General features: G+C 41.0%; 1 protein-coding gene and 1 long non-coding RNA gene across 7 annotated transcripts; both read left to right on the top strand.

Annotated features, from left to right (window-relative positions):
- Positions 1 to 7,941: 7,941 nt before the first annotated feature.
- Positions 7,942 to 8,616, top strand: LOC311264065. Its single transcript, XR_014623433.1, has 3 exons — positions 7,942 to 8,073; positions 8,229 to 8,346; positions 8,541 to 8,616. It is a non-coding gene; the product is annotated as an uncharacterized lncRNA (long non-coding RNA).
- A 24,206-nt stretch (positions 8,617 to 32,822) lies between these two features.
- On the top strand, positions 32,823 to 106,790 carry dnajc24 (DnaJ (Hsp40) homolog, subfamily C, member 24). 6 transcript variants are annotated; one of them, XM_084365162.1, is made up of 5 exons: positions 32,823 to 32,901; positions 34,495 to 34,614; positions 47,838 to 47,973; positions 84,923 to 84,991; positions 104,755 to 106,790. In XM_084365162.1, the coding sequence occupies exons 2-5, from the start codon at positions 34,513 to 34,515 to the stop codon at positions 104,961 to 104,963; spliced, it is 516 nt and encodes a 171-aa protein (XP_084221288.1). In that variant the 5' UTR covers positions 32,823 to 32,901; positions 34,495 to 34,512; the 3' UTR covers positions 104,964 to 106,790. The 6 variants fall into 6 exon arrangements, with proteins under 6 accessions (XP_084221288.1, XP_084221293.1, XP_084221289.1 ...); XM_084365163.1 differs by having other exon boundaries at positions 32,834 to 32,901; positions 34,511 to 34,614; XM_084365164.1 differs by lacking the exon at positions 32,823 to 32,901 and adding an exon at positions 32,980 to 33,121.
- The last annotated feature ends 37,389 nt before the right edge of the window (positions 106,791 to 144,179 follow it).

The raw sequence follows: 144,179 nt of genomic DNA on the forward strand, positions 1-144,179 counted from the left end.
GGTGATTTTTTATTGGTATTAATCATTAATATCTACCAATATTAATCAATAGCTGCACTGTAATACAGTATTGAGACTCCAAAATCACTACACACATCAAGGGTCTCCTCATGGTCATACTACAACAGCTGTTTTGGATAAATGTGCCTTTTGCATAATTTTGGTGATTTTTTATTGGTATTAATCATTAAAAACTTCCAGTATTAATCAATAGCTTCACTGTTATACAGTATTGAGACTCCAAAATTACTACATACTACATACATCAAGGGTCTCCTCATGGTCATACTACAACAGCTGTTTACACACAGATAACTTTCATGCCGATGCTGCTGATGACTGTGAAAGCTGCCGTTAGTTTGTTTCTGTGTTATTAGACGGTGTCTGTCTCTGCAGTGTTGTCAACACTTGTTTACTTGTTCGACGGAGACGTTAGCCTCTATGCTAGAATTGTAAGCTAACAACAAGCTAACATTGCTATCATGTTTACACCAAATCAGCCTATTTATTTGCTTGTGGCAGCTAAATGAAGCAGCAAGTAAGATGAATGAATGGATGAATGAAACCCCAACGCAAAGCGGAGGGGTTTCGGATATATTTTTATTTTTATTTTATTTGTCTGGTTTTATTTCTCCATAACAACCTCTCGCCCGGTCACTACTCAACTGTTTTGCTAACCCTCCTCCTGGTCTTGTCCGTTTCAACGAAGCCTTTGCTAAATCAATATGATGGATTATCATATAGGCGTTACGATGTGTGTATTTGTGTGTCTTATCTGTCATAAACAAGAGATTACGGTTTACGGGCACGTTTGTGTCGCGATCTGGTGCTACTCAGACAACAGCTGGGACACAGCTGGTCCGAGGATCATGAAGGTTTATTTTTCAGCCACAATGTGGAAGCGATCGTTGTGATTAAAGCTGACGGCAGCATCTGTTAGTCTCTTGGCCCTCAATAACTTTTAGAAGTGGCTAACTTAGCTGTTGTAACTTATTACGTAGCTGTAACGTAACGTAGCTGTAACATGCTAATGACGTTACGCTAGCTTGGCTGTGGAGCTTAGCTGTGGACATTGTAATGACTTACAAGATTTACGTGAGTTTCAACGTGCATTGTAATAACTTAACCTGTGAATCCGACATCGTTACTCCGCATTCAAAGCTGGGCTGTATTTGTTTTTTGTCGGCCGGCTTGTTGCTCTTGTTGCTTGTTGTGGGAGGGGGTGTGTCGCGGGAGGCTCCGAGGGGAGAGCGATACGAGCTCGGAGGGGAGGGGTTAAGGAGCACAGAGGGGAGGGGGGTGTGTGGGGAATGCTTTTTTCAAACCTTTCTCAGATCGTAGACCAGAGCTTTAACAATGCACATGAATAATGGCACTTGCACTTCGGTAGAGATATTTGCACTTTATTGGATTCGCACACAACATTGTTTACACAACACACCAGCTCCGCCTGAAAGGGAGATAGTCAGGATCCTGAATAGAGAGAGATTGGACATGGTGTATCACTTTGTTAGTATTTGGTGGAACATGTGCCATAATTACTGTGGCTTACATGTGTAGAACATAGTGCCATAAGTGTGTGCATTTAGTTGAGTCATTGTGTACAGTATGAAACACTAAACAGACAGTCGCTCTGGCCACAGGCTCAGCTCTCTCGTCTCGGTGAAAAAAAAAAAAAGCTCCCATCTCTGTGGCACCGTGAGTCCGCGACACAAACGCGCCCCGTAACATGTAATCTGTTGTTTATGACAGATCAGACTACACAAATACACACAACATAACATGTATATGATAATCCATCGATCCACCGATTGACTTCGCTGAAACAAATGCATACGACCGGGAGGAGGGTTAGGAAAACAGCGGAGAACAACGTTTTATCCTTACTTAGAAATAATAAAACAACACAAATTAACCACGTATAGTCTATAACCATGACTTTGAGAACATCATCAGTTGATGTGCTCTATAAATCCATCATTTGATTGTGTAGATCTGTCATTACCGGTCAAACTCATCCAGAAGCACTCATGAGCGCGCATCGCTTGTCCAGAACGCAATTAGCTCGTTCTCATTGCCCCAGGGCATGATGGGAGGCCCCAGAGCATCATTGGGGGTGAGTCAACTGCGCATGCTCTATGGGCCCCATAACGCGGAAGTAAACCCGGAAGTCAGAAACTCTTTCGGCGTATGCGCCAGGCGAGCAACTCCGTTGAAATCAACGGCGGCCATTTTTCGGTCCGGTATCCGCTAATAATACATCCATGAGTGAGCTCTACTGAGAGCAGGCTGTTTCTGTGCCTGCACCGTTAATGCTAATGAGCTCCGTCTGTCAGCGCCTGCCTTGCCTGCTACACGCCCCTCTCAGGGAGAGGATGCTGCTTACGCTAGCGGTAGCATGCACTAATGTTTACGGTGGATGTATCGCTATGGCTCGCCGAGATGCTGTCGTTCAACTGGTTGTATAAGCTTAATAAGCCAACACTCAGGAATTTGTGTGTTGTCCACCATTACATGAGAGACTCCCCACTCCTCAACACAACCACCCGGCTCCCATCCCCCACTGACCTGCAACAGGTAACATCTAAAAACAGCTAGCGAAAGCTGTGTTTGTCTCCAACACAGTCTCCAAACTCTTGGACACTGTTCGCACAGTCTCTGTCTCCAGTCTGCACGTTTCCAGACTTGTTACTGTGACAACCAAGCTCCCTTGTAATATTATTAACATTAAAATCGCTTCAAACGCTGTTGCATAGCGGACTGAAGCGGAGCTAACTAGTTAGCCAATTTCAAGTTGACTTCACCATACTTGTAGGCAACTGTAAATACTATCAAAAACGACACTTACCTGTGGCTCGGGTGCAGTTGCTGGGTCCCGTATGGTTGGGACTGATCCTTTTACTGAAGCAGTCCGATGTGAAGTGGTTAGCACACACAAACAAACTTACAGGAACCGTAGCCGGCACGTTGTCGTTAAAAATGAAATGCAACCACTGTCTCTTCTGTTCTTCTGTAGCTGGGACAGAATATAGGCACTGATGTTGATTTTTATAACCAACAACAGAGCAATTTGCGTGTCTAGCTCTGAGTGACGACATTGCGCAACACTGCTATCTCACCGCTGGACACACCGAACTTCACCTCGGGGATGAATGCCCCCCTCTCGGATATCTCCGGGAAGAGGGGGGAGTGTTTTCGTGCAGAGGAGCCCGGCCTATGCAAATCACTCCTGTTGTTACGTCACTACTATGGAGTCAGTGCAGTCTCATAAATAATAAATGCACAGAGAAAGACTCACAAATGTGTTTTGTGATTTATATATACAGTAAATGACTCTCCACACACAAATACATTTCAATGCACACACAACAAGTTTTCAACATATATAAATGTAAAAAAGTTTCACAAATATTTTTCTGATCCACACATAAATGTTTCATGATTAATATAACTGTAATATAAATCCACATATATATGTATTTAAAAGTATTTGTAATTTTCGTAAAAAATATAATTATATGTTGTTACATTCATATACAAACTGTTGAACTTGCATTTAAAAATCGTTTTTCATTTGTAAACTTGTCTCTATTTGTGTGTGAAGTTGTCTGCATTTGTGTGTGGATTTTTGAGACTCCCCTGACCTCAGCCGATGCACAAATGCATTTTTTTTTCAGATGGAACTGTCTGCAGCCAATGAGTTGTCGCCCTCATTTTCAGCCAATCACATGAGCTTGGCCCCACGAGGGGACAGTTACGCCCATTACATTTCATCTGTTCATTTTGCGGAGTCAGGACCATGTGACCATGGACATAAACTGACATGTGACGGGTCAGAGGTCAGCTTCAAGATGGCGTCAGGAAGCAATTCTGCAGATTCAAGTGTAAGTAAAACATAACTAATTTAGCTTCTAACCTCCTTGTCATAAGTAACCGATTAATTGGTTTGCTAAGTTATAACATGAGCTTAGTTATTTCGAGAATGATTTGAAATCTTAGTCGGTTTAATTGTGTTTTAAGCTTGTAACTCCATAAGCTAGCGTTAGCCAGCTTTGCTCATGTGTAAAGTTTCCGCATGCTAATTAGGTGTTTCTACTTCTATGATGCATGAACTATGAAGTTACCATTAGTGAAAATAAAGTGTCTGTGTGACAGGGTCTTACGCCTCGAGCCGAGGTAGCAGCACGGGCTTTGGTTCAACTATTAGTGAGGGAACTGTCCGCGTCTCAAGCGCATCCCAAGTTAGGGTAGAGACAGAGAGCCAAGTCAGCGGACCAGTCAGGGCTGGAGACAGCGCCCAACCTGTGCCCAATAATGATGGTAGGGTGAGGCAGGCCATGAGAAGGTGATGCGTTTTATTAACTATCCCTATATTTCACATTACAATGTCAAAACAATGGTTTAAGGCCTGTTTATATGTAAACGTCATTATTTGAGCCTGTTCACCATTTTACAAAGTTAATGTCAATGTTATGGTTGACGACATTTTTCCATAGTCTGCGTTTCTCTGTCCTATTATGCTGCTATACAAACGGTAACATTACCAAACAGCATGAATGTATTTTATACTCGTATTTAGCTATTAATAACTACAATCTTTGAAAACGAGTTAAATATAAAACCATCAACTAAAGCTATAGGCCTACATTTTCATTATTTATCAATATAGCTCCCGAATAAATAGACCATCTCTGGTTTTCCTCACACATTTTTTTGTAATTCCCACATCAGACAATTCCCAAGTATGTTTGGAGATCAACCGAGAGGTAAAAGGCGGTTCTTAACCCCGCCACCTATTATTGTCAAAAGGACTGATTTCCAAACATGTGTCCTTTCGGGACGCAGCCAGTTCACGCCTAAGGGCCCAGAGGAGCTGGAACTTGCTTATGCTGGCCTTGGGAAAAGGATCATTAGTCTCCCAGACAACTCCACATACAGTGAGGCAGTCATACATATATGTATATAAATATGTATTTAAACAATATTGTACAATGTTCAATTACTAACGTTAATCACTTGCTGAATAGTTAATCATATCTCACTTTGATTTAAATATTGTGGCTCTCCTTGAGGTGGAGTTTCCAAAACTAAAATTATTAAAAGGAGGATGGATGTTTTTCAAATCTACAGGTAGCATTTTTCTCAACCAAAAATATAGCTATATTTTTTTTTCACATTGAAAGCCCCAGAGATGTGTTATGTGACATCCTACTTTGAAATACCATTCATATTACACAAAGTGGTAGAGGACAGTACTAAAGTTGCCGGATATTAATGCATGTATATTTTTATAATGTTTTAAAGGACACTTGTGTTTGTTCCTCTTTACATCTTTAAAATAGATGGGAGCGGACATCGCAAGCTGTCCATAATCCCTACTGACACCGAGGGGTACTCCACAAGGCTCCTCAAATCAGTGTCCAACAACGGCAAAAACATAGTGTTTGTTGTTCCACTACAGGAGCAACTTTCCACCGAAGCACTTCCTTTTGATTCACCAGAGTTTGCAAAGATGCCACAGTCATGCTGCATTTCATGTGGCAGCGAAATGCCTTTGCAGATGTTGCCGTTGCATGTAGAGGGATGCAATGGCACATTGACTGTAAGCTTTCTATAATTTCACAATAAACATTTCATGTTGTGCAAATGACTGTTTCAAAGTCTATAGCACTAGCTCTTTTTTTCTTTTAAGTTACTGCAACAGCGATGGGGGAATCCTCAGAGGTAATGGATGTTGTCTTCCAGTATAACTTTGCTATTGAGAAATAAAGTCTTATTCTTTTTCTCCTTGGGAAGCAAGGTAGAAGACATTTGTAATATTTTTTTAAAAATCAGAATTATATTTCCTGTATCTAGGAGATGTCAAATGTCTGAGAGAGGTTCATTAACCACAATACTTTTCTCCTAAAAATTGTGCCCTCTTTAAAGTATTTACTTTTTTATATTTTCTTTTATGTTTGCCCAATCTGTCTTGTATCGTACCCAATTGGTATCCTCCCATCTCATGCAAGCACATGTGGTGACAGGTAAGAGGTTTTGACTAATTCAGGTTCACTTAATTCAAGTCCATGTTCTGAGTCATGTGAAGAACATGTAAAGACTGTCACGCATAATTAGAGTATGATTATATGTTGTGAATGCTCTTGTTCCTGTTTTGTGTTCAAAGTTGTCAGGCCTGGACTAGGAAGGAGGACTCAGGAGCAGATTTGGAGCAATTAGAGCAGGCTTTATTGTGACACTTGTATTCTATTCTTACACACTTAAACGAAGTGACAAACAAACAGGCTATGAAACATCTAAATACTCTGAAGGCTATGAAAACAGTACTACAAAACGTGAGGCAAAAGACCTCAAAGAAACAAAGAAGGAAACTAAAGATCACTCAAGGGAGGCAAACAAAACACACTAATAACTTAACTACCCTGGCAATCGTGGCTATGAAAACTAAGTAACAAAAATTCACTCCAGAGGAGGCAAACAAAAGACACTAATAACTTAACTACTCTGGCAATCTGGCCATGAAAATAAGAAAAAAATAAAATAAAAATCAGTATCACGTTATAACTAGGGCCGGGACTTTAACACGTTAATTAAGATTAATTAATTACACAAAAATTAACGCGTTAAAAAAATTAACGCATTTTAATCGCACTTATTTTTGCACCGCGGAACGTTTCTCACTGGATGAGTTTCAGGCGTACCGATTATACTGGAGCACAATTATTTAACGAGTTAAAAAGCCGCCGACACTGGCGCCCTGGCAATAGCAACATAAGCAAGACAGTTTCTGTCAATTGACATGTTCAAAGATGAAGAAGAACAGGACAGTTCAATCATTTCATTCTATAAAAAGGATCATGTTAACTGGGGTAGTCCATTCAAGCGCAGGCTGACAGGTATAACCAGACAACATTACCTGTTTTTCATTATAGACCATCCGGAGTGCAAAAATTGCATAATGAAGATTTAGTGCATGTTTCTTATCACGGAAAGACAGCACTTGTTGCATTTGTTGCAAAGGAATCTCAAAAGACTGTAGCACAATAGCCATGTTGTGTCTAGTATATTCCATATGATCTTGTTGCCTGTAGTCTTCATCTATAGTGATCTTTATTTTTAAGGAGATGCAGCAATTGGCGAAGGTGTCAACTGACATGTTTTGTCAATGGCCATGCGGAAACTGAAAATTGGCTTCAGTGTGAATTTAGGTTTGTACAGTATATACTGTATTTGTTGCACATGTTGACATCCTTCCAGAAACAGTTGGTGTCACACATTATCTTTCCATGATAAAAACTGTTTAATTGCACTAATTTTGTTGCCTATTCCTTTGACATAAATTTCATCAAATGGGGGAATATTATTTACATGTTTACATATTTTTCATAGTTGATTTGAATAATTTCTCCTTTTTTATTAAGGCTCTGCTGCTCTAACAAGCCTTTTTGAGGGGGAAAAAGAACATCGGGTTCCCTCTGCAGCTGTTGTGCTTCGGGACAGTAACATGTTCGAGAAGGCAGGTCGAATGATAGGCCATTCCTTCCTGCATGGTGGTTTCTGTGTCACAGGACTCAGTTTGCCTGTGGTGACCCTGTTGACTGGTGGGGGGCACAGACACAGCACTTTCAGCTCTGACCCTGCTGGACTGTCCTGATCTTGACCATCCTGAAACAATTGGTTTTGTGAGTAATGGAATTTAAAGTTTGCAGGTTGTACAAAAATGCACCACAATGCTACACAAGTTTGTCATTTCATGCATAATCAATCGGATTAAATTCATAAGTCAGTGTTGGAAATATAGCAAGATTGTGATATCCAAAGCTTTTTGTGTCCCTGTGATTTATTCCAGATGTTGTATCTTTTGCCTTTTTTGTGGATTGCCCAGAAACAACTTTGCATGTAAATTGTAAATTCTTTACCTCTTTTGGGAATGTGTGCATCTTTTAGCTGAAGAAAGCAGAACTTACAGCGGAAGAAAACACCAGTGTGACTAATCTTCGTCTGTCCTGGGATCTCCCTGTTCCAACCTCCACCAATCATGACTGGCTGTTCCAGGAACTGCTTTCACATGCAGTAATACTTTTATAAATAACCTTATTGAAATAATATAACGGTAACATGACAGTCTAACCAATTAGGAGGTCAGCCGCATATGTAACTGTGGTCTTTCCAATAAAGTAGTGCCTCAGTGTAAATGTTGCCTTCTGTCCTATCAACTCTGTTTGCAGGTAATTCACCACATTAGGCAGTCTTAAAGAAACAGGAATCTGGCCACTTCTTTCAGTTAGACCAGATGTCCACCCCATAATTTTTCCAAGGGAGTCGAATGAGGAGCTTAACCCACAGGTAAACTGCCTTGTGTCTTTATTGTATTTGTTAGTCCTGATATTTTTATTTGCAAAGACTTTGATGTAATTTAATTTGCCAGGTCTTTGTTCCCAGTGTCAAAACAATGCTTTACTACTTTTAAGATTGTTCTGCAGCATCTAACAAGAGTTTTATTCTCAGCATGAAACAAGCTTGTATTTGATCCCCTGTAGGCCGTGATCCAGAACATTCACTGGCCACAACCCAAATGTGACAGCGACGAGGATAAGGACGACTCTGTTCCATTGGAGAAAGTCAGTCTCGTCACTGGATTTTTGAGGAAATTCATAGAGGAAGGTAACACTTAATCTATGCATTGAATCTCAATTTGCACTTAGTTGTTTGGGTGCTAGGACTGGTCAGAATGGGCAAAAAAAGCAAGTGTAGCAGAGCTAAAGAGATGGCAGTTATGATGCAAAATCTGCACACAATCTGGGGTTCAGATATAAATCACTGATATTTTTGCAGGTTTTATGGGCTCAGATTTAATTTTTTCATGAAAGGCATTCGAGGTATTGCATATATTGATATCTTCTCTTCCATAGCGTCACCAGAGGTGTTGCGTGACCTCATGAAGTTCTGGGTTGGGTGGGAGCTGCCGACAAGAAACCTCATCGTTGAGGCTGTAACATCAACTTACCCAGTGGCTCTCACCTGCTTCCTTAAATTGAAGCTCCCCAGCCACTACCAGAGCTACAAGATGTTCCACAAGGACTTGATGATGGCCATCAGATCCATCAGTTCCGGTTTCGGCTTGTGTAGATGTTAATTTCTTCAAGGTCTGGCAATCAGTTCCTTTTGAAGTGCCGACATTCCAGAAGAAATTGTTTTCAGAAGTTTTATTTAAACTGTTTCCACCTGATTCTTAAGCAGCGTCTCCTTAAGCTTTCACTTTAGATATGTGGTTGTTGGTTTGGTGACGTTTTATACCTGTGTACTGCTATGGTAACTTTTGTGCACTCGTTCTCCAGTTATCTTTTACTTTTGTGAAGTCATTTTACTGAATCATTTCTACTACATTATTTTGTTGATATTGTTATAATTCTAAAAGGTTTCCTTCCTGGCACATTTTTCAGAGTTTAAAGTATTTAAAGTAATTGTCTAATAACTGTTAAACCTTTACAATGATCAGTCCCTTGAACCACACTAAAGTAATACATTGATTATTTTTTACAAATTGTTTTTATTTTTCATAAATTGTATGCAAGAAAGGCACAAGTAAATACAATGTACACTTCAAACTGCTCTTGGTCCTCATTTCACAAATGTTGAACCTTTCTGTGAGGTGCTGTACACACATTTCCATTTTCTAGTTTATTCAAGAGGAAATACAGCTAGATGTAGCCCAATTTTACTTATGTGAGAGCACAAAGTGGACTTTTTTGACTTGAACATGCATAATTATCAGCCTTGGGCAGAGACAGATGGCAGAAGTGACACACGAGAACAAAAAATATGTCATCAGTAAATTATTTTTAATTGAATATGAAACTGAATCATTTTAAATGTTATTTTTTAGTTGGTAACAAAATTCCAATACACTTAAATATCACATAAAACTACTAACATTCCCTTGTGACATGTCTGCCCATTGAGGCTTTCCAAGAACAAAATAAACATAAGACTCATACATATGGGGTCCGTTTCAGGTAGCAGGGTTAATCTACTCTGAGTTTATCTTGATACTCTGTGTAGCTAAACTCTGAGAGGAGATACTCACTCTGGATCCCAAATCACATACTACCTACTATTTAGTATGGTAGAAAAAAGATTTAGGATGTCCCAATTGTCTGGTCGGATTTAGTATGTAGTAACATACTCAGATGCCATATTACATTCGGTTGAAATGTGTAGTGTGAAAATCAGCATGCTGCTCTGGCAATTCTGACCCATAATGCAATGCACAGCGGCGGTCAATCAGTTACAATATTACCTATACACAGTTAACAAACATCAGTAGGCTATACAAACAACAGTAGGCCTATACACATAAAACAATAAACAACTTTGCCAGGGGTTGCAAACAAATAAATATTAAGAGAGGTATATAGATATTTATCAGGGGTCGACAATATAAATGGCCCGGTGGCCTGGACGTACTTTTAAAACCGTCAGGGCCACCAGAACGCTCCAAGCACTGGCCCGGTGGAGCCAGCATGGATTAAAGTTCTCCATCGCTACGACGGATTTCCATCATTCAAACTTAACAGAGGCGACTTGTGAGATCAATGTAGGTCGGAGGAGAACTTTTTATTGACAGGTTGTCACACTCTACAGCCAATGGTATCGTTAACAGCGTGTGCTCGCCTGACCATAACAGTGTAGTGACCCACACAGGGCGGGATCTCAACACGGAGCGGCGCTAAAGTTTAGCTGCTTAGCTAGCAAGGACTCGTCGGCTGCTACGTTATCAATTGAGTTTAGTCAGCACGTGAGAACTCATCTGACACGGAGAGTCAGATGAGTCCAGACTATGTCATACACTGCAGACATAGTCTGGACTTTGTCTGCAGTGTATCTGTGTAAACGGCTTCATTCAGTGTCTCTCCCTCCCCTTTGGCACCGTCAGTGGTGGACAGTAACGGAGTAAATTTACTTGAGTACTGTACTTAAGTACATATCCAGAGGATTTGTACTTTACTTGAGTATTAGATGTATTTGGTACTTATTACTCTTACTTGAATACATTTCCAAGAAAAATATTTTTACTTTTACTCGAGTTAATTTCTAGGAAGGCTGAAAAGTACTCGTTACTTTCAGGTCTGCTCTTTTTTTTTTTTTTTTTTTTTCTAAAATACTATTGGACACAAGCTGTGTTTGTCAAAGAAGGAAACCTATCACAGTGCACTGGGATCTACGTAAAAGCGGAAATACGTCATCCCTCCCATAAGGATACCACCAAAGTAGCCACGCTCTCAACTGCGTTTGTCAACACAAAACCGCGACAATGGCTGCATCAGGAGAAGAAAGACAATCCGCTGAGTCTCAGTCTGAGTCTGATAATGATCCGGAGCAGGAACTTTCAGAAAATCCTTGGTCTTATCTGGACTCCATGTTTGAGTTTGACAGAGTAAAAATCGTGGACACAGACAAACAGACATATATTTTTAAATGTTTATTGTGTTTGCCGAAGAAAAACTACCTCTCTGCTTTCAACAACTCCACGTCCAACTTAAAGAAACACGTTGACGTAAGTTAACCAGACTTTCACCATGTTATTTTCTATTTGTCTCGGTCAGTGTCATCATGTTGTGAGAATGTCAGTGTGTGTTGATCACAAAAACTACATTTTGTAGGAAGTGGCGCTGTGTGTGTGTGTGTGTTGTGGTTTTAAACGATGGCCGAATGAAACGCTCTCATAACGTAACGTTATTTGTTATTAACACACACCAAACTTCTGTCGACCCCCTTGCTTTGCTTTAGTTCATCCATTTGCCATATTACTGAGAAATGCTGTTCTAGTATAATCCTGGGGGAACGCTGCTTTTGGGCCGATTAAGCTGGATGTATACTTTGTCGTACAACATCCTTGCATGCCTGATTAACAGGCAGGCTCATAGCAGAAGTCAGAAGTGATGTTTGTAAAGCAGTGATTCTCATTGGTCTTTGAGGGGGTTCCAGTTCCCCACTTAGCTAAATGATAGAGTGTTAGTTGGACGGTGCAGGTTCATTTGGTTACAGTTTTAATGATTGTTAATAAACATCTGCATCTGCAACATCTGCTGTCCTCCTGTGATCCCATTCATTTTATTTGTTTTTATAGGTGTTTCTGCAGGCTTTATATAACATTGTGGTTCTAAAAGCAAGCACATCAGTGCAGGTGGTTTCAAAGAGTTAATTCTCAGAAACAAGAGTTAAAAGGTCCTTGAATTCATTTAGAAAAAATTACAGTAATTCATTGATGTGAAAAATAAGAAATTTACTCTTACTCTTACTTTTACTTAAAGTAAATTTAAAAGCATGTACTTTTGGATACTTAAGTACCTTTAAAAGCAAGTACTTTTTTACTCTTACTCGAGTAACATGTCGACTGAGCTACTTTTACTTGTAACGGAGTAAATTTTGACCAGTAGTATTTGTACTCTTACTCAAGTACTGGGGTCGAGTACTCTGTCCATCTCTGGGCACCGTGAGTTACCATGGTTACAGGAATGCCCTGAAACTTTATAATGATGATCAATAAGAAGTTTTTGGTTAGTTTGACTGAACAAAATCATGAATGTTGCCTGATTGTAGCTCAATGCTGAAATCTTGTATTATAACATATAGAACAAAGCCTCAGAGCTTCTTTGATTACTAACAGTATGTTAGTGATGACAGAAAGTGATAACTCGCCATCAGACTGACAAGGCTGCAAAAGTTGCTGTTTGTATGATGTATTTTTCTGTTTAAAGATGAGGCTCACTTTAAACAATATTAATAATAATTAATGATAATGATGATGATGAGAAGAAGAAGTAGAAAAATAGCGTACTGAAAAGTTCTGTAGATGGTTGATTATTTGAAAGAGTAAAACTTGAGAGAAGCTTGGCAAAAAAAGGCACAGATTGATTTCATAGATTGAAAATTACATTGAAAAGACAAAAAACATTTTAAGTGTGAATAGAACAGCTGTTCAGATCATCCTCCTGTAAAACACTGTTGGTCAAATATTTAAACTTGATGTCTGCATTAGAGAACATGGTGTGGAGTGAGGCTGTAAATCTTATCTTATTTTTTTAGCATGTGTCAAGTGAAATGCACTATAACATATTGGGGGGCGCAAAAATCAACCAACTGAGGAGGAGATGGAGGAAGAACTGATTGTGCTTGAGTAATGCAGCACTGTTTGCACTTTTGATTTTTGTATTTGCACTTTTTGACCTCAGTACTGCAGTATTAAAATAAATGTTATTAAATAAAATAGTTATTTTTCGTTATTATGGGTATCAATTCCTGGGCCAGTGGTTACAATGGTGGGGCCAGTGATCTTCAAAAGCCACTGGCCAGTGGCAAATTTCCCTTATTGTCTACCCCTGTTTATAGTTTTCATAGCCTTTTTGTTACTAGGATTGGATATAGCCTAAGTTTTTTGTTTTTGTTTTTTTATTTATTGATTGATTTTTTATCAATAAACAAACGTACACAAGACAGGACCAAAGAAAAACAAAAACAAAAAACAAACAAAAACAAGCTGGGAATAACAACATCAAAAACCAAAAACCCAAACAGAAAGTTCAGTTCCAGGTAAATGTGGCAGGTACATTATACAGCACAGGGTGAAATACAATGGGAGCTGGATAAAGAAAAATAATAGTTTTTTTTTTTTTTTTTTATACAAATGCTCTGGTCATTATAGCAGAATGATTTACATTAATATAATCAAGGAATGGTTTCCATATTCTTTCAAAGGCATTCGTTTTGTAGTGCAGGAGACAGGTCAGAAAGTCCAGAGGTATATATTCTATTATTGTCCTGTGCCATCCCACAACTGAGGGGGCTTTATCTGAGATCCAGTGCTGAAGAATATTTTTCCTGGCACAAAATGTCATAACATTACACAGTTTTTTCTGATATATATCAGTTACACGGCCACTGGGAAGACCCAGAAGGAGGGAAGCCGGGTCGAGTTCAAACTCCTTCTTCAGAACCTTTCGTATTTCAAATAAGACATCACTCCAATACTTTTGTATTTTAACACAGGACCAGAAACAGTGAGTAAGATCACCAATTCCTCTTACATTTAAGACAAAATGGAGAGACATCCTTTCTGTATTTGGAGAGATGGTTTGGGGCAACATGTGCTCTATGCAGTATCTTAAATTGCATCGCTCTTGTCCGATTACAAACTGTTATTTTCCTTGCATTATCCCAGATGTCATCCCACATCTCCTCAGTTATGACAACACCCAACTCCCAGATCACTCCCAGCACCCGGGCACCGAGATTTGAGCAATCCCTCAGACCGGCATAAAAGGTTCTAATGGAAGCACCCCCCTTAGAAAAAAGCACTTGCTTCTCTATCTGTGTGACATTAACATTAGCAAGCAGTGATGTATCTTTTAAAATAAAATCTCTGACCTGAAAATAATGAAAAATATTATTTCTTGATATGCCATATTTTTCCATAACTTGATTGAAAGTCATGAGAGTAGGACCATCAAAAAGGTCACCCAAGGAAGAAATTCCTTAGCTGTCCAGCATTTGAAAGCTGTGTCCAAGGTTCCTGGGAGAAAGTCAGGGTTATCAGTAATCGGGGTGAAAACCGATGTAAGCCCTGATCTGCCTTCCATATGCTGTGTGATCCTCCATGCTCTAATAGTATTAATTGTAACAGGGTTGCTGCAAAGCTTTTTAATACATTTCAGTTTGTCAATAAAAAGTAGATTTTTTAGAGGACAATTGGATAGGGACTTCTAGATATCAAGCCAGATTGAGGAAGCATCGCTTTTAATCCAGTCAGCTATATATCTTAGATGGGCACTCAATTAATATCTTTTAATATCTGGGAGATCCAGCCCACCCATAGCACTTGGTAACTGTAACACTGACATCCTGATCTGTGGTCTTCGCTTACACCAGATAAAAGAACTAAACCAACCATTCAGTTTTTTCACTATTTTATGATTGAATAAGATGGGAATCATTTGTATTGGATAGAGCAAACATGGAAGGATATTCATTTTCAGGAGTGAGATTCGGCCCAGCCATGACATGGGAAGATTGTTCCATCCAGCGCCGCCCCTCCCTAGACGCAGAACACGCGCTGTGCGTAGGGCCCCACGATCGGTGGGGGGCCCCATTTTGCGCAAGGGGAGGCATTCTCTGCAAATGCGCAAAGGATGTGCATCGCTGCCGTGAGGCGCGCTTAGAGCACAGAGTCAGCCCGAGGCAGGAGAGAAAAAACAAGAGACGAGTAATCTGACACCGCACACATTGCCGCAATGATTGACAGCACAATCAGCGGTCAGATGCGCTGACAGGCAGTTGGATGCAGGTGGAGAGATGGCGTCCAAACGGCAATATGAATCGGGAGCAAGCAAAAGAAAGACAAAGTCAAAACAAGAGGAGGCTCGTGCTTCACTTGAAGGTGGGTATATTGTGGCATGAACACCCCAGCTGCTAGCCTGCTAATCATGAGACAGAAGAGAGGATAATTCTGTCTAGATGTGGACTGGAGATTAAATTTTCCAGCGGCCCTGATTATCATTTATTGAATGTCTTGTTAACTGCATCTACATTCACCTCTGTTGAAAAAGGAGCAGTTAATTGACCAGTTGGTGCTTGTATGTTGGCTCAGGTTTATAGCCTATCAATCTATGCTATCAATAGAAGTTTTGGGCTATTTTTATGGAGGTAAAATGTCATCTTTTGGTGAATTTAATTCATAAGTCATATAAGATTAGATAAGAATAATTAAGATAATCCTTTATTTGACCCACAATGGAGAAATTTAAAGCGTTGCATCAGCAAACAGCAGTGTAGGAATATAGAACCTAAGTACTAAATGTAAAAATAAGTATCTAAAAATATTTAGATATAGAAATATCATCAAATCAATCATAATGAATATTATTATTAGCTGTAGTCGTATTTACATTAACTGCATTTTAATCTTTGTGAGGCTAGTATTTACATTAATTTCATTGTCTAATTTACCATTAAGACCAAAACAAATCTTAATAATCTACTTGTATGGTGGATTTCTTGTCATAACAGGGTCCATGCTGAAGTTTGTTACTAAGGGTGACACGGAGCCAGCACCCAGTATGTCACAAGGGCCATCAGGCACCATGTCTACTGAAGCAGCCTGCATCTGTAAAAGGCTTGTTCCATTGTTGAAAGAGGCTGTTCATTTGATTTGTTCCTACTAATAAAAGGTTGTAAACCTAAATGGCATTTTGTGATACAGTCATTTTGTAAAGGGGGGGGCCTCAAAATAAAATTCTGCTTAGGGCCCAATTTTGCCAGGGGCGGCCCTGGTTCCATCTCTCCATATCTTGTTTGATTTTATCTAATAGTGGGTTAAAGTTGGCTTGAAACATCTGATTAAATTTAGGTGTAATATATATACCCAAATATATGAAACCTGCAGGGGACCACTTGAATGGGAAAGGATTAGGGTTATCTGGCGGTTGTCGCAAATTACCCAGAGGCATCGCCTCTGATTTGGATAAATTAACTTTGTATCCAGAAAAGGCAGCAAACCGGGCAATAATCTGAATAAGACGAGGGACTGATACAGAGGGGTTTGACATGAACAACAACACATCATCTGCGTATAATGTAATTTTATGTGATTTTTCGCCCACATCCAATCCAGCCATTAAAGGGTCTCATCTGATAGCTTCCGCTAGAGGTTCGATTGCCACTGCAAACAAAAGTGGTGATAAAGGACAGCCCTGTCTGCTACCCCTCTGGACCATAAAATTAGTGGACCTAAGTCCATTGGTTATCACTTCAGCCATTGGTTGGGTATACAGGACCTTCACCCATCTAACAAAGCTATCACCTGAGCCAAACCGTTCAAGTGTAAAAAATAAATAAGACCATTCGACGCGATCAAAAGCTTTTTCCGCATCTAGGGAAATCACAAGCCCATCCACTGACTGCTGTTCAGATAGTTGAATAATATTTAGCAATCTTCTAATGTTGTTGTAGGAATTACGGCCCTTAACTTGACTTTGGAAAGAATTTTTAAATCTACATTCAGCAGCGAGATCGGTCTATACGAGGTGCAATCCTCAGGGCATTTCCCTTTTTTAAGAATCAAAGAAATATTGGCTTCTCTTAATGATGGTGGGAGGGTGCCACATTCAAAGGAGTGGTTGAACATATTCATCATGGGCTCTAATAAAAGACTTTGAAAATTGAAATTGAAATTCCTTCTAGAACTCGCTACCGAGACCATTGCTGCCTGTTGCTTTGCCTGTTCGAAGGAGTTGAATGGCCTCACGCAGTTCAGCCACTGAGATCGGGGCATTTAATTTAGATTCCTGGTCTTGTGATATAGTTGGGGGATCAAGTTCGGAGAAGAAAGCTTCAATTAATGTTTTGGCATTGCAAGCTTGTTCCGACTGACATCATTTTGTATAAAAATTTCTAAAAGTGTCATTAATTAGTTTAGAATCAGAAGAGCAAGTCCCTGACCCATCCAAAATTGACTCAATAATTTGAGAGGCCCTTCGTTTTTTTGTTAAATTGGATAAATATCTTCCTGGTTTGTCACCATGTTCAAATAACCTTTGTTTTGCATATCCTAATTTTTCCCCCGCCTTCTTTGTTAACAAGGAGTCTAATGTAGAGCGAATAGCAGTTATTTCCTTCAGTTTAGCTGCTGTAGGTTTCTTGACATATTCCCTCTCTGATATACTTAACCTTTTTTCTAATAAAGCTTGTTGTTCCATATTTGTACGTCTTTTGGTAGCAGTATAGGATATGAATAACCCCCTGGCATAGGCCTTGGAGGTCTCCCAAAGCAGAGATGAATTTTTGGCAGAAGGGGAGTTAGTGGAGAGGAAATGCCTAAATTCTGTAGTGAAATATAATATGAATTTGTGATCTTTTAAAATTGAGGTGTCCATTCTTCAGCTTGTGGGTTTTTTGGAAAGTTTTTTAAATGTAATGTTCATATACACTGCCGCATGGTCTGATATTATAATGTTTCCAATTGAACAGGAGACAACAGATTCTATAAACTGTTTGGGGGCAAAAAAGTAATCAATTCTTGTGTAGCAATTGTGAGGATTAGAAAAAAAGGTGAATTCTTTATCTGCAGGGTGAAGTGTCCTCCAAATGTCCACATATCCAAAGTCCTCACAGAGACCAATGATTTGTTTTGACTGTTTTGATGGGGTAAGGCACCTAAAGGAAACCTATCCATCAAGGGATTCATAAGACAATTAAAGTCACCTCATACAAAAGTTCTATCCACCGCAAGATCAGATAACTTGGCAAATGTCTCCATCAAATAATTAAGGGGATGGCATGGAGGACAGTAAACATTTAAGAGAGCAAAATCCTCCCCATGTAATGAGGCTGAAATAAGTACAAACCGTCCATATTTATCTTTGATACATTTTGACACTTTAACTGGTAAATTTCTTCCTAAAGAGTATTGCCACCCCTCTGCTTTTGGTGGTGAAAGATGAGAAATAGACTTGATCAAAACCGCACTGTTGCAACTTTAAATGCTCCTCATCATTCAGGTGTGTTTCTTGCAACATAGCGATGTCAATCTTTTCCTTTTTTAAAGATAGCAATATTTTTTTCCTTTTGATGGGCGAGTGGCTTTCCCTAATATTCCAAGTGCACAGTCTCAATGTGACCATTCAACCTGCCCATAAACATAAACAGATCGGCTGGTGACTCACGAGTAGTTCACCTGAGAGTGTCAACAAAAGCCATGGCTTTAGCGGGGGAGTTGAAGCTCCTTGCTTCCCCACCGTGGATTATTTTCAGCGTAGCCGGGTAGAGCATCATGTATTTAGCTCCAATGTCCTGCAGCGGCTTCTTCACATCATCAAACCCTTTTCGTTTGCGCAGAACCGCGGCTGACAGATCCTGGAAAACATGATGCTCGACTCCTGGTACCTCACGGTCCCGCTGCGTCTTGCGGCGTCCAAAACCCTCTGTTTGTCAGCGAGGTCGCTGGTTTGTCCCCGGCTTTGGAGCAAGTGTGCAGTGAGCTCTTTCAATTTTCACCCGGCCGGCTTTCGTCTCTAGTCCGAGCAGGCTGGGTATCCAGCTCTCGAAAAACTTTGTTGGGTTACTACCCTCTGCCTCTGTTCTCGAGATCATCGATATGCCCGGCCATGCTTTGTAATTGGTTTTCAAGCACCTGGATCCGCTGCTCTGAGGTGTGTACAGCCACAGAGATCCTGTTCTCTGCCTCGGTGGTTCTTTCCTCAACTTTTTTCAGCTGCTGAGCATGGGCCTTTAGCGTTTGGGATAGTGGCCCCAGTTTTTCATCAATCACCCTGGTTATGTTTGCCGTTATTTCCTGAATAGTTTGACGAAAAGCCCGGTCAAGGACATCCTCTGTGTTAGCTATTAGTGGTTGTTGCTCCTCTTCCACTGGGGAAAGGTCAGGCAAGCTAGCAGTAGCTTCTGGTCTGTTCGCCTTGGTCGATTTTCTACTGTCTTTTAGTGGCATTTTGTCCTGGCGTCTCAGAAAATACTCATCAATACTCATATCAAAATACCCGACATAAAAGTTGTCGTGAATATTGAATTGGGCGGAGTTATGTTGTAAATATCAGTGCAGGTGTGCTGAGCTCAGAAAAGTCAACCACTCTCTATGCCGCCATCTTGTCTCCCCATAGCCTAAGTTTTAAATAGCCTAATTTTCAGCTTCATGGAGGAAAGATACAAAATTTGTTATTTTCCTGCTGAATTTACACTTGTGAATGGAAAATTCTGCCAGGAGAACTAATACATTTATTATAAGATACTTATCTTCAGTTCAGTTCAGTTCAGTTTACTTTATTAATACCCGTAGGTAGATATGTTGTGCAGTAGCAGGAAAGGGCATCACACAATCATTGATGACAGGACATACAGAAGACGAGGTTACACACAGCACGAAACAGACATGGGTACTTCCGATGTTCACTGAGCAGGATTAAAGGCAGATAAGATGCGACAAAGTAATGATACCAGGGACAATAAATAGGTTTAAAAACCATTTTCAATAAATAGAAATAAATAGATAAATAAATAACAACAACAAGTCACAGGATAGACCTCAAAGTGCATTAGGACTTGAAAGGGAAACAGCAGCAGGGACAAAGCTGTTCCTATAGCGTGTGGTCCTAGATCTTGGGACTATGAATCTCCGTCCAGATGGCAGGAGCTGGAACTCACTCGCAAGAGGATGAGAGACGTCATTGGAGATGGAGCTGGCTAGTCGCTGCAACTGTTTGGTGTACAGCGACTCCAGGCTCAGCTGTGTCTCTCCAATCAGCCGACCAGACCATTTGATGATCTGGTTGAGCGAGTTCCTTTCTTTTAAGGGCTTTCTTTCTAAAGTCAACAGCCATGTCTTTGGTCTTAGTTATATTGAGGTGTAGGTGAGAGTCTTCACACCACTTTACAAAGTAGTCGACAACCGGGCCGTGATTATGTTCACTTCCCTGGAGCAGGCTAACAATCACGGAGTCATCTGCATACTTTAAGATGAGTGCTCTGACACATATTTGTGTATAGAATGAATAACAAGGGTGAGAGCACACACCCTTGTGGTGAGCCAGTGGAAGAGCACACTGACACTGTCAGATAAGACCCCATTAACTCTGACCCTCTCTGTCCTGTTTGTTAGAAAGTTTAAAATCCAGCCCACAAGATTTTTACTGAGGTTAAAATGTTCTAAAAGCCTCTGCGTTAAAATGTGCGGCTGGATTGTATTAAAAGCAGAGGAGAAATCAATAAATAAAAGCCGGGCATGACACCCACTTCCTTCAAGATGTTTAAAAAGCAAATTAATCAGAGTGAGTGTGGCGTCCTCCACTCCTCTTTTGGGCCTGTAGGCAAATTGCAGTTGATCTATTTCACTCTCTGTATTTTTCAAGATTTCCAGCCGTACAAGTTTTTCAAAAATTTTCATAATAATTGAGGTCAAAGCGACCGGTCTAAAGTCATTTAGTGTTCCGGGGCGATTGGATTTGGGGACCGGGACGACTACAGCGTCCTTCCAAATCCTGGGGACCTGCTGTGCTTCTAAAGATCTATTAAAAATCTTGTGGAAAACTGGACTCAGTTCTCTTGCACAGGTTTTGAGTAACCGACCACAGATGTTATGTCTTTTTTATGACTTGTGAAAAATTATTGTCTTTCTGAAACAAAGCACATATATTTTTAAAATTATTTGGAGAATGTTGTGAGAAGCAGATTTTTCCAACTGGCGAGTTAGCTGATCCTCTGATTCAGAGCCTCATGCTCCGTGTAAAAAACTACAAACAGTGCGACGGAGGAAGAGGGAAGTTCAGGGCGCATTGTTACGATGAAATAAATAAGTAAAGTGTGTCCCAACTACATGCATACTGCATAAAAACTACATACTATTTAGGGTAGTATGCAGTATGTAGTGTAGAAAAAAGAAAGAGTATGCGATTTGGGATCCAGCCTGAGTTTTCGGTTTCAGAGAGGCTGTTCCGGGTTGGGTCAATCAACCCAGAGTATTTTCACCCTGAGTTAAAAAGCCCTCATCTATGGATCACTGATAACATGATTCACCATGGCAACGGGAGAAAAAAAAAGAGCTCAATCCTCCCCCTTTTCCACTCCTCCCACTAGAGTTAGGAATATTAATGAATGAACAATATGGAACGGAAAGGAATTAACAGGAATATTATCTCAGAATTCTGATAGAATAATCTCGGTCATACAGGAAAAATAGGGCAAACATGTTTTCTCATTAGAATTACGTCTAAACTTCGGTATTAGAAGCAATGTTTAAGAAAAACACACAGTACTGGCAGCTGCAAGTAAAAAAAAAGTAAAAGCTGTCGTCGCACAAAATTGCTGATAGCCTATACTGTACAGTATCCTATATTCACCGTATGGACAAGCGGGGGCGAGACACCCCCACCCCCACCATGCGCAGCAAAAAGACGTTCTTTTTTTTAATCAACAGACAATCTTTTTATATCGGAAACTATGCAAGACTTTAACGTCCACAGCCACGTTTCTAAGCAGGTTATCACAATTTATATTATTTGATGACTGATGAGTTTTGTCTGTGGAACAAAGTGAGCTGTAAAGAAAAAAACAAGTGTCACATCATTTCAGGCTGACTGCTCGGGTTCACAGATGTCAGAAAACTCCTTCAATAAAAAATATGAAGTGCAACACACACAGGCCTAACAGTAGCCTATTTAATTAATAATGAAAAACATGTCGAAAATAATTCTATGAAAGATAGGCTATGAGGGCTAAGAATGTGGCTTTTGATCATAGGATAAATGATCGATCAAATAAAACAATATCAGGAAATATAGGCTGCCTAAATGAAAAACACCCCGATGGAGATTTCTGCAGTAATCTGCTCTTAAAGAGAAGATAAAGATAAAGGTAAAGTGAACCTGCTTCCTGAAACGGAAAACTCAGAGTATCCACTTACTCTGAGTGAACTTACTCTGAGTTTCCACATAACCTACTTTCTGAAACGGACCCATGTACTCGGTAACTTAAATCATACAACAAAACTAGCATAATAATTACCTTGCCTCAAGCTCTTTCTCAACATATTGGACAGTGTGGAGATATATGTCCACTCCGAAACTTTCAGGCTCTTGCAATGGATCAATGTTGTCTTCCAGTTGGATCATTTCAGGATCCAGGAGAGGATGTCCAGTATAGGGACATTGACCCCAGGATGAGGCTCATCTGTGAATCCACTCTCTCCTCCCATTGACTCTCTGGTATGAGTATACCCTGACAAAGACAGATCGTAACACTATTTAATAACTACTAATTTGCATAAACAAGTTTAAACAGGCACTGTGCGCTTACCACTGATTATTACAAAAAAAGGGAATAGTTTGAAATGAAAAAAGGGGATGCAATTATCAATAAATAAAGGGAAGGATGATGTCAAAATATTAAGGTATTCATGGAAAAGACTATTTCACTTGAGGTGCACAGAAACACTCCCGAAGGGAACAGCCTGACGTTCCGAAACACCTCCATTGCGAAACCCCTCCATCCCGACACACCCCACTCCGACACACCGCTGTTCCGAATCCGACTTTCAACTTCCAATTACTTCCCAATATGGTTAGGGTTAGGGTCAGGGATACCACAATAGCCTTTTCGGAATAGCGGGGTCTTTAGAAAAAATGGGAAACCACGCCATTACGATGAATGGAAGTCTATTTTCAGAACAGTGGGGTTTCAGAAAAGCGGGGTGTAACCACTCCCGAAGTACTGTGCATTTGTGGTAAAAACACCTATTTTTGCTTACACAAAGGCCAAGGCTTTTTAATCCAAGAAGGGGAGTGCACTTATTCACAACAGTGAATCAGAACCAAAATTTGAGGGTGTTTGGGTTTTTCATTAAGGATCAACAAAATAACTTTGAGACATTTGAAAAAAAGAAAAGCATAATTTACCTCAGGATCAGGATCTTCAACAGGGTTCAGGGACTGGCCCACCTGCCACAAGTGATTTGGTGTCAGGTTTTGCTCTGTCCTGATGGAATGGTTGTCCCACGCCTCCCTGAAGACATCGAGGCTTGCCTGGATGCGCGGCAGAAATACGTAGCGGCAGCAGAAAAAGTGTAGGATGTTGCTTATGTCGAGGAGGTGTTGGTCCTCAAGAGAGTGCAGGATGTTATAGTACACACCTGTAACACCCATGAACACATCACACCAGAGGCGTTCAATTCTGTATGGGGGAAAAAATAAATAACATTTTCACAACATGTACTTAAGATTCTGTTTACTCTGCTGCAGCCGAAGCCATTACATCTCAATATTATCTTAAATCTTCCAAAACGAGGTTAAACTCACCGTTGATTGTGTAAGCTTTTCCTTGCAATAAAGCTGTTACTGTCAGTTCCACGAATAGAGAACATTAACTCTGCGATCCCCACATTTTCTCCTCCATGATCTCCTCTCACTCTGAACCTTTACGAGTTTAATCATGCTTCATCAGGGAAATAATTAGGCAGAAGTAAGATTCTTGTAGTTCAAGCATCACACGCACAAGGAGTTCCATTCAGTTCCAAGTCAATTTACAGCAGTTTTTGGTACAGTGTTGTTGGGCCTTCATCAGATATTGCACACAAAGGAGAGGCCTGTAAGGAAACCCAGAAGCCTTAGTACAAGGCACTCCTAAACCAGCATGAGTTTTCAAGAACAAAGGAACTGGGCCAACGCCCAAAGGTCTGGCAAACTGTACTTCGAGGTACAGTCCGTCCCCAAACTTTAATCTGCTCCTGATTGGGCCAAAGTTGCCGCAGGCCATAAAAGTCCGGCCAGATGACCCTGACGTCACTCAGGGCATAAAGGTCGGGGAGCCCCGCTGCCCATTGCATTTCCCAGGTAACGTGATGCTGTGAAGAAGCTCTGGCTTTATTCAGTAGTTGCCAAAAGGGTGTAAATTTGGTGAGACGTTTCAATTTGCTTGACCTAGGCTACAGTTCTTAACTCGCTGGACGAGACAGAGACTGTGTTTCTTTTTCTTTTTGTTAGAATATTCTTTATTACTTTTTTTTTGGATCCAAAGAGGAACGCTGCGCAACCCAGCCGTTCCTCACCGCCTGCAGAAGGAAGAACGATTTTCTTCAGAAGGAGACGGAACCACAGCGGTCCGGTCCTTCCATTTGATCGATCCTGCTGTTTCACTTCCACTAACGGGAGAACGGCGCTGCCATCACTCGCTGCCAGGACGCTGCAGCTGGTCCCGCGCTCGCATCCAAACGAGTTGGAGTTTCGGGTCGGACGGGACGCACGCTTGTCGCAACGAGCAACCCAAGTAAGAGGCTATCGTTTGGGCAGAGACAGATAGTATAGCGTGTGCTTACATTTTGTGTGAAGGTACCGCCGAGTCCTACCTATGTTATAACTGTGCTGATTGCATGTGTTATTGCGCTCTCGAAGGAGCGTATTTGCGCTGATCCACTCGCTGGACAGCTGTGTAATCTTGCCGCCGTGTGACCACTGTACGTCGTACTTTCTCTCTGATCAGTGGACGATAAGCGAACCTCGGTCCGCTTGCCGACCTCCGATTTAGGGAGAAACGACTGTGTGTATTTCACGGCTATTGTGTTATTCGTTGTTGTCTGATAAGCGCCGACTTATCTTCTTTCCCTCTTACTAACCTCCACACACACATACACACACACCCATATACATGTCTGAGTGTCGTGATCTTATGAGTAACGTGGTGTAACCCTACGGGTAATAACCTCACTATAGCATAAGAGACGCGTGTCTCGTAGTATTCCCATTCATAATTTTGAGAGGCGGACGCCTCTTGGTAGCGCGGCTACCTTTCTGGGGACAGTGGGTCATTTTCCCTCTAAATTCATCTTGTGTGCAATCAAAGTGCAGATAAGGCCAGTGGTGGTGTAACCATTGCCATTGTTTCAAAATCCCGCGCTCTTGTTAGAGTGACTACCTTTGGCGTTTGACGTTTGACGTTTCAGTCCGCCATTTTTGAATTCCAGGTATATGATTCAGCAAAATCAATATCACCCCTTTGAATTCCTGTCCGCGCGTAGTTTCACCAAATCACGTCCCGGCCATTTTGGTAGTTTTATGAACGCGATTTCCCCAAATCAAGTTCCGGCCATTTTGTAGTCCTACGAACGTGACTTCCCCTACGTCACGTCCGCAAATTTGTAGCCCGACACCCACACCCACACACACACACATTCAGGTCTACATCCCTTCCTATATCTGTGCTTGCTTATTTTTGCTTTATAGATGTGCTAGTTGTAGTTAGCGACTGTTGTTGTAAAGTGAGTGGTTGGTGGATTGAGTACAAGCTTTAATAAATACTGTTGATTATAATTGAGCATTTTCCTGTGATTATTTTGCACAATTTGATATTGTAATAACAGCTGGTTGAGAAGTCCAGTGTTCGGATTTACGCCTTCTATTTCCCTCATTATTGATATTCCTGTGATATTAACAATTTGTGATAAATTTCAGGCATTGAGACTAAAAGCATATCAATTGATTATTGATCCCTGATTCCAGGGTGGTGCTCTGGTGATTATTAATGAATAGTGATAACATACATTTCATTGATTAACATTAATAACTTTATTAATAATCGATAATCAATTAATATTCCCATTGAATTTCAACAGTGTCAAGGATGGATTTCTCTGCATATTTTTATAATTTTGTCATAAAATAAGGTCTATTGGATTATTGGCTTGAACTTTCAAGGTCCAGTTGGAATAATGTAGATTTGTTTGAGCAAGTAGTTAAATCTTATTTTAAAGCTGTGACATCAACCAAATGTTTCTAGCATGTATGATCACATCTGCAAATTGACTAGGAGGAATTTTAGACCTTTTTCCTGTACAAAACTGATAAATCATATTGATATTTCCAGAATATCATGTTTACAAATGGCCCTCTATGGACATTAATCTTTGAGATATTTGACAGGCACACTGTTCCCCTAAAGCACTATCTTCCACCTTTTTATACCTGAAGTCATCTAAATGCACATATGAATGAGGGATGGGTCAAATCTGCTTGAGAAATGTTTTTCGTATGTTTGTGCAGAACAAGGAACGATTAAGTATAATTTATGGATGTAATTGTTTGAACTCGGTGGTTCAAGTATATATTCAGATTATGCTCCTTTTAATTAACAGCAATACACTACACTGTTTTTATTAAAGAACTGTCTCAATAATAAAGTTCCAGTGTTTTTTAACTGACACTGCTGTTTGATGGTTAGCATCTAAATTCTCTGGATAGGTCTGCAACCACTCAAGTTATTACATTTAAATAACTTTAATACCTCAGAGGAAACCCATGTTCAGTCACAGCTGCGTTGAAGCAGTCCAAGTGGGTATCAGACCGGTTGTTGTCTGCCACATTAAGGTACATTATCTACAAGAACAGGTAGAACAACATATTAATACTTCAGTTTCTCTCCAGACATAAATCAACTGACAATGTTCTGTAGGGGCTAAAGGAATCAATGCCAAAAATATGTGTGCAACAGTAAGTAAACTACTCACTACAGAATCCTTCAATATAATGGGATCAAGTCTTATGACATGAGAAATTAAGTCAAAGCTCATGAAAAAAAATAGGTGAACACTATGAAAAGGAAAGTTGTTAAATGTTTAAAGTACATAGGACGGTTGGGATAGGCAAGCCTGCTTCTCCTCAGCAATGGAAAAGGGTAAGTTTCATAGCCAGATGTAAAAAAAAAAAAAAAAACAAGAAACAAAGCGTCAAAAAGTACAAAATATATTTTTTTACTGAAGGCTCACGATCTGTTTATACAGAAAAAAAACTTAAAGGTTATAGCAAGTTATATAGGAGAAAAATTGTGATGTTCAGCAACATTTTGCAGTTGTTAGTCCTTGACAGTGAAAGTCTTACCTTTCTTGAATAGCCATCTATTCCCCCAAAGATGACGAAGTTGTACCTAGGTTAAAACAAATAATAACAGAAAAGATAAGAAGTAACTCCCAAACACAATACACAATATCTCTACCAGCATAGGTCTCACAATACCATATTAATGGGAATGTAAATACAACAAAATCAGTTCATGGCGCTCTAAATAAATAAAGTTTAATGTGATATACTATGATGGTTGCTATTGGTATGCGTTGGTCAATGATAGACACATATGTGATACAATACACAAAATACAATATTGGAAAATACAAAAATAAAATTAACATTGTACATACAGATAGCATGCAGACAAACCTGATGAGTTTGTGATTGGTGTCAATGTGTACTAAGTACTTTGGGTAAGGCACTGAGTAAGTCCTCCTCACCATACATCCCAATCCTAGCAAGCACCCATCCTAGCAAGCACGCCAACACTGTCCATGCGATGCATAGATGCATATACTCTGTCCCATTGAACTCTGTGTCCCTGTGCAAGTAAAGCACCTCGGACCATTTTGTGCCCAGCGTTCGGCATTTTGCTTTTCACTTGTGCTCACATCACACGAGGCACCATAATGTAGTGCTTCATGCAACAGCAATAGGGAGTTTTGGGTTAAATTTGGCTATCAATAATAATTAATGATTATCAGGGATAATTATTAATTATAATTACTAATAAGATCCAATTTACATTAGATCACCTCGGGGCACCACCCTTGAAGGAGGGAAAAGATAGCCAATTCACCAAATCAGTCTCAGAAAAGGTACTAAACTGTTTGTAACTCTAATTAATAATTAACTTAATAACTACAACCAATATTACCATAACAGCTGTAATGGTTGAAGGATGTTGGAGTTCTTGACAGAGTAGAGGTTGGCAACATTCACTCTTGTACAATATTAAATATACAGCCTGAAGGTTCAAAAGTCTTTTATTTACACAAAGATGAAAACACACTAACTAACATGTACTATATACAGGTGTGTGTGTGTGTGTATGTGTGTGTGTGTGAGTGTGTGTCTGGCAGAACAAAGAAACAATGGTGGTCACTGATATCACATGTGGTTGTGATATGCTCCAGGCTCAAGGAATGTGTGTGTGTGTGTGTGTGTGTGTGTGTGTGTGTGTGTGTGTGTGTGACGTGATGCCAGGTTATAGAAGATGGTTAGTTGCATGCAAAGACCCTGAGTCTGTGTGGAGCATCATTCGACTAACGTCGAATTAGCCGTCTAGGAGAGCAAACTACCGATAACCAGATCACAATAACACTCAAACAGTAGACACACATAAATTGAACACATATGCATTACATCAACCAGAGTTTAAAGTTCTGTGCTTAGCCGTGCTATGCTATGCTATCTAAGCCCAGTTCAACGTTACCAGTCTTTGAAGAAAAGGTGCTGGTGGTTGCAGGAGAACGTTGGGATTCCAATGTTGAATGCTGTTCTTGCTGTGCAAGGACTGATCAAAGTCGGCTGAGGAGGAAAAGGTTTGCTCCTTTCCTTTGCAAGGATAGCAGCTCAGTGCTAACCTGCTTGGTGTTCCTCAGATTGTGAAGTTAGCTGGCAAGCTTTGTGTCGCAGCTGCTGGTGCTAACTGATCAGGAATACTGGCAGGACCTTGTGTCGCTGCAGTGAGGAGAAGTTCTTTGGGCCTGCTGCAAATGAAGCTTGCAGCTCTCCGCAGCTGTTAGGCCCAGAAGAAGAGATCTTGAGGGCAGGCAGCCCCGTGGGGGGGAGGTGGAGAGGAGCCCTTGAGGAGAAGAGAGGCTTAAGGAGAACAGAGGAGAAGAGAAGGAACAAAGGAAGGCGCTGGAGTTTGACTCTCTGATCAGAGGGGGGTCTGACCAATAGTAGCTCAAAGCTGAGTTTTGCACCTAGGTGTAAAGAATGGGGAATTCTGGGACACTGAGTTCAGTTCAGAGTCCATTTTGAAATCCACAATGAATGACTCCATCTGTGGGTCCCAACACACTGTAGTGACCAGTACATCTAGTTCGTCATCACTGCAACTACTATAAGAAGCAAACTGAATGTTGTTTTCGGCCATCCCCCTAAGGGGGGCGACACCCATTCCGAAGGACCGCCATTCCGATGGTCCGCCATTCCGTTTAGGGTTTCAGGTTCAGAATGGCGACCTTTTTTCAAAAATAATTAAGGGCCGGCATTCGGAAACATGAGAGTGAATGATCGGAATGGTGGCCCTTCGGAATGCCGCCCTGGATCCTCTGCCTAAAAAGCGTAGCTCTGGACACACCGAGGAGTTTGGCGATACAGTTTGATGGCAGTCCAAGCTCAACAAGATGGATAAGAGACAGAGTTGAAACTCTCTGTTCATTCTCTCTCTCCTGCTGGATAAGAGCATTTAGACTAGCAAGTGACGTCAATATTTCCTCTCCTACTATGTCACCTAGAGCCACCAACAAAACAAAAGCCTGATGGCATGCAAACTGTAAGGCTTCTAAATCGACAGGTTGCCTCTCCAGGATTTGTAGCAGTCGATCATGTAATCTCAGGAGGATGTCACGCTTTAGTGATTCCTAAGGGATACATAAATAGAAATGTGTGTTAGCTGCTGCTGACAGTTAACAACATGACAACCTGGAAATGTTTTAAAAAAACAACTATATTCACTCTCTAGCTAACATTCATGACAAGTTTGTATCTAGCTAGATCATCAGCCATCTGTTACAGTCAGTACTGTACTGGCTAAGGTTTGACGGAGTCTTATGACAATACATCTTTGAATCCAATTTCGTGAGCTACTATTTACTCATTATGGTTTGCTAGCAACTTATTTGTATTGGATGTTTAAACAGGCAAGATATTAGCAAGCAAATTACCGATACGGTTATGTTGTCAATGTCTTATGTTAGTTTCTAGTGTTATATTGCGTCAGCTAAATTCGCTAATGATCCTTGGTTGTCTATTAGCATTGTATGGCTAACTAGTTAGCAAATGATAGCATTAAAATGCCACATAATGTATAATACACACATGATGCCACATCACAAACTTATCAGTGTTTCATAACTCAAAATATATTTAATCAAGCCCGCCAAGACGCCTTTACTTACACTTGAATCCACAGAATTGCTTCCTGACACCATCTTGAAGCTGACCTCTGACCCGTCACGTGTCAGTTGGTCACGTGGTCCAGACTCCGCAAAATGCGCAGATGAAATGTAATGGGCGTAACCGTCTCCTTGTGGGGCTAAGCTCATGTGATTGGCTGAAAATGAGGGCGACAACTCATTGGCTGCAGACAGTTCCATCTGAAAAAAAAATGCATTCGTGCATCGGCTGAGGTCAGGGGAGTCTCAAAAATCAACACACAAATGCAGACAACTTCACACACAAATAGAGACAAGTTTACAAATGAAAAACGATTTTTAAATGCAAGTTCAACAGTTTGTATATGAATGTAACAAAATTTAAATATATTTTTTACGAAAATTACAAATACTTTTAAATACATATATATATGTGGATTTATATTACATTTATATTAATCATGAAACATTTATGTGTGGATCAGAAAAATATTTGCGAAACTTTTTTACATTTATATATATTGAAAACTTTTTGTGTGTGCATTGAAATATATTTGTGTGTGGAGAGTCATTTACTGTATATATAAATCACAAAACACATTTGTGAGTCTTTCTGTGCATTTATTATTTATGAGACTGATCTGACTCCATACCAACAGGAGCTGAATCTGAACACCCTGTAGGAGCCCCGTTTTACCAGTGGGTGGGCTGCAGAGACGATGCAGGACTCGTTTGCTTTCTTCATACTGGGAGTTGGTAGGCTCAGGGAGGACCAGTTTATATATGTAGAGACCAGAGAAAACTTGTTTTTCATAATATGGGACCTTTAATCATAGTGTGATCAAATTTTTTATTTTTATTTTTCAATAGTGATTTATGGCAGACAAAATCATGTCTTCCAACCAATGGAGTGCTTCTATGTGTCGTCTAGAGGGCATGGACCACATGTTTTTTTTTCATATTATTTGAAGGACCTGTCGCTCTAAGTACTCATTTCAAAGATTCCTTTTGAAGATCTTCTCAGTGTTCTCAACATAGAAACACGGGAGCCAGAAAGAGGCATGAATTGGAGCTGTAGCAATTTCTAAAGGCTATGCTGTTGTGGACTAAACACAGTGTACATGGTGTAGAGGGTAAAAGCTCTCCCTAAGCGGTTCAGTGCTGGCCTGGTGTATCAGGTACTGTTTTCCTGACTGCAGCAGGGAGAAAAGGTTGTTCTCCGGCTGGTTGGGATCCTTATCGATTCTTATATCCTTATTGTAGCTGCACCTAGAGTAAATATCATTTTAGCAGGTACAGCACCCCCTGTTGTATGTTCAGCCAAACTTATCACTTTTTCAAAAAGTTTATAAAAAAGTTTCCCAAAGACAAGGTTTATTTCAGGGCAGTTGTACTGAACTGCATGAGACTGTATTTAATGAAGTGGTAACTATGGCCCCCACTCTTACGGTGAATATTTTGTCACCTGACTAATTGAGCCTTAATTCGCCCAAAATTAAGGAATAATTAACTGCCCAACAATGTCAGACGCCTTATATCTCCTCTCCTCCTCCCTCCCACTGTGGTCTCGTTAAAGAGCCTTAAGTGGGTGAGAGACAGGAAGTCAGATCATAAAGGTGTCATTGTGTCACCTCTTCTCTTCTGTTCCCATTTCAATTAACAGATTGCTCCTGGTAAGCATTGTCAGGACAGACTTCCCTGCATGTGGTCTTGGCATCAGTATTAAACACGATGATCATGGACTTTAAGAGGATCATTTCACATAGTTACATGTGATCTGTCTAACTTCATTAATTCTTTAGTACAATTCAACAAAACAACAATGGTTGGTATCTAACCATATTGTCCGCGGGCTGGTTGGCTACAGAAGAGCTCAGGTCATATCTTATAAAACGAGATGTCTTGAAGAAATTTAAAGTGAAATAAATAATAAATTGAAAATAATTGAAAGGTCTTTGGAGCACAGCAAAGCCAGGTGATTCTTTTTCAGGAACCTATATTTTAGTGTGACGGATGGAACAATGCAGAGAGCTGTTTTTGTGCAAGAATCCTCGGTCACTTTACATTACAGCTCAGTAATAACATGGTAGACGACAGACAGATAGATAGACAGATAGATAGATAGATAGATAGATAGGTAGCAATGCATAATAAAAACAGTATGTACAGGTGGTACATAAACATGTACGGGACTTATATTTGCATTTTGCTGCCTTTTTCGTCTTCTTTACAGCTGTAGTGTAGTCATTGTTATTCTAAAAAGAAGAAAGAAAAAAGACCGGAAGTCTTCGTTCTCACCAGCGGAACTCTGCAGGCGGACCAAATGTACAGTATGTTTTCAGGGGGACTCATAACATCGCTGAACACCATGTCGCCTCTCAGATGACAGCCTTATTTTGAAGGTTTGTTCAAATCTTTCCACTTGAGCACACACAGAAATAAAGACAGCACTGATAGAGAGCGGTCTGAGCCTCAGTTAGTGGCACACTGAGCACATACCGGAAACATGAAACGGTCGTTCGGCTCCGCGCGCTGCTTCACACTCACAGACTGTCCATGCACGCGGGGTGCTAAACAACGTTACTGCGAACCAAGCACAGTATTACCACAGACTGAATAGAGGTGACTTCGTTTCTTTGCACTCTGTCGTGTGATAGGTGATGATACTACAGTACTGTGGGGGAGGCAGACCAAACAAATTAAAAAGTGGGGATGCACAATAATATCGTCACATCATTGGTATTGTCATTGGTGTGCCAGATATTGGCTTTAAAATCAATCGGAATGATGATGATGATGATGATAATGATCAGACTGGCCAACACGATGATTTTTGCTGATATGACAAACTCTTAATCCTTCACTGAATGCTGGTCGTCTACGCCATGTCTCCAGTGCGAGGGTGCCCTGCACAGCGCGACCTCATCACACCTCTAGCATCAAGCTGCAGCATGAGAGTGGGTGAAACTGAAATATCAGGGGTGTGAAAGGTATTTTTAATGTGTTTGAAAAGGATAACAAAGTTTAGATTCATCAGTCCATAGAAGTGTCTCCCAAAACTCTGCAGTCTTATCCAAATTCCTCCCGGCATATTGCAGTCGACCTTTGATGTTCCTTGTGGTCCAGAGTGGAGTGCTTCTTGGAGTCTGGCCATGAAGTCCTTGTTCATTCAGTGCTCGTCTAATAGTTGCCACTGAAGCACTTGTCCCGGCCTTTATCAGGTCATCCTGTAGGCATTTTGCAGTAACACAGGGGTTTTTCCTAGTTGTCCCGATTAAGTTGATGAGGGCTCTTGATGAAATGTTGGGCTTTCTCCCACGGCCAGGCAGGTTTGCAGCAGCGCAATCAGTTTTAAACTTTCTTATGATGCTCCCAATGGTGTCTCTTGGAATGTTAAATTTTTTGGGAAATGTTCTTATACCCAAGGCCCTTCAGGTGCAATGAAATAATTTCCTCTCTCAGCTTTTGTGGAAGCTCCTTAGTCTTACCCATGATTGCAACTCCCCTTGAGCAGCCTCATGGATGGGGTTTATATGGGCATCACAGCTGAAGCAAATTAATGATCATTATAGAGTTCGCAAAGGCTTAATCATGCTGAAACTCCACCTTAGGCCATTAGAAACTAGCAGAAGGTTTTAAAAACAGCAATATTACATAGGGGTTGAATAATTGTGACTTGGCTATATTAACAAAATATACTGTAACACACGAATACTACATCATACGTTTTCTTTGTTGATTTTATGTATCACTCAACTGATAAATAAGTCATCCAAAGCAAAATCTAGCTCTTTGAAAAAACTTTCATTGGTAAATCCTTGCAATCTTTGGGGGGGTTGAATATTTCCGATTGCAAATGTATTATTTCGCAATGTCAAACTTCTCTAAAAAAGGAGGCTGTAGGTGAGGTGGTATGGAATGACCAAAAGGCCAGTGGGAAGAGCTTTAATTCTACAGTAGAGGTTTGTGTTATTAATGCATTAGTCTGATGTCAGTGTTGTGTCGGAGCAGAGATGTGTGAAGCAGCAGAGAAGGACCTGTATGCTGTCCTGGGAGCCAGCTCCTCAGACTCAGTCCAGCAGCTCAGACACCGATACCAGCAGCTGGCCTTACAGGTAAATATATTCCTCTGTCTGTCTCTGTGTCACTGTGCCACTACTACATACAGCATGTGGATATTCCCTTGACCATTTGACTACAAACTAGGGCTGTCACAATATCAGATTTTCACTTAACAATTATCATAGCAAAAGAATTCATGATAACAATATTATTGTGATATCTACCCACACTGCAGGTGGTAGAGTGTCATGCTCTCATCTGTCATCTCCTCTAACCTGACTTGTGCAGCAGTAGGAACCACACGCTGTGGTAGCATTCAAATTCAGGGGCTTTATTGGCATGAAAGTTTAACAACAATGTTGCCAAAGCATCTGTCCGAACACTCGGACATAACATAACAACAGGAAGACACAAACAATCATGGCAACCAAATGAAAACAGAACATGTGGTCACTGCTCGACAGGTGAGGTTGAGACAGAGATGCACTTTCTCCTACAATTTAAAACATTCAACGAACCAATGAACATTTATTTTAATAAGTTCGATTCGTTAATCACGACCTCTCAACATTAAAAATACTGCTGCTTTGGCTACTTTGATGCTTTGGCAACACCAAGATTGATTTACATTAATTATATATACAGTATAAACTGTGTGTGTGTGTGTGTGTGTGTGTGTGTGTGTGTGTGTGTGTGTGTGGTCATTCACTGTCCCTCAGGTTGTGGCATGTTGACACATATTGGGCAGCAAGATTACAGAGTTGAGCTTTTTAAAATAAATGTTCCTTGTTTCGTTGAATGTTTTACATTGTAGGAGAAAGTGCATCTCTGTCTCAACCTCACCTGTCAAGCAGTGACCACTAGGGCTGCCACAAACGATTATTTTGATAGTCGACTAATCACCGACTATTTTTTCGATTAGTCGACTAATCGGATCATACGTAAATTGAATGTATAACATACAGTTTATCGCACCAGCATGCAGCTGCTCTTATATAACAATCATTAGCTTTCAGCTTGAAGTGTTTAAGGTATATGCTAACTAAAAATGAAGACAATTAAGATGATAGTTCATTAAACCTTTAATGAAATATGCTTGTAGCAACAAACAATTGTAGCATAAAGTGCAAACAGCTGAGTAAACGAATAAGGCACTAGCTGACCTAAGGAATAATTGAAGTTGCATACATCTTGACAGCTCTACTTTACACTGTTGATTTGTATAATCCCAACAGACAGACATGTCCAGTGATTTTCAGCTTTCTGTGTTTACATTTGTCTGTTTTGATGATACAAGTCAGCGGTCCTGAAATGTGTGTTTCTCTTTTATAAAACACATTCTACATCGCGGAGGCGACGTCTTTCCACTTAGGGCTTCCTTCACCTTTGAAACGGGGCAGAGCTCCGTGGGAAACACCTGCCTGACACAGCAACCTAGGGAACCGTGCACGTCCGCGGCGCACAGCTCCACGGACATGCACGGGGGAAAAAACGGCGTCGCCGTCGCACCGAATGCACGCGGCTACGCGCCGCTTTGGGTTGTGGCAACCATGAATGAGTTCGCCTCAGTTTCACGTGATTGTCACTGTCAGCCTGTTAATTTTACTGACGCGAGCTGAGACGCTCGGCCGACGTGAATCTGAACGATTCACACAAGTCACCTAATTGGCCACGAAAAAAGCGAGTTGCGCTTTTGGGCGCGCTGTTTGCATCCCTGAATATAACAAAAGTGCATTTTGTGCTCAGTGCTCACAACTGTATTCAACTTTACTACACTCTGACTCTATATAATCCCAAACTGCACAAGGCTCTTGTTCCTAAGGCTAATGAATCAAATCGTCATGGCTAATGTTAACGTTTACAGCTATCAATATGTAAGTAGTAAGTTAGCTCTCTGTTTACGATAATGTTAGCAGCTAACTAGCCAGTTAGCTTAACGAGACGACGGTCCCTCTTCATCGTCGTTGTCAGCAACAACGTGCTTCCTTTTCAGGATCTTGTGCATCGCACTTGTGCTGCCGTGAAAGGCGAGTTCTGTCTTGCAGATATTGCATTGCACACTTTTCTCTTTTGTTTTCTTAAAATGCTCCCACACTTTTGAGCTCCGTTGCCGCCGGGTAGCCATGATACCAGAGAGCCCGTCTGGTATAACTTCAGGTGACACCACGGCTGACCCAGATTACCACTACTGCGCATGTGTGTCAAAACAGAAAGGCAGACGCGGCAGTGGAAGGTGCCGCAGCAGTTTTGAGAGAGAAAACAAAGTTTAAAAAAAAAACAAAAAACGACGCGTCGACTATTAAATTAGTTGTCGACGATTTTAATAGTCGACGTAATCGTGACTAGTCGACTAATCATGGCAGCCCTAGTGACCACATGTTCTGTTTTCTTTTGGTTGCCATGATTTTTTGTGTCTTCCTGTTTGGATTGTCAGTTTGTGGTCACTGGGCCTGTACTTGGTTAGGATCTGCCTCTGCTTTCTATCTCTGACAGTAGAGAGATATTCTGCTAATTCATAATCTCTTTTTAGGGCTAGATAACATTCTAATCTACTTCAGCTTTTAGTTTCTTCTTTCCAATGTTCCAGATAGGTTTCTTTACATTGTGTTATAATTTGCTTTACTCTGATTGGTGTTTGGAGAGCAGCGTTGTTGTGAGGCTGGTCAGACTGTGTCTGAGAGGGGGCAGTTAGCCTCAGTACCAACTGACATAGGGGACTCTTTTCTGGGCTCAGCTCTTGAGTTTGGAGGGCTTTGGAGTGGAGGGTGTCTCGGGGGCAGGATTTCAGTAGCTAGCTAGCTAGTTACTACATCTTCTTCTTGTCTTTTCCCTTTTATGGCGGGTCGCAACCAGCATCACGGTGTATAAGGAAGGAACGGATGTGATCTAAGAGGCGCAGGAATATTAACATAATATTATCATATGTATTATTTACACAATACAAATATTTAATTTTTTATCTGTCTATACGCAGCAGAACATCCAGGCTCTGCAAAAGCTTCTTCCCCACTGCAATAACACTCTTTAGACCCACATTCATGAAGTTTGGCTCAGTAATGAGTTTATTATAGGTCTTCTGAAAATGTGACCAAATCTACTGGATCAAAAATATACATACCGTAACTTGAACAATCAGTTTTGGTGATTATAGAAAGTCGTTTCAATCAAAAGTTCTTTGTATCATGGCCTCTTAACTTCTGAGTGATTCTGATTGATAACAGCTGCTGACTTTTCTGGGCCCATTTTAATAGGGCTTGTTTGATACAGCCATTAGACTCAGCCACAAACACTACAATGGGAAAGTCTAAAGAGCTCAGCATTGATCTGAAAGAGCACATTATTGATTAGAACAAGTCAGGAAAGTCACTTTAACCCATTTCAAAGCAGTTACAGGTTTGAAGATCAAGTTTGTACAGTAAGTATAAAGTGCATGGCACAGTTGTGTCACTGGCGCCATCAGGAAGAAAACACAAACTATCACCTGCTGCTGAGAGAAAACTGGTCAGGATGGTCAAGAGACAACCAAAAACCACCAAAAAACAAGTCTTCAATGAATTAGAAGCTGCTGGAAGACAGGTGTCAGTGTCCACAGTCAAGTGTGTTTTACAGCAACATCTTCATCTGTTGTGCGTATTCTTCTTTTTATTCGTAGTAAAATGCTGTCATGGTGTCCATATGACTGTCTATGGGTTGTCTTCAGGTCGCTTTTTGCCGAGAACCACATGCGTGTTGTGGTAGAAATAGGCGAGACTCTGAATCTCTAAATCACGCGTTTGAGAAGCGTGTCTCAGACATCCTGTGTCTGTTAACGCTTTAACCTGTTAACATGGACGCCAAAATGAAAAGTGAGATGTAAAAAAAGTGAGAGGGCTAGCAAAAGCAGCTAATAGAGGTGAGAATGGCCAAGAGACATTTAACCAAATATTACAGGGTTTCCGCGGGGTCTTAAAAAGCCTTAAAAAGTCCTAAATACGTCCATATTTTGCATATAGGTCTTAAATTACATTTAGTTAGGTCTTAAATATGAACGTTCATTTACCGCTTCCGTCACCGCCTTTTTAGGGCCCGAGCAGGAAACCTACGAAGGCCCTATTGTATCTGTAAGGATTATTTATTAGGGCCTGAGCACGAACCGTGCGAAGGCACTGGTTTTTTTTTTAAACATATGTTTATTGCACATTTTGTTACTTTACAAACAGTGAACAACATGAAACAAGAAGGCACATACAAGAAAACAACAATGATAATAGCAATAATAATGATGAAAAAAAATTAATAAATAAATAAGAGGAGAGAGAAAAAAAAAAAAAAAAAAAAAGGGGGAAAGGACACTATATCATTGCATGTGTTAGAATCGTGTTGGCAGAAAGATAAATAAATAAAACATAAGTAAATAAATAAATGAGTACATTTTTATATATACACACATAGATACATACAAATGTATGCAAGGTCTAAATGAGTATACTAAATCAAGATGAAATGAAAGGATAGATAGATAAATCTTCAGTTCAGCTCATCATTCCAGCCATCTACTTCAATATCATTTTTCTCAAGGAAATTACAGAAAACCTTCCAGATTTTCCAAAACTTGTCAAGTTTATTTTTTGTGATGTAGCTTATCTTTTCTAAAGCCAAGTAGAAAGACATCCCCTTTAACCATTGCGAAGTAGTGCAAGGTTTATCCCTTTTCCATGAACAGGCTATACATCTTTTAGCTTCCAGAAAACAGACATTAAGTAAGGATTTTTCATTTTTGGAGGTCACAAAGTTGTCCGGGTAAATATTTAGTAAACATAACTTTGGTTTAAGAGGTACTTCTTTTTCAATGATTCGACTGGCCAAGTTCAACACTTTTTCCCAAAAAGAGAGTATCAGAGGGCATTCCCACATACAATGAAATAAAGAACCTTTTTGTTGTTTACATTTAATGCAAGTATCTGGGATATTTGGGTTAAAAAGGTGCAGCTTACTTGGGGTTATATACTGTCTGCTTATCCATTTGTATTGTAGTAATTTAGAGTTTGTATTCACAGTTTGAGTTTGAGCTGTTAAACAAGCTCTGGCCCATTCTTCCTCTGTTAGATTTTCTTGCAAATCGGATCTCCATGATTGTAATATGTTTTGGGATGACTCTTTGGCTTTACTTACAAACAAATTATAAAGAAAGGACACCTGCCCCTTAGAGTCTGAAAATCTAATTGAAAAGTCTTCAAGAGAAGTTAGTCGGGGAAGTTTCAAATTATTACACTGCCTGGCCAGTACAAAACTTCTCAATTGAAGGTATTTAAAGAAGTGATTAGAGGGTATCCCATATGTGGCCTTAAGTTCTTCGAAGGACATGAAAGTATGATTGTCTTTAAAGAGATCAGCTATTTTAGCTACACCTCGAGATGCCCAAATTTTAAACCCGCTGTCTGCTCTTCCAGGCTGAAACTCATCATTGCCAAAGATAGGAGAAAACTGTGATAATTTGGAAGTCTCTCCCAAGTATTCCAATGTACTGTGCCAAATCATTACTGTATTTTTGAGGAAGGGGTTTCTGGTCTGTTTGATTAATTTATTTTTGTTGGCTGAGTATATATACAAATTCAAAGGAATATTAACTGAGTGAGATTCTATTGAAACCCAAGCTGGGGGATGGTCCTTCACAAAGTAAAATATTCCTGCTCTGATTTGGGCTGCCCAGTAATACCACATAAGATTAGGTAATTGTAATCCACCTCTATCGTATGGTAGATATAACAATGTGAGCCTGAGCCTGGGACGTCTGTTGTTCCAAATGAAGGAGGAGAAGAGCTTCTCAAGTGACCGGAAAAAAGAAAGTGGGGGAGCAAGTGGAATAGATTGGAAAAGATACAAATACTTAGGTAAAATTGACATTTTCAAAACATTGATGCGCCCGATCATAGACATAGGTAATCTTGTCCACCTGTTTATGAGCTCTGTAACTCTATCTGTTAAGGGATTGTAATTCATTGGGACAATTTTGTCGATGGTAGGAGTGATTTTCACACCCAAATAGACAAAGCCTTTCAATGAGACCAAAAAAGGAGTATGAACTGGAGGGTTGAGTCTATCATTTTCATTCATAAATAATATTACTGATTTGGTACGATTTATTTTGTAACCTGCAAAGACCCCGAAAGTGTCTGTGAGAGAAAGTAAAGTAGGCATAGTCTGTTTCAAGTTAGAACAGAATAGAATTACATCATCTGCATATAAAGCTATGCGATGTTCAATATCTCCTACCTTTATTCCATTCAGGTTGGTGTTTTTTCGAATCGCCATAGCGAGTGGCTCGATAGCAAGGGTAAATAACAGGGGCGACAGGGGGCAACCCTGTCTTGTCCCCCGGTGTAGATCAAAAGGTGTTGAAAATAACCCATTTGTTAAAACTACAGCCTGTGGAGCGGCATAAAGAAGTCGAATCAAGCTAAGAAATTTCCCTCCTATACCAAACCTTTGCAGAGTCTCAAATAAATACAGCCACTCCACCCTGTCAAAGGCCTTCTCGGCATCCAATGACAGAATGGCAGTGTCCGTACAGCCAGATTTATTAGACACTATATTAAGTACTCAACGGATATTGTGAAAGCCCTGCCTTCCCTGCACAAAGCCGTTCTGGTCAGAGTGAACTATTTCTGGCAAATTCAGTTCAAGCCGTCTAGCCAGTACCTTACAAAGAATTTTGAGATCATTATTAAGCAGTGAAATTGGTCTGTAAGATCCACACAGAGTGGGTGTCTTCCCTGGCTTCAACAACAAAGTAATTACTGCTGTATTAAGGGAAGGAGGAAGGGATCCACTATCTAAAGACTCACGATACATCTCAAGCAGAGGTGGTATTAGTTTAGTTCTAAAGGTTTTATATATCTCGATGGGAATCCCGTCCGGTCCAGGGGTTTCCCCCCCTTCATGCTACCTATAGCTGCAGACAATTCTTCTGCGTCTAGGTCAAGTTCTAGAGCAGCCTGAGAGTCTTCCTTTAGAGGGACAAAGTCTAATAAATCAAGAAATTCCTTTTGTTTTTGAAAAGCTGAGGTCGAATAATCCGAACGGTATAAATTTTCATAGAAGCTTGAAAAAGTCTTATTAATTTCTTTAGGGTCACTAGTTACCAAGCCTTCATCTGTTTGTATTGTATTTATTGCTCTTTCAGTTTCCATCTGTTTAATACGCCAAGCTAGGAGCTTAAAAGCTTTCTCACCTTGTTCATAATAGGATTGCTTCAGTTTCATCAAGTTTTTAGCTGCCTTATTTGTGGATAAAACATTGTATTTAGCTCTTAGCTCATTAAGTTCCACAAATAAGTGCTGAGAAGGATTTGCAAAGTAGTTTGTTTCAGTATCCTTTATTTTTTTTTCTAGTTGTTCCATCTCCAATCTAAACTGCTTATGTTTAAAGCTTGTAAAGCTGATCATCTGGCCCCTCAAAAAGGCCTTAAAAGCCTCCCATCGTATGGCAGCTGATGTCTGGTTTGTATTAATTTCAAAATAATAATCAATTTTTGTTCCAATAAACTCTATAAATTTTGGATCCCTGAGCCAAAATGCTTGGAGACGCCATCTTGGGGAGTAATTCAAAGATTGGGGCATGTTCAGGATAAATGAAACCGAAGCATGATCTGAAATTATAATGCTATCATACCAGGATCGTGAAACTGTAGATACCAAGGAGGCAGAAACCAAGTAATAATCAATTCTGGAGAATGTCTGACATGTACTCGAGTAACAAGAGAAAGTTAGTTGGTCAGGATGATTCTCCCTCCAGATGTCAATTAAATTAAATTCTTTCACATACTGTAGCAATTCCTTTCTTGTCTGATTATGGGAAGCATCAATTCCAGTAGATCTATCCATTCCAGGCTGTGGAGCACAATTAAAGTCCCCACCTATGATAAAGTTGCCAGGTAAGGTAGCCAAGGACAAAAATAGGTGTCTAAAAAAAGACGGATTATCTTCATTGGGCCCATATATATTAACCAGATTAAATCGAACTGAGAGAATTTCACACTGAATAATGAGGTATCTGCCTAATCGATCTTCATCCACATTAATAAGATGAAAAGGCACAGAATTGTGTATCAATGTAATTACTCCACGTGAGTGTGAACTGAAAGAAGCTGAGAATACTCGGCCAGGCCACCTCCTCCTCACTTTGATTACATCTTCAGGGGTCAAGTGCGTCTCCTGAATAAAAACTACTTTAGCTTTTAACTGTTTGATCCTACTCATAACCTCTTTTAGCTTGACAAGTTTATTTAAACCCCTTACATTCCAAGATGTAAACTGAAGTTCAGATGACATGTTGCAATGACAATGAAATTGGCTGTAGTAAACTTGAAATGACTGAAAACTAAAGACAAAAGATAATAAATAAATGAGGTGAAAAATATGTGCCTTAGAACATTATGAACATAACTGAGTGTACATCCCCAACTGAGATACACCCATCCCTCCCACAGTACACACATCCAAACCATGGAGCCTAACTGGTCCGCCTGCATCATAGCGCAGCGAGGAACAGCATGCCCAACAACCGTAGCAGAGCCCCGCATGAAACATCATATAAGTAAAGCTACGTTTATAGCAACCAAACAGCTATTTAGCACGATTTAAACAGAGTTTGAATTGGCTCCCTGTGAGGACAGAGAGCATATAGTAACTTGAACATACCAGCCATACAATCAGTCTCAGGTTGTCTCTTTTTCCGCGGTACAGTCCTTCAGTCCATGCACAAACTCCTTCACACCCGCTGCGGTATCAAAGATGTGTCGTCTCCCTTTAACAGTCACCAGGAGTTTAGCCGGATGAATTATCCCGTAGCGCAGGGTTGGGATGGAGAGGGAAGCCAGCTCTTTCTTCACCGAGTCGAAGACTTTCCTCCGTCTGACCAGATCAGCAGAAACGTCGGGGAAAAACATGACTCTCTGGTTGTCGTAGAGTATTTCCCCCTTGCTCCTGGCAGCCTTCATGACGCGGGACTTGTCCGCGTAGTTTAGGAACTTGATTATTACCACTCTGGGACGCACACCAGAGCGGCCCCCTGCCTCAGCATCATTAACGCCAGCTCCGCCGATTCTGTGCGCCCTCTCTATCAGTACGGGTCGTGGGAAATTATGTTCATCCAGCACTTCAGGAATCCACCTTTCCAGAAAGGCACACATATCAGACCCTTCTACCTTCTCTGGGAGACCGACCAGGCGAAGATTCGAGCGGCGGGCTCGGTTTTCCAAGTCGTCCACTTTTGAGACTAGCTCTTCAATAGTCGCTTTCATGGTGCTGGTCTGTGTTTTCAATGATGCTACATCGTCTTGATTGGTGCTAATTCTGTCCTCCGCTTCAGTAACACGTACTGACACTACCTTCAGATCCTTCTGTATTCCCTCAATAGCACCAAACAGGCCGTCAAACTTCTGCACGAATTCTTCTTTCATTGCGCTAATGGCGTTAAGAATTGGGCTTGGGCTAGCCACCACCTCTCTGTCTCCCTTGCTAGCATTAGCATCTGCCATTTCCGAATCACCCGTAGCTTCTGCTTTAGATGATTTTTTGCAGGTTGTTTCGAAGGCATTGGGGCTGGTTGTTCTTGATTCCGCACAAATTGTGACAATTCACAGGTCCTTCACTGGCTGTTTGGTTAGCTTATTCTCTGAATTTTCACGGGAGCTCCGACACACGCGTGTTCAGCACAGCGCCATAACCGGAAGTTTCGCGAAGCCACTGTTGTATCTGTAAGGATTTTTTTTTTCCTTTTTCTTTTTTCTTCCATTCGAGTGCATATTTGGCGGCCTGAACATACCCCAAAACTCACCAGACTCGGAACTTAAGTTACATTTGAGTGCTGCTATTAGAATTCAAAATGATTGGGGGTGGGTGTGGCCAGGGGACTCTATAGCACCACCTAACGTCAATTTGTCCCCACAAACTTTTTCTCGGATCCTCATGAAATTTCAGGACTCATGGGTCTCAAGGATTTAGGCAGGAATTATTTTTGTCAGAATTTTTGCCGCAACAGCAAGTCGGCCATCTTGAATGGCATGTGGCGATTTTCATTTTTCCGACGCTGTTTTCGGGACTTTAGAATGTTCGCAGACTCACCAAATTTGGCCCGTAGCTTATTACCCATGAGTACGTTAATTCGCTACCACAACTGCCCTCATGTGACGCATGACAGCTCAGAAGCGCCCCCTAACGCCCCCATATTGGCTTTTCCCATGTTGTTTTTTCATTTCTATGCCTTGTACTTTATTTAACTAGTCTGACAAATTTAACACCACAGACTCCACAGTCACCAAGTATCATCCTCAGACCTTGATGATGACACCTTGTCAAAAGCTTTCGCCTCCGATATACCTGGTGGGCGTGGCTGTGCGGTTATTTTCGATGACCCCCTTATGGCTTTTCGCATTCTGTAGGAACCCAATTTCTAAGCCTCTTACGTTAACTAACTCGTCCTACAGATTTAAGACCACAGACTTCACATTCACTCAGTAGCATCCTCATACCTTGATGATGAAAAGTTGTCAAAAGCTTTCGCCTACGTTATTCCTGGTGGGTGTGGCGGTGCGGTTAATTTCGATAACCCCCTTATGGCTTTTTCCCATTCTGTACGAACCCAATATCTAAGCCCTGTACTTTTAGTAACTCGTCCTACAGATTTAACACCACAGACTTCACAGTCACTCAGTAGCATCCTCATACCTTCAACAGCCTGTGTTGTACCTGGTGGGCGTGGCAGTGCGGTCAATTTCGATACTTCCCCATCACGCAGGAAGTCCTTATAACTTCAACATACAATTTCCCATCTGCATCAAATTGCTCACACACGTAGAGGGGCTCGCCCTGAATACGCCTCTGCATCAATACTGTGTCATATCTGTACACTTCGCCAGTTCCGGAAAGACTTCGACTGTGGAATCTGTTAAACTATGGGAAAGTGTTAATTTAGTGTGTTGGCTTGAACAACCAGAATTCAGTTGGTTAAAAGCAGCATTATAGTGAATCTGATCCGGGCATATTTGGTTCGAAAGCGCTGGTGTCAGACACAAAATCGGATAAATACAAGTTAGCTTCTGAAAGTCTCCAGCGAAGTCACGCTATCATACGCTTTTGTACACCTTTGTCACCAGTTCCCGGTCCAAGTTCGTCCAGTTCTGCTCAACCCAAACTCTGCGCCGCCTCTGCCGTCTCGCAGTCGAGCAACGTCGTTTCAACTCCGACGTTGAAAGCGGAGGTGCTTTGGATTTTGAACACTGTGTGTGTGTGTGTGTGTGTGTGAGTGTGTGTGTGTGTGTTGTGTACAGTTTTTTAAAGTGTGTGGGTTATTAGAGTTAACTAAATTAGGTTAAATTCCTAGATAAAAACTAAACTAAAACTATTAATCACTTCTTAAATTAATTAAAACTAAACTGAAATTTAAAAAACTATAATAACCCTGACACACACTCACTCCATTCTTCATTGTTTAAGTTGCTCTGTGAATGGCAATACATTTAGTTATTATTGAAAGTAATTCTGGGACTTTATTTTTCCTTACTGTTTCGTACTTCGTATAGGTCTTAAATTTAGTTCAAAATGGTCTTAAAAAGCCTTAAATTTGACTTGTTCAAACCTGCAGAAACCCTGTATTAGAATTACTGTATGGATATTTTTGATCCAGTAGATTTGGTCACATTATCAAAAGAACCAAACTTCATGAATGTTTTTTTGTGACAAAGTAGTTTGTGTTCCACTCATTATATCACAGAAAAATGAGAGCTGTAGAAATCATTGGAGCTGAAAACTGCCATGATTTAATGTTCTTTTGACCGCAACTGTATATTCTAGGGCTGCAACTATCAACTATTTTCCTAATCGATTAATCGGTCGATTATTTTTACAATTTTATTCAAAATAAGATATTGCTCCTACATTGAATAACAAAGAAAAAACACTATAGCTTTTTATATCACACAGGTCTTGAAAAAACCTGTTCCAGTCTTAAGTTGAAAAGAGCTGAGCAGCAACGTTTAAATAATAATAAAGAAAAACATAAAACACACACTTAGTCTTGAACAGGCTTTGCTATACCAAATGGCTTCAACAACAGGCCGTGGAGGTAGAACTGGAATATGGAGGAATTGTTCCGAAGGAACACACACAGTCCACTCAATCTCAGATATAGTTTACAGGAACTTTGCATTGCAATGCAGAAATGTTAGCATCTCCACATGCTTCGGGCTAAGGCTGGCTCTCTTCTTGGAAGCTATGTTACCTGCTGTAGAGAAGAGGCACTCAGATGGTGTTGAGGTGCCAGGGATGCATAAGTAGGACTTCATTATCCCCCCACTAGTGTAAAGGATTTTCTTCCTTGGCAATGGGCTTCTCTCCAAAGTATGTGAGGACTTTGTTCCTCACTTGGCCGTTGGAATCCTCAGCTTCTCCCACTCTACTCTCTTCACTGCTGGATTCAGAATCAAGGAGTGAATCAAGTAAGGAAACAGGAGTTGTAGGTCCACTGTACATTAAAGACTTGCTCGGGTGTCAGAAACTTTCTTCTTTCATCGCTGTTGAAGCTGCTCCTTAGCAGTGACTTGGAAAGCCTGCACTGCTGCTGACTCAAAGGCAGCACTTTGGGTGGACTTCAATAGCCCCTTCACAAGTGGAGGTACTGCTGAGACTGTGATGTAGTTCTCCCCACTCATAACACTCACACATACAGTGGCACATTCATAGGGGTTTAAGGCTGTGGAAAGTTCCGTAAGCAGGCTCCGCTCATCGGGTTTCAAGTCAAGGTAGCGTTTGCCCTTCTGTGAGATGCTTGACAGTGTTGTGGTTACAGGCCATCTTCGCTAAAGCAGTCTGGTTATCATGTAGAACTTGCTTTTCCAACTTGTGCTTACATCCTGCACAAGCTTGTGCTCTGGTGTGCCCATTTGTTGCTGTTTTTCTCTCAGCCTGTTGCATGCTAGCTCGTTTTTTTATGTTCCACGCAAAGAGAGTGCCATGATTGGTGAAAAGAGCAGGACTACGGTGATTAGTCAAATTTGCGGGAAAGTTGCAGCATGGTCGCAAAGAATTCATGGTGATTGGTTGAATTTGCGTTACTTGGTGCAATTGTAACTTCAGGAAATCCTGGAGGGACTGCTAAACAGTGTCACACATGCCAGGTAACAGAGACGTGTCTAGTCGAAACCAGGGGTAAGTTTGTCATATCGAGTTGGTGTCTTTCAAAATTCAGTCTTTCTAACTTAAAATTCCCTGTGTGTGTGTTTTTGTTTGCGCATGCACAGTACCACCCAGACCGTCTTGGAGGTGAGGGATCTTTGGAAGTAGAGTCTAGTGTGAAGAAGTTTCTGGAGGTTGATGCAGCCTGGAGGATCCTTAGTGACCAGAACACCAGGAGACAGTATGACCTGCAGCGCAGAGGTTGGACTTTACATTTTGTTTTATTGCAAAAGTCAAGATTTGCATTTAGGAAAGAAGGTCCAGGATGGTTTGGTTTTATTTTGTTTATTTTGCGTTGTACGACAAAAAGAAATGTCTGTTTCTGCAAATGGAATCTGGTGGATTTGTCAAAAGTGTTAGTGGCTGTTTTGGTTAAACAAAAATTATCCTATTCTAAAACAAAAAGGTCTATCTCAGTAGGGATTCTTTCATAATGTTGTCAAACAAAGTAACAACCTTAGCTTTTAAGGCTATGTTCGCACTACCAACCCAAATCCATTTTCTTTAATATCCAGATTGTATCCAGAATGATTTTAGGAAGTCTGGACAGCAAAAAATCACATGATTCGTAAAAAGTGAATTAACCCACATTTGGAGGTGGTTTCAAATGCAATTCAAATAGGTTTTCTACAAATGAGTCTCAGTCCAGAGCCTCTTTTTCAGAGCATCTTTTGTGTCACTTGCAGCACGACACACAACTGTGACGTCTAATCCAGAGAGACAGAATTTGCATTGCGTTCTTGCCACTGAGCAGAATGCAATGCTACTTGTAGAGCAGTCTGGAGGACAACACAAAGAATAACAGTCTGTGGAGTTAATCTGAAAGAAACTGTCTGCTCTGCGACTTGACAATGTGATTGTTTGGAGAGCGAGATGATTGATTATGGTTCCGTGTTGGAAAGCTGTGTCACCAGTGTTGGAAATTAAAATTTTCAACAATACAATCACATGAAAAATGTTTATTTAAAATTCTTACTTATGGTTATCCATATTTAATTCTCAGTATCAGAACATGTCAATTTTTTTATCTCGATGCACGTGCAAATTTGCTCACTTCCCCCCAAGCAGCATGGCACTGTAGAATACTTTTAAGTCATAACTTAACAGTGTTGGGTAAGTTACTTTCAGTGTTGGGTAAGTTGCAATATTGTTGTCTGTTTAGAGTAATAAATCACTTATTACACTACTTTTTAGTTACTTTCAACAAAATGCCCAAATAACAATAAATATAAATATTTTTAATTGTAGGCTTAATCATATGAAACACAATAGACCTATACCTTCTACAATGTAGCCTGTAATGACATGACAAGACAAAAATATCTTGTTTTAATTCTAGTCCACAGAACAAGGAACGCATGGACATATGTGATTCAAGAATGTAAATTTAAAGTGCGCTCGGAGGATTAGTTTTCATCATTACACGAAACACAGCTCATTTCAGTCACACAGAGACTTAAAGCTGGGGTTGGTAATTCTGTTCAGAAACATTTTCTATTGTATTTGTATACAATCTCTTAACATCCAGACAGCAATCAAAATATGAACTCATTTAGAGAAAAAAAAGGAAAGCAATCCATCATCTCTGGCAGCGACAGGGCTGTAAAAACTTCATCCAATCAATGTTAGCGGCCCGAAGATATTGTATGGACAGACTACCTGTCTATCAACCTGTCCTTACCTGCCCACCCTGCGCTGACCCTGCCCATCACTCAGTGCACGCGACCGGAGTGCACTGCTGGATCTGTGATGGAGGGAGCTCATGGTTTACAGAAAAGAATGGCAGAGAAAGTACAGACACACTTTTCATTAGCAGCTGTACCTACAGCAACTTGTACTGCCAAACAGAGCAAGAAAAGAAAGACCAAACTGGAGAAGGGTACAAACAAAAAGGAGAGCCAACATTGGAGTGGCTGTTCAACGATGGAGACAACTGATGGAGTCGAAGGCCTGAACACGGACGCCATGGTAGCTGTGTCTCTGTTGGACAGGTAATGAGCTGCTTTGTTGTGGTTGGGGAAATGTATTATTACTCTGCATTATGTGGTCAATGTAGCTAACGTTAGCTCCTTATGCTTTGGAGAGAGGCCTGAGTGCAGGGGGCGGGGTTTACTAGCTGGATACTTTCAAAATCTAGTCTGGGCTTGACGGTTTTTCCAATTTACTGACCGCAGCTTTAAAGCTATAGTTGGTAATCCTGTTCAGAAACACTTTATGTTATACTGGGTGAAATGGTCCTTCCATCCTGAGAGTAGTCAATACATAATGTGTTCAGAAAAAGGAATGAAAAAAATCAGACCTCTTTGGCAGCTGCAGGCCTGTAAAAACTCTGACCAATCCCTGCCTCTCGGTGCGAGTTGAAAGAACCAATCAGATGCCTTCATGTCTCGTCCTGCCCACGCCCCCCTCTGTCCCTCCCTCCTCCCTGCTGCACTCATCACTAGGGTTGTCACAAGAACCGATACTTCGGTACCAATTCGATGCCGACACGAAAAAAATAATACGATACTTGCTTCGGGGGGATTTGTTATTTTCATGAAACATGTAACGTTAGCCAACTTAGCTACTTTTGTAGCTCGTATTAGCCCAATGCTAACATTAGCTTCTCTGTCGGTGTAAGCCAGTAATGTTACAAGTCGTCGGTACATACTGCTTATCTAACTTATAGGATCTGTGCTTCCTGCACGGAGCATTGAGCGTTTGTACTCGATGCAGCTCATGCGCTCGTAATGAAGAAGTTATAGGATATGACACTCAGCTGTCCTCTGCCCTGCTGACTCCTACTGTCAGATGCGCGTTCATGGGTGCGTGGCTTTGGACGGAGCACTGATGGGAGGGGGAGGGGGGGGGTGGAGCTTAGAGGAGGTACCACTTTCAAATCTTGCTAGCTCTCCAACATTACCAACTATAGCTTTAATGAAGAACTTATAGGCTCGACTAAAAAACTAAAAAAAACTGCAGCGACTAAAAAAAACACAGAGCCTATATTAATATGGTAATGCGCAGTGTGGATGGGTTCTTAAAAAACAAGAAGCGCTTCACATCCGTTGTAATGCGTTTAATATTTATATTTATACATTAATAGGGAATTTGGGTTAAATTTGGTGATCAATAATAATTAATGATTATCAGGGATAATTATTAATTACAATAGATAATAAAATCCAATTTACATAAGATCGCCTCGGGAGCACCACCCATGAAGAAGGGACATGAAAGCCAATTCAGTGGCCCTAACGACTCTGAAACTCAGAGTTCACATGTCCTTAATGACTCTGTAAGGACACAAGGTTTAAAAGCAGTCCAGTAACTAACCAGTCAGTTAGAACTGAAGAAGCCTCTTGGATGAGAGGTGAAACGTCTTCAAGAACCTGAAACAAGTCCAGTTGCCTAAGATATAGCACTTAGAATTAACATGACCTGGATGACTAAGAACCTTCATCAACAGATATCCATTTCAATAAGGTACTATACTGTCAGTTTGTAACTCTGATAAATAATAACTTAATAACTACAACCAAAATTACCCTAACAGCAAGTAATGGTCGAAGGATTTCGGAGTCCTTGGCAACATTCACTCTTGTACAATATTAAATAGACAGCATGTAGGTTCAAAAGTCTTTAATTTAACACAATGAAAAGACACAATCTAACTAACATTTACTATATACAGGTGTGTTTGAGTGTGTGTGTGTGTGTGTGTGTGTGTGAGTGATGTGGTGCTCGGTTAGAGAAGATGGTTAGTTGCATTCAAAGACCCTGAGTCTGTGTGAAGCATAATACAACTAACATCAAATTAGCTGTGTAGCAAAGCAAAATACCAATTGCCTAACTACACAGAGTATTATTATATTACATTAACAATAACACTAAAACAAAGACCAAATATGTTCAACACACGTGCATTACATCAGTAAGAGTTAAAAGGCCTTGTGCCTAGCCGTGTTATGCTATGCTGTCTGCTATCTAGGCCCAGTTCAACGTTACCAGTCTTTGAAGAAAAGGTGGTGGTGGTTCCTTAGCTGATGAGGAGAATGTTGTTATCCTAATGTTGAACAGTGCTGTTCTTGCTGTGCAATGTCCGATGAAAGAAGGTGGATGGAGGAAGCTGGGAGCTCCTTTCTTTTGCAGGGATAGCAGCTTGGTGCTTACTTTCTGTGTGTTCTTCGGACTGTGTAGTTAGCTGGCAAGCTTTGTGTCACAGCTGCAGGTGCTAACTGAGCTGGTGTACTCGCAGGACCTTGCATCGCTGCTGGAGAGAAGTTCTTTTGGCCTGCTGGAACTGCAGCTGGCACCTCTCAGCAGCAGTTGGGCCCAGAAGATTTCAGGAGAAGAGAACTGGTGGCCAGCCCAGTGGGGGGAGAGCTGGAGAAGAGCTATGAAGAGGGAAGAGGGCAGGCAGCCCTGTGGGGAAAGAGGTGGAGAAGAGCGAGAACAAAAGAAGGAGCTGGAGTTTTGACTACCTGGTCTGTGGAGGGTCTGTCACCCTGACCAAAAGTAGCTCAAAGGTGGGTCTTGGCAGTCTTTGCAGCTAGGTGTGAAGACTGGGGACCTGAGTTTAGTTCAGAGTCCATTTTGAAATCCACAATGAACGATTTCGTCTGTGGATCCCAACATTGTTACATGACATAACTGTAGTAATATATTACTGAAATATTATTAGTAATGTGTTATATTACTCTTTTACCGCTAAAAGAAATATTACTGTAGCGCCTTGCTTTTGTAACGCGTTACCCCCAACACTGCTTGTGATATTCAATGCTTCATGGTCGCCACCATCAGGTCTTTTCCACTTCTCATCAAAAAAATGCAGTTTAACTTTAGGGTTGTGTGTTGGCTCCTGTTGAGAAAGCTTGCTGACATCTGACACCTGCTTTAAGTTGGCAATGTAATGTTACATTGCTGCTCAGTTCACACTGACCGCCATTGTAGACACGCTCTCTGGCTTTCTTCTTCTACTGAAAGTTGCATTTGCAGCAGACTAGAGGCAGCACAGGCGTATTGCTGCCCCTGACTCGTCAGTTATATAACTCAATTGTATGCTCTCTTAGAATCTCCTGTCCAAATTGCTAACTGTTGGGACCGTCCACATGGTTCTGACATCAGAACGGCCTGCGTGTAGCCTAACGCTTAAATGCGGCCTCCTTGCACTAACAAAGCCTGGTAAACAAAGGAAAGTGCACCGACCCTAATGTCCAGTAGGTGGCGCCTGCTTGTCACAGTCCCCCCAGGTTTGAAACTCCCATCTCCCATTGTCTGTGGGCGCACCTGAATGCATCAGTTCCGCCGACACCGGAAGAGATAAATACAGCTGCAGACTCATTTCATCGCAGTCCCAGATGTTAAATGTTGCGGGAAGCATTAGCTTTCGTCTGCACAACTGTACTCAAAGGGAGCACCCAGATGTTTGGATTAACCGCCTAGGCCGCAGTCTTTCATCTCGCTGGACGAGCCAAAACTGCCCCATGTTTAACAAACATGCCCCGGATCCAGCAAAGACGCTGTGCAACCAGCCTCTTTCCCACGCCTGCAGAAGGAGGATTTTTCCTCAGAAAATGCCCGCTTTTGCCCGTTTTCTTAATGCCCACGCCGACTACGCTGTCTTAACAGCCAACGCAGGACGCTGCAACCGCCTTTAATCCACGCCGAGGAAGCAAGCTGAGCTACATTGTTTGTTTGTGAGTTTGTGGACCACCGTGTCCCTCTTTAATTGCTGTTAGTTTTACGTTGTAAAACATGCTGTTTGCTTTACCTTTCGCTCATCACGAGCTGATTTGAGCCTCTCCACTCTGTGGAGCGGGAGTGTTAGCTTAGCCGCCGCTAAGGGCATTAGCCCTTTGTCTTGGTCTTCCTCTCTCTTTCTTTCTCTCTTTTTTGCTCCAAGTCTTTTTATTGAGTTTTATAGATAGTGTACAAAATCAGAAGCATAGGTGGATAGAAATAATACAAATGAGCATCATACCCCCCCCCTCGCTCCAACAGAGCCCCATCCCAGCAACAATATTACTGTACCATCCAACAACCTAGTAGTGATTGAACTTGTATGCAACCACTTATCACTTACGTATCAAAACACATATACAAAAAAAAAAGTATATTGAAACAAAACAGTATGGTACATAAGTGAATAAAAAATAAATAAATAAATTAAATAAAAATTTTAAAAAATCAACAAGTAATCAAGAATGGTCCTTCAAATTATACATAATACAGGATCAGCCATATAAAACACCAATATTAGTGAAATCCAATTTCTCTATATAACTTAAAAAGGGTTCCCATATAGCATAAAATGTTTGAATACATCCTCTTGTAGAATAGCGAATCTTCTCTAATACCAAATGGTGTAGAAGGTCATTTATCCACATCTTAAAGGTTGGGGGAAGTTTTTCCTTCCACTTAAGGAGTATTAATCGCCTAGCTATGAGAGATGCAAAGGCTATCATATTCTTTGCCTGTCGGTTAAGGTGAGTGTCTTGTAGAGTTATTCCAAATATGGCTGTGATGGCAGAAGGTTCTATGGGTACTTGTAAGACATCTGAAAAAGTTTTAAATATTAACTGCCAGAAATTGTCTAGTTTCGAACAAAACCAGAACATATGTGAGAGGGTGGCTGACATTTGCCTGCACCGATCACAAATAGGATTGATGCTAGGTGTGAACTTCGCTAGTCTCACTTTAGACCAATGAAGACGATGCATAACCTTGAATTGGATAACTGTGTGTCGTAAGCAGATTGAAGAGGAATGTATTCTATTCAAAGCTCTTTCCCAGATCTCCTCAGGAAGTTCGAACCCCAAGTCACCCTCCCATTGAATCTTTAATGATGTCAAAGGCTCCAGATTATATGTATTTAGTAAGGAATATATTTTCCCAATTGTCCCTCTGGAACCTGAATTAAGCTTCAGAATGGAATTTAAGAGGGAGTTGGGTGGCTGGGAAGGGAAGTGAATAAATGATGTTGATATAAAACTACGGAGCTGCAAGAATCTAAAAAAGTGAGAATTAGGGATGTTAAATTTAAGCATTAATTGATCAAAGGATGCAAATGTATTATCAATGAATAGATTCTCTATTGTGGCAACTCCTCTATTAGCCCATTCATGGAAAGCGCTGTCTATAATTGACGGCTTGAATTGGTGATTTTTTATTATAGGAGCACAAGTGGGCAGATCCCTGAGAGAAAAAGCTCGTCTGAACTGTGTCAGAATTCTAAAAGAGTGTTTCACAATTGGATTTAAAGTGAATTTAGATATAGACTCCAAAAGAGGAAGTTTTGAGCAAAGTAGTGAATGTAAAGAAGTATGAAGACAAGAGGAGCTCTCCATTCGTAACCACTCAGGGATAGTGTCACCTGATGCAGAATCTTTCCAAAACAGCATAGACCTAAGGTTGGCAGCCCAATAGTAAAACTGGAAGTTAGGGAGGGATAATCCTCCATGTTGACGATGCTGTTGTAGGATCCTTTTTCTTATTCTAGGGTTTTTCTTATTCCATATAAATCCCGACACCAAATTGTCCACTGACATAAAGAAAGATTTAGATAAGTGTAGGGGAATGCATTGAAATATATAAAGAAATTTTGGCAAAACATTCATTTTAATTACGTTAATTCTGCCTCCTAGTGACAGGGGGAGTAAGCTCCAACGTTCCAGATCTTGCTTAAGGTTGGTTAATAATGGTGAGAAATTAGCTTTGAATATGTCTTTAAAGGCATGTGTTATCCAGATTCCTAAGTATTTAAATTTCTGTGGACTGATTTTAAGTGGGAATAAACTGAAGTCAATTTGCTTAGCTGATGTGTTCACTGGCATAATTTCACTCTTTTGTAGGTTAATTTTGTATCCCGATATTTTGCCGAATTCCTCAAGCAGGTTCAGGGTATTTGGTAGACTAGTTAAAGGATGGGACAGATAAAGAAGCATATCATCAGCATACAGGGACACCTTATTATCCAAGTCATATCTCCTTATTCCCTTTATATTGGCTTCACCACGTAACGCTAGAGCCAGTGGTTCAATCGCAATAGCGAATAGGAGGGGTGACAGAGGACAACCCTGTCGGGTGCCACGATGGAGAGGAAAGTAAGAAGAGAGGTTGTTGTTTGTTCGGACAGCTGCTAATGGAGAGGAATACAAAACTTTAATCCAGGAAATGAATTTTTCGCCGAAGCCAAATTGTTTGAGAGTATGAAAGAGATAATCCCACTCCACCCGATCAAACGCTTTCTCAGCATCAAGTGATAGTAATATTTCTGGAATGTCAGGTGGAGTGGGACCATAAAGAATATTAAATAGGCGTCTAATGTTAAAAAAGGAGTGACGCCCTTTAATAAAGCCTGTTTGATCGTCAGCCACAATTAAGGGCAAAACCACCTCTAAGCGGCAGGCCAGCATTTTAGAAAGAATTTTACTGTCTACGTTTAAGAGTGAAATGGGACGGAATGAGCCGCAATCCAGAGGGTTTTTATCTTTTTTAGGAATAAGAGAAATGACTGCTTGTCGCATAGTTAAAGGAAGGGAACCAGTGGCATATGACTCCTCAAATACAGAGAGCAGAATGGGAGAAAGCTGGTCTGCAAATTTTTTAAAAAATTCACTAGGGAACCCATCGGGTCCTGGGGACTTTCCCGTTTGCATGGACTTAATTGCATCAATAAGTTCCTCTACAGAAAATGATTTGTCTAGTTCGGATGCAGTTCTGTTATCAATTGTGGGGAAATTTATTTTCCTGAAAAATGAATCAAATAAAGTGTGGTCGCCAAGGAATTCACTATCATACAGCTTTGAGTAAAATCTATGGAAACATGAATTAATCTCAGAATGATCTGTCCGCTTAGTGCCCGATTCATCATTTATCTCAGCTATAGTCCTATCCACAGTTTTCTGGTGGAGCTGATGGGCAAGAATCTTCCCTGTCTTTTCACCACATTCGTATGCTTTACTCTGTGATTTATTTAGTAGATTTTCAATACGTCTTGTTGATAGCAGGTTGAACTCTGTTTGAAGTGTTAATCGTAGTTTAAATAAATCATTGGATGGGGTGACAGCAAGTGTAGTATCTAATTTGAGAATATCATTTGCTAGCTGTTCAAGTTTCATATTGTGACGCTTTCTTTGTTGTGCGCTATATGAAATTATTTGTCCCCTCAAATACGCCTTCATGGATTCCCACACTGTTAAAGGCGACATTCCTGGGGTCTGGTTATGTTCGAGGAAGAGAGTTATTTCAGAAGAGATAAACTTAATGAAGTCTTCATCTGAAAGTAGTAAAGTATTAAGACGCCAGGGGTAATAGTTGGCATGAGAAATTGGTATACATAGAGTCATCGACAGAGGGGCGTGATCTGAAATAATTATGGCTTGATATTCACACTTTTGTATTAGTGAAAGAAGGCTTTTATCTAAAAAGAAGTAATCTATGCGAGAATATGTTCCGTGGACCGGAGAAAAGAAGGAGTAGCTTCTAGCTGTAGGATTTTGAAAGCGCCACGCATCAACTATACCATTTGTATCAAGAAAAAGCTGCAGTTGAGAGGCTGCACTGGATTTGGACACAGTCCTAGACGAGCTACGGTCCAGAATAGGTGATAACGTGCAGTTCATATCTCCTCCAAGGATAAGATAATGTGTATCCATGTTGGGGATATGAACAAAGAGATTTATAAAAAAAGAACTATCATCCCAATGTGGTGCGTATACGTTGGCCAGGACAACCGGTTGCCCACCACAATTATGTAACGCCCTGAGGAGTCTGTTTCAACCTTTGACATAACAAATGGGATATTCTTATTAACAAGGATGGCCACACCTCTAGATTTGGAATGGAAGTTAGAATGATATGATTGTCCAATCCATCCTCCCCTGAGTCGAAAATGATCAAATGTTCGGAGATGTGTCTCCTGAAGGAAAGCTATTCCCACCTTTAATTTATTCAAATGAGTCAATACTTTCTTTCGTTTGATGGGGTGGTTCAACGATTTTACATTCCAGCTTACAAAGGTTACATCGCAATTAGCTGATCTATTTGAAAGATCTGTGTTAGTTATAGCCATATTCAAGACAGAGAAAAATTAGTGGTGTATTAAATCTGCCTGCACTTATGCTTTCTAGAAAATTGAAAGGACCTTTAAAAGAAAAGTGAGTATGGACAATGACCCACAGGAAAAATTAAAAAAAAAGATTGTAAACCCAGGTACAGCAAATCCCCAACCCTCACCAGTCGGAACAAGGTGACTCCCAAACCCCTCGCAAAGATAACTACACATTTAAGTGCTTGTGTGAGGATACACTAGCTCTAAAAGAACAAACTCTGCTGTATATAGAACATATGAGGCACCTTAGAAAATGAGAGATTAAATATTTCAAACTTACAGTTTTGTTTTGTTTTTTAAATAAAAAATATCTCTTCTGTTGTCTAAATGTTAAACATAAATAGAAAGGGAAATAAAAACAACAATAAGAATAGAGACACACTACAGCGTTCTGACCAGTCAAATTGCTGTATCTATTGTAAACAAAATAAAAGAGCGCGAAAACAGCACATTTTTGGTTCCTTAGGTGCTCTCATCTCTCCTTCTGGAACAGTCTGGAGCCTTATGGCTCTGTAGCGGTGTAGACCACATCGGTCAAGGTGAAGTGTTTAGAGAGTGGACAGCACCAACCTTATTCAGATGTAGAATTTAGCTATTCTCACTCATTTCAGGTCATGATCAGTCCTCTGAAGAGTCCGGTAGAATTCTTGCTTTCACGTAGGCCATGGCTTCTCCTGGGCTTTGAAACCATTTCTCAGTTCCGTTACATGTGATCCGGAGTCGTGCTGGATAAAGAAGGCCGTATTTAACACCGTCTCGTCCACGGAGCAGTCGTCTCACCTCGCTGAAAGCGGATCTAGCCTGCGCGACACTCGGGGGATAGTCCGGGAAAATGAAGATGCCGGTCCCTCTGAACCGGAGCGGCCCGTTCTCCCTGGCGCGGCGAAGGATATCAGCGCAGTCTTGGTAATAGTGGACTTTCGCCACGATGACGCGAGGTTTACCGTCTTGGCTCCTCGACTGTAGACCCCTGTGAGACCGGTCGATCAGGATGTCTTTGTCTATTTTCAGCACCTCTCTTAATAGTTTGGAGACGGCTGTCGGTGTGCTTGAGCCCGGGGTCTCTGGGACGTTTAATATTCGGATGTTGGAGCGCCTCATTCTTCCTTCCATATCGAGACATTTCTCCCGCAGATTGCCGACTTCTTTCTCGAGTTTCCCCACTTTCGTTAGCAACGAAGTCACGTCGTCTGAACATGATGAGAGCCCCTGCTCCATGTGCGACACTGTTTTTTTCATCGTCTCCACCTCGGAGCGGATCGCCGTGGTGTTGTTTGCTAGCTCCGTTTTTACTGCTTGTAGCTCGGATTTGATGTTTTCAAAATCGTCAGCTAGAGCGGTCTTCAGTTCCGACCTGAGCAGCATAGCAATGTCTGTTTTCAATGACGTGAGAATTTCTGCCTTCAGGTCCGCGACATCCATTTGGTCATCAGGCTGAGGTGTCTGAGTGCTACACCTGGATGGTGAATCATTTGAGCCTGAGGCTTTGGGCCCAGTTGCGGAGGCTCCTCCGGTGAACTTGTATTTTCGTAGATTGTTGGCCATTTGCGCTGCGATATATGTAATAAAGATAACATATAATGAAAAAGGAAAAACTCAGGACGATGTGTCGTAGTTTTCTGTTGATCTAAGGTGCCTAAAAAGAACTTTTAACCCGAAATTCAGCAGAGCATGTTGCTTGTGCTGCCTACTCCATCGCCTGCTCGCTAGCGCCCCCTCTTTCTTTCTCTCTAACCAACCCACATGTACATGTACACACATATCAGGGGACACATTAATCATGTGCCCCCTGATTCCCCTTACACATGATTCAGCAAAATCAGTATCATTTTTGAATTCGTATCCACGCGTGACTTCTCCAAGTCACGTTCCAGCCATTTTTGTAGTTGAACGAACGTGGGTTCCCCATTTCCGGTTTGGCCATTTTTGTAGTCATTTCAACGGAACACTCAATGATGTCACCGTCTAAGAGAGCGTGACCACCATTTTGGCTCTCCGCCATCTTGTCTCTTTGATTTCAACCGCCATCTTGGCTCCTCTGTCTTTGTCTCTCCGACACACACACACACACACACACACACACACACACACATCCATGCTTGTTTGTTATTTGTGCTTGAGTTTGTCTTAGTTTAGTTTCATAGTTTACCTGCTTTAGTTAAACTCTGATTGTGGGAGATGCCACTGTTAAAGATGTGAGATTCATGTGCGGTGAAAACATGAAGGTTCTCTGTTTTCCCAAGTATATGGTTCCTGACATGACAGCGAGAATCCCTGGTATTGTTGCAGCAAATCCAACTGTCAAAAAGATCATTTTGCATACGGGGATGAATGATATTGTGAAGCAGCCGTCTGAAATGCTCAAACAAGATTTTACTAATCTGTTGAACACAGTCAGCTCCCTGGATGTTGAGGTTTTAATCAGTGGCCCCCTTCCACCATTTAGAAGAGGTGCTGAGAGATTCAGCAGATTGATGGCACTGAACACATGGCTTTCCAAAGCATGTAATGTCCATTCTATGCATTTTTTGGACAACTTCAATTTCTTTTGGGACCGCAAACATCTTTTTAAGCAAGATGGACTCTTCCTAAATAGGTCAGGAGTCAAATTGTTTATGTCCAACATCTCTTTCTGCCTGCGTCGCCAATCTGTTCCCTCCACCAAGGACAAGAGGCAAGACAGGCCGAAACAAACAGGAGATAATCACGAAGGAAACCGAGCACAGCCCCCAGCTGAAGTGAGCTCCACTCATGAGAGACGTCAGGGTGAACAGAAAGAGGATTCTCTCTGTGAGGTTCAACTGTCTACACAACCCCAAACCCCACCCAGTCCACCATCTACTGTGAGCATGTTGTCGCCTTCGTCCCCCTTCATGGAGTTCACTGACCAAATGAACAAGCTGGTCATCGCTGGGACACAGTTTACCCCCCGCCCTACTGCAATTTTCTCTCCTCTCATTCCCCTGAAACACCCTCGGCCTTCGGTAAAGTTAGGACACGCACCACCCCCACCCCTTCCATACAGGCATCACCCTCCCCAAGCTGATAAGAGCTCAGCACACATCTTTCTGTCTCTTACTGCTGATGTTTTATGGGTCCAGGCTCTAAAGATGTCACTCCTGACTATTTCCAGCGAAAGTCGGGGCCCAGTGTACTCGAAGCTTCTTCAGTTCATGTTATGACCTCAGAGGACAAGACAAACAGTAAGTGGCTCCTTCTCAGGAAACTTGGTCATGTCACCAGTTCCTCCTCAATCTTCTAGACATCTAGAAAAGTTTCAACTCGTAGACCATGCATCGCTGACAGTAACGGTTAAGAATTTAAAATCCACGACCTGCTACCTTGATATGCTGCCTACAAATTTGTTGAAAAATGTTTTTAATTGTGTTGCACCAGAAATATTGAGGATAGTAAATACTTCTCTTTTATCAGGACAATTTCCCAAGGCCTTGAAAACTGCAGTAATCAAACCTCTTTTAAAAAAGCCTAACCTGGATGCTTCAGTATTAACTACAGACCCATATCAAACCTTGCATTTTTGTCAAAGATCATTGAGAGAGTTGTTTATCAACAAATTCACTCTTTCTTGAGCCAAAACAATCTCTTCAACGCTTTCCAGTCTGGTTTTCGACCACAGCACTGAAACTGCACTTATTAAGGTGTTAAATGACATACGCCTTAATACTGATGCATCAAAAACTTCAGTGTTGGTATTACTGGATCTTAGTGCTGCATTCGACACAGTTGATCACAACATGTTGCTCGACAGACTGGAGAAGTGGGTCGGTGTTTCTGGTAAGGTGCTAAATTGGCTCAAATCTTATTTAATCAAATCAAATCAAATTTTATTTGTATAGCCCAAATTCACAAATCACAGTTTGCCTCAGAGGGCTTTACAATCTGTACAGAGACGACACCCTCTGTCCTTCGACCCTTGATTCGAGTGAGGAAAAACTTGCCCCAAAAAAAGGCCCTTTTAACAGGGAAAAAAATGCGGAAGAAACCTCAGGGAGAGCCACAGAGGAGGGATCCCTCTCCCAGGACGGACAGACGTGCAATAGATGTCGCATGTACAGAGCAGATCAACGAGATCACAATGTATTCAATTATAAGCGATGGTTGACAGGAGTGAAAGTACATAAAGATGTATTACAGCAATAATAATGACATGCACATGGAAATGTGATTGCTAGTGATAACAGTAGTAGTGATTAATGGTAAGGATAGTATGTAGATTTAGAAGATCGAGACTTCTTTGTGTCGCTAGGTAATTGTGAATCTGAGCGAACAAAGATGACATGTGGAGTCCCCCAAGGCTCTATTCTCAGGCCACTTTTGTTTAATATCTATATGCTCCCACTGGCCCAGATCATGAAGTATCATAACATCTCTTACCACTCATATGCTCATGACACACAGCTCTACATCACAGTGTCACCATATGACTAAAATCCATTACAGTCACTGAGTGAATGTATCCAACAGGTCACTCAGTGGATGGGCCAGAACTTTCTTCAGCTGAAAGTTGAAAAGACAGAAGTCATTGTTTTTGGTCCCAAAAACGCAAGACTTGAGGTCAATGGCCAACTTCACTCAATTACACTAAAAACCACTGACCAAGCCAGAAATTTGGGTGTAGTTATAGACTCAGACCTGAATTTTAACAGCCACATAAAGACTATCACTAAATCAGCCTATTATCATCTCAAAAACATTGCGAGAATTAAAGGACTTCTGTCTAAACAAGACATGGAAAAACTAGTTCATGCATTTATTCTAAGTAGGTTAGATTATTGTAATGGTGTCTTTACAGGTCTCAGTAAAAAATCAATCAAGCAGCTGCAGCTCATCCAGAATGCTGCTGCGAGAGTCCTGACCAACAGCAGGAAAATGGATCATATCACACCTGTCCTTAAATCCCTGCACTGGCTCCCTGTGAGCCAAAGGATAGAGTTTAAAATCCTGTTACTGGTCTACAAATCACTAAATGGTCTTGGACCTAAATACATTTCAGAGCTGCTGGTGGGATATGAAGCATCCAGAGCCCTCAGGTCATCAGGGACAGGTCTACTCAGTGTCCCCAGGGTCAGAACCAAGCAGGGTGAAGCTGCATTTAGCTTCCATGGTCCTCACCTGTGGAACAAACTCCCTGAACACCTGAGGTGTGCACAAACTGTCAGCTCATTTAAATCAGGGCTGAAAACATTACTGTTTACTGCAGCTTTAGTATAGTGTAAGACCTTTCTGTTTGCCACTGCCTTTCACCAAAGCAATTTTAAGGCTTTGAACTGCACTGTTACTTTTATTTTCTCTGTGACTTTTGTGCGTAGGAAATCTGTTCTATTTTAGCCTACTTTCCTATTTCTTAACTTGTTTTAATGTTTTGTTTTAATGTCTATTTCTTAACTTGTTTTAATGTTTTGTTTTAATGTATTTTAAATGCTTTTACTGTAATTGTATGGGCCTGTAAAGCACTTTGAGTTGCCTTGTGTCTGAATTGTGCTATACAAATAAACTTGCCTTGCTTTGCCTTAGTTGAGTGATTGATTTGTGTTTATTGAAAGTATTATTGATTTAACTAATTTGCTGACAAAAATAAAGTATATTATATTGTACAGAGCAGTTTTCTGTGATTATTTTGTGCATATGTCTTGTGGTATTTATTGGTTGTGATAGTCAGTGCTGGGATTCATTTCCTTCACTGTTCCTTTAATTGTAAATATTATACAAATTTTTACATTTACAGTGAACCCTTCTTTGAGACTTATTTTGGTCTGGTTATTGGTCCCTGATTCCAGGGTGGTGCCCCGTTTTAATGCTTTGAAAATTAATTTTCTTAATTTTTATTTATATAATTTTTATAATTACTATCAATAATGATTAATTTCTAATAACCACACCTGCCCTACCATCAATTCCCAACATAACCCACCACTGTGGCTTGTGGGTAGGGCTGCACAATTCATCGCAAAATAATCCAAATTAGCAATTATTTTATAAAGGTAAAATGTGTCAGTGTTTTAATGAAAATTTGTAGTGCTGTAGAGATTTTCTGGCCTACAAAGCTTGTTCTCCAGATGTAATAAAACACATTTTATTGGCAGAGACCATTATCATGATTTTACTAGTTTTTCAATGACAATGAAAATTGTGATGTAAAATGTATTCATCCATTATAATCAGGAATTATATAACAATAAATAATTGCAATATCACTTTTTGACCATATTGTGCAGCCCTATTTGTGGGTTGATCATATTCGATTTTCCCACCCTGCATGTCACCCACATACACAGTTACTAACAGGGTAGCATTACCATAGAAGCCCATGCAGATATGTTGGTGATGTCTCTACCCAAAAATCTGATCCGATTACTTGCAAATGATGTGCGGACAGTCTGTCTTTCAGATCTGATATGAGAGACAAATTGTATTTGCCTGCTGTCTGAACAAAGTCTAAGTGGCAAAAATAAGCACTTTAAGGGTCGTACCCTGAGAATGCACAGTTGCTTGGTGAGATTACATTGCAGCTGATTTCCTATGTGCCAGCTGCAGTGTTCTCACTCAACACTGGACCGATTTCAAAAATAGTTGTCCCCATTCCTCACTTACACACAAACTTTAATGATCTGGTATATCAGATCAATGCCTCCGAACACTTTGCTCCATCCATTCATAAACAGATAAATGAATGTGGAATATAAAGATAAATGTGTCTTGTGGACATTGAAAAAACTGAAACGGTTTTAATTTAATACATTTTTCAACCTGTCCCTGCCCCTGAACATGAGATATGGGTGATTTTTAATGTTTAATGTTAATGTTCTTCACAGATTCAAGTACATCAATGAAAATAGACACGATGTACAGAGCAGAGAGACAGACAGCAATGAGTTACAAATGTTCTTGCAAGGAGGAAGAGTATTTTTTATTCTGGCTGTACACTGAGGCATTTTAAAACTTATTTTGCTGTTGAAGCCTTGATGACCATCACAAGCACCGACAATGGTAAATAAATAAATATTTACAGACTAACATAAAGGCATGACTGTCTTAAGTGGCCTAACTTACTCTGAAAGTAACAATATCTGAAATGCCAAGCTAAGACATGTTGTGACTATTCTATGAGCCTAAAATTAAATTAAAAAAACCCAGAAAATTCTGAAATTCCTTTATCAGTCCCGCAAACAGGGAAATTTGTGCATCAAAGCAGCCAAAGGACATTTCAATGTAACAATAAACAATAATAATAGTAAAAAATAAACAATATAATAAAAAGGTAAGAAGAAGAGCTAGAGCAGAAATCGAAATAGAATCGTATATACATAATATGTACAAATATAAATAGTTAATTATAAACAGTGTGAGCAGTGTATTGTTATTAATAAATAACAAATATGAGTATGAAATAAGTGTGAATACAAATACAATACAGCTTATTGTACTTGCAACCCTACTAAGTATTGTAGTGTGAAAAGTTTGTATCTTACTCCCAAAAGAGGGCTGTAGTCAGCTTGCTTCACACAGGTTACAGTGGATTCCATTGTTCACCCAGAGTCACTGGGAAAAAAAGTATTAAAATATGCATCAAAAATGGTAAGAAATAGCGTTTGTTTTCTGTTGGTATATGTGAGTGTACGCCTCCTAAAAGCTGCAGCCCCTCGCTCACCATTCATCCTATTTTAAATTATCACTAGTTTAGTAGTGATTATTCCTCGCACAGTGTAACACTAATTAAAACACAAGCAAAGTTTAGCACTAATTATTCATGGTTCAAAGTCATTATCACTGTCAAACTGTGCAACTTGATAATGACTGTTTCCTCAAGAGTGAACTGTAAAAAAAAGTGTGTGAACATCCATCTGTTCAGCTGTCTTCCATCATCTGTCAGTCCTTGTATTTATCCATCCTCTGGATTTGTTTTGAGAATGCGGGCATTGTCACGACCAGGGCCTCATTTCCCAAAAAGCATCTTAAGGCTAAGATGATGTAAAATCTGTTTTATGTGTATTCTTAACCTAAAAAACCAACTGTAGGAGCCTAGAGCTTCTTGAAAAATGTTCTATTGTTTTTGTTTATTTTCAAGTCAAAAATATTTATAATAAATAACATTAAACACACAAATTAATTCTATAGTTGATTTGCCCGGTTTCTGTCATCTGTCATCCTCCTCCCTCTTTTTGCCTCTTATACTGTATTTATCTCTTTAATTTAAAATACCACTTTCCTTTTAGTATTTTCTGTTTCTATATCTTACGTCTGCTTGTTATTTTTGGTGCATATGTTGTTTGCAACACTAATATAAAGCAGGTCTGATACAGGAACCACCGCTGGTTCTTTTTAGGTTTCATATGAGTTTCAGATTAAGGTCTAAGGGCTAAATCAGTCAAAGTTAACTTTCTTAAACCTACTTCCACCTAGGAACATGAATTATAAAGAAATTTAAGCTATACACTATTTACTAATTGTTTTCATACTAAGGAATAATATTTTTTTAAATATATATAATTTATATAATAAATAAATAATATATAATAATCATATAATGATTTAGTGACATTTACTAAAATCAATTAAGTTTGTGCGTAAATATGTTGTCTTTGTACTGTTTTCAATAGAGTATATGTTGAAAATGACAAGAAAATGATCACATTGTTTTTTTTTGTTCTACACAATTTCTCAACTTTATTTGTAATCAGGGTTGTAAAATTGTTAATTTCTTATTCCGCATCATCTTCAGCACCACAGCTGATGTTGAGAAATCCTTGCCTTGCACTCCTTCTGACGTACTGTTTTTCGAAATGGGTAGACATAAAAACAGTCACAGAGCTACTCTTAGGAAAATTACTTAAAGGATAAGTACCGTTTTTTACAACCTGGACCTTATTTCTGGCAAAACATATGGTCATTTACTCACCAAGATAACTTTGGTGTCATTCGGCGTCGTTCGGACGAAATTAGATCCAGTGTAGCGGCGATATATCCATATAATGGGAGAGACGGGGCAGCGACACACAGCCTCTATATAACGCATTATCTGCCATGAAACTAGTTCATTTCATCAATATTTTGTTATGAAATGCTAGCGCTATTAGCCTCTGAGTCCGGGCTCGTCTATTGTCAACATCCGGGGTCTGTAGACTGATCTACTACCTCTGACCTGGAAGATGTCGTCTCTGAGCTGCGCGCGCACCGCGACAGCGCGGCTTGTTTACCTGTAGCTGCTACTGCTAGTTTGACCCCGGATGTTGATAACGGACGAGCCCGGACTCAGAGGCTAATAGCGCTAGCATTTCATAACAAAATATTGATGAAATGAACTAGTTTCGTGGCAGATAATGCGTTATATAGAGGCTGTGTGTCGCTGCCCCGTCTCTCCCATTATATGGATATATCGCCGCTACACTGGATCTAATTTCGTCCGAACGACGCCGAATGACACCAAAGTTATCTGGGTGAGTAAATGATCATATGTTTTGCCAGAAATAAGGTCCAGGTTGTAAAAAACGGTACTTATCCTTTAATGTCTTAACAGTGGTTCTTTGGTAACGGGGCCAGGTCAGTTGGTCAGATGCAGATGGGGTTTGTCTTAAAATGCATTGGTCAATGGTCGGGCAGGTTTGGTCATTAGCAATTAATAATTACTAATAGTAATTATTAAGAATTATAACATTATTAATATTAATTATTAATCACGGAGCACCATCCAGGAATTCACAGACCAATAACCAGTAGGCGATTTGAGGGGGGATGAGGGGGGATGCCGTCCTCCTTGTTAGCAAAATTACCAAAAAGCATCCCCCTTGTTAACCTGCCATCACTCTCCATCCCCTAGTAGCAGATAGTGTGTTACAAACCACAAGCGGCCGCGATCAGCTCCAGCTCACAGTGGAGTCAAGCTGAGCACAGCTGCTTTGAGTTCCGGCTGCCTGGTTGATTTTTGACAGAACCATAAATATCAAATCAAATCAATTTTCAACCGAACGGTTTGGTTTGTTAAAAATGCCAAAGATTGAAGTTATGACACTGCATACTTATGAATAATTATGTTATGTTCTAAAAATAGAATAATCTTCTACAATAGGTAGACTACAATATTTCCCTTTACAAATAGGCTATACATCAAGAAATGCTGCATGTTTAAATCCCCACCCTGTACAGAGATGTATTTATGACACTGCATACTTATGAATAATCGAGGCCTTGAGACGAATAACCATACATGCAATCCATATTTCCAATTTTGAATGAAAATATTTTTACACATATAAAATGATAGTAAACCAGTCTGAAACCCAAATTGTTTAAAAATATTTACTTAATTAGATATTATAAAGGCACTTTTCAAAGATTTTTGAAGATTTACTAAAATCAGAATGTTTGAACAGAGGTGTTATAGAGGCATTTGATGGATCCTTTAAAAAATGTGGTCCTCATCCGGCTGGGCCCACAGCCACTTCAGCCTCAGCAGCCATCAGAGTTCAGGTGACGCATCATCTCCACAAGCTCAGTGGAAATTAAACCGATTCTTCTTTTTATGCCAGAGTGAGTGAGTGTGTGTTTGCGTGAGTGTGTTAGACACAGATAGAGACACAGGCGCACACAGAAGCACACCCTTAAAATGACAAGCTCATTTTCAACAAAAACTCTCACACCTACGTACGGCAATTCACAAACACATACCTTTCAATTAAATTTCAATTTGCAGTAATTTCACTTATAGAGCGCCAAAACATTACACATGTCTCATGTCTCAGTCCAGTGTAGGGGATGAATTGTCATAGGGCAAGTAGAGGCAGGTTGTGGGTAGGGATGTGCACGGTTACTCGGATACTCGGGTACCCGAGTAGACAATCTGCTAATCGGTTACGAATTATTAACCGGTTAACCTAGGATTATTTCATTGTCGGCGATGCCAGGTGTATAGTCGCTATGTTTCTCGTCTATTTCAGCCTTTACACCGACCCCACCGGTGTGTTTGTAACGTTAGCTTACCCAGAAGCCAAGCAGTCAAGCCTGTCCAATAGGGACCCGTGTGCCGTCACATGACGGGCTAAAATCCAATGGGAAAACATGATCTCCCAAAGATCGTTTATTTACATCAAGATGGTTGCTCTGTTGCCATGTGTGATCACTACTATCAGGAAATCTCCCGTAAATCCTAATAAATAATGCATAAATTAACATGTATGCATTTCCTGCAAGTTGAGACAACTAAATGTGCCTGAGATTAATGAGAACCTGTGTTTACTGCAGAAAACAAACTAAAACACACACAAAATTGTCTGTGAAACTCATGTAAATGTCAGGGTTGTCCATGCTTTACAACAGTGCCGCCTTGTGGTCGTCAAGTGGAATTGATGAACAGACAGGAGTCTGACATGATTGACAGCTAGCTAAGTTACAGTTTTGTGTTAAAAGAAGATGGCGAGTAAAAGTGCTGTGTGGGACCACTTTGATCTGGACAAAGATGATACAAACAAGGTTGTATGTCGCATTTGTAACCTTAAACTGGCTTACAACCACTCAACGAGTTCGATGCGAAACCACTTAAGGTTCAAGAAACACGAAAGCATAAGCACCGCTAATTACTGAAATTTTTTTTAAAAATCCCGGGGTATAAATGCGCTCCGTCCAGAGGGGAAACTTTTTTTTTTTCCAGTCATAAACTCATATGTGCATCTTTAACTCCAATCTACTCTTGTTAACCACGTGATATTTTGTCTGACGACGCTGTGTGTCAGCAATGCGCTGTCTGATGGACAGAGCGCATTTATGAGTCATATATTTTATTATTCGGTTACTTGATTAGGACCAGGTTTCGGGTACTCGGTTAGAAAATTACTCGAAATGCCCATCCCTAGTAAAGCATTTATATATTTATTTATTCTTTTATTTATTCTTTTATTTATTTATTTATACATTTATTTCAGCATTTATTTATTTATGCATTTAATTATTCCTGTATTTATTTATACATTTATTTATTTATTTATGCATTTGTTTATTTATACATTTATTTATTTATTTATGCATTTATTTATTTATTCCTGTATTTATTTATACATTTATTTATTTATTTATTTATGTATTTATTTATTTCAGCATTTGTTTACACATTTATTTATGCATTTATTTATTTATTTATTTATTTATTTATACTTAAGTCATGTTTAGTCCTCCATACACACCGGGCCATCAGCTTTCTAAATATACAGTACAGACCAAAAGTTTGGACACACCTTCTCATTCAAAGAGTTTTCTTTATTTTCATGACTATGAAAATTGTAGATTCACACTGAAGGCATCAAAACTATGAATTAACACATGTGGAATTATATACTTAACAAAAAAGTGTGAAACAACTGAAAATATGTCTTATATTCTAGGTTCTTCAAAGTAGCCACCTTTTGCTTTGATTACTGCTTCGCACACTCTTGGCATTCTCTTGATGAGCTTCAAGAGGTAGTCACCTGAAATGGTCTTCCAACAGTCTTGAAGGAGTTCCCAGAGATGCTTAGCACTTGTTGGCCCTTTTGCCTTCACTCTGCGGTCCAGCTCACCCCAAACCATCTCGATTGGGTTCAGGTCCGGTGACTGTGGAGGCCAGGTCATCTGGCGCAGCACCCCATCACTCTCCTTCTTGGTCAAATAGCCCTTACACAGCCTGGAGGTGTGTTTGGGGTCATTGTCCTGTTGAAAAATAAATGATGGTCCAACTAAACGCAAACCGGATGGAATAGCATGCCGCTGCAAGATGCTGTGGTAGCCATGCTGGTTCAGTATGCCTTCAATTTTGAATAAATCCCCAACAGTGTCACCAGCAAAGCACCCCCACACCATCACACCTCCTCCTCCATGCTTCACGGTGGGAACCAGGCATGTAGAGTCCATCCGTTCACCTTTTCTGCGTCGCACAAAGACACGGTGGTTGGAACCAAAGATCTCAAATTTGGACTCATCAGACCAAAGCACAGATTTCCACTGGTCTAATGTCCATTCCTTGTGTTCTTTAGCCCAAACAAGTCTCTTCTGCTTGTTGCCTGTCCTTAGCAGTGGTTTCCTAGCAGCTATTCTACCGTGAAGGCCTGATTCACACAGTCTCCTCTTAACAGTTGTTCTAGAGATGTGTCTGCTGCTAGAACTCTGTGTGGCATTGACCTGGTCTCTAATCTGAGCTGCTGTTAACCTGCGATTTCTGAGGCTGGTGACTCGGATGAACTTATCCTCCGCAGCAGAGGTGACTCTTGGTCTTCCTTTCCTGGGGCGGTCCTCATGTGAGCCAGTTTCTTTGTAGCGCTTGATGGTTTTTGCGACTGCACTTGGGGACACTTTCAAAGTTTTCCCAATTTTTCGGACTGACTGACCTTCATTTCTTAAAGTAATGATGGCCACTCGTTTTTCTTTACTTAGCTGCTTTTTTCTTGCCATAATACAAATTCTAACAGTCTATTCAGTAGGACTATCAGCTGTGTATCCACCTGACTTCTACACAACACAACTGATGGTCCCAACCCCTTTTATAAGGCAAGAAATCCCACTTATTAAACCTGACAGGGCACACCTTCAAGACTGTTGGAAGACCATTTCAGGTGACTACCTCTTGAAGCTCATCAAGAGAATGCAGAGTGTGTGCAAAGCAGTAATCAGAGCAAAAGGTGGCTACTTTGAAGAAACTAGAATATAAGGCGTATTTTCAGTTGTTTTACACTTTTTTGTTAAGTACATATTTCCACATGTGTTAATTCATAGTTTTGATGCCTTCAGTGTGAATCTACAATGTCAATAGTCATGAAAAGAAAGGAAACTCATTGAATGAGAAGGTGTGTCCAAACTTTTGGTCTGTACTGTATACTGGCTGGCATTGGGGTTGTTATTCCAGCCACCTTAAAAAAACACAAGATATACAAGTTTTATCAAACAATTCAGACTGTATCAGTGGTTATGAATTCTGCAAACAGATAGTCACACACAGACACTTTTCTAAATACTCAAAATAGTTTGTGACACTTCCAGGTAATGTGTATGTCTTCAGAAAACACATTTTACCAAAAATGAAAAAAAAAATGTATATATTTATATATGGACCGACAAACTGAAAACAATAAAAGCATTTGCTGAAACTTTGTGACACTTAGTGTTGCGGCTGGTAAATATAAATTATGAACCCTACCGGATGCTCTGATGGAGTTAAATAGAAGTTCCAAGTGGTCCTGGCTGAATCTATAGGTCAGGACATATCGCTGGCCTTGAAGCAGCACAGGGACCATCGACATCAACGTGTCAATGTTGATGACGAAGCCCAGGACAGAGAGGAGCCTTCAAAAGCAAATATTGTATTACTATGATGATTCTGCCAAAACAGGACACAAGAAAGCAGGGATGCAAACTAACAGTATAGGATGAAAATAGTGAATGCTCCCAGAGCAGCACTTCTCAGGGCAGACACAAATCCACATTTCAAACAATTCACTTCATTGCCACATTTGGGGGGGGAGGGGGTTTAAAGCTTAATAGTTTGCATCCGTGACCTTAAAGTATAATCAGTGTGAGGTTTAGGATCCTTAAAATTACTGTTAGGACACTAAACCTTCTTGAATTAATTCATAACATAACATGCAATACATACAATTTTGACACGGGCATCTGGGGAGAAAAAAACTGAATACAAGAGAATTGGAACACAGACAAATTTGCAGACAGCAAACACATTGGAGCAAGATAGTATCATATGAATAATATATAATACGTACCACTTTATGAACTTGACGCAGACCGAAAAGAGCATCTCATGAACTCGATGCAGAAAGGACAGAACATCTTAAGGGACAGAGCATCTTATGAACTCGATGCAGACAGGAGGACAGAGCATCTGAAGTCGATGCAGAAGATAGTAGATAAACAACAGAACAGAGCATCTGTTGAACTTATATCATGGACTTGAGGGATGCACTTGAAACCGGTAGAGTGTTACCTTAGATGATTTAATGATTTGTAAATTCACTACTTGTATACATCTAACGAAGAATAAAATAAACCCTTATTTTCTAAATCAGCAGTCTCATTCTGATAATCTAATTATCATTAATAATTTGTACTGGGTATTGGCGACTACAAATGGTGTCAGTGCATCATTAATTGAATGGTCACTATTTTAAAAAACCTCTTTGTTCGGTAAAGGGGTTTGCCATCCTCCATCTTCAAAGTGAGCAAGTACTCCCTGGCTTTTATCAAGAACTCCCTGGTGCTTGTCCAATTCCTAGAACCAAGGGGGGCTTTGGACCCTTTGGCTCTGGGATTGCGACTGTTCAAGATGTCAAACCGCCTGTCTGTTATCTATAAACAAATATCTTAATTAACTGATAGCACTGAAATCATCACTATAACTTAGTGTCAACAGGTATCAGATAGTAAACACCCAAGTATGCATACTTTGATTTCTCTCCATTTCCTCTGTGGCTATGCTTTTTAAAATTAAATTGTTGCATTGCTTTAAACCTGTAAATCTGAGATGTGACAATAAGGGTGCTTTTGAGGAAAGTATGAGGTATGAGGTAGGTATAAACAGTTTTAACCAAGTTCTTGCATATTGTTGAATTTGAGGAGGGTCATAATTATTTAATCATTCCTGATGCCAAAAATGAAAAAAGAAAAGAAAAGAAAAAGATAACGGGTTAATCCTGGAGGCATTCACATTTAACAACCACCCTTGTTTTTGGGTAGCTGACCAACAGATCAACTACAAAGGGAGGGTGGGTGTTAAAGGGTTAGGTCAATGATGCAAATCCCTAGCTGCATTACCTTAATAAATTCTGAAGTAGCCTCCGAATCTTTGAACTCTGCATAGCCTACGTCCTGCAAGGTGCGGAGCGCCACTGCCACAGAGTTACTCAAAGTCTGAGCAGCCAGGGAGACCTTGATTGAGTTTATAAGGAGAAATGAAGGGCACATTAGCGCTACAAGATACAAACACCATCAAAAAGTATAAAAACACAATAAAGCCCTAGAGCCCATTTCTATTTCGGCCCTTTATACATAAATCTTCATGCAATGGTTGGCAGCATGTAGTCCACTTTTCTTTTGGACATTGTTCAGCTGAACTATGTACTTCCAATTGATACTGCCAGTTATGCTTCTAATTGGGCTGTATGCCTGCAGAATTAGATTTTTTTTTCACTGCACACGTCAACTGTAAAGCACCATATTCTGCACAATTATGTAAATACAATCAAAATGTATAAGAAGCAGAACAGTCAACCAGAGCAGATAGGTAATAATGAGCATGTACCTGCAACATATTGCGCGTCAGCTTCAACATGTGGCAAGCATCCATCATAACAAAAACACTGTCATGGGTAACTGGATGTGGGAAATGGGTCTTCAGGGGCTCACAGGGGTCTGCTTTTAGATTGCACCCAAGTTGCGTGCACAAACTTACATTTGATTCATGACCATCCATTGTCATGCACACCACCCTTATCTGCCGATGATGAAGCTCTTCTAACGCATGTTCAACTAACACTTTCTGTGTTTCTGGTGTGAGGGACTTGGTCAAATAATATGCAATTGGAGCTTTCCAATAACCTTGAAGCCCAACCACCATAAACACAAGAGCCTCGGAAGCTATGTCAGTCTCATTCAATCGATCCCCCATGTCCACATATCCAAACATTGTTTGTGTCTGAGGATCATGTTGAATGTGATTTTTGATGGACATGGCATCCAGCATCAGAGTGACACATCCGTATTTGTCCTCATCTTCCTGATGCCATCTTTCCAGCATGTCCAACATCATTTTATTGAGACCAGGTCTGGCATCAAGAGAGCTCAGCCACCTTGTATAATAAAAAAAAGAAATTTAAAAAAAGTAGACATTTAACCACGTAGCCATTTAAACCACTAACCCAAGCATGCCTATGGTGGACACTGGACATACTAAAAATATCTGTAATATGACTATGTAAACACCAATGACTCGATCCCCAGCTCGCCCCGTTAAAAAACATATTTAAAGCCTTTAATCGTCATTGGCAGCCTGTGATTTAACCATTCATGATAATATTGTCTGTAGTGCTTAATGTAATTCAGTGTTAAATTAGACATTATGAAGAATACCTTTGCAATGAACTGGGATGTGGCAGGTGAATATGCAGATTATCTCTCAGGTAGTGATAAGCCTTTGGACCATGCAGATGGAGCGTAAGGGCAAAATCTCTCTGGGCCTTGGTGTACTCTACGCCCTGCCTCGACAGGAGATGAACCGGAAGATCTGAAATTCAATTAGCAAAAGTGATTCAGTAGGTCTCCTTTTAATAGTAACTAGGAAGGCAACAAAGAACATAAAATACACAAAATATTCAATGTAATATTTTTATTTTACCTGAGTAGCATTCAAGCTTGTCTTTCAGCTCTTCGTTGATGAGATTTTTCTCCTTCAGTTCCTCCAGAAGAGCCTGCATGTTGTTCTTGGCCCTCTTTTCCCTCCTCAAGGCATTACTCTTCTCCTGCTGCAGTTTCCTCACTCTTGCTGAGGCTTCTTCAAGTTTGGCCTTTATAGCCTTAGGGGAAGCAGGCAATGCATATAAGTGGTCAGTGGCCTGCCGCTTGCGCTGCCGCTTGAGCCTCAATCTCCTACTCAATCTCCTCTCCTCAGTGGCTCCCTGTTGTTTTGGCAAAATATACAAATATATAAATAATAGTAATACGGAAATTAATAACTTACTTTTTCAACAATTCAATCTTCACTTTTCAATTCTGTGAGCCTGAATACATTTTTAGGTTCTCCAATTCTCCAACAGAAAACACAGCAGCATACTTTTAAGATATTGTATAGGCTTCTCCACTTATAAGGCAAAAATATGTTTTTGTGGCTCTGGACAAAAATGTAAAGGTTGCCTACCCCTGGGTGTAGTTTCAATGTTCACGCATGTTTATTCATTCCAGTGTATGAGTGACAGAGAAAGTGAGATAGCCAGTGGTTTTCAAACTTTTTACACAGAGTACCACCTCAAAACATATTGGGCTCTTAGACTACTAACACCTCCATAGACCCTTCTGGGTACCACCAAGATAAAGGATTTAATATAACAAGCCATATGATGCTCTCATTAGTTTGTGACATTCAACATGCAAATACTCACAACATCAGGCATCAAGTCCATTGGCAGGTTGTCTTCCACTCTTCTATAAGTGGTTGTGCTTCTTGTTACTTCCGACTAAAATAAACACAAGTAAATACGTTTTTGAGTGTCTAAAATGTGCTGTAATAAACAACACATTATATAACTTGCAGAAACAATTGACATTTAATCACATATTTATATTGATATATCAATCTTATACACCTTAAATTATTGTTGGTCAATGGTACACACCCTTTGAAGATGAGCTGGAAAGTTGAAAATGGTTGGCACAGCACCATCTTTAAGCCGGACAATCTCACTGCAGAGCTGTGTCCTGTCAGAGGCAGCAAAACCGTCCCTTCCAGACCCAGAGTTTTCCGACTCCGATGTCAGTATAATAAGTAATAGCGTTTAGTCTACTCTCCATAATAATTTAGAGATCATATTCTCCTACGCTCGCATGCGGGAATAATTAAGACTTGAGGAGAAATTAAACAGTGGGTTAGGGACGCTGCGTCCGTCCAACTTCCAATAGGTCACCTGTATTGAACATACTTCCACTAAGTAACTAACAATTATCCTAAAAATAAATCATAATATTGTAATGTCCTACCGGTGAAAGGTGATCCCACGGGTTCTCGTTTCGAGACAATGGCTATTAGCGCATCCGTAGGCTGCACAAAAGTCTGGCATCTTCACTTCAATAAAATCAGCGATTTCCTTTAGAAATCAATCATAATGTAAGATGTTTTTAACAAACCAACCCGATTGGAAATCATGTGCAACTTCAGTTAAATCATGTACAACTTAAGTTATATTGAAAAGAAAGACCAATTCTGCCTCCCCATTGGTCAATTTTCAAAATAAAATGCCCTGTGCAGACTCTCGATTGTATAAAAACGAAAAATAACCAGAACAACAAAATCTGAGCAAGTCAACAAAATCGGGCAGGCCAAAGGCTCCGCTTCTGAAACGTTCCCGCTGGGTTCTCTTTATTAATTCATGGTATGACGCCGTGCGGAGGGCGGAACAAAACCTGTAGCAGACGCGATGTCATAGAGCAGTGTCCGGTGGATTCCCAGCGCGTCTCTCGTGTAGAGGAGGAGCACAACAAGTTTGCTATTTATGTTCTAAAACTAAAAAGTTACTTTTTGTAAGTGTTTTAGTGTGCCTGTTCATGGTGGTGGCTAGCTTATGTTATGTTGGTAATTGTCATTTTTGTGCTGGTTTATAGTTTAACCATTAGTGAGGTAGCTGTTACATTTCCTGACACCAGCTGTTTTATCCCCTGTTGAAGCGCACTCTGCTGGACAAACTATGTCATTAGACCAATTTTAAATTACCCCAAGCATGTTATTCTGCATTATAGTTTTTAAATATAAGGTTTTCATATCGGTGCATATCGGACAATATATACGATGATACCAATATTTCTGTGATAGGCTAATATTGGCCGATAATATTGTCCTACCGATAAATCGGTCGGGCTCTACTATTTTGCACATGTTGTTCATGTTCATTGTGTGTCCTTCAAGGAATTTAGATGGTAAAAAATTCCAAGGGGTCATGTGACTTAAAATGACCCTGCTTGTAGTGTATTGTGAGAAACATGAGAAAACCCTGTGTAGCACTCAAGATACAAAACAGATTATTATTATTATTATTATTATTATTATTATTATAGGTAGCAGAAAATACCAGAATTAACCTGTAGATGGACTAGTATCAAAGGGAGGTTCGACTCTAGAAGCTGCAGAGAATTGATGAGACACACACACAACTGAATTGCAAAGAGAGTAGGTGTATTGACAAAATATACATATATACAGAAACTTTAAAGTGAATTAATAATAAGTACCAAATAATTAAACAAAATAATTAACCAAAATAAAGGCCTTTGAGAGAAAAATATTTACAGAGGTTCAATATGGGGATTCATAGTATACTATCAGGAATTATCACAGTTCTCTAGGCAGCTTTAAATGTAGTTGAGGTTAATCAACTCAATTGGAACACCCTCACTCAGGTAAACTCCTTGCACAAACGTTTCCCCGACACCATAGTCACTCAAATACTCAGTGATTAATAAATACCATAGTAACATGATTCATATTGCACAGTCCCAGGAAATAATGGTTACTGGTTGTTAGAGTGGGGGGGAAACAGACGAAATGCGTAAAGAAAAGTTCTACCACACCACCTGGTTATCAGCCAGGCTTACGGCCTGTGTGTGTGTCTTAGCTGCTATTTCTCCTTCAAGGTTCAAGGTAGCTCGCCATCCATGTCAGTTGATTTCTTTTGTCTTCATCATCATCATCATCAGGATCATCAGGATCAAGCCTGACCAGTGTCCAGTCCAATCCAACACAAATCTTCAGCAGCAGCAGCAGCAGCAGCAGCAGCACAGCATCACATCATCCGAGCAGGCAGATAAACGGCTTCTTCTTTCAGTTGGAACATGACATGCAAGTTTCCGGCTTCCTCTTCCAGTCACTGACTTCCAGCTGTCGCAGTAAAGCTCCGACTTTCAGCTCCAGTCCTCCTGTGTCTTTATCTCTGCTCTTGAGTAGTGAATGTGTGAGTTGCGAAGTGCCGCGGATAGTGGACGGCTGTCTTGCTGGCGTGCTCTGTGAGCCAGGTATGCTTGCTTCCGTAACCGGGGGAAAAGGGACGGCCCCCGAGTGACGCAGACCGCTGCTGATTGGCTCAGATGACCTGACCAGCTCCTGTGCTGGTGGGCCAACCATGACTTGTCAGGAGTTAAACTCTTACCACCGTTACATCCTCCCCTCTTGAAGGATTGCACGTCCCGCTGCATCCTCCCTGTGGCTGAGAAGTCACTGGAGCATCCAAGCCAGCCCACATCGGCACAGAGGACATCACCACATCTGGACTAAGATCCACTAGAGAGCTGGTGACAGCATTGCTTAGGCCTTGAAACAATGACTGGATTACTGAAACCAGTGGATTTCCCAGGGAGGTGTATTGGAACCGCTCTGGTGGTTTCCTCTGTCTCGTGGGATATCTGACAGGTGGGTCAGGAGGCACCAGATTACTTTCCGGCTGAGGTTCTTGAACATCATCACGTTGGTCACTTTCAGTTAACACATCTGAGCTTACAACCTGGTCAACAGCATGCATATCAGGTAAGTTTCTTTCAGGTGGTACATCACGGATAGTGTTATGCTCAGGTGAGTTGTCTTTGTTAGAACCAGGGTCCATATTAAGAGCATTGTCTTGTCCAGGTAAAGCAATATCAGGAGATGGATTGGAATTAGAGTGTGAGAATGAAGCAGGTTCAGATTCAGTATCAGCTCCAGGATCAACCTCATCGGGGATATCAGCTGAGGTCGCTACTGCTGGGACAACCATGCCCCTTGTATCACTCTCAGAGGGATGAACAGAGAGTGGCAAGGGAGAGGAAGTCACTGCATGAGCTGGAGGATCGGTATACGTTGACGGCTGAACTGGATTCTTCTCGTACACTTTGATGAATGCAGATGGAGTGTTCTGCAGCTTTCGGGGAATAGGAATGTCATAGTCAGAATCGGAATTAACATCCTCTTGTACCTGTGTGTCACTGCTGGGAATTGACTGGCTACGGGTTTGTGGCCGTCGAGGCAGATTGACAGGGTCAGGAAGTTCAGGGTCACAGCTAGGCAAAAACCCACATGGTAGCAGCAGGTCTCTGTGTACTGTGCGTAAAGGTCCATCTCTGTGTTCAGGTTTTACAGTGTATACTGGAAGTTCTCCTGCCCGTTTCACAACAACATATATGTCCGACTCCCACTTATCCGCCAACTTGTGCTTTCCTCGCAGCCGTACATTTCTAACGAGCACCCGGTCATCCACATTTAGTGTAGATTCAGTGATCCGTTTGTCAAACCGTGCCTTGTTCCGGCCTGCGCTCTTAGCAGAATCCACTGGCAAGTCTGTAACTCTCCTCCAGATGGCTCTTGAGATCTCTGACATATTGAGAATGTGAGGGCTGTGAAACATCAGAGGGAAGACCAAAAGCCAAATCTATTGGCAGACGAGGCTGTCGACCAAACATGAGCTCGTAGGGACTAAAACCAGTAGTATCATTCTTGGTACAGTTATAAGCATATACTAAAGGCTTAACAAAGTCCCTCCAATGGCTTTTGTCCTTGTGACTTAAGGTTCCCAGCATCTGAAGCAGTGTGCGATTAAAACGCTCCACAGGATTTCCTCTTGGATGATATGGAGTGGTTCGGACTTTCCTTATGCCAGCGATTTGACAGAGTTCTTTGATAGTTTTGGATTCAAAATCTGGGCCTTGGTCACTGTGAAGGCGTTCTGGGAAGCCATAATGGACGATGAAACTTTCCCATAGTGCTTTGGCAACAGTGCGAGCCTTTTGATTGGGAGTCGGAATGGCTACAGCATATTTGGTGAAATGATCAGTTATTACCAATATGTCCTTTGTATTGCTGCGATCTGGTTCCGGAGACAAAAAATCCATACAAACCAACTCTAATGGCCGGCTGGTAAGTATGTTGACTAATGGAGCTGCTTTCTCGGGAGGGGATTTTCGTCGAACACAGCGATTGCAGGTTTGGATTTTCTTTTCAACTGTAGCTGCCATTTTGGGCCAGAAAAATCGGGCTCGTACAAGATCAAGCACACGCTCTAGTCCCATATGTCCCATGTCATCATGGAGACTTTGTAGCACCAGGCTTCTTAGTTCTGCTGGTAATACCAATTGAAGAGTGGTACTTGCACCTTGTTGTCGTGATCAGTACAGAATGTCATTTTTCAGAACCAGGCGATTCCATTCCCGGAGCAACAGAGGAAGCTCAGGAAGTTCCGCTCGAACGGTAGGTGATGGACTCACTCCTGATTCCAATTGCTGAACAACTTCCCGGATACAGGGGTCCGCTCTTTGCTTTTCCTTTAACTCACTTTCTGTTAGATGAGGAATCACAGGGAACCCACCGTCACCTACCTCAAGGAGAGCACTCGGAATTGCCTCAGCATGACAGGTAAGTGATTCAACCAAGGGTGAGATGTGAGACCCAATTTCGTCCACAGTCATAGTGTTACAAACCACATGCTTGTCACAAACAGCTTCAACTTCTGACTCAGACAAATGCTGTAAGGCAAACTGGCGGATTCGATCACTTTCTTTTTGGGAAGAATAGTCATCCAGCAGATCACCATGGAGACGTCGCGATAAAGCATCGGCATCTACGTTCTAGCTGCCGGCTCGATACTGCAGCTTGAAAGTGAAAGTAGCAAGGTCAGATAGCCATCGGTAGCTTATAGCATCAAGCTTGGCTGTAGTCAGAATGTAGGTGAGGGGGTTACTATCAGTGACCACTGTGAATTGAGCTCCATACAAATAATCACTGAATTTCTCCGTAACTGCCCATTTCAGAGCCAAAAACTCAAGCTTATGCGCCGGGTCCTTTGATTCACTGCGGGTCAATCCTCGGCTCGCAAAAGCAATGGCTCCTAGCTTTCCTTCCTGCTCCTGATACAATGCAGCACCCAATCCTGTGGTGCTAGCATCGGTGTGGAGGGTGTAAGGCAGTTTAGGATTAGCAAACCCGAGAACCGGGGGAAAAGGGACGGCCCCCGAGTGACGCAGACCGCTGCTGATTGGCTCCGATGACCTGACCAGCTCCTGTGCTGGTGGGCCAACCATGACTTGTCAGGAGTTAAACTCTTACCAGCGTTACAAAACCCTGCCTGAATAAACTCAGTCCGCTGCATACAATTTAAAGGTGTATTTACTCATTACTTTAATACAGTTATAAAAAGACAATTGTAGTAGGGAGAGAACGAAGATAACTGGATCAAATGGAATTGTAGAATTAGAAATGTCAGTTATGGTTAAGGCGTCCTGCAACAATGTCCTCTGGGAGGTGTACATAGGTGTGTCGGGGCAGGGTGGTGCTCCCATTGGGCCATCCCCCCTGTTAAAAATTAACAAATCACCTACTGACAGTTAGTGTGTCCGTCCGCCTTGCTAATCCAGCTTGTTCTCTGATGAAAGTCCTCCTTCTGCAGGAATAATAGACTGGATTTTTACACGGCATCTCCTCTGGACCCAGAACATTTTTGGAAAAAAGCAGCAGTCTGTGGCTCGTCCAGCAAGGTTGGAAACTGTGGCCTAGATGAAGGTGAAATCCAAATTTGGGTGCTCTCTTTCAGTAACTGCTGCACAGGGGAAAGCTACTCCAGCAACACGTTACTGGGGTATTAAGGTGAGTTGCATGTGCGCAGTTGTACTGAAATCTTGGCTGTCGCGCAGGAAAGACAGTTCAGAAGTTCAGATGCGCTTGGCCAGTGGGAGAAGGTAGATTCAAACCTGGAAAAATGTAGCAACAAGGTGTGATTTAATGGATGCTGGTTTTGGCGTACTTTCCTTTTGTTTTCAGGCTTTGTTAGCACGTGGAGGCTGCATGTTAGGCTTTGGTTTACATGCGGTCCTGTCTATTGCTAGGACCATGTTGTGAGGTCCCAATGTTTTATGAGAGGCTGGACAATTTTTACAACCTTAGTAATAGCAGACATCAATGGATCCTTGCTTTATCTCCCATATGATAGAGGAGGCTTGAAACTCCCAAACCTCCAATGGTATTACTGGGCTGCCCAACTCACTACTGTTGGGTCTCACAAGAAACGCCATGGTCCTGGATGAGTATGGAAAGAAGTATGTCATCCCCTCTACCACGTTATTGATATCTATACTCGGCTAAAATAAAAGAATTAAAGGCATTAACACATAATCCCTTTGTTAAAAACACAATTCTGGTATGGTATGAGGTTCATAAACATAAAGGTGAGATACCTGTATTATCTCAATTTACACCAATCTGTGGTAATAGTGACATTAAACCTGGCAAAAAAGATATGGGCTTCAGAATTTGAGCCAACAAAGGCCTTAGTAAAATTGCAGATTTATTTGACAACAACACTCTCTTGTTGTTTGTCAATCTGAAACAAAAATATGACATCCAACCAAACCACTTTTTTAAATACCTGCAGATAAGAAGCTATATATTTAAGTTGCAGAAGTCTTTATCTCTACCTACACTTAGCCCTATAGAAGAAATAAATCAACATCCTAAGAGGGGATTGACTTCAAGCTTCTATGCATTAATCATGGAAGGATCAAAGGTTTCCTCAGATAGGAAAAGATTGGCATGGTGTGAGGATTTAAATTCAGTAATTTCCACTGAGGACTGGCAGAAGATTTGCTTAAAATCTCAAACACAAACAATAAATACCCATTTTAAACTACTTCAGTACAAATGGATATTGAGAATATATGTAACACCAACTCAGCTAAATAAATTCAACCCCAATAACCTTGACACGTGCTACAAATGTGTTAGAGAGGGCACACTATACCATTGCCTATGGGACTGCCCACAGATTCAGGCCTTTTGGAGTGAGGTGATGGATATGATTTTGCAGGTTACAGGTATAAAACTAATAATAAATCCCAAACTATGTATCCTTGGTATTTTTCCGATAAATCATAACCTTAGCAAGGCAAATAAATCTATGATTATTTTTTGCATGCTACAAGCCAAATACACTATAGCCAAATCATGGAAATCCACTACTAAACCAAGTATTAGTGTCTGGCTTGCAGGACTATCAGATTCGCTGGCACTGGAAAAACTCACCTTCACGTTAAAGGGTAAATATCTAATTTTTGACAGTATGTGGAGATCTTTTATGGTGTTCTTAGAGGGGAGGAAAGCATTCGAGGCATGTTCCCCCTGTATGTAAACCATCAACAAACGAAATTACCATGTATTTATTATACATCTGTTTGTTTGTTTGTTTTTCGCTCTTTTTATTTTTTATTTGAAATGCTTTTCTCTAAGGAAGTTGACAGATTATTTACGTTTTGGACTGTGCAAATTAACACATACTACTGCCCTGTGATGTTTATCTTATTGAAGATGAGCCTCATTGTGATAGTTTTGTTTTGCACCTGTATTATATTTTGTTTTAGTGTGATTATTTATTCTGAAAATGAATAAACACACTTGTTGAAAAAAAAAAAAAGATTTTCAGCAATGGTGTAGTGACTTTTTTCAGGCAGTTACGAACAATTGGGGGTGAGAGTGTGAGGACACTAAGATGTCATATAATAAAGAAGATATAATGTAGAATGTGTGCCCTCCTGACATAAACTCAAAAGCAGAGTTAACTGATGTACCTTCCTAACAATCAAAATCTATACATTATCTAATTACAGAAATGGAACAATAATGTACAACATTCATCAACAGATCAAAAGGTCTAACCATCAATGCATGTCCAGATGTTTCTCCTCTATATGACGTGTTAACGTCATTTATCATTACATACCGTAATTGTTACCACAATTAACTATCTTTCTATTCTTCAGCAATAGTTGTTTGTTGAGTCTCATTTTCAGGTCATAAAATTCAATGCTTTGGGTTGGTGATGCATGGCATCAGAGGTCATTAGTCTCAGTGAATTGTTTTAAGCTCATTAAACGTCATATTTGACCAGAATTTGCATCTTCCAGGACACAAGGACCAACAGATGTTGGTTTACACGTACAGCTGAGTATCATCAGTGTAGCAATGAAAATGTATTCTGGGTCAGCTAATAATTTGTCCAAGATGTGAGATATACCCCTTGCAAGCAACACTATAACTGTTAATGTCACAGCTCAAATGTGAAGCTCTTAGGCTTATATGGTATAAAACGGCATATCTCATCGGCTTCAGTCAGAAAATAATTTTTGGGAGAAACCTTTTGAAGTCTTTAGTAAAACAAACTGCAATGTAAGTCTCTGCTCCAGTACTGCCTTATCCAGTCTCTGGATACAGACTGATGAATGTGAAGTCGCAATACCTTTAGATAATGCTGCTAGTCTTCCTTCTACCACTTCTATAATACTAATGCATTTTTCCTCCAGCACAGGAACTGAAACAGGACTGGCCAGTGGATTCTACAGTCTATCTGGAGGACATGACCTGGGACCAGGGTAACTACACACCATGTACACTTAAACACGTACACAAAAAGTCACGTTTCATCACAAGCTTGAGTGTAAAATCAACACTACCTGCAAGCTCGAGAATGTGCAATATTCAAAGAATACAGCAGCATGATCATCCTCAACATTTACCTTTTGATTTTATTTTCTTTAATCAATGTTCAGTTCACTATACTACCTCTAAAATGTTTGAGACACGTTTGAAACAAGCAATTTGTTGTACATATTCATCATTTTATTTATCCAGTGTTTAACATAAAGCCATTTGGTTGGTTGGTTCTGTTGAATGTTTGTCACCTATTCATTCTGACAATAAATAATTGTATTTTATAAACCATAATGAACCTTCTGGTTTGTTTTTGGTTCTGTCCTAAGGAAAATATTCTTAAAACTGTCAATTCAACATTATTAATGTTAAATATACTGTATATAGTGATAATTATCGACATCCATTAATATAAAAAAAACATATTGTGATAACAGTTTTGGCCATATCGCCCAGCCCTAGTCTTCCTTATTACTACACAACAACTGAAGTAAGTAGTTTGTAAGCAAAACATTGTCACAGAGTGTCTTTTGACCTAGTGCATTGTCCGTGTAATATGGGGAAAAGAGGGCCCTACATTAAACTGCATTGTTCAGCAAAGAGCCAGTAATGAACTGCCTAATATAAAATACAATGCTTTTCTATCTTACGTTCACTCATTAGTTGATATGTTAGCATCATTTAAAGGACCAGTGTGTACCAGTCAGAAACCCAAATTATATGGAGGACTAGAGGCACCAAATTTCGAACAGTACCACACTGCAAGTCAATTAAACTACTTAAAACAATGGCTCACTCCTTCTGACTCAGATTCACACTGGATAGAAACTGAACAGGCATTATGTGATAACATTAATTTATCCGATCTCCCTTTTATCAGTAACTCATTCAAACATAACATCTGCTTCCAGAACATCACCATAGCCTCATCTCTGACAGCTTGGTGGAAAACCCACCTCAGTAAAGGCGCAAGTTACACCGTCCCCCCGCTCACCAATCTGGAACAACCCAGACTTCACAATAAACAGGAAACCACTGCACTTCACACTATGGAAAGAAAAAGGCATCACACACTTACACCATATCACCCAGGACTCCAAAATAACAAACTTTCAACACCTAATCCAGAATTTCGGCATTGGGAACAATCAATACCTCCAATACCTCCAATTGAAATCCACTATCCTCCCAAAACTGAATAGTACACCTAGTGCCAAAACTCAAGATATTGTTATAAAAGACTTCCTAAACATCCCCGGACCCCATAAATTATTCTCCAGAATATACACATTCTTATATAGCACAGAAACATCAACCTCTCTCCCAGTTACTAAGTGGGAACAGGATCTTAGCATCAGTCCCAATGCTGACTTCTGGACTCAGATCAGCAAGAACACCTTCTTTCACTGTAACACCCCAAACCTACAACTCATCTAATTCAAGGTCATGCACAGATATCACTACACGGGTGAAAGACTACAAAAAATGGGCTTCACCACAACAGATCAATGTACTCACTGCATGCAGGACACTACAGACACTTACATGCATGCATTCTGGCACTGCACTCCAGTCAAACAATTCTGGATTCAAATCACTACTCATCTATCTCACATACTGGGCTGCCACATCCCCACATCCCCCCTGCTATGCATCCTCGGAGACTATCAACAATAAAACTTAACTACCACACCAAAACAACATTGTTCACAGCCCTAATCATCGCCAAGAAGACAATCCTCCTACACTGGAAAGCTAGAAACCAATTAAACATTTCACAATGGAAGAACCTGATAATAGATCACATCACATTTGAAAAAATGGTTGCTTCTCTGAATAACAACAGTAACCATTTCAATAAAACTTGGTCCACATTCGCAAACAAACTCACCTCTGCATTTGGCTGACTACCTTACCTGTAACATGTTTTTCCCCACTTCCAACCCCCATCAGCTGAAACTCTTTACATGTAGCTAATCATTAATTTAAGCAATCACCCAAACATCCTGCACATACGCACACACACTCATGCACAAACACATACATACCTTTCACTACTTTTCTTTTGTGGTAATATGATTATCATCATGGCAATCTTTTTTTTTTTATTTTTTTTTTTTTACATATACTGTATACATAATTTTCTTGTTTTTCCTCTCTCTGCCTCTTTCCTCTTCTTCTATTAAACTTTTATTATCATTTCTATTTATTTATTATTATTATTATTTTATTATTTATTTTTAGTCTTCTAACTTAGTCACATAACATATATACTGTTATAGCCTACTACATAAGATTATGTTTACACTGCTCTCTATCCTTCTCTGTTTCTATTTCCATTGTTATTAATACTATTGCTATAGCCAATTACAAGAAGAAGGGAGGGTGAGGGTTTGTATTTTTTTATTAATGATTATAATCTGCCAATAATTTAATATTATCGACTTTATTAATAATATTAATACCATATGCAGGCTGGGTCCCGGGTCCCGGGTCCCAGCTATGCTCTGTGGGTTAGGTGGCTGTGGGTCGCCTCAGCTCTCGGCCGGTTTGGTGCTGCCCCAATCTAATACGTGCAATTTCCTACAGCCCTACTCTTTCCCCTCTTCCACACTCCTTCTACCCCATACTTTCAACAATTTACTATTGTTATTGTTGTTATTGGTTCTGTGATGCTTATATGAATGTGGAATTATTCTTATCATTTCTATCCTCATAACTATTACTATAGGTTTCACCTTCATAACTTTTATTACTATTATTATTATTACTATTATTTCATCATTGTTACTGTTGTCGCTACTACTATACTATATACCAGATTATAGGCCTTTTATTAATTTTGTATGATTACTATTACCACATTACTCCTCAACACAACACACACACACACACACACACACACACACACTCAAACACTTTCGCTGTTGTTTCCCCGCTTTTTATTTATTTATTTATTTTTTCTCTTTTCTCTTTTTGCTTGTTTAGTTTTGTCTCTTCTTTCTTGCTCCTGTATTGCTTTGTTGTCATTTGCTTGTTAGTGATTTTGTCCACTATATGGTGTCACTTGTCTTGTTAAAGGACCGGTGTGTAGGATTTACTGACATAGTGGTGTGGTTGCATAATGCAACGAGCAAAGTACCCTTCATCTCACTCTCCTTTATGGTGGCTTCTAAGAACTTGAAAAACATGAAATGCCCTCTGTAGAGCCAGGGTTTGGTTTGTCTGTTCTGGGCTACTGTAGAAACATGGTGTTGCAACATGGCGGACTCCATGAAAGAGGACACGCTCTGTTCTTAGACATAAAAGGCTCATTCTAAAGGCCCTTTCACACCGCAGACGTAACAAATAAATGACCCGAAATTGCGAAATATTCACCGCCGAATATTTCGCATCAAAACCATTCGCACCGGCGGCGACGCGAATAAGCGACAGATGCGACAATTATAAACCAAAGTTTCGCGCCGCGCGAGTTCATTCAGAAAATGATGGATTCAGCGATATCATCAAGTGACGATAAGCTTGTCCTCCGCCTCCTCACCTGCAAAAAAAAGAGGAGATTTTGGATCCATCCACTCCTACAAGCCAGGGAAAGAGATGGGGAGTTCCATTGCCTTGTCCAAGAGCTCAAGCTGTATCATGGCTGGTTCCGGACATATTTTCGGATGTCCGTGGGACAATTTGCGATGCTTCTGGGGCTTCTAGTGCCGCACCTGAGGAAGCAGACCACTAATTACTGGGACCCTGTCGATCCTGAGCAGCGTCTGGCAGTGTGTCTGAGGTAAGGTACAAAGCTGTAGCTAAAATACTATAGTGTGTATGCCATATTATATTGATATATATATTAGTATCAGGGTTTTCCCTGGGGTTTTTTTTTTTTTTTTTGACACCGGCTTCCTTCTCCTTTCAAATGGGGCAGAGCTCCATGGGAAACATTACGAGAGACACAGCATTATATTATATTATATTATATTATATTACATTACATTTTATTTATTATATTGTGGAGACGTAAATTATAAAGATGAGACAGGAGAGGGGGGTGAGTCGAGTTTATGCTCCACAACAATTGACACAAACAACTCTGGTAAGTAAGCAACCATACCGGCATATCCCATAAACCCTTGCTCCTAAAGATATATTGATCTATTAGCCCTATATCTATGCTCTGGTGAACATCTCTCCTAGCTTCCCTATTGTGGGTCACCACAGTATTATATTATTTGCTATATTCTGATTGGCTTGTGTAAAATATTGGTGTTACAGCCTGTCATCTTTCACATCCTTATCCGTCTGTCAATCAATCTATTTGACAGTCTGTCCACTACTGCCATCTATTGTATTAATTTCCATACTGCCAGTCAGAGCCCTGCAGTATATGAGGTATTTTGTTTAAATTTTATATCTGCTTCTTTTTGTCTCAGCACCAGCCTTTTTTAGTTTGGATACATGTGCATTCCTATTTCTGCTACCAGAACACACCTTGAAATAATTAATAATTTCCCAAACTGCATTGGTGCACTTGATGGGAAACATGTTATAGTACAGGCACCAGCAAATTCAGGTTCACAGTACTACAATTATAAAGGTACCTTCTCTGTTGTCCTTGCGCTGGTGGATGCCAGTTACAGGTTTTTGGCTGTCGATGTGGGAGGATTTGGTAGCAACAGTGACGGCGGCATCTTTGCCAACTCCCGTCTGGGGCAGGCCCTTCAAGGTGGGAACTTAAATGTACCAGCACCATGCCCACTCCCCTCAGCACCCGAGTTGGGGCAGGTGCCATTTGTGATTGTAGCAGATGAGGCTTTCCCGATGAAGACCTTTCTCCTCCGCCCTTATCCTGGGAGACATCTGCCAGAAGATCGCAGGGTGTTCAATTACCGCCTCTCCAGAGCCCGGCGCATCGTTGAAAATGCCTTTGGCATTCTCAGCCAGTGTTGGAGAGTGTATCAACGCCGGCTGCAAGTCTCTCCTGACACTGCAGACAGCATCATCAAAGCCACCTGCATCCTCACAAACTACCTCCGTGGTGCTGATGGAACCCAGAGTGCTGATGTTGATGACGGTTCAGATGCTGTGGATGGCAGTGGCCTTGGTGCCATCAACAGTGTCCGAGGCAACAGAGCATCAGCTGAAGCACTGAGGGTGCGGGATACATTCCGCCAGTATTTCACCTCACCTGCTGGCTAAGTCCTGTGGCAGTATGACCATGTGCACCGTGGTCTCCCTTGACTTTTCCACTGTGCTGAATTTTCTGGTTGCTAGAATACCCTTGTAAATATTATTTAATCTACTGTTTAGGTTGTAAATATTAATAATTTGTAATGATTTCCATGTGCAACTGTTCTTATTAATTTTATGAATTCTCTGTTAACTTAATACTTACTGCTTCAAATAAATAATTATTTATTTACACAATTCATTCATTCATTCATTCATTCATTCATTCGTTTTCTATACCGCTTATTCTGCACTAGGGTCATGGGTAAGCAGGACCCTATCTCAGCTGACTTTGGGCGAGAGGCGGGGTACACCCTGGACAGGTCGCCAGTCTATCGCAGGGCTAATATTTACACAATGTCTTGTTAAAATAACGTTCTTATTAAATATCATATCTAGGATTTAAAGGTGTTGACAAGGAAAGACATACAGAGAGAAAAGCTTACTTCACCAGATGAAAGGAAATCTTTATTTTTGATGCACAACTATCCACCAGGAACAATGGTAATGTGATCAATCACAGCTGTGTGAATTGTGAGTGGTCTGGCTCTGAATATCCAAATTCTGGTTGAAAGACAAGCTCTTGCATTTTCATTTTCAGCCATGATTGCTTAGCCAGAGACAGCCTTCTCATGGCCGGAGCAAGACTCATAAGAAAATGATGAATGTCATCTCTTTCCTCACGCTCTTTAGCACGCTGCAGACAGTTTATGATCACAGAATAATATCTGTACCCCTGTGTTGACAGCTCCTGTGACAATGTACATTCATGGTGGTATTACCACGAGTGAACACAATCAAACAGGAAAACTCCCTTATTGTGAGACTGTGAGAGCATGCGCGTCGCCAGACACCTTTTACTGTTTTTTTTTTGTGTGTGGGTCTGGGGGGGGGGGCTGTGCCCCTGTAAAGCTGCAGGCCTAGCAACGCCCCTGGTGATAACTACTAGGGGTGTGCAGAGCAGCCGATATTTGTATCTGTATTTGTATTTGTTGAGGGGGGAAAAGTATTTGTATTTGTATTTGTATTCGAGTAAAATTCAAAATAGGCGTAAAAATATATATTTTTTTTGAGTTACACTTCTAATTTTCGTTATACTGTGAGTATTCTTTAATTATCCATTATAATAATTATGGATATGCAATATTGGTTGATGTTTTTCCATAAATCCAGCAATGAAGATGTAACAAGGAATGTCATTGAAAAGAAAATAACATAACAGCCATTACCTCATCCATGGTTAAACCAACAACTAATAAAATATCATTGTGAACATTATGAACCCCACCACCACCCGTCCTTGTTGGAGGACGTTGAACAGACAGAATAAAAACAAATAATACTTAAAAGAACTGTTCTTTCTAATGCACAGAGCTCCAATAACTAAACTTGATCTGTAAATAATATGACATAGTAGCCTATAGCTAACGGTCATTATGCTTCTGGCCTCTACCTGGTCTTTTTACTAAACTTAACCAACTCCTTTCTTCATTGCCTAAAACCAAACCAAAGCACCGAGCAAAGAATTTTTTCTCTCCCCCGGTCTGCTGTCAGCAGGGTCGCCGGCTGCAGCAGCCTCGCGCCCGTGAAGTGGGCTCAAGCCGCGTCCTGCCGCGCTGGAGCAGAGCGGGGGAGAGAAACAATGTGTATTTCTTTTACTCTGTGGAAGATCTCCCAACGGAGTGAGGGACAAAGCAAGTGGGACAGATCTGCCCAGTCCCTGAGCAGCGCGTGTTTTACAGACAAGCCACAACGCAGAGTGTAAACAACGTCACCTGGTTCAGCAGCACCATGGACAGCTGGCCGACTCCTGAACGTCACTCACTCACTCATCCGGGCATGTACTGCGGTCTCATGAGGAAACGTAGCTTTTTGATATGATGTTTTTCTTGTTCCCGAATACAAATATTTTTTAAAGTATTTGTTCGAAATAAGTATTTGTAAAAAACACGTTATTTGTGCCTTTCCGAATACCGTATTCGGGTTCGGCTCCACCCCTAATAACTACATAAATGAATAAACATGTTTTTAATTTTTTGTGTAAAAAAACAGACAAGTAAACAAAAAGGAAAATTCACTTATGTCTTGAAATCGGCAATTGATAGAGAACGTAAATCAAAACTTATTTTTCATTGCTGTGTTTTAGCTTAACTATCTGATATGTTGAGGCATATCAGGCTGAAAATGACTGCATTGTGCAAAAGCACTGAAGAATATAATCAATTCAATACTTATAAAGTGTGTGTATGTAGCCTACCGAGGTGGACAGTGTCTTATAATACCAAACAAAACAGTGTAAACTACATCGCATATTTGTTGAATCTAGTTATCACACAAGTTGAGAACAGCTTTGGACAGAGGGCACATTACATTAGTGCACAGTCAGTTCCAAATTACACAACTCAATTTTAATGTACAAATGATGTACAGTACATCATTTACCCACATGATACAAATGAAAAATAATGTGTACTAATTAACAGACCATAGGAGAAAGACTATGAAAAAAATACCTGTAGACACCCTGCTTGACTATAAACTACAGGTAAACTAAATACCATTGCTAATGTTACCTTCTGAAAGCTGTGGATGTGTCCAGGAAAGACATTACATCCATGTATTTCCACTTCTTCTTTGCTTTCCCTGCCTGCCCACTCCTCGTCTCTTTTTCCTCTCTTCTTCCTCACATACGTGTCCCTCAGGTTTTTCCATAGTCTCTTTGCATCCTCAACTAAAATCATAAAAGGTACGACATTAAAATTATCATCGTGTGTTTCTTTACCTCCCGTCAAGAACCTACTCCTTGATTATCCCTCACGTATACACCGTTTACTTTACAAGTTTGTTTACGTTAGCAAAACCGGCATTGTTGTGCCGCTGCCATCTTGTTACCAACTCTACATCTAACAGCAACTCACTGTCTTGATAGCCGAGATGTTCGGCGATGCTTTGCCACACATTATCCTTTAATGTGTTGTCCTTGTAACGTCAAATAAGACAGGGTGATGAGAGACGCAGGTTATGAGTAGATCCGCCATTGTTCTCACAGTGTTGTGACGTCGGGGTTGTGACGTACCTCCTTTTCACGCTACATGATTGGTTGATGCGTTTAGTTGCTGGGCGAAAGCTCAGAACAATCGACCTTGCGGCGAAAATGCGACATAATCTTTTTCCGCGCGGTCGGTGTGAAAGGACTCGTGATGAAAACCGGGGTACGAAAAAAAATATTGACGTGCAAATTATTTGCACGAAAAATACGTCCACGGTGTGAAAGGGCCTTAAGGTATCGTAAACAGAATGATTCTAAATTTCAGGTGATTTGACATTAATGAAATCATAACTTTGAATATTCCATTTCTACTATTATGTCCCCCTAAATTGTTCAAGCTCGAAATGTATAATTCATTGTTTATCAATCACTTGGTAACTTGGTGACTTCTCCAAGTCACGTTCCGGCCATTTTTGTAGTCTTACGAACGTGACTTCCCTACGTCACGTCCGCTAAGTTTGCCATTTTTGTATTCTTTTCAAAGGACTCATTGTCGGCCATTTTCACACACACACACACACACACACACACATACACATACATACAGGTCTACGTCCATTCCTATATCTGTGCTTGCTTATGTTGCTTTGTAGATGTGCTAGTTGTAGTTAGCGACTGTTGTTTGTTAAAGTAAGTGGTTTGTGGATTGAGGACAAGCTTTAATAAACACTGTTGATTATAATTGAGCATTTTCCTGTGATTATTTTGCACAACTTGATATTATAATAACAGCTGGTTGAGAAGTCCAGTGTTCGGATTTATGCCTTCTATTTCCCTCATTATTGATATTTTTGTAATAACAATTTGTAATAAATTTCAGGCATTGAAACTAAAAGCATATCATTTGATTTTTTATCCCTGATTCCAGGGTGGAGCTCCGGTGATTATTAATGAATAGTAATAACATACATTGATACATTGATTAACATTAATAACTTGATTAATAATCAATAATCAATTAATATCCCCATTGAATTTCAACAATATTGTACTGTCTCCTTGACAGCAAGTGCCAACTTCTTCATTACATCACAACTCTGGAGACGTAGGTGTAGTCCACAGGTTTAATAACGTATGAAGATGTGAAACTATAACAAAATACAAATGCGAAATCAATACAAGTTAGTTAGCAAGCATGTCAACAACTAAGTTGACATCACAAAACACATACAGTCAAACTTCATGAAGTTTCAAATAATGGCACAGAAAAATGGAGGTTATACATACAGACAATCCATAGAAGATGAAAGGCGAGCAGACATCTGATTCTGGTGGTGAGGTCTGACAGCATGAAAACCCAATACTGAACCATCTGCCTGTTTCCCGAGAAAAGGAAACCTAACTCACTGCTCACCACTGGGGGCAGTAAAGAACAATTTCAACAGCACACTCCCCGTCTGGCGTGATTAAATGCCACCACTAACACTCCAACAAGAAAGTTACAACATTTATTTAGGGGGGAGAAGAAGAACAATCTCAGACAAAAGTCTCAGAAACAATTTTGTTCCAGTTTTCCGGGCGACCTTGATCTCTGCTTTACGCACGTTGCCATCTTTGCTGGGAAAAACCTGAGTGACTGTCCCCGGGGGCCATTCATTCCTCTCAAGCTGCTGATCTTTGAGGAGCACAACGCTTCCAGGCTCCAGGTTAGGCTGAGTGTTCTGCCACTTCCTCCTTGGCTGCAGCGTTGACAGATAATGGCTCCTCCATTTGCTCCAGAAGGTTTGTGCCAGGTGCAGTACAGCGCCATTGGTGTTTGAAGATGTCTTTGACGCCAGAGTTGTCCGGAGGAACTGAGGGGAAACTTGTTTTCTGAGTCAATAGAGTGGTAGGGGTAAGTATGAAAGGATCACTTGGATCAGCAGACACAGGTATGAGGGGCCTGGCGTTGATAATGGCTGCCACCACTGCCATCAGTGTGGCAAGGACCTTTTGTGTTAGCCTGGAAGGTCTCAGTTGGAGGAACATTGAATCGAGGATTCTTCTGGCTATACCTATCATCCTTTCCCATGAACCGCCCATGTGAGACGCATGTGGAGGGTTGAAGAGCCATGAACAGCCGTTCTTCAAGGTACCTCTCAACAGAAGTCCTGTTAATGTTCGACGGGATCTTGAGCTCAGCAGACGCACTGACAAAGTTTGTCCCTCTGTCTGAACGGATTTGCTTTACAGGACCTCTTATAGCAAGGAAACGCCGGAGAGCGTTAATAAAGCTCGACGTATCCAGAGATTCAATGACCTCTATGTGGACAGCTCTCACAGACATACAGGTGAATATCACAGCCCATCTTTTGCTGTGGGCTAGACCACCTCTTGTCTTCCGTGCCTCAACCTCCCAGGGACCAAAAACATCCAACCCCACGTTGGTAAATGGAGGCTCCATGGATAGGCGATCAACTCCAAGACAGTCTGGCTGCAGACCTGCACTGTCAGGACCCTTCATTGCAGACCTGCACTGTGAGGCCATCTCCACTGTGGGGACTGGAAGTTGATTCGAAGCTTTTCAAAATAAAAGCGAATATACCGGAAGCACGTATTTTTCGTTCCCCATGTGACCATACTTTATTTCTTGGGGCTTTATAATGTAAATATGATTTATGTGTTCAATTAAAAGTATTTTAAAAAAATTGTATGTTTGTGGCTGCAGACCTGCACTATCAGGACCCTTCGTTGCAGACCTACACTGTGAGGCCACCTCCACTGTGGGGACCGGAAGTTGATTCTAAGCTTTTCAAAATAAAAGCGAATATACCGGAAGCACGTATTTTTCGTTCCCCATGTGACCATACTTTATTTCTTGGGGCTTTATAATGTAAATATGATTTATGTGTTCAATTAAAAGTATTTTAAAAAAATTGTATGTTTGTGGCTGCAGACCTGCACTATCAGGACCCTTCGTTGCAGACCTACACTGTGAGGCCACCTCCACTGTGGGGACCGGAAGTTGATTCGAAGCTTTTCAAAATAAAAGCGAATATACCGGAAGCACGTATTTTTCGTTCCCCTTGTGATTATACTTTATTTCTTGGGGCTTTATTATATATATATAATGTAGGTAAATATAATTTAAAGCGAGTATACCAGAAGTAACCTATATATTTTCTAGTTTCCCATGTGAACATACTTTATTTCTTGGGGCTTAATAATGTTAATATGATTTATGTGTTCAATTAAAAATATTTTTAAAAAATGTTTCCAGTTCAACTGGAGGGTTAGGGTTAGCAAGAAAATATCAAGATAAAAAACAAACAATACATATACATATATATATATATATATATATAAAGAAAATACAAAATGGTATGGCCACTTCTAGGGTTATTCTACAGATAATCAATGCAAACTAGATGTACAGCTATTGTTAAAACATTATTACTCAAAACATGCATTATTGTACTCGAGTATTTAAGTTTAATTGGCAAAAAGAATTGTGAAGTTGATTTTAAATTAACTTAGCTTTGTGTATTCAAAGTGAATTACTGTATACCTACTTACATGACCCAGATAACCAATAACCTCTGTTACAGGAGAAAACAGTAGACACAAAACAAACTTTCAAATGTCTTTTTATTTTCCAATAAAAATGTCAATTGGGACTGCGATGGAGATCAACCCCGAGATGCTGAACAAGATGTTGAGCAAGCTTGGCGTGGGTGAGAGCTGGCGCTTCGTGGATGTGCTGGGGCTGGAGGGTGATCAACTCTCCGCCGTCCCGAAACCGGGAGTTAAGATTGAATTATGCATCTGTAAGAGACAGATAATGTCGTAATAAGTCAAACAAAATTATATGATATGACTCAGTTTTCTTGGTCTTTGAGCTGGAAAATAACACATTTAAGTGAGTACTATCGCGTGCACAAGACGACTTCAACAACAAGTTATTGTACAGTGGAAACTGCTTTAATGTTATATTGATCATGGAGACTGATCAACCGTTTATATGGATCAAAATGCCAGGGACAGCATAATTTATATGCTGTTTGCAAACGACAGTGAAAGCCTTCTGATGCCATGCTAATCCCATAGATATATCTAAATAATATATCCCTAGAGTGCCTTTAGAGGCTAATCCTAAAGTTAACCTAGTTAGCGCTAGCCACCGTTAGCCTAACTATGATAACAACGCTAAAAACTACCCAAAAGTCCAAAACTCGATTCTTTCAAATTATTATAACTTGACAGGGCTATATATATTGTAGGACGTAACGTTCTAGTGAATAAAGACTGTTTCTGTTTCTTCGTATGACGAAAAGTTGTCACTTGACTTTTACTCACCTCGTAGTCTCCACACTTCACAAATACGTGCTTCTGGTATTCTCACTTTTATATTGAAAAGCGTTGAATCAACTTCCGGTCCCCACAGTGGAGGTGGCCTCACAGTGCAGGTCTGCAACGAAGGGTCCTGACAGTGTACGTCTGCAGCCAGACCCCTCTCGATCAACTGGCAAGTCGGCCATCTTTTGTGTTCCGGGGCTGCCACGTGCTCACAAGTCTCTTCACACCTATGACCCAATAACCAGCTGCACGGATAGCCCCTTCTGTGAAAAGGCGTCCCTGATGTTGAGTCTGTTCGTGGTAGTGTGTAATTAACAATGTTGAGATGTAGTGTTTCCCAGGGATGATCAGAGGGTTCTTTTCTTCTGCCATAAACATCCCTTCCTTTATACGACCCCCAACCCTGAGGAGATTCTGTCCATCAATGAAGGGGTCCAAGGCTTTGAGAGGACTGTTTTGAGGAACGTTCTCACCCTTTCTCAAGCATGCTAGTTCTTCAGCATATGTCTCCTCCTGGACAGCCCTGATGGTATCTGCGAGACGAGCAGCAACGACGGACCTGGTTGCGTAGTCTGCAGGATTCTGGTCTGTGGATACATACTTCCATTGTTGAGGCCGAGATGATCTCTGTATGCGAATGACACGATTGCTTACATACAAGTAGAAACGCCTCGACTCATTGTGTATATACACCGGTACTACTTTATTGTCCATGTAAAAGGTTGTAGCATCAATCTGCAAGTCGAGCTCAGATGAAATGAAGTCAGCTAACTCCACTGCAAGCACAGCGGCGCAGAGCTCTAGCCGTGGGATTGTGTGCTCAGGCCGGGGAGCTAGTTTTGCCTTGCCCATAACAAACCCTGTGTGGGAGTTTCCATGTTCATCAACCACTGTAAGGTAAGCAACTGCCGCAATAGCCTTTATTGAGGCATCTGAAAAGATGCTTAGCTCTCTCCTCTTTGCCACAGAAGGAGAAACCTTGGTGTACGGTCTCGGGATGTGCAAGTTACTGAGATGTTTTAGAGAGTCTTGCCAGGATGTCCATTGTTCCTCCATCTTCTCCGGCAATGGTGAATCCCAGTCACCCTTCTCTTGTGTGAGCTCTCTTAGGATGTGCTTCCCTTGAATGGTGACTGGAGCCAAAAATCCGAGTGGGTCATACACACTGTTCCCTCCTGACAGGACACCCCGGCGTGTGAAAGGCTTCTCATCGATGTCGACTTTAAAGGTGAACGTGTCAGACATTAAATCCCAATTAAGGCCCAGGCTCAGCTGTACTGGAGGAGTGTCTGAGCCTAGATCCAGGTCCTTTGGGTCACTGGCAAGATCCAGAGGTGGGAAGGCATCCATAACCTCTTAACTGTTCGAGGCAATTTTGTGCAGCCTCAAACTGGAGATGGAGAGAATATCCTGGGTCCTCCTCAACAGACTGATTGCACCTGCAGCAGTGGGAAGCGGCTTCAGCCCGTCATCTACATAGAAGTCACGGTCAACAAACTGCCTCACGTCAGGATCCTCATGTGGTTCTCCTTCCCTTGTGGACTGTCTGAGGCAGTAGATGGCGACTGCTGGACTGGGACTGTTCCCAAAGACATGCACGGTCATGCAATACTCAATGACATCTTGAGCAGGATCATTGTCCCTGAACCAAAAGAAGCGTAAGAAGTTCCTATCCTGTTCCCTGACGAGGAAGCAGTGGAACATCTGCTTAATGTCCGCTGTCACAGCAATGGCTTCTCTTCGGAATCTGATGAGGACTCCCAAGAGAGAGTTATTGAGGTCGGGCCCTGTTAAAAGGACATCATTAAGAGACACTGCATCATATTGGGCACTAGAATCAAACACAACACGGATGTTGCCAGGTTTTTTTGGATGGTAAACGCCAAAGGTAGGTAGATACCACCGTTCCTCATTTTCCTTGAGTGGAGAGGCAACCTTGGCATGTCCATTCTCAAATATCTTTTCCATGAATGAGAAAAAGTGTTGACTCATCTCTGGCTTTCTCTCAAGGCTTCGTTTGAGAGAGAAGAAGCGGTTGAGAGCCTGGGATCTGTTATCTGGGAGCCGTCTTCTCACCTGCTTAAAAGGCAGAGGAGCTACCCAGCTGTTACTCTCATCCTTCTTGAGACCCTGTTCCATTATCGCCATAGGTGAGATCGTCGATAGATGGACCCAGTTTATTGTCATTGCTGGTGAGCTGGAACACTGTATGACCTAGGGAAGTATCCTCTCTAAGGCGTGTGACAGGGGAGCTCTGGTGGCTTGGGACCATATTGCTCTTTCACATCAAGAACACTGGGACAGGGCTTGAAGATGGTTGGACGATCTTTTTCAAGCGCGTTGGTGAAGAAAGTACCCATCGCAGGTCAAGTTTTTGAGCGAAAGGAGCATCTGATCCGTTTACGAACCTTTGGTAGCCTGATGATGTCGCGACCAAGGAGAAGCATGATGGGAACGTTGGGCTCCAACTCTGGAATGAGATGTGCTATAGGTTTTAGGTGACGATGGGAAAAGGTAGCACTGGGTGTCGGAATATCTGCTCTGTTATCTGGTATCTCATTACATTCCAACAGTCTTGGAAGAGGTTGAACTATTCCACGGTCCAGTGACTCTGTGATGAAACCGGAGGCTGTCCTGCCCATGTTCTCAGAGGCGCCTGAGCAAGTCTTCAAAGAGTATAAAGCAGTGGGGCCTTGGACACTGAAGGTGTCAAAGAATTCAGAGCGAGCCAATGATCTATTACTTTGTTCATCTAGGATGATGTAAACCTTCTTCCCTCATCATGACGTTCTGAAGGATAGACCTTGGCTAAGAGAACCTTTGAACAACCCCTGTCAATGAGATCTCCTCCACAGACTTTGTGCATTGAGTTGTGACCTCTGTCGTTCTCCTTGAGGAAGTTCTTCCGTTCCTCTATGGGTTTCATGCGAAATGCCCGACACTTCTGTAAAGAAAGTGGTTTTCTGTGGATAGGACATCTTTTATCAGGCTCATCTGGTTTCTTTCTGTACTTGTCTTGGTCTGAGCAGGCGGCTGGAGACACTTCTGTTCTGTGAACAGAAACCTCTTTCATCCAAATTAGGTTTTTCTGCTTTACCGGAGTCTGTTTGACCTGCAAGTATGAAACTGGGGTCATTTCTGATCCGTGCTTGCTGGTGGAGAAAGGTGACAAACACAGAAAAGGGAGGGAATGCAACCCGATGTTCAAGTTTATAGCTAGATCCATAAGAGAGCCATTTCTCCTGTAGGCTGTATGGTAGCTTTTGAACTATGGGGTTAATTCCTCTGGCTGTGTCAAGATAGGAGAGGCCAGGAAGATCTCCTTCTGCCTTGGCAGCATCAAGCTCCATCAGTAGATCACTAAGATTTTAGGGAAGTTATCTAGTTTCTGAAACAAAGCTTTCTCAATTGCCTCAGCTGAGCAATAACATTCATCCAGCCTGGCCCATATCATTTGCAGCCCTGATGCCGGCTGGTTTATGTGGATGGATCTGATGCGCTTAGCATGTTCGGCGGATTCTTTACCCAGCCATTTGACCAGGAGATCCATTTCCTCATTGAATGACAGTTCGAGGCCTCTTACTGCATTTAGGAAAGAGCATCGCCAAGCTCTGTAGCTCTCTGGTTGGTCATTAAATTGCAGCAGGCCGGTGGTGACAAGTTCACGCCGTGCTAAAAATCTCACAAAGTCTGACATATGGGAATCAGTGGCATGAGTGGGCTGAGAACTATAAATGTGAGTGGGTGAGATGTGTGTGTGTGTGTGTGTGTTTGCGATCGAGAATGACGTGGTGGCTGCCCGTATGGAGAAGACAGCCGATACATATTATCCTTGCTGCTGAATGTTACACCGTGCGGAGGCTGACTGCACTGACCTGGAGTAAGATCGCCATCTAGAATGTGAAAAGAGAACTCCGACTTCTGTTTCTTTGGAGCGTGGCGCAGTATGTCACGAAGGTGAGTAATAGAAGCAGGATGGATGTTGCTTTCAGTGTTGGGGCGCGCGTCGTCTACAGATTGGACCACAGGTGGCTCTGTGTTTGACAGCTTCGCCTGGTCTTGAGAGGCCAAATCCATTTCTAAGCTCCTTTTCTTGCTCCTTCACGTAGTCCTTTGTGCGTTGAGAAGAATCATATGGAGTTGATATGAGAGGGAGTTCACAGCTATGTCTTTCCTCGATGTTAGCGGCTGCAGCCTCCAGAACTCCAGCCTTTGCCTCTGCCACAGCCATTTCTTTTTCTAAGGCCAGCATCTCCATTGAAGCTTCCAGCTGGGCTTTGTCCATTTTCATTCTGATCTCCTTCTCAGCATACTTCAACCGTGCTTTAGCAGCCTCTGCTTTAGCCCTAGCTGCTGCTGCAGCGGCTGTAGTGGATGATGCACCAGAGCGTGCTGAGACACTGGACCTGGTCTATAATGGAGTTTTCCTCCATTATGTAGATGAGCTGAGTTCACAATGTGTGGGTATAGTTTTCATCCACTGAAGTTATTGCTGTGCGTTGCGAACCACGATCTCAAAGACTGCATTGCTTCATCTGTAAAGTGCTGTCTTTTCACTGTACTGTCTCCTTGACAGCAAGTGCCAACTTCTTCATTACATCACGACTCTGGAGACGTAGGTGTAGTCCACAGGTTTAATAATGTTGGGAATGGATGGTAGGGCAGGTGTGGTTATTAGGAATTAATAATTATTGAAAATAATTATTAAAATTAATTTTCAAATTGTTAAAAACGGGGCACCACCCTGAAATCAGGGACCAATAACCAGACCAAAAATTAGTCTCTAAGAAGGGTTCACTTTAAAGGATAACTACCGTTTTTTACAACCTGGACCTTATTAGCAAAATATATGATCATTTACTCACCCAGATAACTTTGGTGTCATTTGAAGTCGTTCGGACGAAATTAGATCCGGTGTAGTGCCGATATATCCATAAAATGCGAGTGACGGGGCACTGAAACACAGCCTCTATATAACGCATTATCTGCCGCGAAACTAGTTCATTTCACTAATATTTTGTCATGATACGCTAGTGCTATTCCCCCCTGAGTCCGGGCTCGTCTGTTATCAACATCCGGGGTCAAACTAGCAGTAGCAGCTACAGGTAAACAAGCCGGGCTGTCGTGGGTGCGCGCGCAGCTCAGAGACGACATCTTCCAGGTCAGAGGTAGTAGGTCAACCTACAGACCCCGGATGTTGATAACAGACAAGCCCGGACTCAGAGGGGAATAGCACTAGCGTATCGTAACACAATATTGGTGAAATGAACTAGTTTCGTGGCAGATAATGCGTTATATAGAGGCTGTGTGTCGATGCCCCGTCACTCGCATTATATGGATATATCGGCGCTACACTGGATCTGATTTCGTCCAAACGACGCCAAATGACACCAAAGTTATCTGGGTGAGTAAATTATCATATATTTTGCTAGAAATAAGGTCCAGGTTGTAAAAAACGGTAGTTATCCTTTAAATGTAAATATGTGTAAAATATTTACAATTAAAATGAATCCGAGCCCTGACCATCACAACCAATAAATGCTACAAAACATATGCACAAAATAATCACAGAAAACTGCTATGTACAATATAATAGGCGGGTTGCAGTTTCTGCGTTGGCTGTTAAGACAGCGTAGTCGACGGGCAATGAGAAAACGGGCAAAAGCAGGTGTTTTCTGAGGAAAAACAATAGTATCCTCCTTCTGCAGGCAGGTAAAGAGAGGCTGGTTGCACAGCATCTTTTCTGGCAGTTTTGGCTCGTCTGGCGAGATGAAAGACTGCGGCCTAGGCGGGAAACATAAGTCCAGACATCTGTATGCTCCCTTAGAGTAATAGTTGCGTAGCGAAAGCCGATGCTTCCTGCAACACGTAACTCTGGGACTGCGTTGAAAAGGGTCTGCCGCTGTATTTATCTCCTCCGGTGTTGGCGGATGTGACGCGTTCAGGTGCGCACGCAGACAATGAGAGATGGGAGTTTCCAACCTGGGGGCTGTGACAAGCAGGCGCCACCTACAGGACATAAGGGTCACATAATGCCGGTGGCCGTGATGGTGGCAGCCGCTGTCGGCGGAGGGTCGGTGGCGGGTCGGTGGCGGGCACATAATGCCGGTTTATGCTAATCATAGCCGCGTTACGTATCGCGGCTATGATTTCTGACCCGCCCATTAAATCCTGAACACAGAAATGTTGAAAAACAGTTTGGAAGCCTAGCTCCACAATTAAATTATAAATGGTTGAATGGCTTTTTACATGTTTCAAGGAAATACATTTATGACCTATTTAATGTGTTTAGAAGAAAATGGCTGAATTTGCTTTACACAGACTTTAAGTTCTATCTTGGCTACACTGCAACTGACTCGTATGATGCAACCTGCTTATGCAAAATGAAAGCAACAGGCTCTTCCACTACATTTAAACAATGTTCAAAATCAAACCTGGCTGCTGGAACAGGCTGTCTGAAACCTATGGTTTACTCCTGTCATTCTCACTAGTTCATAAGATCTTTACCATGCTGGACCCAATGATGGATGAATCTGTTTTTTAACTAGTCAGATTTGTATGAAGTTTGCATGCATTTTTATGGGCCTCGGAGGATAAATCCTTTCCTCGAGCACCACTGTGTGTGTGTGTGTGTGTGTGTGTGTTTGTCATGGCAAAATGTGGTCCTGGAGACACCTATTGTGAGGGAACTACTAACTCAGAACTACAGTTTTGAGTAATTTGCCAGCTGTCAGTCTGTCTGTCAATGCATTGTTGTCAGTGCGATAGCATCACAACTGTGCAAGATACAATTGTCACTAAACTTTACAGGTGTGTAGCTAAGATCAAAATGAAGGCATAGTTCAAAGATGGACGTCATGTCCTGTAATAATGTAAAAATCATTAGTGAGTATTCATGGGTCAGAATGTTAACATGTTGACAGGAATCATGGTTTGTGTGATCCCGCAGCAATATTGTTTATTAATTTATATTCAGATTCTTCTTCTAATGGTATGCATAGCAAAATAATCCAATCATTAGTTCTCTTGAATTATTGTATTTTATTTTTCAGTCACTGTTAAATATCAAGATCATTATATATACATATTTATGCTCACTGTTTGATTAAGGCAGCTACATCCTTAGTTTTCCTTATTAAATGTAAGTGTTTGTCATTTCAGATGAGGGTGTGCACTCATACAGCTGTCGCTGTGGAGGAGGCTACGTCATCTCAGGGGCAGAAGTGGAAGAGGAAACAAAAAGAAGGCAGCAGGATGATATAGAGGAAGAAGAGCACAGAGGAGTGGTTGTCTGCTGTGATACTTGTTCCCTCAGTGTGTACATCACATGGTCATTACATACAAAGACTCAAATGTTAAAATGCCAATAATAATACTTGTTTGAAAACCTTTCACCTGTTACACTGCTGAGCCCGACTACTAAACAATGACATATGTATTTTAACAGTAAAGCACCTTTCAGGAGTAGACATCACAAAGTGCTTCATAATAACGGACAAAAGAGCAAATACTGTACCAGACCATAATACATTAATGACAACAGGCTATAAACATAAAAAGAATAAGCTGGGTGTAGTGCTCCACAGCTGGTAAAAAAAGGGAGCGAATCAGACCAGCCAACATGCTGGTCAAGACTCAGGACCTTAGAACAAAAGTTCCCTTCTCATCTCAGACTTTGTGTTCAAATCTCCATCACTTCAGGCTGTGTATGTATGAGGCAGTTAGGGTGTGAAGGTGAATGTTACTTAGCAGCCCTCCCTTTTGTAAAAAATGGCTTATTAGCAGTGATGGATGTGAACAACACATGGAGGGTAAAGGCACGTGCATGTGTGTTCTGTGTCAAGACTGCATTTGCATGAAAATACTTAGTAGTCCAAGTCTGTGGTTTGTCCACGTGGTTTTCCTGTGGACTTGGGCTTCTTTTGAAGTGTTGAAGGTTAGGTAGACCTATTTTCATGCAAATGCAGTCTTGACTGCATAAATCAAAACACACACAACCCTGCTCACTGTGTTTATAAATGGGGCGGTCCAACGGTTTTGAAGTGAGAGGGCTCACATGCACTAACATGCACTACCAGACTGGCTCCAAAACAAAACAAAAAGAGAAGCTCAATAATGATGATAATAATAATAATAATAATAATAGTAATAATAACACACAGAGAGGGAGAGTGTGATATCACTCTCTGCTCAGGGTGGCTTTACTCCATACACCATATCTTTACATAGAAATAGTTGTTTCCTGACATCTAGTGAGGCTGAATGTTATACATTGGACCTTTAAGTCTTTCAGTCTGGAGACCTGGGCTTAAAAATCTCTGATGTTTATGAATCAGAAGCTGTCTTATACATTTTAAACAAGGGTCATTTGTAACAAATCTCAAATTACACCAATCAGAAACAAGACAGAACCATGAAACTCGTGCATGTGCGCTGTGTTGATCCCTCTGTTTCTGCCCAATGGACAAACTGATCTCTCATACTTGTCAAAGTTTTTTTTTTAAAATAATAATGACATCGTAAACAAAATTTTCACTGTTGCCCTCAGTCTACCTTATTTTGTGTATAGCACTTAAAATGCAATTACTTCCCCAAAGGCCCAAATAGAATCTTCTGCCAATTGTAATTACACTTGCTACACAGTACCACATATTACTGTGTGTGTGATAATACAGCCACTGCTGTGCTGTGGACAGGAGGACCAGTGATACCATTATGGGGATGGGTCTGAGCTAATGTGATGCCAAAGCAGTATAGGGTAATGGTCTATTCCCTAAGTGTATGTGTGAGGCTTGTCTTCAGCGTGAGGAGTGTCTGTACACTCGGGTCCTTTGTTACAAGTCTGAACCTGCCTCGTAGCTGGCATGATGCTGATAAGCATACCTGATGCTCATCAACCACATCACACACAGACAAATACATAACTACCAGATGCCTGTTTCTGTTCAAAAACCAGAAAGTAGATGACAATGTACATTTTCATACTGTTGTCATTACTTTCTGCATTTCTTGATAAAAGCACTCTGCAATTAAAATGAAATGATTTTACTTTCAGAGTGTAGATCACCATATCATTATACCTCTGTTTTTAATGAATTGCTGTTTGATTTGAGCTGAGGACACACCTGCTCACATGGCAGGTATTAGTGCAGGTGTGGGTTAGCAACTGTGGGTTTTTATAAAAAACTAATGTCTGATCGTTGTCATATTATATTATTGTTATTATATTATATTATTATAATTATAATATTAATAATATATATACTAATATAAATTATTATTATATTATAAATATATTGATGAAAATGATTATATATAAACACTTATTATTATATATATTTGATGTATTGATACATATTGTTTCTGAATATCTGAATACGTTTCTGTACTCATTTTGCGCAGTATAGATACACCCGTTCCAGCTGATATCTGGCTGTCTTCGCATTGACAGTGAGTTGACACACATACCGCTGCAGTGCCCACCTAGCTCTGCCTCCCCATAACAGTTCTGACTATGGCCACAAGTAAATAACCTTAAAAGCTGTTGTTTAACACACAGTACACAAGCATTTTTATATTTATCTCACAATAAAATTTAAAATTGTATGCCGTCAAGAAAATTAAATTCTGTTATCACTTCCTCCTCTGCCTACCGGTGGAGGCAAGTGAGCTGTCTAAATAGACTAATTTCATATATATTCATTCTTTCTTTAGAATTGATTGATATGTAACAAAAATATAATTGTTTTTGTAAACTCACCTTGTTCCTTTAACACAAATTCAATTTTGTAATACAAGAAGTTACGTTAAGGTACATCATTTAACAGCCTATGTACTACTTTTACAACATGGTAATAAACTCAACCCAGATTCAGATTCCAGAATAAATGTTGATCAGCAATAACACACCAAATCTTGAACACATTCCTCTTTCCCAAAATAATGATACAATGTGAAATATACAGTGGCGATGAGGTAAACTGAAGAATGATATTCCATTTTAACAGTGGTCCATGTGATTAATTATAACAGAAGCTGTAGTAAAAGCAACAAGAAAAAAAGAAAAGAGTAAATCAGGAAAAAAAGCCAAACATTTGCATAATAAAACTATATCATATGACCCTGAAAAATTATCCTGTGACCATCTAGGGGGTCCTGACCCCCAGGTTGAGAACCGGTGCCCTAAATGACAGCGCTATTCTCCTCTCTGCGGGGCTGCAACAGACACACAAAAGGACAAAGGCTTGTAATGACTCTGCTCTCTCTGTGGTCACTCAACCTGCAAAGGTCACAGCTGACAGAGGCTCCGATTGATGATCATCTCTCATCTATTATCCCCCTAATCCATCCATCCATCCATCCATCCATCCAGAGAAAGTGAGGGTTTGACAGAAGGGATGTCAGAATGAGCAGTAGTTGTCAGCAGTGTAGGACAGATTCTACGTAAACACTGATAGTGGGGGTGTTTGGTGGAGGTGGGTGACAGCTGATGTTTAAATGAGGGGTTTATAGAATGTTGATGTGACAGACACACACAGACATGCTGGGACACAAAATCATTTTCACCAACACACCACCTACAATTAGAGTGCTTTAGATCACTTTCTAGTAAACACACTCCCCACCCCAGAATCCTGCCTCTATCCACTTCATACACTGTAAAATTTTAATATCAGTCATTTAAACATTTCATTTAATTTAAAAATCATCTCATTTTAATTGAAGGACATTTCAGGTTGATAACAACTTCAGTGTTATTTTTATAGGGTTCGATCATTTATATTAAGTAAGTTAGTAGTTAAGTTATTAGACATAATATTGCTGTGCTTTACAATGTTAGTGTAAAAACGACCATACCTTTGTTAAGTTTTTTGTTTAGCTGTGTACTTACAATATCCCAATGCTCAAACCCAGAGGAATTCACAATATCACTCAAGGTAATGGAGCACTTCATTTGGTCGCCTGTCACGATAACTTACAGGGGAGAGTCAGAAAGTAAGGAAGGAATTTGGCAAATGTGACGAAACGTAATATGAATTAAAACTGCAAGCAGCGATGAACGGGCCCTCGCCCCATGTACGTCGGGCCGTGGCGCCATCGGAGGGCAGACTGTCCACTATGTGTCCCTGGAGCTCACCCATCAATTATATGTCATGTCGTAGTGTGCGGTTTAGAGAAAACAACCTGTAAATGTCATGTAAATTGGATGATGTTTGTCGTCACAGCACATAGCTAAGCGAAAGATAGCGCCTCAGTAAGCTTCTGTCAGAAATGTTTGTATGTGTTATGTGTGAGAGAAAGTGTGTGTGTGTGTGTGTCTTTTGGTTTCACTTCTGTTTCGTTTTGCTTGCTTTTATTGTGTGAAGCTCTTTGTGCTACATTGTATTTGTATGAAATGTGCTATATAAATGACATCTGATTGATTGATATGAGGCTGACTTCCTGTGTCCAGTGTGTGCTGCCATGGAAAGGTTCCTACCTAAATAGGTGCATGTGACCCAAAACACAACACAGCCACCTAGTGGACAGTTTGTGTCCAACACACACCGTACATTGACATGGCTCTTACAATGGCCAAGCATCGAAATTGACGGCCACGCCCACCAGGTACAACGTAGGCGAAAGCTTTTGACAACTTTTCATCATCAAGGCATGAGGATGATACTTAGTGACTGTGAAGTCTGTGGCATTAAATCTGTAGGACAAGTTAAATAAAGTACAAGCCATAGAAATGGGGGAAAATGGCAGCCAAATAGAGGGTTTTTTGTGCGTCTGGTCATGATACTTATGCATACCGAATTTCGTTAGTGTATGTGCATGTAGGAGGCGGGGCTTCAATTTTGACAAAATGGCCGCTGTGAACCAAAATGGCCATAACGGGGGCGTTAGGGGGCGCTACAGAGCTGTCGTGCTGCACAAGAGGGCAGGTGTGGTATCGAATGAACGCACTCATGGGTAAGAAGCTTTGGGCCAAATTTGGTGAGTCTGCGAACATCCTTAAGTCCTGAAAACAGCGTTGAAAAAATGAAAATCGCAGCACGCCATTCAAGATGGCCGACTTCCTGTTGCGGCAAAAATTCCGACAAAAATAATTCCTGCCTAAATCCTTGAGACCCATGAGTCCTGTTGAATTATCAAATTTTTCACCACGTGTGACCTATGTTCCGAGTTTGGTGATTTTTGGGGTATGTTCAGGCCGCCAAATATGCGATCCTTTGGGAGGACAAAAAACAATAATAAACAATCCTTACAGATACAATAGGGCCTTCGCAGGTTTCCTGCTCGGGCCCTAATTAAAGCTGCAAGCAGCGATGAACGGGCCCTCGCCCCACGTACGTCAGGTCGTGGCGCCGTCAGAGGCCATGCGCCCAGATGTGTACTCAGCCGTTGCCTGTGGAAAGGTCCTACCTAAATGGGATATGTGTCACACAAAACAGGGCGAGCTCCTCTACGTGTGTGAGCAATTTGATGCAGATGCGCAATTGTATGTTGAAGTTATAAGGACTTCCTGCATGATGGCGAAGGATCAAAATTGACTGCACTGCCACACCCACCAGGTACAACACAGGCTGTTGAAGGTATGAGGATGCTGCTGAGTGAATGTGAAGTCTGTGGTGTTAAATCTGTAGGACGAGTTAGTTAAAGTACGAGGCATAGAAATTGGGTCCGTATAAAATGGGAAAAGCCATAAGGGGGTCATCGAAATTAGCCGCACTGCCACGCCCACCAGGAATAACGTAATGATAATAATAATAATAATAATAATTTTTTTTTTTATAACGCGCTTTTACAGGTGCTCAAAGACGCTTATATAAAATTATCAACACAATTAAAATATAGAACAATGTGGAGTAACACACAATTAAGATACACAAGCAATGTAGAAGGTTAAAAAAAGACAAAAAATAGGATAAAAGAACAGAAAATTATACACATTTTATTGAATTTACAGATTAAAAACCAGTTTAAAAAGGTGTGTTTTTAGGAGTGATTTGAAGGTGTGGGGGTCTGTACAGTCTCTGATGGATTTGGGGAGTGAATTCCAGAGGGTGCAGCCGGCAACGGAGAAGGCTCTATCCTCCCAAATTCGGTGCTTGGTCCTAGGGGGTAGGGCAAGGAGATTTCCCTCTGAGCATCGGAGGGCACGGGAGGGGGTGTAGTGGTGGAGCAGGTCTGTGAGGTAGGTGGGGGCCAGGTTGTTAAGTGATTTGTAGGTGAGCAGGAGGATTTTGAATTGTATGCGGTGTGAGATGGGGAGCCAGTGCAGTTTTTGGAGGACAGGGGTGATGTGTTCTCGGGAGCAGGTGTGGGTGAGCAGGCGGGCAGCGGAGTTCTGAATGTATTGGAGTTTATTGAGGGCTTTGGATGATGAGCCGTATAGGATGCTGTTGCAGTAATCTAGTCTGAATGTTATAAAAGCATGGATCAGGGTTTTGGCAGCAGAAAAGGTGAGTGAGGGGTGGAGACGGGCGATGTTCTTGAGGTGAAAGGAAGGCAGTCCTGGTGATGTGGTTAATGTGGTGGTCGAACTTGAGTTGGCTGTCAAAAATGACTCCAAGGTGGAGTGAGTGGTGTTGGTGATGGCTTTGGTGGAGATGTACAGTTGGATGTCGTCGGCGCAGCAGTGAAACTGGAGTCCGTAATGATGGATGATTTTGCCAAGGGGGAGCATGTAGAGGATGAAGAGGAGGGGACCAAGCACTGATCCCTGGGGGACACCTTGTGACAAGGGAGCGGTGGAGAAGGTGCAGTTATTAATGCTGATGAACTGGTGACGGTTGGTGAGGTAGGAATGGATCCAGGTGAGTGCTGTGCCAGTGATGTGGGCTGAAGATTTCAGTCGGGAGAGCAGGTTGGAGTGGTTGATGGTATCAAAGGCTGCTGTGAGGTCAAGGAGGATGAGGATGTTGAGGTGTCCGGAGTCTGAGGAGAGGAGGAGGTCATTGGTAATTTTGAGGAGGGCTGTCTCTGTGCTGTGTTTTGATCGGAAACCTGATTGGAAGCATTCAAAGAGATTATTGGAGGTGAGGTGGGTTCTGAGTTGAGAGGCTACAGCACGTTCAAGGATTTTTGATAGGAAGGGGAGATTGGAGATGGGGCGGAAGTTACTTGGATTGTCAGTGTTGAGACCAGATTTTTTAATGATGGGTGTGATGGCAGCCAGTTTGAGGTTCTGGGGAACAGAACCAGAGCTGAGGGAGGTGTTAATGGTGTCAGTGATGAGTGGGGAGATGACAGGGAGGCAGTCCTTAATGAGTTTGGATGGGATGGGGTCCAGGGTGCAGGTGAAGGTTTTTATCCCGGTCATGAGAGTTGTTAACTGTGCTGGAGATATTGGAGAGAACTGTGACAGGGGCTGGATGGTGGCATGTGGTGAGATGGGAGGGATTCCAGAGGTGTTGAGGTTACTGTAGATGGTGTCTATTTTTGTTTGGAAGTATGAAAGGAATGATTGGCAATTTTCAGTTGTGAATGATGAGGGAGTGTTGTCATGGGGTTTGAGGAGTGAGTGAGTCTATGGTGGAAAACAGAGCCTTGGAGTTGTTTGAGCCAGAGTGGATGAGGTGGGAGTAGTAGGTGGTCCGGGCTGCATTGAGTGCATCTTTGTATTGTTGTAGGTGGTCTGTGTAGGCGAGAAGGTGAACAGATAATCCAGTTTTCTTGCAGAGTCCTTTCAGTTGGCGTTTCCGGGATTTCATTTGGCGGAGTGCGGGGGTGTACCAGGGGGCAGAGTGGGTGAATGAGACAGTTTTTGTTTTGGCGGGGGCAAGCTGATCCAAGCAGGAGGAGAGTGTGCTGTTGTAATAGTTGACCAGGTCAGTGGGGTCATCAGAGGGCAGGGGAGGTGAGGCAGACAGACAGTAGGTGAGAGAGGCTGAGAGAGCTGCAGATGAGAGGGAGTCAAGGTTTCTGAAGGTTATTGTCCGGTTCTGGATTGGGGTGGGGGTAGGGATTTCAATGTTCATTGTGATTGCCAGGTGGTCGGAAATGTGCAGATTGTGACTGGATAGCTGTTGAATGTTGAGTTTAGTGGAGCAAACCAAGTCCAGAATGTGACCACGGCTGCGTGTTGGGAAGGTTATGTGTTGAGTGAAATTGAGGCATTGCAGCAGTTCTAAAAATTCTGTGGCCGGTTTATTGTTTGTGCTGTCAATATGTAGATTAAAGTCGCCCAGGAGGGGAACAGATGGTGAGATGGCGGATAACTGGGTCAGAAAGTCAGCAAAATCAGAAAGGAAGGAAGGAGGGATGTGGTTTTGGGGGGCGATAAATGATGGCTGTGACCAGAGGAGAGGGACCAGACAGTTTGTAGGTGAGGTGTTCAAATGAGGGGGGTGGAGGAATGGGGATGGTGGATGTTTTGATATTTTTCCTGAAGATGGCAGCAATGCCACCTCCCCGGCCCTCTGTGCGGGGTTTGTCCATGTAAGTGTATCCTGTGGGGGTGGCTTGGTTTAGTGAGAAATAAAGTTGAAAGCTTTTGACAACTTTTCATCGTCAAGGTATGAGGATGCTACTGAGTGAATGTGAAGTCTGTAGTGTTAAATCTGTAGGATGAGTTAGTTAATGTACGAGGCTTAGAAATTGGGTTCCTACAGAATGGGAAAAGCCATAAGGGGGTCATCAAAATTAACCGCACTGCCACGGTATATTGGAGGTGAAAGCTTTTGACAAGGTGTCATCATCAAGGTCTTAGGATGATACTTGGTGACTGTGAAGTCTGTGGTGTTAAATCTGTCGGACTAGTTAAATAAAGTGCGAGGCATAGAAATGAAAAAAACAACATGGGAAAAGCCATAAGGGGGCATTAGGGGGCGCTACTGAGCTGTCGTGCCGCGCATGAGGGCAGTTGTGGTATCGAATTAACGTACTGATGGGTAATAAGCTACGGGCCAAATTTGGTGAGTCTGCGAACATCCTAAAGTTCCGAAAACAGCGTTGGAGAAATTCCGACAAAAATAATTCCAGGCTAAATCCTTGAGACCCATAACTCCTGTAAATTTCATGACGATCTGAGAATATTTCTGGGCAAACAATCAATGTTAGGTGGCGCTATGGAGTCCCCTTGCCACAGCCGACCCCAATCATGTTGAATTCAAAAAGCGCGCACGCAAATGTGCGTGTGTTCCAAGTTTGGTGAGATTTGGGGTATGTTCAGGCCGCCAAATATGCAGTCGACTGGAAGGATGAAGGAGAATAATAATAATCCTTACAGATACTTTTTGTTTGGGCCTTTGCAGGTTTCCTGCTCGGGCCCTAATAAAACTTTAGAGCATTACCTTGTTTGTGAGCATTCGTTTCCTCAGTCACATCAGATAGATTTTCATCAGCAATGGGGGTTTAAAGGTGTTTGACTGCAGGATAACTTGGGTTTATTCGCGTTACTTACGCAAGTGTTTGTTTGCCTCAACCAGCCAGATTACCATACTAAGTCGTAAGCGAACAACGATACACACCAAGAGTGTGTTTAAATCCAGGTAAAGCTCTTAGTGAAGTCAGCACTCAGCAGAGACTCTGGTTCTCTCTTCTTTTTCCCCTCTCCTCTCTGTTGCGTTCATAGAGTAAAGTACATTTCCCCTCCAGCTCCAGTCAGCAGTCAACATGTAATGAACATAAATACCCAATAATGGAGGTCACCTCCGTGGTGCACTGCTGCAGTCAGGTTAATAAACAGGAGTGAAGATAAATCCACTTTTTAATCCCGAAAGTTACAAGCAATCACTCCCCTCCCGTCGGTAAACGGCTCCTGATCGGAGCTGAATCCGATGACACTGGGTGTTTATTCCTCCAGAAGGTCTGGCTCTGCACCGACTCTCTCTTTCAGAGCTGGTCTGCTCTGAGCAGCTGAGCAGGGCAGTGCTGCAATGCTGTTTTTGGCTTTGAAGGCAAAATTGAACTTTACCTTCAATTATCCAAACTCTCTTTTGTAACCATCACACTATATAGGCTAACTTCCTGCTTTCAAGTCGTCAGGTACTTTTATGCGAAGCAACTTCAGGTGAGATTGTCAACAATGAGTTTAACCTTAACTTTTAAGCTGATGTGACCTTAAAGTGATCAGCCACTTTCAAGGTTAACAGGAGCAAATGGAGGCAGTGGAGTGAACAGAGAGGTTGAAACTTTGACTGACTTCAAAGTTCTGGTGGCAGATGAAGGTGCTTTGGCCAGAGAAAGTTAAGTAGTCCAGGTGGGTGATGCAAAATGTCTGCATGAGCACCTGGACCAACTCCTTGGTGTGGATGGGGAGAATCTCTTGATGTTGAACATGAAGAACGTACAGGAGTGGGGGTCTGCTCTGGGGTCTCATTTTTAAAGCTTGGGTATGCACAAAATGGGGCCTAAAAGAGGCGTGCGCCACATCCCATGCAAAAGTTGTGATCTATAAAAAAAATTTGACGGGAGAATGTGCGCACCTGTTAGCAAACTCTGACCCATGTGTACGGACGTTTAGGAGGCAAGGGGAACTGGTGACACAAATGGAAATGTGGTGAACTGAAGTAGATTGTAGAAATTAAATGTGAGAGACATTATTCTGTGCATAATAATACATCTCACAATTGATTTCACTTCACCTCAAACTTAATTTACAGATCCACGTTATCATAAACATTCAAACCAGTGGTGTCATTTGTACTTGTGCTTGTAGTCAAGTATAACTATTCCATAAACACCTTTAAAATCTGACTTATATTTAGACTGCTTCTCTCCCATCGACCTCCACCAACTAACTTCGATGGTTTCTTCATCTAGACCAACAACTTGTCTCCTAGACCCCATCCCAACTAGGTTGCTGAAAGAAACTTTACCTTTAATTAGCACATCTCTACTAGAAATGATCAACCTGTCTCTATTAACAGGATACGTACCACAATCCTTTAAACTAGCTGTAATTAGACCGCTTCTTAAAAAGCCTAATCTTGATCCAGAAGCTTTAGCCAACTATAGACCTATATCCAACCTCCCTTTCCTCTCCAAGATCCTTGAGAAAGCAGTCGCCAACCAGCTATGTGACTTTCTTCAAAGAAATAGTTTATATGAGGATTTTCAATCAGGTTTTAGAGCACATCATAGCACAGAGACGGCACTGGTGAAAGTTACAAATGACTTCCTAATCGCTTCTGACAAAGGACTTGTCTCTGTCCTGGTCTTACTAGATCTTAGTGCTGCATTTGATACCATTGATCATCACATTCTACTACAGAGACTGGAACACTTAATTGGCATTAAAGGACCCGCATTAAACTGGTTTAAGTCCTATTTATCGGATCGATTTCAGCTTGTACATGTTAATGATGAGTCATCCCTGTATACCAAGGTTAGTCATGGTGTTCCTCAAGGCTCCGTGCTTGGACCCATACTATTCACCTTATATATGCTCCCTCTAGGAAATATAATTCGGAAACACTCCATAAACTTTCATTGTTATGCAGATGATACACAGTTATACCTATCAATAAAGCCAAATGAAACTAATCAGCTTACTAAACTCCATGCATGTCTCAAGGACATTAAGACCTGGATGACCTGCAATTTTCTGCTGTTAAACTCAGATAAAACCGAAGTTATAGTACTTGGTCCTAAACACCTTAGAGATGCATTATCTAATGATATAGCGAGTTTGGATGGCATTAACTTGGCCTCCAGCACCACTGTCAGGAATCTGGGAGTTATCTTTGATCAAGATATGTCCTTCAACTCCCACATAAAACAAATTTCAAGGTCTGCATTTTTTCATCTATGTAACATTGCAAAAATCAGGCCCATCCTGTCTCAAAAAGACGCAGAAAAGCTAGTCCATGCATTTGTTACTTCCAGGCTGGACTATTGTAATTCTCTATTATCAGGCTGCCCTAACAAGTCTCTAAAGAGTCTCCAGCTGGTCCAGAATGCTGCAGCACGTGTACTGACAGGAACTAAGAAAAGAGATCATATTACTCCTGTATTGGCCTCTCTGCACTGGCTCCCTGTAAAATCAAGAATAGAGTTTAAAATCCTTCTCCTAACTTACAAAGCTGTTAATGGTCAGGCACCATCATATCTCCAGGAGCTCATACTACCCTATCACCCAACTAGAGCATTACGCTCCCAGAACGCAGGATTACTTGTAGTTCCTAAAGTCTCCAAAAGTAGAATGGGAGCCAGAGCCTTCAGCTATCAAGCTCCTCTTCTGTGGAACCATCTTCCTGTTTTGGTCCGGGAGGCGGACACCCTCTCTACCTTTAAGAGTAGACTTAAGACCTTCCTCTTCGATAGAGCTTATAGTTAGGGCTGGGCCTGTCCTGGACCAGCTCTTAGTTATGCTGCTATAGGCCTAGTCCGGGGGACAATGACACACTGAGCTTCTCTCTCCTCCCCTCTCCTCTCCTCTCCATCTGTATACATTATGCCTGTATACATGCCCCATCTCTGCATGTCACTGACTTACTTCTTCCCCGGAGTCCTTGTGCTTTCTAGTCCTACAGGCTCCCATGGATCCTGGCCGCGCCCGGGTCGTGGATCGTGGATGCGCCCACTGCTATGGCCCTGCCTGATCGTGGATGCGCCCACTGCTATGGCCCTGCCTGATCGTGGATGCGCCTACTGCTATGGCCCTGCCTGATCGTGGATGCGCCTACTGCTATGACCCTGCCGGATCGTGGATGCGCCTACTGCCATGACCCTGCCTGACACCCACCACTACTGTCGCTAATATTAGTCACATCTGTTACATACGTTCCACTACTATTATTGTAATGCATTACTACATACTATCCTTACCATTAATCACTACTACTGTTATCACTAGTAATCACATTTCCATGTGCATTTCATTATTATTGCTGTAATACATCTTTATGTACTTTCACTCCTGTCAACCATCGCTTATAATTGAATACATTGTGATCTCGTCGATCTGCTCTGTACATGCGACATCTATTGCACGTCTGTCCGTCCTGGGAGAGGGATCCCTCCTCTGTGGCTCTCCCTGAGGTTTCTTCCGCATTTTTTTTCCCTGTTAAAAGGGCCTTTTTTTTTGGGGCAAGTTTTTCCTCACTCGAATCGAGGGTCGAAGGACAGAGGGTGTCGTCTCTGTACAGATTGTAAAGCCCTCTGAGGCAAACTGTGATTTGTGAATTTGGGCTATACAAATAAAATTTGATTTGATTTGATTTAAAATGTAAAAGATATCGGCCAACTCAGATCTGAAATCATATTTCCTGTCTCACCATCACATTCCAACCCACGGAGCCCCAGGGCCGGACTGTTTGATAACGAAACTATCAGCATCGGTTGTAGAAATCCAAGATTAGATCAGATAACATCAATGAATGAGAACTGTACACATTTTTCATAGAGCCTGTGCAGTCATGTGCTGCGCTGTGGCTGCCACACACGCACACACACACACACACACACACACACACACTGCCTTCTGCAGTCAGCCCACTCGGTACATCTTCACAACCAGCATGTATGGATTGTGTAAATTATGAACGTGTGGAAATAAAGTCAGTGACAGCTGTCACACAATCGTGAACTGTGTTCACATATCAAACTTCCACTTTCAAATTATATGCAGGGTGGAAGATAACACTGATCATTGCGATCATTTGGCAAGTGGAACAGTCAGTGTGATCGCTGTACACATAGAAATACTGCGGTGCCACTTTCATGGTCCTCGCGCTGCTAGAGGACGACTTGACTGGACGCATACAATATGTGTTTTGTAACCACCATCACACCAACGAACACCTCATTCTCCGTGCCAGAAATATGTAGACTGTTTTCTTTGTTTTTCTCTCGTTGTGGCCACAGTGATTCACTGTGAAATACCATTATGCAATGGCTCATTTCCAGGAATTAACATTCATGAAGCACTTTGCATTGACCATTTATGGTTGAATTTGGCTGTGGAGAGGCGGATCCATGTGCACACATTTCCAAGTTGATTAGGGATTTATAAAATGAGATTGTGCATTGTTGTGTGTAACACAGGTTTTATAAATAAGAATTTTTTTGGGTGCACGTACACTTTTAGTATGGATCCTACGCAATGTTTTAAAAATGAGACACCTGGTGTTTGGTGAGGGCTGCAGTTTATCATCCAGGTCACACCCAGCTTCCTCAGTGTTCAACTTGGCATCACCACAGTATTTTCATGGCGATGGACAGGCCTCAATGAGGTCTTTTCCCATGAAGAAACACAAGCTCATTCTCGTCCAGGCTTAGCTTTAGGTGGTGCCTTAACATTCACTTCAAAATGTCTACCAGGCAAGCATTGATGCATACCTCCACATACTGAGGTTGTGATACCTGAGTTTTAAAGCCTCAATATGCTTCAAACAAACTAGTTCATACATTATAATCTGACAATGTCTTAAGTGTCCATCTAAAGTTTGTGGTTTTGCCTGTTTGTAAAGTCTTACATGGATGGAAACTACCCCCCAAAAAATTACTCAAGTGCAAATAATGTTACTTTAATGAAAATTTACTCAAGTAAAACTAAAATTACTATATTAAAAACTGACTTAAAAGTACAAAGTAGTTCTGTTAAAAATTGCTTACTTTTTTCAAAGCAAATCATGTAGAATAGAAATGTCTTTATTTGACAGAACTACTAAACTAGAATGACACTGAGTAGAGCGTGTACCTTGGCCAGGGCCTTACAGTCCATATGGTACTCACTCATAGATAGCAGCCACCTTTTTTTTGTATCAAGATCAATGCATCATTCCTTGAGAAGATCCATGCATCATTCCTTGAGAAGTGAAAGAAAATGTTGAAAAAAGCCCTAACTTACAACGTTAAAGAAAGTGAGAAAAAACACCAAAAATTAGTATGGTCTATTCTGGGCTGAGACCCATCCTCCATCCAAGTTACATTAAAATATGTTCAGTAGTTTTGGTTTAATCCTGCTTACAAACCAACCAACCAACAGACATATTTAAAAATTAAGGTAGATACAGCCATTTTTGTCAAGATACAATCATTCTAACCAAAAGGCATAGTGAGGTCATCATCAGAATCAGAAATCAGAAAGAAATTGAGTATGTTACATCATTTTTATCAGATTATTATTTCAATATTATTTTATATTTTGTATATTTATAATAATAAGGATGATACATAATACATCATTTTAAAGTGCTTTTCATGATACTCAAAGACACTTCGTCCAAAACGGAACATCACATTAAAAGTGAGTTGAAAAAGAAAAAAGCTCATCAGAGATTAAAAGCAGTTGAACAGGCGGCCTTTGATCAGTGATTTGAACATGGTCTGGTTGGTGCAGTCTTAGATGTTTTCCAGAGGGAGGGCTCTGTCACCTGGCCTAATTTATTTTATTGCATTTTTTTTGCAAAAAAATGGAATCTGTTAAAATAACAACAGTAGATGTAATTTATGATTGCACCTCTGAAATCATGAGATAAGGTACATCTGAAAGGGGCTTTCTCACCTCCACACACTTGGCCATTCACTGTGTGAAGAGGATTTTAGTGTCTGCTTTGGAAACTTCAAGAACCAACTTTGCTTAATTATTTCCATTTTTTCTTACTTTATACTATACACTATCTTTTGGAAGCAAATACTGTACTTTTACTCCACTACATTTATTTGATAACTTTAGTGACTAGTAACTAGCAGATTGCTAAATTTGGGGCCAAGGTAGCACATTTTTAAATCAATTTGTTTTATCTGCAACTGGGTAAAAAAAAAAAAATGCTGAATTTCTGATCTGATAATTGTCCTGGCCAATGATCATTCTGCGCGTAGTGCAGCATATACATACATTTAAATATATGTTGAATTTACTTTTCATTGTACTCTTGATACTGAAGTGCATTTAATATCAGATCTTTTAAGACTTTTACTGAAGTACTATTTGTTTGGGTGAATTTCACTTTTACCAGTGTGAACACATCTTCGCTTTTGCTTGAGTATGACTTTGGGTACTTTCTGCAACACTGCCCAGTTCCAGCATGGAATGGTGTTATACCGTAGTTTGGCAAGTTCACATTTTCTTGTTAAATGATGAATTACTCCCACTATTTCTGATGTCCTTACTTCACTTCTACCTCCAAATAACGTGGTTCAGATAATCTTTTACTTTTCACAAACATGCTTTATCCAATTTATTTTCAGTTTGGAGAAGGTGACTCAGAATTTTAAATTCAAAAGCCTCATGAGTAAATCAAACAAATGAATCAGATGTTGTTCAGACAGCATGGTCACAACATATTTTTTTACAGTGTATCTTGAGCATGTCTATCAAAGTCCCACCTCTCTCTATCCTGCAATTAGAGCCCTTAGATCACATTCTGTCTCCAACCCCCTACCTCTCCTCTTTCTTTTCCTCTTTATGCTTTCTCACCCTCTGACCACCTGCAAATAGACCTATTTTGTCCTCTCTCTCTCTCTCTCTCTCTCTCTCTCTCTCTCTCTCTCTCTCTCTCCCTCCCTCTCTCTCTCTCTCTGTCTGCTGATGTTTCTGTTCGGGTGGCTGACAGTGGTATAAGGTTGATAGAGGGGGGCAGAGGTATTGATTGATGTGCTGTATAACTGTCAGGATAATAGCTGTGAAATGGTGGCATTGCCCTTTATTAACTGGAGTCCCTGAGAGGCAAATGGTTGTGAATGTAGATTATATACTGTGATTATATACTACCAGTTCAAAACCTTAAAAAGTGCTAGTAAGAATTATTTATTCTATTTACTCAGGTTAGGGGAAGAGGTTTGAATGTGTTTTCAGAGGTTGTTTTGAAATAAAATTCTAGTGAAGAGCTTTTCTGCTTTTTGAAATGAACCTAAATGCTCATTTATTTTAGTTTTACTAATTCTACCTTATGCAAATTCAGCTTTTGACTCACTGAGGATGAACGATAGAAGGTTGAGTGCCATTTATTAATTTACGAGCTGCTTTCACAGGTTGTGCATATATATATATATACATATATTCAGTAGATGCTTAACCACAGCAGTCTTAAAACTAGCAGGGACAATACCGGTCATAAGTGTTACATTTACAAAATTTTGCATTTTAAGTCTCAGTGATGTCCATAGATCCTTAAACAGTTTTGCTGTTAGTGGTCCAGGAGGCAGGTGGTTGGTTTTGAGTCGGGTCAATGTCTCAAGAGAGATACTTTAAATCATTTTAAAAGCTGAGACAAACTGGGAATCTCTCCCCCAACCTTTTTAACCCACCAGCCACCCTATTAATAAAACTGATGTCTCATTAGGTGCTGCTGACTAATTGGCTGTAGCAGACAAGGCCTCAGAGACACTCAGACCTTGTCAACTCATGGCGTTGGCTGTTATTAGCTCAAAGCTTTTATAGCTCCTGAGCTTGATGAATGACCAGGAAAACAATCAGTGGACCACTCAAGACTGTGTGTGTGTGTGTGTGTGTGTGTGTGTGTGTGTGTGTGTGTGTGTGTGTGTGTGTGTGTGTGTGTGTGTGTGTGTGTGCATGAGTCTGTTTCTTTTGTTGTTTTTGTTGCTGTTTCCTACAAGCTACTAAGCTACATTTGTACCTCCATCTTTCTTGCTTCCTGGTGATTTCTTGCTGATCTTCTGTATACATTACATCTACTTCTTGTCTCTCTGTGCTGGAGAGGGATCCCATGTCTGTTGGTCTTCCTAAATAATTAATAAAAATGATAAATGAAATGGAAAAGTCAATAAATCGGAGAATTAACACAGATGTAAATAAACAATGACGCAGATTAAAAAAGAAATATCAATTTGTGACACATTTTATAATTATTGAATGCCTACATTTTGGGCATTTGGGCGCATTGAATGGCATAATAATATTTTTTTTTAACCATTTATTTATTTATTAATGTTTTTGATTTTGGCAGCTTCAGTCCTCCATACATGATGCCCTTTGACAGCCTTTGCTAAAAGTGTGAACTTTGTCCTGAGTGGGGCGCTAGAGGAGAAGTAATTGGGCCATTAAAATCATCTGTCCAGGATCATGAAAGTGTGTTAAGATTTGCCCCAGATAATTAGAAAATCTTTCCAAAAGAATTGATATTTTAACCTAGTGGCAGCTCTAGAGGGAAAGGTTGGGGATCAACAAAAACATGCAGGATTAAACAGCAAATTCAAGTTAAATCCATTAATTATATTTTAAAAAATGTGTCACCATAGACCAAAGTATTAACAAGAAACAAGTAGGCCTAACAATTTGGCATAACCATCCTGCTGCAAAAAGAAACCCTGGACACATTGTGGGGTGTTAGATTGCGGAATGGGGTTTGGGGGGGGGGGGGGTCATTCACTGAATAGAGCAGAATAGAATAGATAGCTGTGTGTCCTGGCCAGTGCTAAGCCGCTTCAGTCCAGGTTAAGCGTGAGTAATCTGTGTTGGCTCATAGACCCCCAATAGGCCCTCGGCCCCCACTCCCTGCCCTGTCCTCGCTGCTTAATCTGCCCCTCACCTGCCCTGTCCACCTCCTTCCACACTGTTGTCTCTGTATTATCAGTGTGAGCCACAGAGGCTGCACAGATGAAGCTCAAAGAATACTTTGATTCTTATTTATAAAGTGTGTTCAGGACAAATTAATAAATCATTCTGTTTTCATCAGATCAATCTCTGCACGTAACTGACTGATATGAAAGGAATGGAAATTAATAGCTGTAGAAAATAAATAAATGTTAGCCTATGTAAAGTGAGCATTATTAGTTAGCAAAAACACTTGCTTGAATCTTGCCAGCATAACGTTAGCTTTCTGGCTAATAGCTGAGCTCACGGTTTCAATGAGTTGAGAGGACTAATTTATCTCCAGATAAATTGTATCAGAGGTTCATCCTCTTCACTGGAGATAATGATAAGTGTTTCACTACTCATACTGACTGTAATAGGCATTAGTCAAACTCTCAGGCGTTACCATTTTATGTGTTGTTAATGATGAATTATGAATGTATGATGGGATAAATGATAAAACATCATATCACGACTTCTTGAATCAAATCGGCAAAAAATGTATCAAATCAATTGATTAGTTATCAATCAATTTTTCATTTAATTTTTGTTATGTCCGCCCCTCATATTAAATGCACCAAAAAATACATGAAAAATAAATGTAGGTATAAATTAATTTACAACCTGTGTAAAATTGATGATTCTGCTTCTATATTTATTTTCCTTTGTTTAAATATCCATGTTATTGTTGTTACATTACATTACGTTACATTTAAATGTATTTATTTAGTTACGTAGTTATTTCTGTACTATTTTACCAATGGATTTCATTCCCTTTATTTCCAGAAATTGTATTTATTTCTGTCTTTTCTTTTTACCTTTATGCATAGCTGCTTTATTATGCAAATGAGAAGAGGGCTGTCATTATTCTTAATGGTGCATTCAATGGCATATTAATATATTTATTGAGCCATTTATTTATTCATTTTTGATTTTGACAGTGTCAGTCCTTCACTGAAAAAAGGGAAATGGTGGGTTGTTCAGTTTACGAACATGCATTTAGTGAATACTACACAATTCATTTATGGTTCTCTCTCAGACATGTTTTAAACTTGTAGAACTAGTTTTAATCTTGAGGGATGTAAAGTCTATTAGTGTCAATCATGTTGAGATGATTGAGTTATGTTTCGTTCAAAATGGAAAGCCCCGCCTCTGGAAAACAGGCGCAGTAACAGCCAAGGAGTAATTTAAACCTATCAACTCAGTAAGAGTTAGAGATGGTCTGTTAATATGCATTATTTTTACTGAGCTGTTACCCCATTTATCTGCCATTAAACAACTTGAGCCTGTTAATGTTAATGTTAATGTTAATGCAGATGTTAGCTAGCTACTATTCACTAGTCAAACTAACATTAGCCCTTAAATAGCTTTTAAGACCTTATCTATAACATGTGTTTCATGAAATGTGGGGAAAAGATGTATTGTTGAGTTCATACAATAGTGTCAAACTACTCCTTTTCTCTTCTTCTGATTTATGACTGCATTTTAAGGTGGTTGATAATTCATTAGATGGTTATCTTCACCAAGCAGTTGGGAAACAAAATCAATTCAAAAATATCAATAACATTCATATACATGCTGAATGTGTGTATGACCACCATCCACTGCATTCCAGATGTACCGTACAACCTCACAAGCTGACTCTGTTAAGAAAAACAATACTGTTCTGTTGCTGCACACATCACTGCTAATATGACTGAGGAATAATAATTCTGACCTGCTGATTTTTTTTGCTGATCTCTGTCTTAACCAGGATGATGAGACATTTAAGACGAGAGGCATGGGACTCAGTACTGTCTTTACTACATCTACTATTTGTACTACAAGTACTACATGTGTTGTATTCTATTTATTCTTCTCCAGCTCTAAATACATCACCAGTTAAATGCCTTTTCCCTGTTAGTATAACACTCACAGGCCACATTCAGGTTGAAGAGAGAGTTGTTGGTGCCTGTGATCATTCCTCCTTTCCACACTGGCTTCCTCTGACCATAATGTAATGTAGAGATGGGAGACAAAATACAAAGTCCTCATTCTTCGCAAAAACTGACTGACTGCCAACTGACTGTTGGCATCTGAAAAAGCTTGAAGTACAAACTGTATTCCTTATGAGACAGCATTGGTTGATGTGGCTATAAGATTGAAACATTTGGTGATGTAGAGAATTGATGTCACCAGGTTGAAACACTTGCATCTGAACGGTAGTATTTTTCCTAGCTGAGAATATTTGACATTTTATGTGATTTTTTTTTTTCTGTGCACATTTAATATTGCAAATATTTGCTGTTTTTCCAAGTTCTGGAATAAAGGTTGTAACTGTTACATCATTTACAAACTGTTCAATCATTTTCAACAGGGAAAAAGTGTTTAATGTTGAGAATGATCAAGAAAAATCTAATTGAAAAGTATTAGACAACAAGAAATTATAGATTAATTGAATTTTTGTTGTTTTAAAATTAATCTGAATTTAATTTATTTTCTTGTATTTAAATTCATATAAATATTTAGAGTAAATACTGTGTATCAACAAAATTAATTAATTGTAATCTATGAAAATATAATTGACATCATAATATTTAAATAACAAATACTGTTAAAAGTAAGTGAACAAATGGGATTGAATTGTGTTAGAATAAAGTGATGAAATTGTGTAGAAGTAAAATGATCAGAGTTTAATTTACTTTATTGAAACTAGGGATGCATCGGCTGAACATCAGGATCGGCTACGTTACGTTACAGCTACGTAATAAGTTACTATTTATCAACAGCTAAGTTAGCCACTTCTAAAAGTTATTGAGGGCCAAGAGACTAACAGATGCTGCCGTCAGCTTTAATCACAACGATCGCTTCCACATTGTGGCTGAAAAATAAACCTTCATGATCCTCGGACCAGCTGTGTCCCAGCTGCTGTCTGAGTAGCACCAGACCGCAACACAAACGTGCCGTAAACCGTAATCTCTTGTTTATGACAGATAAGACACACAAATACACACATCGTAACGCCTATATGATAATCCATCATATTGATTTAGCAAAGGCTTCGTTGAAAACAAACGGACAGGACCGGGAGGAGGGTTAGCAAAACAGTTGAGTAGTGACCGGGCGAGAGGTTGTTATGGAGAAATAAATCCAGACAAATAAAATAAAAATCCGGAAATAAATCCGAAACCCCTCCGCTTCGCGTTGGGATTTCATCCATCCATTCATTCATCTTACTTGCTGCTTCATTTAGCTGCCACGAGCAAATAAATAGGCTGATTTGTGTAAACATGATAGCAATGTTAGCTTGTTGTTAGCTTACAATGCTAGCATAGAGGCTAACATCGCCGTCAAACAAGTAAACAAGTGTTGACAATACTGCAGAGACAGACACCGTCTAATAACACAGAAACAAACTAACGGCAGCTTTCACAGTCATCAGCAGCATCGGCATTAAAGTTATCTGTGTCACAACATCCACAATAAAGACGAAGATTACCTGCTTAACAGAAACTCTGCTGTATCAGTATCGCTGGACAGTGGTCTGGCTAGTTTTGGCTGCATGGCACACACACTTCAACTAGCAATCCATGATGGTGTTTTTTGTTTCATAAATTGGTCTGATTGGATTTGTGCTCATTCAAGGATAGTGTGATGGAGAGCTGAAAGACTTGTATGTTTCCGTGGCACAAAAAAGGGAATAAATAACAAAAAGAAAAAACATAGGCATCGGCCATCGGCCATTGGCCATTGGCCAAGTTGTTATGTTAAACATCGGTATCGGCCCAGAATTTCGCAATCGGTGCATCCCTAATTGAAACACATTTCAATCACTTTTTCAACACTCATTACTTGCGTTGGTTGAACACACATAGTTTGTATTGCTTTCACACAATTTTGTGAGCTTCTGCCAAAGCAAATGATTTGTGTGCAACCAATGTCCACTATTGAATTGAGTAAATCCAATGCATTATTTTTTTCAGTCTTGATACAGATCCAGCCAGTGTTTTTTTCCACCTTCATGTTTAGACATTTTTGTCATATACAGCACATGATTTCCCCCCCATCCATTTAAAAGAAATTATTTCATTATCTAGTAAGCCCGCACAACTTGAATAATAAGAAAAGTGCGAGAGACAGAATTTTTCTACTAAATATCCCACAGGGGGGGAGAGGGAAATATTAGCTACTTACGTTTAGTTTTTTAGAATGGCTAAAAAGCCAAAAGCCTTTAACTAACAGATGAAGTCAATTATGTTTCACAAAATAATGCAAAAACACTAATATAATCCCTCCATATGTATATTTCATGTCCCTGCTGAGGGCTGTACAGTGTAATAGTGTTAAACGAGGAGGAAGAAGACAGAGAGGAGAGGAAGAGTCCATCATCTCATGCTGAGTAGCTGTGTGGACAGCTGGAGGCCTCACTTGAGTCAGAGTAGAGACACCTCTCCTCTGACATCCATAAAAGCTTTGACAGGAGCAGCTTGTCAGACGTGACCTGATGACAGAGAGCTGCCATTAGTTGCTCTTCTTCTACATGTGCTGTCATAATGAAGTGAAGACGGCAGGCCTGTCAGCTGCTGCTCCTCCATCTCTACAGGTCCAAAGAGGAGAAGAAAACAGACCTGTATGAGGAGAGATGTCTTTATCTGTCTCTCATTTTTAAGGTCTCTTCATTTTGAATTTTTGTACTTCTTCACTCAGTTTGTTGCTTTCAGAATTATATGTCTTATAATTAATAAAATGTTTAATGTACAGAATGTTTTGGGTTACTTTTTTCCAAAAATGTGTCCCAAAAATAGACAATGGTAACTCAATGGTTTTTCACAAATACAAGGAATTTTCACCTGAAGATCTTTCATTCTTATCGTCACATATTCATGCTCTGATATTTTTTGCAGTAAAGCACTGCTGAGGAGCGTCTCTATTTTTAAATTTTACACACACACACACACACACACACACACACACACACAAAGGGCTGGCCACAGAGTCCAGGATTGGGTGCTAGCTCTAGGCATGGAGATCTACTAATCCAGTGTGTCTCTGCACCAGACTGAAAATAACATTTTTAACAGAAGCTCAGAAAAATGGGTTAAACTACAGGCACTACCTCAGTCTTGTAACACTGTGTGAGTCAATAAACATATATGATATGATAAATGTGTAAATTTCAGTCCCTCCACACGTCTCTGTGTCTTGTCATCATTTGTTGGAATGCTCTACAGTTACAATCACAATCTGAGCTCTGGCTCTGTTGTGATGACTCCACCTGGCTGTGTAAATGTGCCAGAGTGGTCACCACAAAGGCACTGTTTACACTCGCTTTATTTCCTAACTCGCTGCTCAGTGGCTCAGCATAATCACTTGTTGTGGAATCACTTAACACTTCACTTCCATGAAGACAGTGTGCCTCCACTCATTCACTACAGAGTGGAGTGTGTGTGTCGACACTGATTTACTACACAGACTGAAGTCAGAGAGAACTGCTGCTTCGCTGACTGAACACTGTGCTCTTCATGTTTTCATTGTTTCTGTGTAAAACACACCATGAAAAGAACCAGACTAGTGAGGCTATTGGAAAGAACGGGGAAGTGACTATTATGACCTCTTCCCATCCAAAATGGGAAATATCCAGTGCTATTATCTATTTGAATTTTACAATTCAAAAACGTCAATAACTTCTCCTCCTGTAGTTATATAACAATGCAAGTAACAATGTTTATGATTCAAAGATTTCAAGGTTCATTTGTCACATACACAAAGGGCATGTGTAGTTAAATCCAGGGATTTCTTAAGGACATGCTTAAAGACTAGGGTCATAATTGTAGATGGTTGTTAGGTAGAAGGCAGCAGTCCTTAATCAGCATCTGACAGCACTTCATGACCACTGAGGAGAGGGCAACAGGGCGATGGTTGTTCAGGCAGACTGGTGAAGAGTTCTTAGTAGAGGGACAACCGTGGACCTCTTGAGTCATGTGGATACTATGTACTGCTCCTGAGCACAGGAGACAGTAGGTCAGTACAGGTCTGAAGAGCACACCCAAGAATTTTGTCTGAACAGACATGCAATCAATTTTGATCTTCAGGATGACTTCAGCAGAAAATGTTATAAATATATTATAAACATTAAAAGGTTATTTATAAAACCTTACAGTGAAGCAGGAACAAACTCATCTCTAGGCTCCATGTAAGTGATTCTCCTGCTGGGTATGTAGACGTATTGCAGTTCACGAATGTTTCCAAGCCTGTAGAGGACTCTGCATGAGTGCAATAGCGACAGACTTCCATGCTGTGTGTTTGGTTATGTTTGTCAACCCACTATTTAGTCCACTGAATAATACATGTTAACTGGCTTCAGTCTCCTACCATCACTGTGATCTCATCTTCTGTACTGATTGATTTTTTTCTTTTGGTCAGTGACTATTCCTGACTAAACAGGCACAGGTGCCATCCATTTAAGTTGATTTGAGATTTATACATCATAGGTGTGTAAGGTACAAATCGGATTTTTAGCTCAAGCAACATATTTATGCTCAGCAGTAGAGGTGTAAATCTTTGGCAATCTCACCATTTGATTTGATTTTGACTCTTGGTTGTTGATTCAAAACAATTATCCATTCTTAATTGATTCTCTATTGGGTGAATAGAAAAGGGGCACTATTTTCAGTCATTTGCTTCAGTATGCTGTGTGCTAAACCATTCATTTGGGTCCTTAATCTGCAGAAATACATAATGAAACACAACTAGAAATTAAGAAAAAATATCTGCAGTCTTTTATGTTAAGAAAAAGTTAACACTATTTAATAGTTATTTAATTTGAAAGCATGCATGTGTATATGTGGATAACAAAATAAAGAGGTGTGTCGGAGGTCTTATTTTTTTCAGTTGCAGATTTTATTTTTTCAGATTCAGATTTTATTTTTTTGGTTTCAGATTTTTTTTTCACTTTCAGATCGTATTTTTTCAGTTTCAGAGTTTGGGCCCTGATCTGGCGTGGGGGGCGTGGCATCAACTGACAGCATAATAAAAAAGGCTCAAAACCTTCCCCAATTATGTTGCCTTCAGGAAATGTGGGTACTTCGAGAAATATGATCGAACACTTTCTATACACTGTATTCAGGTGATTAGCAGTGAATACTTAAAATACTTAAAATTGTTGCACTGGCACTGACTGAAACACAGATGCTAACAAAGACAATTTAAGACTAAAGTTTGAGCTAAACATTATTTTCATCAACACCAGCCTACTTATTCACATTGAAAGAATGAATTGAGTGAAGTGAATCTGAATTGTTCATAAAGTAAGAAAGGAAAAATAAAAATAAAGATTTGTGGTAATCAGAGACAAGATATTTTATAAACACCTACAATAATAAATAATCAAATAGATGGAAGTCAAATATACGTTATTGCACAGATACAGGAAAATATACATTAAATAAGATAGGACATGAATATGGGTCATTTTTGAACTGTGTGCATTAATGGGGTAGTGAAAAAAAAATGATGTTGTTCTAAAGTATGAAAAGAAAAATTATAGTAAGGATGAATGGTGATCAAAAGTTAATTAAGGAATACCTGGAATGCTGAATGATGAAATTCATTTAGTGCAAAGATATAGAAAAGAAAAACTCATTCATGTCATTTTTGACCCGTGGTGAGCATCAAAGGGTTAACGGTTTCTTATGGAAGAAAACAGACTTGAAACATAAAACTATGCTTGGAGTTTTTAACTATTGAGGGCTGCGACTCATTCTCAGGATAATGGATGGCTTGATAAATGTTTAGCAATGAAGATACACACTACACACATTTGTCTTGAAATGAAATGAGCCCATCATTTCGCACCACCTACAGGAACCACTTCATGTTGTAGCCTCACTTTTAATTAAAGTGAATTTAATAGCAGACATCATCAAATTTGTCTCAATCAGAACTTCAAACTTGCTCCAAGCTTGAAAAACTATTCAAAAAGGACTGTAAGCAGCAGATGAAATTCTCATTAATTTTCAAGTCTTCTGAAGAGAACCAAATATCTCCACTGTGAATCACCCAATGATACAATATTTTGCTTCTTTTCCTCCTCTTCAAGGAGATATTGTGAAGCCATTACCACTGACAAGATGATGGTAATAATGATCATGTATGAGCATTTGCGATCCTAGGATCAGACCTTTAGGGGTAAAATTCTATTGTGGATGATTTTTTCCCCTTCAGCTAAACAGTTACTTTTTCTTGCACTAAAACAATCTTCATTATCTGTCCACTGTCTCATCTGGTTCTTTCTTTTCTCTCTCTTCATCCTCCTCTATCTCTCTCTGCACATCCAATCACACACAAATACTTTGCAACAATGCAGCCAGAAAATGACATAAAATAAATAGTCATGACACAAACACATGTAAGAGGAGTTTGGGGAGAATCCACATTTGAAAAAGGGAGCCTATATCAATCCACCGCTTAGCAATGGGAAATCACAAATAGTCAGCAAATAGTGTAGTAGCTGATAAAATGATTTAATAATTAAAAAAAATTCAATCCAAATGGATTTTGGTAGATGAGTGAACCAATGAATAAATGGACATTATAAACTTTAAAAGGAGGTGATATTTTAAGCCTGCAGTACTCCAACAAATAACTTAATTCTGTGCCTAAACTTAAAAAGAAATTACATGATGCTAAAGTGGAATGGACTATGTTTTTTTGAACGTGTTATTATTTCTGTGCAATTTCTGTGAATGTGTTATTTTGACAGCCCTATAAATAACATAAATGAAATGTTTTTTGTCCTTTCAGTGGGGCAGGAAAAATGGAATTTGAATAATTATTAATAAGAATTATTATTCTTAAGGGGTGCTGGGAAGAAATGTAGGTGTGCTTGAGCACCCATACAAAGGGTCTAAAATTGCCAATGTGTATGTGTATAAGTTGATGACGCCACTGGAGGGAATTGTTATGACATGCCTGTTGCCATAGAAACCCCAGGGTGGGGGCGTCTACTCCCTGAAAGGGAACACACACACACACATACAATGAGCTGTTTTCCAGAGTGTGTGTGTGTGTGTTTGGCAGGCTGAAACATGGCGGGGCCTCTTGGGTTCTCTTTGTGTGTCAGCTGGGTCCCCGGGAGCCCGCAGGAAAACAACTGTACTCACCAGTTAAATGATGACAAACACTGTCTGTGAGACTGTGTGTGTGTGTGTGTGTGTGTGTGTGTGTGTGTGTGTGTGCATGCTTGCATGCTTGCATGTCTGTGTGTGCTCTTGTTAATAGGTGAGAAAAAGATTTCAGCAGCTGGACTCTTGCCGTCTTCTGCATTAGTTGTCAGTGTTTCCCCTGGGGAACCAGTTTTCTAGGTCTGAAAATGTAAACTGATTTGATTGGCTAATGTGTCAAACAATAGAACAACTGATCTGAAGATTGTCATGTTATTACAGCCATGACAGCGTGGCTGGTATTGTTTTCACCTTGTGTGTCGGAGTGTGTGTAAGTCTGTGTGTGTGTCATGGCAAAATGTGGTCCTGGAGACACCTATTGTAGTGGGAACTACCATAGATGATGTTTTGAGTATTTTTCCAGGTGTCTGTCTGTCTTACTGTCTGTTTGTCTGCCTGTCTGTGGACAGATTTTTGTCAGCATAATATCATCCCAACAATGCAAGATATAGTCATGAAACTTTACAGGAGTGTAGTGGAGATCAAAGCGAAGGCCGAGTTTGAAGATGGCTGTGGGGACAGGAAGAACGGGTTCAGGCCATCATCCCCCCACTTGACTCTCCTGGCCTACATTCATTTAAGTCATAGACAACTGTATCACACTTTCAATCATTCCTGTCCACTCTGAGACATTAAGTAAAACATAGAGACCATCTTGTGATGGGATCACACCAGCTGCTACACCAAAGCGATGTGTATGGTTCAGTGGAACACATGATTGTGGCGTAAGCCAGTTTATTGTGATGTTTTGAGCTGCATTTGCGCACTAGTAAGTAGAGGGCGCTGCTGACTGTTGTTTGTTGTTGTTAACCGGAGTCGTAATAAAGGACATGGCTGCTGCCAAAAAGTATCCTCCTCTCTCTCGTCTGTTTAACATCTTAGAAGTTAAGTTAACCTCTTCACATGGTGTCAGAAGTGGGATCACGCAGTGTTTTTGAAAAAAGAGTCTGTTGCAGATTAGCCTAGCAGATATTGCAGGGATGGCGAAGTTTTCGGCGACGGAGCAGTTCAACTTTTCCAAGCCGGAGGACTGGCCGGACTGGAGGCAACGTTTTTCCAGGTACCGGATCGCAACGAAGCTCAATAGAGGGCCAGCCGACATCCAAGTGAGTGCGCTGATATACTCCATGGGTCCGGAGGCCGAACAGGTGTACAAATCTTTTGCCTTGACGGACGACGATGAAGCTAAGGATTATGATTATGTATTGGAACTGTTTGATGAGCACTTTGTGCCGAAGCGTAACGTGATTTTCGAGCGAGCACGTTTCCACTCACAGACCCAAGAGGCAGGTGAGACTGTCGAACAGTACATAAGGCATCTTTACGAGCTTGCTGCTCACTGTGACTTTAACTAGAAAGAGGACGAAATACGTGACAGGCTTGTCATAGGGATCAAAGACAAAGATCTTTCACTCAAACTGCAGATGACCAGTGATCTCACATTAAAGAAAGCTGCAGACAGGCATTCGAGGTTAGTAAAGCTCCAGAACAGTGAGATGGGTGCAGTAAGGCATGCAGATGAAGTGAAGACAAAGTCTTACAGAAGTAAGTGGAAAAACAAAGCCACAGGGGCCACAGGTGGACACAATGCTAGTGAGAGGAAAAAATGCGGCAGGTGTGGACGCACTCATGAGGGAGACCAGTGTCCAGCAAAAGATAAAGAATTTAACAAATGCCACAAAATTGGCCACATTGCTGTCAAATGCAGGACCAGACAAGTCCAAGAAGTGACTGAGGAAATTGACAGCTTATACCTTGGCACCATTGAAGAGACTAGATCAGGGTGAAGCAACAGCAGATGAAGTAATCACTGACACAGAGCCACCCTGGCGTACCACACTAGTGATATGCAGGACTGCAGTCAACTTTAAGATTGATTTGGGTGCAGACACCACAATAATAAACGAAGCAACATTCAGCCGCCTCCTTGAGAAACCAAGGCTGAGGCCGGTAACATCAAAACTCGACAGTCCAGGAGGAAAAGTGGACCATAAGGGACAGTTTTTGGCCAAGATTCAGGTAATAAGAGGAAGAAAAACTAAGGACTGTTATTTCAGAGTGATAGTTGCAAAGTCTACAGGTGACAACTTGCTGAGCAGATCAGCTGCAACTTACCTGGGCCTGATACAACACCTCGGGGAAGTGTGTGTGTATGGAGAGTTAGGACTGCTTAAAGGCGATCCTGTGAAAATAGTCCTTCAAGAAAATGCCAAGCCATACAGCGTAGCAGCACCCCGCCGCATACCTATTCCACTTTTACCACAAGTTGAGGAGGAGTTAAAGCGGATGGAGGAGAACGGCATAATAGAGCACGTGACAGAGCCCACAGAATGGGTTGCGCCTATGGTGCCAGTGATCAAACCAGGATGGCATCGCTCCGTGCCCACAGAGAGTGTCCGCCATAACCGCCCTGGAAACACCTAAAAATGTGACTGAATTGAGGCGAGCGCTTGGTATGGTGAACTATGTTGGCAGATACGTACCTCACTTATCTGATACACTGCATTCTCTTAATGTGGCCCTCAGCAGGAAGAAGCCTTCAGGAAGGTTAAAACACTGATAACCTCTGCTCCTGTGCTCCAGTACTATGACCCAAAGCGGCCCACTGTAGTAGGCGCTGACGCACCCAGTTATGGACTAGGTGGCGTACTGCTGCAGGATCATGGGGGCATGCTCAAACCAGTAGCCTACTGCTCTCGCACACTCACTGAAGCGGAAAAGAAATACGCACAAATAGAGAAAGAATGTCTTGCGGGCGTATGGGCTTCAGAGAGATTTTATCCGTATTTGTGTGGTCTGGAGAGCTATAGACTATTGACTGATCATACACCGCTTGTGATGCTCATCAACCACAGAGACCTTGATAGAGCTCCTTAAAGATGTCAGCGACTCCTCATCCGTCTTATGAAGGTCAACCCTGTCGCTGAGTACTTACCGGGCAAGAACCTGATTGTGCCTGACACACTGTCGAGGCATCCAGAATCCAAAATGGACGACACTGGATTAAATGAGGACATCTGAGCATACATGGATGCTATTGAGGAGCAGGAGAGACATAAGCCAGTGCTAGAGCGCATAAAAATGGAAACAGCAAAAGATGATTCTCTGCAGCTTGTCCGACACTACATTGGGTCAGGATGGCCACAACATGCGAGGAATGTCACCAGGTCTGCCATGGACTATTACAGGGAAGAGAGGTAGTCTGAGTGAACAAAACGGACTGCTGAAAAGAGCAAACCAAATTGTGATTCCTTAAGATCAGAGATGCTTGAAAGGATCCACCATGGGCATCTGGGTCTGAACAAATGTCGCGAAAGATACAGAGATACCATCTGGTGGCCAAAGATCAGCCAAGCAGTAAAAAAATAAGGTGCTGTCATGCTCCCATTGCAACGAACACAAACCGAGCCAGCACCGGGAACTCATCACTACACCTCTGCCAGAGCTCCCTTGGCAAAAACTCGCAGCTGACTTGTGTGAGTTTAAAGGAAAAAACTTCCTAGTAGTTATGGACTACTATTCAAGATGGCTGGAGATATTGAGTCTCACCAGGACCACAAGTGAGGCTGTGATGAGCAAGCTGCTGAGCATATTCACAAGGTTTGGAATACCCGAAGAACTGATAACTGATAACGGCCCACAGTTCGCCTCACAGCACTTCAAGGACTTCATGTCTAAATATGACATACAACACACAACGTCGAGCCCGTACTACCCCCAGGCTAATGGGCTCGCAGAGCGCGCTGTTCGCACAGCCAAAAGTATCCTGAGACAACCAGACCCTCAGCTCGCCCTTCTGAGTTACCGAGACACAGCCACTGAACTGACCAAGGAGAGTCCAGCTAGACTCCTTATGGGATGGAGACTACGGACCACAGTCCCTAAGCTGAACAACCTGCTGAGGCCAGCCTGGCCCGATCTGTCTACAGTGAAGCAGAACGACGCCAAGGCCAAAAAAGCCTATGAAAGCGCCTACAACAGGAGATATTCAGCAAAGCCACTTCCTGTTTTGGACGAGGGTACGTCTCAAAACTGACATCGAGAAGGAATGGAGCGGGACTGGGGTCATTCAGGCTACAAGCTCAACTCCACGATCGTTTGTTGTGAAAACACCAGGAGGGGATACCTTCAGACGAAATCGCCGGCACTTGCAGATTGTCAACAAGGAACCTAATGACACTCAACCAGGGACAATCTCCACTCCACCAGACCGCAGTGTTATCACTCAGGAGTTCCCTGGCCCTGCCTGTACTGAAGCAGAGACTGCTGGGACACAGACACCCAGAGTCAAGTTGACACGTTCAGGCCGTGTTGTGAAACCAGTCATTAAGTTAACCTTTTAGTTAGTCTGAAGGGAAGCAAAACGGGGCAGAATAATCCCCCTTCCTATTCCACCAGGGTGTGGTAGTCTACCTACTACCCTGTAGATTAGAAATGTTTCATTGTTTTAGTGTTTATTTCATCATATACTGTATATTTGTGTTGCTACTTCATCCTTAGTTAGGAACCTGAAAGAACTGAAAAAAGTAGGGAGAGAAAGGACTGAAGAAAAAAAAAACATTAATTAGTTATCTGAAAAAGGGACAATTGCATAATAAATAGACTGAGAATGCAAAGTTGTTTTCCAGAACATGTTTTACTGTCGACGTTCCGAATTTATAATATACTGAAAGTACTCCCGTGAGCTTTAAAAGGGGGAGATGTGGCGTAAGCCAGTTTATTGTGATGTTTTGAGCTGCACTTGCGCACTAGTAAGTAGAGGGCGCTGCTGACTGTTGTTTGTTGTTGTTAACCGGAGTCGTAATAAATGACATGGCTGCTGCCAAAAAGTATGCTCCTCTCTCTCTCTTCTGTTTAACATCTTAGAAGTTAAGTTAACCTCTTCACAATGATGACATGAGAGAAATGAGTTTGGCCAAACAGGTCAGCTACATGTGTTGTAGTGAGTGTTGTACATTCCCTGTATCAAACACATATATCAATTATAACATAGGTTAAAAGTTGACCATGTGAGGACGGTTTGGCATATGAAATCTGGCACAGTTAAAACATTGAGGATTTCAATGCATTAGTGACAATAATCTAATAATATGTAAATCATATAATACTCTGTCTGCATAATGAGTAGTTTTACCTTTGTTCCTTTTTTTTATTTTTATTTACCTTTGTTTATCCAGGAAGGTCCCATTGAGATACAAATCTCTGCTTCCAGGGAGTCCTGGTAAAGGCAGTGGCATGAACAATTTCACATTAAATAAAATAATTACAATAATTGCAAATCATTTCTATTCTTCATGAAATTCACAGGACTCATAGGTCTCATCGTTTTAGCCAGAAATTTGTTTTATTGGAATTTTAACCGCAACAGGAAGTCGGCCATCTTGAATGGCGTGCGGCTAGTTTCATTTTTCTGACACTGTTTAGAGGACTTTAGGATGTTCGCAGACTCACCAAATTTGGCACGTAGCTTCTAATCCATGAGTACGTTAATTCGATACCACAACTGCCCTCAGGTGCGGCACAACAGCTCAGTAGCGCCCCCTGATGCCTTTTCCTATTTGGTACGTACAGACAAAATCCATCACCAGTCAGGAACATTGATATCTGATATGGGTCTGGGCCTTTTAAGTGCAAAGATGGCACCACAGTGCCCCCACGAGGATTGAAAAGGGTGCTTAAGCTTGAAGCCCCGCCTCCTATATTCACATACATGAACGAAATTCGGTATGCATATGTATCATGACCAGATGCACCAATCAACACCCAAACCCACAGACCTATATGAAGTCGGCCATTTTGATTTGAAGTTCAGATTTCACTGCCGTTTTCACACGTCCTGCCTCGTACTTTAACGAACTTGTCCTACAGATTTAACACCACAGACTTCACATTCACTCAGGATCATCCTCAGACCTTGAACATGAAAACTTATCAAAAACTTTCACCTCCATTATACCTGGTGGACGTGGTGGTGCCGTCCATGTTGATGCTTCGCCATAAGCAGGAAGTCCTTATAACTTCAACATACAAGTTCCCATCTACACAAGACTGCTGACACATGTAGAGGGGTTCGCCCTGAATACGTCTATGTATCAATATTGTCTCATATCTATAGTGCCCCCTAAAGCCGGGTCATGTGAACAACAACTTTCTCCCATCTTCATGAAATTTGCAGGACTCATAAGTCTCATCAATTTAGACAGGAATTAATTTTGTGGAACTTCTCGCCCCAACAGGAAGTCGGCCATCTTGGATTGCGTGCGGCCATTTTCTTTTTTCAAACATACAATTTCCCATCTACTCAAAATTCGTCACACATGTACAGGGTTTTGCCCTGAATACGACTATGCATCAATACTGTGTCATATCCATAGCACCACCCACTGGACACAGGAAGTCACTGCAAATTTCACTGTTGTGTTTTAGGTGACGTGTATCCTATTTAGGTGGGATGTGCGTGCCCTCCACGGCACATGGGACACATGGGAACCACTGCGCCAATAAAACAAACATACTGATCCAATTTCTCCCACTTACGTTAGCTTTGGGCCAATCAAAACTCTCATGATTGTATCACGTAAACCACACTCAATTGGACAAGAACTTGTTCTTCCAGCGGCAGTTGAAATGTGTGAAGCTATGCTTGGGACAGAGGCAGCCAATAAACTGAAAGTTGTACCGCTTTCAAATGACACTGTGAGAAGGAGAATTGAAGAACTATCGGCTGACATTCAGTCACAGCTACTGGATAGACTGCGTTCATGTGAGCAACTTTCTATCCAGCTGGACGAATCAACAGACATTTCCAGTGCAGCTCAATTGATCGTTTTGGTGCGCTATCCCTGGGAAGGAGACATTTGGGAGGACTTTCTCTTCTGCAAGGAGGTGCTAGGCAGGACAACAGGTGAGGACATATTTAGACTTCTGGATGCTTTCATGACTGAAGCGAGACTGAGCTGGGAAAAAGGTGCAGCAGTTTGTACAGATGGCGCAGCAGCGATGACCGGCCGAAAGAGTGGGGTAACTGCTCGGATAAAGTCTGTCAATCTGAGGATTATGGCTACTCACTGTATGCTACACCGGCAAGCACTCGCTTCCAAAGACATGGAACCAGATCTTCACTCCGTTTTGAGCACAGCTGTGACTGCAGTTAAGTTGTGAAGTCAAGGGCACTGCAATCACGTTTGTTTGGACAACTTTGCCGGGATATGGATGCTGGACATGATGCACTGCTATATCACTGTGAGGTGCGATGGCTCTCTCGTGGTAAAGTTTTGCAGCGGGTGTTTGAGTTACACAGAGAAATGGCAGAGTTTATGAGAGTGGAAAAACCCAACATCGCACAGTTTTTTACAGACCCGGAGAGTATGGCCAGGTTGGCATATCTTGCCGACATACTCAACATGCTAAATAGCCTCAACCTCTCCATCCAAGAAGGCCACACATCCATTCTTGAGGTCAGCGACAAAATCACTGCCTTCATGAAGAAAACAGACCTATGGAAAAGGAGGATACAAGACAGAATAACAGACATGTTCCCCCAACTGACTGAGTTTCTCCACACAAACAACTTGTCTGTGGACACAGTGAGGAAGGTCGCCACCTCACACCTCACATCACTGAGCTAGCACTTCAGCTCATACTTCTCCGATGTGAACACTGATGCCTGGGACTGGGTGCGTGATCCCTTTGCACCAGCTGCAACAGCAAATGGCCTGACAGGTAAGGCAGAAGAGCAGCTGTTGGAGTTATCTTGTGATAGGACATTGAAGGCTCGATTCCAGCAGCTTAACCTTGCAAACTTCTGGCCCTCCCTCTCACATGAGTATCCTGAACTCACTGCTGAGGCCATGCAAATATTGCTCCCCTTTCCTACAACGTACCTCTGCGAATCATCATTTTCCACTTTGACTGAAATGAAGAATAAGTACAGGGCTCGTTTACAAGTGGAGGATGATCTTAGAGTCTGTTTGTCAACCATCACTCCGAGAATAGAGAAACTGTGTTGTGAGAGACAGGCTCATCCTTCTCACTAATTTAGTGAGTTCAGTTTTCTGCCAATAATTTGAATAAGGGGCAATAAGTTCATTATGTTATGGTTAAACCACTTAAGTAAGCTTTTATCTGGTTTTAAAATGAACTGCTTTAAGATCTGTTACTTTAAAATTAGAAATGCTGTGAGGTCAAAATGTAATTTGAATAAATGTGTTTAAAAGTATTGAAATGGTATTAACATTTATTTATTCAAATTTCATTTGTTCAAGTTCATTTCTATGAAACTCGCCTTAACGAAATTCAGTCATTATCGACTCACCCTCACGCTGATGAGAAGTCCGGTGTAGTTTCTTATTCCTCAAAGTGCAGCTAGAGACCCGCGGGTGTACCCTCCGGCAGCAATAATCCATATAACGAGCGTTAATGGCGTCTGAGACGAAAAGGTCCATAAAACTACACAAAAACTTGGTGATGTCACGTAACCTCTCGCGTGGTTGTTGTTGCCGGAAGCCACGGAGTACACTACCGCTCACCCGACCGACACATCACAACACAACAGCGGCTGTTGATGCCGTACTGTTTGTAATATGTGGCTCCCTTGTCAACATGGACGTCAGTGTTGCTTTTGACTAACGACAGAACAACGAATTATCCGCGAATTCATCTGGAAATAAGCCCGAGGAGCGTCCCACCGTTACTCTCCGTCATGATGGCCGCACTCGGAGATCGACACTTTTTGCCTGGAATGGCGGCGGCGCGCCGGAGTCCCAGTAGCTAAGCGTAAGTAGTTCAAAACCGTCTTTTTCACACACTTTGTGTACACAAACAATGTTCTTACTGCTCGTGTCATGAGTAGAGACCCTGGTGATGCTACCAGTAAAGTTTCATGATGTGTGGAGCCTTCTTAGTGGTCTAAAAATAGACATTTTGATGCCGTCGTGGTATGCCCTATGTACTCCCGTTCAAAATGAGCTTGCCCCAAAACGAAACTACGGTAAATCTTAAAAGTGCCTCTTTGGTCATGAGTGTGCTTGTACGTGAAGGTTTGACTCATACCCAATCATAAATAAAGCCTCGGTTGCTTTTTGGCGAGAGTTTCACTTTAAGGTTGAGCTCATTTTAACTACGGTACATACTGTTGGCTAGTTTAATCTACAGCAGTGCATCATATTCAAAATTGTTTGCAGCCATAAACTTCTGTTTTTTGCTTTAAAGGACATCTTCGACGTCGGTGTTCTATAAAGATGAAGGCCACTTTTTTTATTAAGCACTATTTTGACATCCACCGGTGCAACAAGACATTTTTTCCCCTCATTCTGGGGATGCCTCCCATTTTTTTCCACTGGTTTTCTGCCGCCACGAGCAGCAGTAATGTCACTTTGATGCTCCAGGTTGGTCAATACATAAAAGCATGGGGAAATGGTAAAAGAGACGAATCATACAGCCCCTACCAGAAACAACCATAGCACATTCCACCTCCAGTCAAGGGTAATGTAAAAAAGCAGCAAGTTTCCTTCTGTAAAAACCTTGTATGGAATTTACTAGCTGCTAATACTGCCATCCTTTTTGCACTGTTGTATTTTTTTTTATGCAAATGACTTTTACAGCACTGTATTGGTACTTTTTCTTGATATTAGGGTCTCAATAGTTTTTCCACTATTGCCCAAAAGAAAGGTTGCTGTAAATGGCATTTTCTGACAAAGTGAGCAGCATGAAATCCATTTTTTTTTCTGTCAGTAGCTCACATGCATTGGACACAACTGAAGTCACATTGTCAAACCTCTTCACGGTCAGTGAAACAGAAGTCTATGTGGACCAAACTGTGAATCATTTTGCATTCGATGACCACATCTTCCTAAATCCATGAACTCTTTTCTCATTCATACTCCACCACCTGCAAAACATTTTATATTTGCAGCACAGTTTTCAAATTCTAACACACTGTTTTCAACACTGTTAGACACACATTTGAGATGGAATGATGGCAGATTTCATGCATTTCTTCAGTAACCATATTGAACAACAGAAACTCTTAATCTACTTAATTAAAAAATTTACAAAATTAAATAATAATCATTCAGCTGTTCTTTGCACTTCATTTGTCTTTATTTGAAGTGAACCCACATTTGTACTGTTTGTCCCTGTGATCTGTCCAGACTATTGCATTATGTGATGATATTTAGGGCCCGAGCAGGGAACCTGCCAGGACCCTCTTGTAATTGTAATGATTATTTTTTGTTATTTATTATTTTTCTTCTGCCAAAATGATCGCATTTTTCACTGCCTGAACATACCCCAAAACTCACCAAACTTGGAATATAGATCAGACCTGGCGAAAAATTTTATAATCTGTTGTCGTTGTGCATTTTCACCACTAGGTGGCGCTATTATCAACGAAAGTGCGTTTTGCCTAATAACTCCCACATACTTTGTCGCACATTCAAAAACCTTATATCCACGCGTTCAGTGAATCCTCCTGAATCTCTGTGTATAGGCCCCGCCCATATCCGCCTACCGTTTTTTTCACTAGCTCGCAAAATGTCGCAAACCTACTTTTTCGAACTCCTCCCAGGCAATTTCACCAATTTGCACAAAACTTTGCACACAGCATCTGTGGACCCTCCTGACAAAAAGTTATTAAAAGAATTTTGATATTCCAAAAAATACTCAACTTATTAAATTACAAATTCCTGCAGATTTCGCTCAAAACAGGAAGTTTTGCATATCTCCACATTGGTCTGCCCGAATGACATGAAACTCAGGATACTACTTCCACATGAGCCCCTAAGGGTCTGTGCAAAATTTTGGCTGATGACCACTAGGTGGCGCTCTTTCAATTAAAGTAATTTATATCTCAACATCCGTTGGTCGGATTATCATAAAATTTGGTACACTCATTGCCACTGCCCTCCTGACGATAGCTGAAAAAGGGGTTACCGATCTGCCACTAGGTGGCGCTCTGGTGGCAGTTTAATTTTATATTTGGTACTGTGCCCACACCATAACACTTATGGATATGAAATTAATAGGGGTGGTATAGACTGGCCCCTGTAACTCACACACCAAAAATGACCAGCAAGGGGCGCTAAATGGCTCCATAACGCCCCCTGGAATATTTCAAACTTTAAGCCCTGCCTCCTACATGCACGTACATAAACAGAATTCGGTACGCTTATGTATCATGACCAGACGCACAAAAAACCCTCTTGGACCCATAACCTCAGTCCAACGGGAAGTCTGCCATATTGGTTCAGAGTTGAGATTTCGCCGCCATTGTCACCCATTTCTATGCCTCGTACATTATTTAACTTGGCCTACAGATTTAACTCTACAGGCTTCACATTCACTATATATCATCTTCAGACCTTGATAATGAAAAGTTGTAAAAAGCTTTTGCCTACGTTATTCCTGGTGGGTGTGGCAGTGCGGTCAATTTCGATGACCCCCTTATGGCTTTTCCCATTCTGTACTGACCCAATATGTCTATGCCTTGTATTTTAACTAACTCATCCTACAGATTTAACACCACAGACTTCACATTCACTCAGTAGCATCCTTATACCTTCAACAGCCTTAGTTGTGCTTGGTGGGCATGGCGGTGCGGTCAATTTCGATCCTTAGCCATCACGCAGGGAGTCCTTGTGACTTCAACATACAATTTCCCATCTGCATCAAATTGGTCACACATGAAGAGGAGCTCATCCAAAATACGTCTCTGCATCAATACTGTGTCATATCTATAGCGCCACCCACTGGACACAGGAAGTCACTGAAGATGTCACTGTTGTGTTTTGTGTGACACGTATCCCATTTAGGTAGGAACTTTCGACAGGCAACAGGCAAGCACACATCCGGGTGCGCGGAATCCAACGGCGCCACAGCCCGACGTACGTGGGGCTGCGAGGGCCCGTTCATCACTGCTT

Source organism: Pagrus pagrus (assembly GCF_965226575.1).
Source record: "Pagrus pagrus genome assembly, chromosome: 10".
Lineage (NCBI taxonomy): Eukaryota > Metazoa > Chordata > Actinopteri > Spariformes > Sparidae > Pagrus > Pagrus pagrus.

What these genes read in the sequence shown, in the direction of transcription:
- dnajc24 (XM_084365162.1), top strand. Translation starts at nt 34,513, where the DNA reads ATGTGTGAAGCAGCAGAGAAGGACCTGTATGCTGTCCTGGGAGCCAGC. An exon ending in ACCAGCAGCTGGCCTTACAG is followed by an intron (nt 34,615 to 47,837) that starts GTAAATATATTC and finishes GCGCATGCACAG; the next exon opens with TACCACCCAGACCGTCTTGG. An exon ending in GTATGACCTGCAGCGCAGAG is followed by an intron (nt 47,974 to 84,922) that starts GTTGGACTTTAC and finishes TTTTTCCTCCAG; the next exon opens with CACAGGAACTGAAACAGGAC.